The 142611-nt window shown below is 40.2% G+C and overlaps 9 protein-coding genes and 1 long non-coding RNA gene across 16 annotated transcripts; 2 read left to right on the top strand and 8 right to left on the bottom strand.

Moving 5' to 3' along the window:
• Positions 1-1922: 1922 nt before the first annotated feature.
• Positions 1923-9112, top strand: tacr2 (tachykinin receptor 2). 2 transcript variants are annotated; one of them, XR_012769597.1, is made up of 9 exons: positions 1923-2144; positions 2656-2801; positions 3161-3456; positions 5598-5792; positions 5951-6101; positions 6219-6338; positions 6420-6496; positions 6618-7068; positions 8431-9112. XR_012769597.1 is itself a non-coding variant. In XM_075462495.1 (8 exons), the coding sequence occupies exons 2-8, from the start codon at positions 2673-2675 to the stop codon at positions 6907-6909; spliced, it is 1260 nt and encodes a 419-aa protein (XP_075318610.1). In that variant the 5' UTR covers positions 1923-2144; positions 2656-2672; the 3' UTR covers positions 6910-9112. The 2 variants fall into 2 exon arrangements, 1 of the variants encoding a protein (XP_075318610.1); XM_075462495.1 differs by having other exon boundaries at positions 6618-9112.
• A 605-nt stretch (positions 9113-9717) lies between these two features.
• hk1 (hexokinase 1) lies at positions 9718-32631 on the bottom strand. The gene is made up of 21 exons (XM_075462446.1): positions 32273-32631; positions 24172-24334; positions 20996-21144; positions 20784-20903; positions 20465-20560; positions 20210-20309; positions 19915-20098; positions 19538-19693; positions 19318-19405; positions 18718-18863; positions 17960-18152; positions 17745-17856; positions 17143-17291; positions 16371-16490; positions 16108-16203; positions 15915-16014; positions 15648-15831; positions 15338-15493; positions 14097-14184; positions 13592-13737; positions 9718-12126 (listed from the first exon to the last, which is right to left on the bottom strand). The coding sequence occupies exons 1-21, from the start codon at positions 32333-32335 to the stop codon at positions 11976-11978; spliced, it is 2760 nt and encodes a 919-aa protein (XP_075318561.1). The 5' UTR covers positions 32336-32631; the 3' UTR covers positions 9718-11975.
• Positions 32632-41344: 8713 nt separating this feature from the next.
• On the bottom strand, positions 41345-54577 carry LOC142378196 (hexokinase HKDC1-like). Of its 4 annotated transcripts, none has more exons than XM_075462458.1 (21): positions 54515-54577; positions 52939-53101; positions 52584-52741; positions 52314-52436; positions 52117-52212; positions 51718-51817; positions 50831-51014; positions 50580-50735; positions 50256-50489; positions 49190-49331; positions 48902-49058; positions 48644-48783; positions 47874-47993; positions 47588-47683; positions 47292-47391; positions 46896-47008; positions 46632-46798; positions 46299-46454; positions 46039-46126; positions 42073-42218; positions 41345-41942 (listed from the first exon to the last, which is right to left on the bottom strand). In XM_075462458.1, exons 1-21 carry the CDS (start codon positions 54575-54577, stop codon positions 41807-41809), a joined length of 2838 nt encoding a protein of 945 aa, XP_075318573.1. In that variant the 3' UTR covers positions 41345-41806. The 4 variants fall into 4 exon arrangements, with proteins under 4 accessions (XP_075318573.1, XP_075318581.1, XP_075318599.1 ...); XM_075462466.1 differs by having other exon boundaries at positions 46632-46744; XM_075462484.1 differs by having other exon boundaries at positions 46632-46748; positions 46942-47008.
• A 1151-nt stretch (positions 54578-55728) lies between these two features.
• supv3l1 (SUV3-like helicase) lies at positions 55729-62338 on the bottom strand. The gene is made up of 16 exons (XM_075462419.1): positions 61896-62338; positions 61586-61663; positions 61138-61245; positions 60913-61027; positions 60611-60779; positions 59856-59967; positions 59586-59663; positions 59376-59467; positions 59086-59266; positions 58559-58652; positions 58243-58362; positions 58045-58144; positions 57812-57892; positions 57468-57644; positions 56893-57041; positions 55729-56701 (listed from the first exon to the last, which is right to left on the bottom strand). Exons 1-16 carry the CDS (start codon positions 62173-62175, stop codon positions 56281-56283), a joined length of 2355 nt encoding a protein of 784 aa, XP_075318534.1. The 5' UTR covers positions 62176-62338; the 3' UTR covers positions 55729-56280.
• A 706-nt stretch (positions 62339-63044) lies between these two features.
• On the bottom strand, positions 63045-71372 carry vps26a (VPS26, retromer complex component A). The gene is made up of 9 exons (XM_075462433.1): positions 71269-71372; positions 69251-69400; positions 68984-69059; positions 68458-68614; positions 67765-67929; positions 67533-67639; positions 67190-67291; positions 66946-67055; positions 63045-65616 (listed from the first exon to the last, which is right to left on the bottom strand). The coding sequence occupies exons 1-9, from the start codon at positions 71269-71271 to the stop codon at positions 65500-65502; spliced, it is 987 nt and encodes a 328-aa protein (XP_075318548.1). The 5' UTR covers positions 71272-71372; the 3' UTR covers positions 63045-65499.
• Positions 71373-79502: 8130 nt separating this feature from the next.
• srgn (serglycin) lies at positions 79503-86958 on the bottom strand. The gene is made up of 4 exons (XM_075462375.1): positions 86771-86958; positions 84999-85140; positions 80375-80631; positions 79503-80276 (listed from the first exon to the last, which is right to left on the bottom strand). Exons 1-4 carry the CDS (start codon positions 86823-86825, stop codon positions 80170-80172), a joined length of 561 nt encoding a protein of 186 aa, XP_075318490.1. The 5' UTR covers positions 86826-86958; the 3' UTR covers positions 79503-80169.
• Positions 86959-91763: 4805 nt separating this feature from the next.
• Positions 91764-100026, bottom strand: kifbp (kinesin family binding protein). The gene is made up of 13 exons (XM_075462364.1): positions 99535-100026; positions 99013-99111; positions 98503-98582; positions 98332-98390; positions 98015-98139; positions 97724-97817; positions 97327-97439; positions 96945-97094; positions 95898-95972; positions 94968-95130; positions 93746-93920; positions 93473-93658; positions 91764-93228 (listed from the first exon to the last, which is right to left on the bottom strand). Exons 1-13 carry the CDS (start codon positions 100009-100011, stop codon positions 93090-93092), a joined length of 1935 nt encoding a protein of 644 aa, XP_075318479.1. The 5' UTR covers positions 100012-100026; the 3' UTR covers positions 91764-93089.
• A 520-nt stretch (positions 100027-100546) lies between these two features.
• On the bottom strand, positions 100547-103928 carry mpc1 (mitochondrial pyruvate carrier 1). Of its 2 annotated transcripts, none has more exons than XM_075462387.1 (3): positions 102346-102449; positions 101774-101906; positions 100547-101507 (listed from the first exon to the last, which is right to left on the bottom strand). In XM_075462387.1, exons 1-3 carry the CDS (start codon positions 102386-102388, stop codon positions 101480-101482), a joined length of 204 nt encoding a protein of 67 aa, XP_075318502.1. In that variant the 5' UTR covers positions 102389-102449; the 3' UTR covers positions 100547-101479. The 2 variants fall into 2 exon arrangements, with proteins under 2 accessions (XP_075318502.1, XP_075318509.1); XM_075462394.1 differs by lacking the exon at positions 100547-101507 and adding an exon at positions 103708-103928 and having other exon boundaries at positions 101770-101906; positions 102346-102442.
• Positions 103929-104281: 353 nt separating this feature from the next.
• LOC142385149 (uncharacterized) lies at positions 104282-105759 on the top strand. Its single transcript, XR_012770145.1, has 3 exons — positions 104282-104561; positions 104883-105092; positions 105224-105759. It is a non-coding gene; the product is annotated as an uncharacterized LOC142385149 (long non-coding RNA).
• Positions 105760-119940: 14181 nt separating this feature from the next.
• Positions 119941-137008, bottom strand: LOC142378100 (globoside alpha-1,3-N-acetylgalactosaminyltransferase 1-like). 2 transcript variants are annotated; one of them, XM_075462332.1, is made up of 11 exons: positions 136724-137008; positions 127958-127999; positions 127633-127752; positions 126725-126757; positions 126365-126499; positions 126082-126190; positions 122302-122415; positions 121657-121773; positions 121294-121427; positions 121027-121104; positions 119941-120938 (listed from the first exon to the last, which is right to left on the bottom strand). In XM_075462332.1, the coding sequence occupies exons 1-11, from the start codon at positions 136786-136788 to the stop codon at positions 120791-120793; spliced, it is 1095 nt and encodes a 364-aa protein (XP_075318447.1). In that variant the 5' UTR covers positions 136789-137008; the 3' UTR covers positions 119941-120790. The 2 variants fall into 2 exon arrangements, with proteins under 2 accessions (XP_075318447.1, XP_075318450.1); XM_075462335.1 differs by lacking the exon at positions 136724-137008 and adding an exon at positions 131984-132720.
• Positions 137009-142611: the final 5603 nt, after the last annotated feature.

The raw sequence follows: 142611 nt of genomic DNA, 5'->3' as shown, positions 1-142611 counted from the left end.
AACCAGCAGTTCAGCGCTGATGGGATCTCTGTGGGACATTTACTGTGAGTGTTTTTTCATGTTTCAAATCCCCAGCTTCAACTGTGGGTACCCTTCTGCAGGATTTGTGACACTAGACAGCTGCTGACCTACCTCTTCTTTGTGAGGATTGTATACCAGCATTGGTGATCAATCCTACTTTGAACTCTGCATCACTTCTCTGCTTACCTATTAAAAATGCTTGTGCAGTGGGAGAAACTGTGATAAACTCATCTTGAAGCACCTTGCTGCTTTCTTGAGGAGCAGAGCTAGTCAAATGACACTGCGTTGAAAACAGAAATGATGACAAATGTTGGATTTATACTGATTTCTAATCACAACAACTTCAATTAAAACCTCAAATATTTTGACAGAGCCCGTCAGCTGGGAGGGTGTTGCTCAGAGGATAACAACACGGAGAAACCGGGACTTTGTGATAACTCCCAAAGCCTGTGCAGCTTTCAGAGGAGGGAGACCTACCAACAATTAATCACCCGCCAGAATAACTGTTACCAAAATGCAATGTCAAAACTCTACAGTTGTGTAAAAAAAAAAAAAGAGTAATCTTATTTGACTAATGTCAAGCGATCGCAGATGGTGACTGTATGAGTATGTGGATTGAATATCCTTGGATTCCTTTGTTGTGTTCATGGAAGTGGATGAGATTGATGGAAGAATAATGAGAATTTCATGTTGGCCTCCTTAAGGGAATGCATTTTAACATCTATATCCTCAGGTGTTAAAATGTAAAAACTGGCAAAGCTCTTAGAAGCTCTCCTTCTGTCCTCAGACAACCAGAAGACATGAAAGTACAACCCGGTAAATGATGATGAGTGACTTCTGCATGCTTCGGGCTGAAATAGAGGAACAAAGGCAGAGTAATTTAAAGGTTATTTCACCAAAAACCACTACAAAAGTGATTTCGATATCACAGCTATGTACCTTTGCCATTTATTTTCTTTTTTAAAAATATATATATATCATATTCTCCCTTCCTGTCGGGCTCCCAGGTTTTTCTTCCCTACATCTTGCTTATACGCAAGCATGTAAAGGTTTGGACACCCCCAGAACAGGATTTTTGGTTTCATGAATGGTTAAGTTGTGTCAAGCAAGAGTTGTTCATTTCAATAATTTTCAAGCAAATTATTAAATTAACACCAAGCAAAGGTTTGGGCATCCCAAGAGATTTGTGTTGTCAAAAGATTGAGTCTCGGGCTTAAATAAGCTAATAAGGGTTTTGGCTTTTTGACAATTGTTGGGAAAGGCCACATATTGTATATATCAAAGCTTTGTATATACAATGACCCTTCAAGCCTTTTGCCAACAATCTAAGGCCATTAGGTCCTTGAAATAATCTGAAAATTTAAAGAACTAATGCCCTAAGATTAGTATCAGAGGTTTGGAAATTATCCTTAAAAAGCCCTGACATCTTTTGGAAACTGTAGACCGATAAAGTAAAAACAATGTTTGCAAAAGATTAAAAAAAAAAAAAAAAAAGTTTGAAATATCAAAGAAAAATATAATCTTTATGTGTTTTAGAAATCAGGTCATCTTTTCTGGCATAATTACCAGAAATCTTGATTATTGGTACCCAAACTTTTGCATGTCACCATATTCATCTCTCTTGCGGAAGGAATCAGGAACATGTGACACTTTCCTATAAGCTCCAACTCCTGCCCTTTCTTCTTCTTTTGATATTTTTGTCTCTGTTTTTATCACTTCACACATCCTGTCCCTCCTTGTAAACAGATGGAAATCAATTTAGCCTCATTTACAGTTCAGGGGGTGACGTGGGTGGGACAAGAGTCATTTTTTTTCTTTCATTCATTCCCATCTCTCTGACGCGGAGTTGCAGCAGCTCCTCGTGCACGACTGTGTGCCGTTGTGCATCTTGCTCATGAAGGCGCGTGTCAGAGCAGCCTAACACATTCCAGCAGAGGCAGAAAGTGAGAAACAGAACGGCATGTGTGTCTGCGTAAAACAGACACGAGCGCGGAGAAATGTTTTAATGGATTTTTGAATGGACCTGGTTGTCCTTTACGCGCAGGGAGCCTAATTTGAGGACATTATCAGCTATGGACTGAAAGATCTGCGGTTAAAGTTCACGCAATCGCAGCAATAGAAAGGTAATATTGATTGAAATAACATTCTGAAGGAGATTTGTTTTATTCGTGTACAGAAAATGATCTCTGGGTGCCTTCATTTTTACCTGTGCTGTAACCCGCATTGAAACCACAGAAATTCATGGTGTGTGACAAATGCTCGTAATGCGCTTTGACGGATTTTGCCGGTTTTCACGCATCTTTTAAACAAAACATTCACCGAAACGAGTTGCAACTTTATTGAACGATAAGAGACGCGTTCCAAAATGATCCTGTTCTGCTGCGCCATTTGGCAAGAAGACTGTGCAACTTTCCAAAATAGTGATATGGTGTATGATTATTAACTCGGGCGGCAGAGCGAGCCGCTCACAGCAAAATTGTAGTCTTTTCTGGATGTGATTGCAGAAGCCTGAGAAGTTGAGTTAAGTTAAATTAGTTGATTAAAAAAGCATCTTGATTTACAAGCACCCTTCAGGTGAATGTGTCTCATTATGCGTCATTACGCCCAATTTACACTTAAAATGTCTGTCACCAGGTATACAGGGGGCCAGTATGGACGCCGAAAGTCTTATTCAACAAAGGGACTTGGAGACCACTTTAATGCCGTTATCGGTGACTGCTGACTGGCTGGAGGAAGGAAACGAGACGACCGGGAATCAATTCCAGCAGCCCAACTGGCAGGTGAGAAACACAAAACCAAGATTCGAAGCAAATTAGTTGAAGACAGAACCAGCTCTTTCTCACTCTCAAAATGTACACCCAGCAGAGTATGGAAGCAGTTCATGATAACCTGATGATAAAATAGAGGAGAAGAGATGAATGGGTGTATGTGCCAACTATTAACCAAATGTAATTTATGGCTTTTTTAAAATTGAGGAACAGTTTCATCCTGCAATCCTTGTTGAGTGTGAAAAAGTTGAAAATGGTGCTGTACACTGACTTGTCTTTGCTATTTGAGGTTGCCATTGCTCTCTGTAAGACCACTCCTCTCCTCTCCTCTTCTTTCCTTTCCTCACCTCACCTCTCCCCTCCTCTCTCAGGTGGCTCTCTGGGCTATAGCCTACTCCCTCATCATCCTGGTGTCCATCACTGGGAATGTCACAGTAATCTGGATTATCCTTGCTCACAGACGCATGAGGACCGTAACCAATTACTTTATTGTCAACCTGGCCTTTTCTGATGTATCCATGGCAACCTTTAACACTCTTTTTAACTTTGTCTATGCGCTTCACAACGACTGGTATTTCGGCTTGGGTTACTGCAGATTTCAGAACTTCTTCCCCATCACTGCCATGTTTTCATCAATATACTCGATGGCTGCCATCGCCGTGGACAGGTAAGAAAACTCTCTTAAATACTGCAGGGGCAGATTTGCCTTTTGTCTGCTAATTTATGTCTCTCAAAGTAAAGCTGATGCATTTTACTCTTGTACACTTCACGGTGAAGACAATCAGACTCTGTTTTATGTGGCTGATCTTCATTTCCCGCAATACCATATGAACGAGCAGCATTATAACAAGCCAAAACAGGAAGAATGATCACGAGCTTGAAGAAATTAGCTCAGAATAAGAGCAGCAAAGTGAACTGCTCAAACTGTGATACGGTAATTCTTCTTTCCTCACTGACTTGAATTATGTCACATCAACATGTTTATGGATGAATATTTTCCATCCATTTTCATCCGGCTTTGTCAGGGTTTTCTATATACATCAAATAACACCTCTTTTGTGAAATTAATTTCTTAAGTACACATCAGCAGCATCATTTGAAATCGTGCTCAGCAGCAACTGTTGACCTAATACAGATGAATCTGCTGCATGAAGGAGATGTGGGTCAACACAGCGGAGACACAGATGTTATTAATGCTTACTGAAGCATGAATGGTCAGCCTGTTATTAGTATGAATATCTGCTGTGTGTATAATTTGTACTGAGTTACAAGTTTACATTCACTGTCTCATGTAATGTGACAGTCCTGCAATAAACATTGTAATAATGAACCGTGTGTTTATTCAGAGACGGTGGAGCCAACAGTACAGATGGATAATTCTTTATTTCATATAACACCGCTAAACATCCACAGAGTTGAATTACCGCATCATGGCTTTTATCACATCCTCTAGGTACACGCCTTAAACTCAAAAGTCATCCCAAATAGTGCGTGGACAGTTCAAATATGACAAACTGGATAATAAAAAACACAGCTCGAGTGACTGGTTATCTCAACATTGCTGTTATGTTACGAGAACTGTGAAGTTCCGGATGAGCAAGCTACTTTAATCTTTCATTGTCCTTGTATTCTTATAATGCGTGGAATATGATACATGGTTCTGTACCCTGGGACAGATCCAATGACGAATGAGCCGCATGCTCATAATGAGAAAATTCCACCTTGTAAGCATCAAGTTTATGGAATCACTTCTTTCACATTGTTTTCCTTTCATGAGCAGCAGCAAAAAGTGGTGAAGAATCAATTCAAACGTATCAGCTGAGAAACATCATTTCAAGCTCTCTGAAATGGAGCCTGTGTTCAATTCTCTGCTAATGCGACATGAGACCGTGTCAACCGAAAGAGGTTTAAAAAAGCGTAACTATTGGAAATGAAAATGAAATTGAGAATCGGGAGCTCAGGTTGATCTCAAAGCAATCAGAGACTACAACTGACACCACAGTTACTCTAATCACAGCACTTGAATGCCATTCAAACTAACTTTTAAAAGAAATTTCATCTCTTATGCAAATAATTTTCTGCAAGATCCCACTTTATTATACAGCATTCACACTGGCTGCCCTGGATCTTTCAAATTCATGATTCATATCCTTATTTGCATAACATGATCATAACGCTGACAGCAATGAGTAGTGTTGGGTCATGAAAAATTTGCATTATTTACCCTTTATTAATGTTTTTCAGCTTAAGTTTTTTTGGCTACAGTCAGTGGGGGAAAAAAACAGGTTGTTATATCAGGGGGAACTACTTTAAACATGTTTAAGTGTCACTAATTCAAGATGTTAAAAAACAATATATATTACACCAATGCAATATTCTCCTTGGAAACTTTGGTTCTTGTCCTTCCTTTGGATGTTGACGTGTTTCTCACACCCAAACAGTGTCAGACACCAACTCTAACTCTTAAGACCAGATCATTCCTACTTGATGTTAAAGAAAACTGCCAGAAAGTATATTAGATTGTGTTTTTTACTACTTTGGCAGGTGGGTAGGACATAACGATGGATATAAAGCAGTTTCTGCAGTGTGGTATATTATATCTGTAGAATAGACCTGAACAACAGAAGGGGGTCACCTCTTCATTTTGAAGTGGATGTACTGATTTATTTAAAGATGAATGAGCCTTTGATTCACCATTATTAGTTTAAATCTCAGGCCTTTTGTTTATAAGAAATGCCTCTGATAAAGGTTGTTACAGAAAAGAAATCTTGTTTTCTATGTCTCCCCATTTTTTTCTTGCTTCTACAGGTACATGGCCATCATCCACCCCCTGAAGCCTCGCCTCTCCTCCACCTCCACGAAAGTTGTGATAGCCCTGATTTGGATCGTCGCGTTCTCGCTGGCTTTTCCTCAGTGCTACTACAGTGTGACGAGATTTTACTACCCCAGAACTGTGTGCATGGTCGACTGGCCCGACGATTATGGAGGAACACACCAACTGAGGTGAAGGGGCGGAGGAAAAATAGAAATAGACAGTTGAATAGCAAGACAGGCGTTAGGATTTCTAACACGTTTTATGTGGCTTCTGTGAGTTTAATTGTTGAGTTGTATTTTCACATCACAGATTGAGTTAGCCTCTCATCTTTTCTTTGTGTTTGCAGTTATCAGTTTGCGGTGATATTGCTGATCTATTTGCTCCCTCTGCTGGTGATGCTGGTGACCTACAGTTTAGTTGGCCAATCTCTGTGGGGTGGGCACATCCCAGGTGAGGCGTCGGATCATTACCACAGCCAGATAACAGCTAAGAGAAAGGTCACTCTGTTTTTTCTACTTTTGTGTATTTGTAAGCAAGTGAATTTATGTGACTTGAAATTAGAAACACAGCAGTAACTTGGGCCTGTATGTATTTGTGATTTTTACACACTGTAGGTGGTAAAGATGATGGTAGTTGTGGTTATGACTTTTGCTTTCTGCTGGCTGCCCTACCACATCTACTTCATTCTGGGATCATTTAACAGGGACATTTATAAGCAGCATTACATTCAGCAGGTGAGCAGTTGCCTCTGAGCTTGCTTTGCATTTACAACACTGTTAGTTAATGTTTGATCATCTTTTTTTTTTCTTTATCAGGTGTATCTGGCCATTTTCTGGTTGGCAATGAGTTCAACCATGTACAATCCTATAATTTACTGCTGTCTAAATCAAAGGTAGAGGGTATATTCTTGGTCTCTTGATCATCCATGTCACTGTATCTTTTAAATGTATTATTTTATTGTTTTAAAGGACTGATATGACCCTTTTAGAATACGTTTCTGTCTCTCTCTCCAGGTTCCGGGCGGGTTTCCGTCATGCATTTGTTTGGTGTCCCTTCATTAAAGTGTCAGAGGAGGACAGGATGGAGCTGCAGCACACCAACACCTTCAGAGTGACGATGACAAGGAGCCATCGCAGCAATGCCTCTTACACACAAGCGTCCATCAGAAGGAACAACACAAACACAGAGAGAGACGCTTGCATACAGCAGACAAAGCACACTCACAGCACACACAACTCCCATTTGACAAAGAAGCAGGATGACACAAAATCCCCAGGTGCCAAACTTATGGAGCACGGTCACTGACTGCTGAACCAAATCATGATGCGGACATTTGAGAAGAGAAGGCAACAAAGCCACTTAAAAAGTTTCAACAGAGAAACGCCTGCTATTTATTGAAGTAGTTCTGGGGAGGAAGAAGAGCTGCTCATCCGACTTGAGGACCATTAAGATTGTCAACTATAGGTACATGGATGTGGTTTTTTTAATCAGTGCCAAAATGTTTATATTTGTAAATATACTGTATGTACTGGACAGGGCCGTTTCTAACTTTGTGGGGTCCCTAAGCAAGATACCGTTTGGGGGCCCCTAGTTTGTCAAACTACAATGAAGAGAACCCTTTAGATGGTACACTAAGATCTATTACACATTATGAGTAAAACAGGCTACAAATAAAATTAAACATCTTAAGTTGAACCACTCAGGCAATTTAAACTAATAAAAAACTATAATACAAAGAAAACAACAATCAATAAATAAAACAGATTTTTTTTAAATATTAAACATTGTAATGTACAGCGTCCCTTTAAAGATTGTACCCAATTCCAAAGTTGTCACTGTTAAGAAGTTTTTTTTGCATTAATTTACACATTGTACTAGTTAAAGTAATAAAATTATGAAAAATGATCCAAGGCCACAATATTCTAAAATAATCAACATGTTGCCTAATATTTGTACATCACTTAAAAAACAAACAGTAGAACACTTTTAATTAGAGGTCTATAAATTACACACCAAACTTAGTAAATGAATCCTAAGCTAAAATAATGTTAAGTGTCAAATACCTGAGAGACAACATAAACTGGCCTGGAGGCAGTCAGTCATTCCCATGGCAGGACAGACTGTTCATTCACATGTGACATATTCATTTTTTTAAAAGCAAACTTTTATAAAGCAAACACTAAAGCCGAGTTTATAACAAACAAATCCTAGCCAGCTACATAACATTTATCTGAGGCTAGCTAGCAGGACAAATAAACAAACAAAACGTTACACCTCCAGATTTCTAGCCCACATCATGCCTTACCTTTATCCTTACACCGTTTTTCCGCGCCACTAATGTAACTTCTTTTTGATGCCATTGCTGCATTTGTCTTGTCTCTTGATGGGTAGCTGTCAATCATTCCCGTCATACCTGTCGACAGCCCACAGTTTTGTCCAACAAATGTGACCTAATAATGCCACAAAAACACCAGCCACAGTTCATCTCTGCAGTTTATTTTATTTATATCCTACGTTTATTTTTTTTAGAGAGTATAAGGGATGTAATAAATACATGAGATAGCTATAAAAATATACAGGATATTTTAATTCTCCTCAGATGCGGCTGAAAATGCAGCTTTTGGGCCCTAAACATTTGCCCAGTTCGCCTAAAGCAAGAAACGGCCCTGGTACCGGACAACAAGAGATACTAACTGTGATGATATAAAGTTTGCTGCTATTTCTAAAGCCTGAAGATGAAGCCGTCCTCTTTTTCGTCACTGAAACTTTCCTTCTCTCTCCTTGTCAACTTTGAAATTTTGGCGTTTCTGGTTTTCTGAAGCACAGACTGGTATGGTGTCCTTTCTCCATCAATCATAATGGACAACAGTTTCAATAATTGAGATGCCCCTGGTTGCAGCAGTTGCAGAACTCGGTTACTTGAGCTCAGATAGACAGAAAATCCCATGTGAAAATGTGATCACCAGTGAAGACACATCCTCCTGTTTTCGTCATTCAACATTAACACAACAACCATTTATTTAAGAATATGACCAAAGGAGAATTTATTGGACTGTAAAATGCTGAATAACCTCAGTTTGTGAATTGTCTAGTTAGCATGTATAAGTTATTGTATGTTGGTACTTTCACGTATTGGCAACATGGTGTCCATTAATACAGTAAGTGTCTCGTATGTTGTGATTTCACTCGTTCCGACAGGTGGTGTATTTTTTCTTGTAAAGTTAAAGTAGAATCTATTATTGAACATATTAATGTTAAATATGCTAATAAAGTGCAGCTTTGCGTTCGGGAATTGTGATGATGATGTTTTAAAGACTAGTCTGTGAGCATAATCATTTTAGAATGCTGTAAAAACCTTGGCTCATTGTAACTTTATGGACTTGTACACACAGTAACAGCACGAAACATCTGTGTTTGTTGTTTGCACAAAACAAGTGTTCTTTCTTCACCTACATAAAGTCTCATATTCTGTTTTATCAATGTGTCAGTGGTAATAAAATTTCCATGCAGTCAGGACCCACATGCATTCATTTTTGCATGCACAGATCCCAATGATGTTCGGTGACTATGTACACAGCTATCAGAGCACTTTGAATGCCCACGGAACAGGGAACACAGTGCTATTTGCACAGGAATGTGTTTGCTGGATTCTAGTCAACATGTTTACGTGCATTTTAAAAGTCTGGTTTTGGTGGGAATAACGTAAATAACGGTAGAAATAATGTGTCATGCAAACGTGCTTTGTATCTTGATCAGACACCGCCAACTACCGTGCAACATGCTAAATTAGTATGTGCCTTTAAATGCCTAAAGAGTCAAGAACACTTTGAAAATCCATCCATCCATCCATCCATCCATCCATTATCTATACCGCTGAATCCGTCGGTCGGGTCGCGGGGGGGCTGGAGCCTATCCCAGCAGTCCACTTTGAAAATGTTTTGCAAAAAAATGAACATATGTAAACACTAACAAGAAATCTGGTTTCACTTGGACCATAACATACTGTACATCAGCTGCTCCCGGTCAAAATTCTGTCTCTTCAGCAGAAGACATCAACGATGCCACTAAACACATCCTTAAGTAAACTCCAATGAAACGACAAGTACAACATCAGATGGACACAAGTTTGATTTTATTGCGTGACAGATTTATGTTTGTTTTACAGATACAGATCTAGGCTTTGTGTCCAAAAGCAGGAGGATTTTGGTGATTTTTGTTATGGGGTTAATTTTTAGACAGAGACAGAATGAGAAGGCAGCGTCGCTGAGCACACGCTGGGCTTCTTCATCCTGGCAGTCTGATTCAAAGGCATGAAAGCTTAGTGGGAATTAGTTTAATTATCTAACAAAGATTGAAGTAATATGTGATCATCCACCACCATCATTCACCAGCCAGTGAGAGTACCCTCTTTTCACTGACCTCAGATATCTTTATATTTGATCAAAAAGGCCAACCTCTACATTGATAACTGTCTCATAAAGCTGTAGATGAACATCTCGAAATGGTCATCTATAATGATCATTCATATGATAGCTATATATATTTATATATGTATAGCTTTCAATAAAGACAAAAATATTTATGAATTTGCATGTATCGTGCCACATGAAATTGCCATATATCAGTTCACCTACACATTCTCCTGAGTATTTAGGTGCTCTGTGGGGAGTAGAGATACACTTTTTTGCCAAAATGTTTATAAATCTTCTTAAAAGTTTCACCAGCTGTCATGTTGGTACATGGAAACCCTGTTTGGCCATCGTTTTTCCTCTGGGATCTGTGTTAGCACCACATTCCTGTGTCATGGCTTCACCGTAGTGACCAGAACTTTAGAAGCCAACAACAATTTATCAACAGCTGTGATAAATCTCAACAACAGGATATATTTTACAACAGAGTACAGATAAAAAATAAAGATCGCTGTCGTAGATTACACCAGATATGCACATTCAGTAAACACGTGAAATGGCAATCTCTTGTTGATCGAGTCCCAGTGCAGATTCCCTCTGATGGAACGTCATCAGTGGCTTCATCTGTGTGCATCAACAGTTTTATTTTTCAACATGAACCCAACATAAAATAGAATAAATAACAACAATTTATGCATATATAATATATTGTATCATATCTGGGTAAGATATTAAAAACCTTAAAGCAAAAAATATTCCCTTTCATCTCAATTACACATTTATACACCATCTTGTATCCCTTTAAAGGCTTGCTGTACAGATAATGAGAGGTGTACAGCAGACACGCTTTGGTCTATAACAGTGTTCTTATGTGCCGGCCTATGCTGAACAAGTGGCAGAGACCAACGGAGGACTGAAACTGCCGTATCAGAAATATGTGCAAAAACATATAAATGGCTGAAAGAATACATCAATATGTCAATAAATTCAATTAAAATAAAATAAAAAATAACTATATTCAATAAAACGTAAAGAATGTGAAGTGAATAGACATTTTTCACTTTAATATTCAACTGCAGTCATTTAATTTAGTCTTAACAGCTTGACTTTTAAATTTCAAATTTTTTTATTCAATCAATTCTTTCTTGTTTCTTTCCTTTTAAGTTTTTCCTCGTTTATCAATTATGTTTTCTTTTCAGTTTAACTGTTGTCATTTCTGTCGTCACTATCCAGAAACATGTTAATGCCAATCTCATAATTCCCCCCTTTGGATTTTTCTCGGGCTGTTTATTTTGACCGAGCAGATTTATCTCAAAGTTTCCTTTTCACTTTTCTCCGTCTTCGTTTTTACATTTTTACATGTTTGCATCTCTGCCTCATTATGCAAATGAGGGAAGCCGTCAATTGATTTCACATTTGTGGTATAAATTATCGCATTAACATAATTATTTTAAATTTTAGATGCCTATGTTGACATATTGATTTACTTTTCGAGCCATTTACACATTTCTAATCAATTTCTGATCATGTCAGTTTTAGTCCTCCTTACATCAAACCAATGTGCTGGGAAAAATTTTAACAAACTGTAGTACCAGAGGAATCCCCCAGGTAGAGCCAGAGGAGCATTACAGGAGTGTACAAAATCCTTATTTTTTCCCTTTTGTTTCATTATAGGAGTTTTTTCACTCATATGATGAGTTCCCCTTTAGAGATTACAAATCCCTCAAGAGTTTGGGTGTTGTTAAAATGGTTCATTAAAAATAATCTAACTTCCAGAGAACCCGACCTTCTGCTACTCAGCACAACAGAGAAAGCCATCTCCCATTCTTTGCGTCACATAGAAAGCAGCTACTGGAGTGTGATGTCGTGACTGGACTGGTTTGATTTAGGACAAAAAGGAGACGACTGGTAAGAAAAGGAGAAGTTTGGAGATACCGGTGAGACAGAGGATATTTTGTTTTTTTATTGTTTGCTGTTCAGCTCCTGCCTGAGCCGGCAGCCCACTGCTGTGATGAGGGCAGCTCCTTTCCCACTGCCGTCCTCTGACAGCAGGAAGTTGACGGTACACTGAGGAGCCAGTTCATTAACAGTCTGGTGCATGATCCCGGAGAAGCTAGACAGAGACAAGAGATTTGACAACATCTTAGAAAGAGATGTTAAAAACATGAAAATTCAGGAAAAAGTGACTGCCTAACTGAGACATTCAGTTGAAAGGTGAGGTCACAGTTTGCTTTCCTGGACCTAAATCAGCCAGAAGATGTTGGAGCAAAACTCAGCTGTTACATTTTTAACAAAGTAAAAAACAGTAGTTTATATATTCAGGTGAAAATCACCCTCTACATGTTCTTCTGTCAATCTTATTATGTACTAAAACTTAGATGAAAATCTGACTGCGCAAGTGATGGTAAATTTCTTGGATTAGGCAATTAATAAATATAATACAAAGCTTTATGTTTTGTTGATGGAACGCTATAGCTGACACTGGCACAGAGGAAAATCAGTTATTTTCCCCCTTTCGTGCAACTACCAACGTGTCTCATATGCAGCTGACATAACTGAAGCATGACTCGACATGATCAGTATGTACAGCACAGTACTATGTAATTGACACGCCTGCTGTCTCTCTCTTTGTTATCAAGATTAAACTAAATCTACCAAAAAGTTGGTGGAAAGGTAGAGTATGGACAAAGAAAGAACAAGTCAAGTTCCTTAACTTCCTGTCTTTTGTACTTTGATTTAGATAATCAGGAAGCACATCACTGCTGCTGTTAGCGCTGATGTTTTTTCTTTAGAAAGTTTCAGGGACTCAGCAGCAACACATAATCAAATTTCATTCAAGATGGATGAAAGAGAAAGGGGAAATGACAGATTACTTTAATATGGGGGAGTCCCTCCTCTGGCTCATTACTGAATCAGCCTGCCTGAATAATCTGATTTAAGGAATTGCAGTGAAATAAGTAAAATTAATATATCATAATTAGGATTACTCTAATGTATTACTACAGTTTACTATATCAGAGAATGGCCAGGTCACCGTGTGTTACATCCCATCTTGACTGATAAGGATTACAGGATGTATACAGGTATAAACAAGTTCAATTTAAGACTTTTTAAGACCTTTTAATACCACTTCTAAATTAAATTTAAGACCAAACGTACGATGGAAATACGAAGTATTTCCAAGTAAACACACTGACAGTATGGTAAAATGACAAATGACAATTGAGTTTAAGAACATCGGCTAAATGTGTGTCATGCGAAAAGATCACAAAAGTGTCATCACTGTCCTAAATTAAATTTATTACAATATTTTCAGAACATTTAAGTCCCGTGAACAAATGCTTATAAAATCAAGTAAATATATTTAAAAAAAAAATACTGTTCCTTTAGAGCAAAAAGAAAAATACACAAATATTTAAGACCCATGCAATCTGTATTTAAGACAATTTAATACTTTTTAAGGTCTTATTTTCAGGAAAATTGATTTACGACTTTTTAAGACTTTTTAAGGACCCGCGGCCACCCTGGATTAAATGTTTTTTTTATTGTGAGACGTTTTACAGTTGAATCAGACTTACTGTGGATGTAATTTGTACAGTGTCCCGTCTACTCCCACAGTGATGTTCAGATGCTCCAGTCCACGGTTCTCCCTAATCTTATCGACCACCGCTGCCATTCCTGCACCACACAGCTGGGCTGCACGATGTGACACTACTCCACATACCTAACAATAAAAAAACATTATCGACGTTGCAAAACTTTCCAGATTGTACCTGCCAAAGTTGCCACAATTCACAAAGTCAGCAAATGCTTATCACTTGTCAAACTTTAAAAATAAACACAACTTTAGCATGTCTGTTTCACCCTTACTGCTGTACAGTCACATACTTTCGTGTCTTTCACAAGATAATGATAAAGAATAGTAATAAAGGTCTCCATCTCTTTCACTGTGCACATGCCTTTATGAAGGTTTAAGTTTGAGATTGAGTCAGCGCGTGATTAACTGGTGGTTTTTGACCAAAAAAAAGAATTAGAAAAAACATTGTGGACATTGTTATCCCCACTCCAGTGTGTCTATCGTACCTCTTTAACAATGATACTGTCATCGCAGGTACTGTCCAGCCCTAAGTGTTGCAGGATGGATCTCACCTGCAGCAAAGCCAACCTGTCGCTGGAGAAGGAGACACAAAAAGATTAAGGCTCGACAGAAAAGAAACAAACTGAACCAGAAATAAAAGTCTGAAGATGTATGTTAGGTTGTTAACGCTTTAAGACATTAAAAAAATTGTTTAAATAAACAATAGCTATGGTGTTGGGTCATGTTGTGTTGCAGAGAAAATATACTAAAATTAGCACGGTAACCAGGAAGTACCAGCCTGTAACCTGGGAAATATCATGTTATACCTTACAATGTGGTAGTGAGCCAATGCAGCATCAGTTTCCCCTGAGCTATTGCATTGTTGTTTATACAGTCTATGAATTTCCATGCTGGTTAATGATGATGAAGGGTATGCATTCAGCATATGAAAGTGAAAACAGTTTGGTTGAATTTCCTTAAAAGCGCCTCTTGAAAAATCAGCCGGCTTGGGTTTGTGTTCACCTGTTACCACGATCAGGCAACACTGAGGACTGAAGAAAGATAGAATTTTTCCTCATTCCTAAGTCCAAACTTAAAACAGTTCATGTGTAATGACCCCTATCATAAATCAGGTGCTGAACTTAATTACCAAGGTTACCAAACAGCAAAATGTCCAACATATAATCTTAGAAAACCAAAGAGCATTGAACTAGAGCAAAAGAATCTCTTTAAAAAACAAACAGCTCAATACAAACATTAAACTTTGCTCAGAGCCTTTCAAACAGCTCATCTCTCAATCTCAGAAAAAACAGAGCTGTGCTCGCATCGCAGGGACTCTCATGCGGGAACGTGTTGACCCAGCTGCACTGCACGAGAAGAAGCTAGGAGGCACACGCAGAGGGAAAGCTGCAAGTTCAGAAACTTCTGTAATTCAGCCCCGGCTCATATTGCAGCTGATTGTTGGATCATTTATATGTTGTGGCTGTGTATAACAGTGTCCTCCTCACTGATCAAAGTCGCCCTATAGTCAGTGCTTAAACACAAATATATGTACATCACGATGAAAGGTTATGAGCCCTTTTCTACTCCACCATTTTCTACACAAAATACCTTTAAGGAAAAGAGCTTCAGAAACCTTATGACAATGATAGTCATCATGTTGTTGAAAGTTTCTACCTCTGATGTAGTGACTTTCATGGCTGAGAAGGATGAGAGACAAAGCTTTAGCACAGTGATAATTTCTTACCTCTCTATCTGTGAGAGGAACTTTGTTTCAAAGATGCTTCTGGTCTTCAGGGTTTCAGATATTTGTCCTCTGAACAAGAATCCTTTCTTGGTCATGTCGATGAGGATATTCCGTACAATTTCACCCAGGTACATGCCACTGCACATTTTCTCATATCTACAATACGAAACAAACACACAAAATATTGACGTAAGTCACACACACATGCATCCCGTTTAGATTTGAAGTAAACCAGATAGAACTGAACGTTTTTTTTTTTGGGGGGGGGTTGACTTTAAAGGACAAAACATCTGTTGGGTTTATGCAGCACCTTTGTTTTCCTGGATTAAGAGAGAGGTCGTCCACAGCACGGTCGTATTCCGTCCTAATGTCGTCAAGGCATCCGTTGTCTCCAAAAGCACCCCACTCCATGTTAACACACATCTGACCCTCATCACCCTCGACCATCTCAATGTTCCTCATCTCCTCTACGTAGCATGCATTACTGCCAGTGCCTGTAATCAGAGCCACACATCAGATGGATAGAGCACAGAAAGTTTAATATTAAATGTAAAGAGTGAATACGAGGTGAACTAACCAGCAATGAGTCCAACCTCGCAGGTGGGTTCTTCGTAGGCACAGGTCATCATGGTTCCCACCGTATCGTTGACTATAGCCACTACATCCAGGTCAAACTCCTTGAGAAGCAGCACATAATATGATGCTCAACGACAGTGGACATTTTGCACACTGCTACTATAAACTGAATCATGCTGCTCCTCATATCTTACCTCTCTTCTCTTAATAGCATCCCTCAGTAGCCCCACCACATCCTCTCCTTCACAGTCTGTCGCCTTGAAGCCCTTGGTCCATGTCACTAAGATGCCCTGCACACAGACACACACAAGCTCTGCATCACATGTGACAATTTCAAGGACCGTCGAGCCACTCGTAAGGATTGGCAGGCCAACTTTAGAAGTGCTGCAGGTTTAAGAATCTCTGGTAAGTCACACTGTTAAGTATACAAGAGAGGAAAGATGGCGGAAAAACTCACTGCGTCCAGGCTAGTCTGTCTGCAGGGGAAAGAGAAGGTGAAGCCCAGAGGAAGACGTGCATTCTTCATCCCCATGTAGTCCAGGAAGTCACTGATACAATGCACAATGTGATCAAATAGCTGGAAGAGGAGGAAAGATATGATATTTGATTTAAAAATGTAATTAAAATTTAAAGGGACCCTGTTAAATCTGTTATCCATGCATGTCAGTAACCCTATGAAGCCAGTTCACTGATTTTACATCATTATCGAAAAGTAGCTTTACACTGTGAGGATATCATACACATACAGAATAGCGCTTCCTAAAATAACCAAAAGATATCAGTTTTGGACAATAAGAGAGCAATGACGTGCTGAAAAGTCAGTCTTAAGGAGATGTCTGAAATCGTAGTTAGTAACATTTTTATGCCGACTTTCCTGCCGTTTGTCCTGAGGAGTCAGAGCGAAGGCCTTCTGCAGTGCACAAAAGTTACGTTTAAATGTATCCTTGAGAGGTCGGTAACATAATGCTCAGCAGGTCACTCTCCCTGTTTGTCTACCTCCACCCTATCCACCTTCTTACCATTGTTTGTCCTATTTACCTACCTCTGAATCAACAAGCGTCACATTCCAACCTCAAGCAAATAACCATAATCCTTACTGTACTGTCTATTAAGAGGATTTAAATTCAATGCTTTTCACATACACTCCTGTCTTTCACTGTAATGCCCTGATTGCGCAAGTTCATTCAGCTGCATACGGATTAAATGGTTGCAAATCCGACGGGTCTCACCTCCTCTCCTGTGCCCTGCATGACTTCCATAGGAATAGCATAGATCTTGTTGTGCATCTCCACTGTTCTCTTCTTCCCAGAGCGAATCTTGACCATCAGAACTCTGAAGTTGGTTCCTCCCAAGTCCAAAGCCAGGAAATCACCATTCTCTGTACACATAGAAAAGTGGACGGATACATAATCAGCCATGTAACAAAAACCACCCACACCTATCAAACTAATTTAGAAACAAATGCCAGAGGAACCGACCTTCTGCAACTTATGCTGTGGAAATATGAAAAGCATTTTTAAAATAATACAAGATCAGTTCAAACAACGTCTTCCTGTGTGGTACTGACCATATGAGTAAAATGTTTTACAAACTTTATTAGCACAGATATAATGTCGAAAAAAAAAAATTCAAAGGGTCAGACTTTTTAGGGATTATTATGGGATAAGGGGACTCCCAGTCACAGTGAAAGGTGACATGATATGGATCAATAACAACTTTGTATCTTGCTAAGTAACGATCTTAGCTGTTCTCTGTTCCCCAACAATGTGCCTGTCACAAATCGTGATGCTGCACAAGTTCAAGTATGAGTGTGTGACTGTGTGTGTGTTACCTGTGCCGTCAGGGGTGCTTCGCACAAAGGTCGGCAGCATTTTGACAGTGGCTGAGTCCTGAGTGCTCTTCGAAAGGCCATTTTGAATCTCTATCCTCATCCTCTTCTTTACCTGGTAGCGTTAATAAATGATGTTTTCATAATTAGAGTTATCAAAATATTGTGCTGACACCCAGTGAGTGAATACACACACTAAAGTATCACTCTGTCTTCACCTCCAGCAGCTGTTCAGTCGTCAGGCGGAATTCAGACAAAATTTCGGCAATTTGACGTGATTGCTCGGCAAGCCTGTAGGCCACGGCTGTCACCATGGCAGCGCCCTTTCCGCTGCCACTCTCTGAGAGGAGGAATCGGATATCGGAGTCAGGGACCAAACGTCGCACTGTCCTATGAAGACGACGGGCGTATCTGAAACAGATAAGAGAGCGTAAGTTCTGAACGGGGCTTTTAAAAAGAAAACTCCTGACTGATAAAAAGCATCAGACATGCTGATGAAGACAGAATAACATGCAACCAAACATGGGATGTATATTGAACCTCCAAATTAGGGACAGACATTGATAATGGGATGTCATCAGTATTGGCTCATAATGACTTTAAAGTGAAATATCAGCTTCAGCCAAACAGCTACAATAACAGAGCCACATTTGGCCTTATTGTGGTTCAATTCAGCATGGTCACTGAGAGACAATCAGCAGATTTGCTCAAGCATGTTTTAAATGAGAATGAAAGCATTTTCTACATTTTTTCCCGAGTGACCTTATAAATTTGAGCCATTACAATAAAAGTAGAAACGATAATATATCGAGTGCACCATGGAAGAGGCTCAACGATGACAAAAATGCAATAACATACATTCTGACACTAGATGCATGAAAGCTGTCCTCACTGATTTTAAGTGGTATCAGTTGTATAATGTATAAAAAACAACTCAACCGAGAGCTGAACACATTTTTCATTTCCACACACTCACTGTGGGTGCATCTTGTACAAAGAGCCATCGATGCCCACAGTGGTTCTGAGTCGGGCCACTCCTTTGTTCTCCTTCAGCCTCAACAGGATCCCAGCCAGTGCGGCAGCTACCAGGTTGGTAGAGCGGAAAGAGACGATGGCACAAACCTGAAGTAGGAAGAACAGTAAGGGGAGAAATCCATCATGCAGCACGCCCAAGTGTCACTAGCAAGCAGAGTGATTCAGAAATAAAGTTGTGTTTTGTAAAGTCTTTCAATCGTATGAGGAAAATCCCTTTTTTTTAAAAAACAGAAAATTTTTAACGTGTTCATGTGCAATTTTCACATGCCAGAATGTCACATCAGTCATATCAAGTGAGAAAAGTAAAAGCATGACTATGTTACAACAGGTCTCAATGACTTTAAGTAAAAAAAGAGAATAGTTACAACAACAAAAATTATATAAAAATACGCTAAATCAATTAATAGAGATCAGGTTTTAGGGGTTTATTTGTTTAATACAATGCTGTCCTTTTAAAAGGACTTTGCATACTTCTTTAATGAGCTGTAGATTTTCCCTTATTAAAGTATGATTCAAAAGGTATTAAAGCAACAATACACACATGCTGCACAGCGATGCAGTCTTCTGTTGAGGGCTCCACACCAAGTTTGCTCAAAAGCTCTTTTGCCTTTGTCAAACCCTCCTTACTCCTAAACAGGACAGAGGTACACATATATAGAGACACCATGACTGAGTGAAAACATTTTAAATGATTTCTATTTTCTATGACTACATGACAAAGCAATGGATTTAATTGTCTTTAGTCCTGCGGTGCGACTTACTTCTCTATGGCTGAGATATGTTTGGTCTCAATCTTCCCCTTAGTCAGCAGCTCTGGGGTGATCCTTCCCTCGAACAGAAGGCTTTCTCTGGCCATCTTCACCAGGATGAGACGAACCAACTCACCCATGTACATCCCACTGACCATCTTCTCAAATCTACAGGAAACAGCAGACGTCAAAATTGGCTTAAAACATCCCAGAATTTGTATGAATAAAATCAAATCGTCCTTTTTCCAACAGACAGCTGTCTTTTCGTGCGTAAAGATGCTGTTAGTTGTGCTTAAGAGCTGAGGTGAAGCTCACGGTCAGCTTTTTCTATGTTTTGAAATAATCACAGTTTATATTACTATACAAGGGATACTTTTGGTTCGACTTACAGCTGTTTGCCTGGGTTGAGAGAGCCTCGATCAATCTCTCTGTCAAACTCTGTCCTGATATCTTCCAGCCTGCCGTCGTCTCCGAACGCCCCCCACTCAGTGTTCACACACATCCTGCCCTCGTCTCCCTCCACCAGGTCAATGTGACGCAGTTCCTCCATGTAGCACGCGTTGGTACCTGTACCTACAATCATAGATTTACATAAAAATAATCAGTGAATTCTGTCATACCCTTGACGATGCTAAATACACTCCTGAATTTGTTTGGTCCCTGAACTATGCAAAAGCACATTACCTATGATCATGCCAACTTCACAGCGCTGGTCATCGAAGCCACAGGTCATCATCGTTCCAACAGTATCATTTACCACTGCCATGATGTCAGCATCATAGTCCTGAGACCATTGAATGCACACACGTGTTAGAGAGTTTTCACAGCTTTGGCTAGACGTAGTCTTCTCCATTCTGCATCCCGCTTTAAAATCATTAAATCCATTACAGACTAAAGAGTGGCGCCAAGTGACAGCAAAAGAGACAAGATGAGACTCACTCCTCGTTTCTTAATAGCTTTGTTGAGCAGTTTGACAACATCCATCCCCTCCACTCCACTGGCTTTAAAACGCTTTGTCCATGTTATCAGATACCCCTAGAGACAGAGAGCCACAGGAAAATGAGAAAAGACCAAGAGTTAATGCTCAGCTGAGTCTTGGTTTGGTCAGGCTGATCCAGGCACATGCACAGTCTTACTGTACATGGCAGATCTCCCCTACAGTTGTTGCAACTCTTTGCCACAATTCTACGGGTAGTTAATCAATCATTCAAACGTAGGGTAATAAATCCAGCACTATGTGGCTGATTGTGTAGTTTACCTCATCTAGTTTGGTCTGCTGGCAGGGGAAGGAGAAGGTAAAACCAACTGGGAGTTTCTTGTCTTTGATGCTGTGTTTTTCCATGAAGTCGCCAAGACACTCTGCCACATGATCGAACAGCTGGAAGAGATGCAGAGGAAGGGAGAGGTTGTATCAGATGGAGCTTGAGAAACGCTGTGTGTATGCGTGCCTGTATTTTACTAGAAACCCACTCTTGTTCCAGTGCCGTGAACGATGTCCTCTGGTGTGTCATAGATTTGACTCTCCATCTGAACGGTCTGTTTCTTCTCGTGGCTCACTTTGACACGAAGGATCCTGAAGTTACTGCCTCCCAAATCCAAAGCAATGAAGTCTCCTTTCTCTGTTGAGGCAGAGAAAAATAGGAAGAAGGGGAGAAGATGAAGGGGGAAAAAGGTAAGGAGAGAGGGAGAGAAATGTGAGCAGATTAAGATGCATGGCTACAGGCTATCTTAGCAAACAAATACACTTCCCACTGTGAACACAATGTGTAATCTATAAGCAACATGAAGAATAGGAAAAAGAATAAGAAAAAGTTATGTCTTGATGTTGGGCCAAACAACCACCTGTCATTTCAATTAAATTCAGTGTAGGAGTAGGTAATAAACATTCTTGTTTCTTCATGTACATGCGTGTTGGTGTGCAACGCAGCAGGTTTGCTTCACAGTATTCTTGTCTGCTGCAGCCTCCTGTTAATGATTACCACAACCAGAAGCTTTATGACAGCCTGAAGTTCACCTGGTCATAAGCTTATCAGAAATTATGACTTTATCTTTGTTTTTTTCCGTTTGATTTGAAATAAAGTTAAAATATCTTTACAACAGCGTCCTGTCCAAGACAGTAGCAGCTACAAAGTTTGATATGTTCTCAACCTAAATGATCATGACATGACATTTACATGGAGGCAAAGTTATTATTATTATTGATTATGGAAATTATCATATAGTGATATATAGTATAGCGACAATGGGAATCAGTTAAAACATGTAAAACTTCATGTGTTCATTCATTCATTTTGTGGAGCAAAAGGAACAACAGGCCTTTTTTCTCAATCCAGAATGAGATCTGAGAACAGACAGTAGGGAGAAGAACACTGAATGGAGTCAATAACTATGAACTTTATAGGATAAAGATATGTACGTATAAAAAGCAGTACTTACAAATAACATAAAATTCTTATATAATAATGGTATAATGTCTTTCTCTCTTTACCATATAACTTGCTATTTTGTCCAGTTAACATTATCTGTATACATGAATCCTGCTTGTATGTATTTCTTTAAGAGCCATAAAGAAACATTTGCTACATTAAACGGAATCTTGGTGGCGTTTTACGGAGTTGCACATTGCATTCAAGTCTTTCTGTCTAAATTATGGCACTAGGCCATGTGATTGATTTATAGCTCCCTGATTAGATAAAATGCAGTGATAGCTGCTTATCATAGCTCATTCATAACCTTTGACTCAGATAGGGCATCGACATTTGGTAAAACTGGCCTCTAATTCAACACAGATGTGTGCTCGCTTCTTTCCACTCCCACTTTTCTACAACTGTTCAGCGATCCAGTTTAAACAAATCAACCTGTACAGACAGGATGTCCTAGAGTTAAGAAACTCTTACCGTAGTGCGGCCTCCGGACACATAGTTTAGAGTGGAGTCCATTACTTTGTAAATAAACAATCTTCAACTTTACATGCTTATTCAAACTGCCAGCAACAGTGACTGTAGAAAAAGACATCTAGACATGTTGCTATGTTTTTCCAGAATAAATTCTCTCATAGAAATATTTTTACCTTTGCTCATTTGTGTAATTTCACATCATCCCGTGCTCTACTTTTTGTGCAAATCAGAACACAAGGTCAAGTGCAGTTCAGCTGGTGGCTGAAACTTTATCTCAAATACACTAAAAACAATAAAGAAATAAAATCATTTCTAGTGTTACTGGCTTCTATAAAAATAAGACTAGTTACAATTTAAGGCAATGAAAAAAAATCAAATATTTCTAGAATGGATGTTCGAGTCACTGTGTTACTCTGGGGGAACAAGTAAAACACCAGCGGTGTTACTTTTGATGATGATGAATTTACTGTTGTGGCTTGCAGTGAAAAAGATTCAATTCAGTTCAGTCCACACTCCATCACCACACAGCAGACTGGTTGAATTATGATTCCAGCAGCAGTTGCTTTGACAAATGTAAACACAGTATCTGTGGCAGGTGAACAAAAGAAGCTGATTTCCTGCTCTGTCTGACCAGGTGGTCATTTCAGAGAGCAGAGAAAAAAACAGAGATGGAAGTCGGCAAGTACATATGCTCATGTAGTTCTAATACAAATTCCAGATACTTTTGCCTTTCCTGTCATGCCACATTATACTCAAACTTCACTACCTCTCAGAGTACCCTTTATATATATCTAACAGCAATAGTTTTCATCATTAAAATTACTTAAAATTAATCCAAGTATAGCTGAAAACATTCAGTTAAAGGACAGAAAATGAGCAACTACTTTTATAATCACTGGGAGCAACTGACTCTTATAATGTGGTGTTGTGTTAACTTTACTAAAGTACATAAATGCTGTATCCGACACTCAATGAAGCAGCAGCAGTAATGCTTTGTTATGCAACTTTGTTGTGCTAGTACGTGCATCACTTTAACATTACAACTGATGTCCACTGTGACGGTCCTCTCCAACAATGGCTGCAGGATTAGTGTTAATCTCTGATTTGTGTGTGTAGCGTTTTACAGTTCAGTGTACAATATGCTACAGCTCTCACGCTCTGGATAGACAGAATTACTGTACAAAGTTAGAACAGATTTGCTGGAGATTAGAAACGCTTTTTGTTGCTTCAAATATTGAGCTGATTATGGTAATAAAATCGCCACCTCAATTCAGGTGGAAGGAAGCTCTCTTCCTACACTTACAAGAGATTACAAAATTCTGACTCACGTTCAAGTGAAGGTCAGAGAGACGGCAGTGACAGCACACAACAATATTTAGGGGATAACGGTCAGCACAAAGTTTAAAATGCGTTATGCCTTTAAATAAAAAATACTGCAATGGATGTTTAATACAGGCAAGAAGGGACTTCCTGTCACCTTGTTTCTGCAAAGCAGACTAAAATCCTCCCACAAAAGGGTCACATCAGGGTTTTGTCTATCAGGATTAGTATTATCAGGATTATTACTTGGTATGAGATGACCCAGCAGCAAAACTGTGTGCAGTTTTTGTGCTCTTGAGTGTCTCCCACAATTTGAAAGTGAATAAATTAGATGAATAGGAAATCACTGCATGCATTTTCCACAATTTATCAGTGTCCACTTATTGACTGGTATTTAGCCAGATATAGTGAAGGCTTAGATGCACTAACCTGATCCATCAGGGATTGATCGCACAAACGTTGGAAGCATCTTCAGTGCAGCAGTAGCATTACTGTCCCGACCCAGTCCTTTGGCCAGCTCCCTTCTAAACCGCTGTGTGATGTCCAGTAGCGTCTCATCAGAGAAACGCATGGAGTACAGGTACTTATCGATCTGAAAATCGTACATCGGAAAAAATATTACTTTTTTAAACCTTGACCATTAGTCCTCTCTGTTACGACAACAATAAAATCAATGAGGTCAAAAAAGTACCACATATCTTTACTAATTTCATTCAGCTATATTGGTAATATAATGAGTGACACAGCTTCAACACAGCAGGAGCTGAAAGTTCAGGATGTGTCACTCAGTCCTGGAAACAGGACACAAAAGAGAATTCATTGATGCTTTTTTAATTGTACGATGAGTCGGTGATATGCCAGGCATCAGTTAAAAAACAAACAAATTTACAAAAGATTCAGATAAGGCACGACACCGAATCAACAGATAAAAGCTGGGCAGATGAAACTGCCCACCTCTGTGGAAGACACAGCAAACAGCATGAGCTGTTTGCACCTTAAGGAACAGGATGTTAAACAATTCTGGTGAAATCCGCTATTGCATCACAGACTGCAATGACGTAAAGACCCGCTTTATGATACGAGTGAGACTAACCAAAAGCAGACCACCACTAATGTTTAACTCTGGTCAAAGGTCAGATCATCACATCATTAAATAATCCAAAAAGTGCTCATGTGTACTGTGACGTCCAGGTTGAGAATGCTAGTCATTGTAAAATCCGTCAGCTAGGAATGTTGAAACTTCCCGTTTCAGGAGTCACAGATTAACTGTTTCCTGTACAGCTCTGGGTTTCAGGACAACGCCTCAGCGGGTGCGAGAGTGTTTACAGGAAGGCATTTACATCTGTCAGCCACTGAAAAGGATTTTACAGGAGAGAAAACATGTGTGCAGACACTGAAGAGCTAATTCGGCTTGTTTCGAATTTCTAATAAAAAAACACCTTCGAAAAATATCTAAGTGAAAAAAAAAAAGTGATGAAATGTAAAATGATAGGTAAGTAGAGTCTGGGTGTTAAAAACGAGAAGGATGTGCCGTCACGTCTGAATGATGCAAACGAGCTCAATAGTTCCAAACATGAGAGTGGTACCATTTTACTGTTAACAACACTACAGGTGTTACATTCCTTATATTCAATCTAAATGTGGAGTCTGTGACTGCGATAAAATCTCATTAGCACATGCTTCTGTCAGATAAAAGCTCTACAACATCCTCCCCTCATGATGACATAACAGTGAGCCCAAAGCATCTGTTTAATTACACCACAAAAACACCCACAGTCACAGCAACATATCACTCCAGTCTTCCTGCATTCTACACATATCCTAAAAATACATTCACTAAATATCATATAAAGGATAAAATGTGAAAAACAAGTTGAAATCAAACCAAATACTCATTATGTTTTATACTATACATATTATACTGTTGACGCAGTCACATGAAAAATAAAAATGCACCCTGTTTCATATTATGAAATAAGGTTTTACAAAACATGCTGTTCCTCACAAAGTCTAAAAACTGGGTAAATAAAACCTCAGAGGAACAACAAATTATAACTAACACCACATCATTTAATCAACAAAACCTAAACTACATTTGGAAAAACTATGAAACTGGCTTTAGCGTCGATACCTTGAAATGATCATTTTCTGTATGTTGTCAGTCTCTTGCAACATTGGGGAGGGATGTTGCCCCACCCTTCTCGACAGTGTTGCTTCATATCATTGATGTTTGCTGGCATTCGTTTATGCACATCTCTCTTAAGGTCCCACCACAGCATTTCAATCAGGTTGAGGACTGGTTTTTGACTGGGTCATTGCACCACCATGATTATTTTCTTTTTCAACCATTCTGCTGTAGATCCTCTGGTGTTGTTGGGATAATAATAAAGATGTCAAACAGATGGCCTCACATTTGGCCATAAAATACTTTGGTCTATGGTATTCTGGCAGTCAATGCAAGGTGCCCAGGTTTCAGTGGCTGCAATACAAGCCCAAGCCATGCCATGTTCTTTTTTTTATTGATAAAGAAAATGATTTCTCCTGCAACCCTACCAAACAATCCATACTTGTTCAGTCTTTTTCTAATTGAACTTTAATATTTCACATGATACCTGAGGCCTGTAGAGTCTGAGATGTAACTCTTGGGTTACGGTCTGACTTTGGGGTGAACTTGAGGGACGCTCACTCCTGGGAAAACTGGCAAATTTCTTGAATGTTTTCAAATAGTCAATCTTTCTCAGGGCAAAATGATGGTCTCAAATAGTTTAGAAATGACCTTATAACCCTTCCCCGAGTGATGGGCAACAACAATTGCTTCTCTAAGATCATTGCTCGTGTCTTTCCTCTTTGGCATTGTGCAAACACACACCTGAATGCTCTACCACCAAACTGCCGAAATAGATATTCTATAGAGGTGCTCACACTTGCTGATGATCAATTGATCAAGTTTATTTCATTATCTGCACCTGGCTGCTACTTACCCTCTTGATTCCCATAGGCAGCAAATTATGTACTTAGCTTTTCACACACTGCTTCTGTATTTTTTGTACTTTTTCCATGAATAATTACACAATGCTATATGCCATGTGTTGTTCATATGAGGTAGCATTTACCTAGTTGGAAGACTTGTCAGGGACCAGATTAGGGACAGATTAGGGACCTTTGAACTGAAAGACGGTGTATCTTTTTTATATGTGATTGTATGCATACACATTAACCATGACTTGCATTGGTATAATTTGAACTGGTAATCAATACACACCAATTTGGTGCCCTGCCATGGTACTAAGTACTCTCGATGTGACTCTTAACATCATATAACAGTAAAACAGGTACACACAAGCTATTACATTTTTACAAGAATTTCTTTATATGCCCAGTTTGACCCTAATCAGTTATCTAACATGACAAAAATGAAAGTAGGTTTTGGGCAAAGCTGCTGTACAACAAATTCCTGCATCTGACACAAACAACATTACCTAACTACATTACCTTTTTCCATCTTTCTGTTTTTATTTAGGGGCTTCATTAAAGTATAGAATTACTAGATTCACAGTTGGGAGTTATCCTTACTCATTTCAGTTGAATGTTACGTCGCCCCTCAGTTGAGCTGAAACAACCAATATATATTACCTCCTGGCCCTTTAAAGCCCCCCCCGCCAAAAAGAGCTCACTTCCTTTTGATTTGCCAATAGCACCCATTGCGAGTGAGCACCACCTCGTCCTGTTTCAGGTGGGGACGTTAGAAGGCAAACTGTAACCTAGTAAGTACTCAGATCTATAAACATATGCTCAAATCTGAATTTTACCTAGAAGATGACACTGGGTGGCATGAACATCTCCAGCAACAAAGATTACAACAGGGTGTCTTTGCTTGGTGTGTGTAACACTCATTACCTATTCATTTTCTAATATAATGTTGGATTTGGTCTTTCGCAAGCTGCAGATAAAAATGTCTTATTCTATGATCCTGTTAGGTGAGCATCTTGGAAAAGTACTAAAATGCAGAGTGAAGTGGGAAACGTGTCGTCAGGAAATACCAACAGTCACACAGCTATTAAGAGGCTACTCTGCTGTCACCAAATTAATATATCATATAATTTATCTGTCTACCGGAGAACATTTAATACCTACATAATTCTCTAGCAGACATTGAGTACATTTACCAAGAAGGCTGTAGTTTGAGATTGGGCATCATGTGACTAGACCATATAAATAAATCTGATACGGATAAATCTTTTTAGGGCACCTTGTTACAGTCACTTGTTGAGACTCAAGTTGGAACAAATTAATCTCTGTAATAAGAAATGCCCGCTAGTATTAGTGATTCAATCAGAGCCAGGGTGTCTTCACATAATGGAAATTCAGAACAAGTCAACCTACTGAATAAAACGTTAAACAAACTTTAAAAAGCCACCTATTTGTCGGTCCTACTTTGACAAGTGTGTTCTGAAGATTTTGCTTTCCACGTGAAAGACCAGCCAAAACACAAGAATCCCTGAGGATCCCTGTCCTGGACAGATAGTCTTCCACTGCCTTAAAGAGGTATTAAAGGTTAAATCAATGGCTGCCAGCTGTCCAGCAGCTGAGGCAGCAAAGAAATGTTTCTACAAACATACGTCACAGCTGGTAAGATATTCTTCTGAAAAGATTTTTCTTTGGTGTTTAACAAACATATACACTTATAATGTTACCAGATAACTCCAGTTTTTATTAGTCTGACCCTGCCCGGGGCATTATATTCTGAAGGGCAAGGACTTTGTCTATATGCTTACTGGCAAACTTTAGTTTTGCACTTAAGTTATTTTTGGACAACTAAGGCGTTCACCTGCTATGCCTCCCAGGCTGGTCAACTTTGAGCAATCTCACTCTGATTGTGGATGTCTGACCTTTCACACCAGCAGCTGCAAGAGTTATCTGCAGACCCTACGATATTATTTTTGGTTCTCTGAAACATCTTTTTACATCAGTCCACTCTTTGACAAAAGCTGCTGGTCTGGGTCAGTCCTAGATCAGTTAGCACTCGTTTGAAATCTACCCCACTTGCAGAAATGTCATAGGCCAGTAGCTCTTTAGGTCTTTGTTTGCTGCCACCACATATTTCAATGACAAAGAGAACTCCAGACCCTTAGATGTCAGAGGTTTGAATAAGATAAATTCCACCTGGCACGTCCTAATCATTAGCACCACTCTGCAACCCCGGGTTTTAATCTAGTAGAAGTGCACTCACTTTTTCAATGTGACTGGCTTTGATTTTTTATTTTTATTTCAGTGAGTATAACATGTAAACGAAGTGTGAGCTTTTGAGTTTCTTACCTTTATTATTAGGCACTGTTGATCAAGGGCTTACTTTTTCAATATATTCAAAAAATCTATTCAGGGGAATTGTTGAATAGTTGAGTTTTTGGGATGTTCATTTTCAGATGACTGTGAGTTTTGTTCAACTAACCGTGAATGAGGAAAGTAATAGTGCATTTATCTGGCATCAGTCATGTGTACCAATCTAGGAGTCAGCTGATGTAAACCCATTCAGATCCAGACCCATGTAGATCCATTCAGGTTTGATGCTCTGAGCTGTTTCGGTCATCAACTGTAGCGACTCTAAGTGCTTTTATCTCTCCTTTCATCTCCTCTGCGGCTTCTTAATTTCAGTTGTTACTATCAGTCGAAGCTTCATTCCAAAATAAAACACTATTGGATAACCACTCATGCATGAGGGCTTATCTTTCTGTCAAAGAGCATTATTTAAAAAAAATTTCACTCATTTAATTCATTCTAAACCTTTTTTTGCCCCATAGCTAACCGACTAGCATAAGACTGTGTCCTTTGTCAAAATGGTGATTAAAATAACAATGTGCTTCAAGTGAGGCAGTTGAATAAGAAAAGCATTCTTAGCTTTACTCAAACAAGAAGGTGTTCTCAGCTGTCCAGCTTGATCCTTTGTTATAGAGAGGAGGACTAAAATAAGTACCCCCTGACTCCTCCTTACGCTATCAGAAATACACCAAACCCCACACTGAGTGCAGTTCTTGCTGCAGCACAGAAATTAGCATGTCTGACTCAGCAGTCTGCAGCGAATGCTCATCTGATCTGACACAGCTAACATGAATATCTGTGCCGGTTGGTTGTTAAATCATCCAGTTTCTCCACTTATGCAGAGCAAAGGGACATTCCCTGAGGTGAGATGAGGTCTTTGTTGTCCGAAAGCACGGTTTCTGTAAAGGTCATGTTTACCCCTAAACTCAGCTGTAATGACACAAGCTTCCCTGACACAACCCAGATCTTGGTTTGCGTCTCAGAGAAATCACGCTCTTTTCCCACCTCCCCCTCCCTCCATTCTCCTTGTCCTTCTCCTTTCTGTTTGCATTCCTCTTCTCAACAATGCCTTGGTCTCCTCTTCACCGTGAGGTTATTCAGGGAAACCAGACTCCACTGTGTATGTACATGCTCCGCTATGCTGTGCACACGCACAGCCTCACCATGTGGAAAAATACTGCCCTCTACACTGCCCCCTCCTGTACGTTCCCTTATTTCACCTTAAGCACACACCCACACACACACGCGCGCGCACCCACACACCCACCCCCCAACACACACGGAAATGCTACGTTGGAATCCTACTAACATCACGGAGTGTATCAAGAAGTCAGTCAAGGACACTGCAGTCAACTGCGTTGACAGGAAGCACTCAAATGAGTCCACCTGACAACTCCGGACACAAGCCAGTTCGTCTGAATATTTCCTAATGGTGATGTTACCTGAACACTTTCACTTACAGCCACTCAGATGTTCAATTGTTTTACAATATCTCAACGAACGGAGTTTTATTTAAGGTACAGAAAAAACCCTGCTCTCTGAAAAGCTCCACAATAGCTCCACACCTTCCATTGTCTGCGACTGTGTTGGTGTAAGCCTTCTCCTGTCACCTATGGTCACATGGCTCAAAGCTGGCCTATTTTAGGGAGGCAGGGAGAGGAAGAGAGCAGGAATAAAGAGGATAGGGATAGGTGTTGTATTACACGAGATCCTGGCTGCTGATGAATGTAATTTACCCTTACAGGCTGACTGTGATCTGACTTTGGCTCAGCAGGTACAGCTGGGAGCCACAGCTCTGAGTGTCCCCCTTTGCGAAAATCAAGAGGCAATACAACTGAACTGAGAGCACCTAGGGTTCGAATAAAGGAGAATAAAACAGGAAGGAAATGGGACAGCTGTAAACTTTTTCCACTCTTACGGGAAATGACATGCATTTGATGCAGTTCTTGGGTGACATCATAAAAGCGTCCTTAAAGGGACCCCGTTTCTTTCAGAATGTAACTCATGAGCACATGTTCAGAAATGGGCTTGGAACGATGTCGAAACTTTGAGACATTGCTACGACCACAGTGTGTCTGGAAGAATTTTCACCTACCGTGACTCTGTTTGACTTTATGAATCTAAATGAGTTTTGTTTTGGTGCCTGGCAACGTGCTTTTACGGCACATTCAGTCACGGGCTGGGGACTCAGAGGGACTAGAAAAGCTCATTTTTGCTAAACACACACACACACACACACACATAATGCTCTAAGGTCAACTAAAACTGGTCCAGTCAGTTTTTTCTACCAGATGTCAGAGAAGGGACTGCTCAGCTAGAAATGAAACAGGTACATTTATACACACCACACCTCATCACGCTCTTGCTCAAACATTCTTAAGTCAGTGTTAATAACTTAGTAAAAAGCGCTCGAAGCATCAACTTCTGCTCCAAGTACTTCTTTGTCTCATTTAAAGTCTTATCAGCTCTACCCTCGTTCTTATATGGGACACACAAAGGCGTTGGGAAAGGTAAAAAAAATACCACACAGGCACTGATTCCTTGAACCACCGGCTATTGATCTTAGTACCACCTATTACTGAACTGCATAATTTATTTGATTTAGCCGATTTTCCACCTGCCATTCCACTGAACTCCCTGAGAAATGAAAGTACACACGCCATTTGAACAAGAGTACAAAAGAAACTCGGCGACTCCTGAAATTACTTTACTCATTCATGTCAAGTTCTACCCTCTCACCCCTCTGCTCATGAGGCCTGTCATCCTTCCCACTGACTTCCTCTCTCCTCCTCTTCGCCACACCTCTTAAATCTTACATCATGGCACCAATCACACTCTCGTGTCATGCCTACTTACTTTACAAACACACCCCTGTGCAGTTTGTCACGTCTCACTAAGCTAGGTTGATTCAAATTGTGTTATGGAAACAAATCTCAGCCATCATGAAACTTTACAGTCTTCTCCCAAAAGCATGAATGTTTCATTTGCTTCTTCATCTCAGACTTACCAAAATGCACAATAAAGGAGTGATGAACTCAAAAAAAAACAGTCAGCGACACTATGATGGAGACAGTACAGATCAACCCGGTGACCTCTACAACACAAGCGGTTCTCTCCTCTCTGATCACACTGTAGCCTCCACATCAGTCTCCCACTCTCAAAGGCACAACAAACCACATCAACAATGGAGGCCAAGGAAACAGACTGCACTCACCTTTTTGACCTGGTCATCCTTGAGCTCAGTGAAGTAATAAGCTAGTAGCTGGGCTGCAATCATTTTGGTCCTTGTTTCCTCTCACACACTCATGCAGACTAAGACGGACTCGCTCTATGTCACACTTTTACAGCCTCGTTCAACTATAGATGGAGGAAATTCCAAACTAAAAAACCTTTTAAAAGAAACTGTGCTCTAGCCCGGATCGGTGGATATAATCTGTCACACTCCGCAAGAGATAAAAGAATATCCTGAGTCCAATCCAGGGTAGTTTAAAATAGACAGAGCTGCTTCATGTGTGGCTAAGACCCAACAGCTCTTCCTTCTCTGTGCATGTGAGTGAAGCCAGGAAGCATGGGTGAGACAGCAAGTTTAGCTGCAGAAGAGAAGAGGGGAGGTGCCACGACACGGGCCCTGCCCACTTTCTGTAAGCTCATTGGTTTGGTAGCGTGAGTGTCTTTGATGGGAGGGGGAGGACTAATGCTACATCCTCTTTACTGTGGTAGGCTGGTCTGCTGACGCCTTGGAGGCAAACTCAGTGATGGAGGAGGGAGAGGGGGACAACCAAATTAGTGGGGGAGGAAAGACAGGGTGGGGGAAGGAGGAGGGGAAGGCCAGAGGGAAACGTTGGTTTCAAGGAAGTCATAAATGTAGATTCTGTGTGGCTTTTACTATCGATATGATGAGTCACAATGGCTTGATATTACTCACAGCGCAGAGTAGCTCTCCAGTCAAATGTCATTCAGCTGAGCAGCATGTGCGGCAGAGGAGAGAGAGTCACACTTCTTTGTGGAACTTTCATAAGGGAGAAGCTTTCACACAGTTTAGGAACACAACATTTGGAAGTGCACTTCAAGTAAACGCTGTGGCAGAGTGTGGCAGGGCTGAGAGTGCTAAACATGCCTCTCTTCCTCGAGGCAATGCGAGGGGCTCTTATATGGGAAATGATAATTACACTCTAGCAATAGGTTTTTCCATGCTGGACAATCCATGTGCAAATTAATCAGCATCTACTCTGCCAGTTGATTCAAGCTCTCTAATATATACTTATACCACTGTGCTACTACGGTGTAAGATATGTGGCCTTTTGTTTTACAGGGCCTTTACAACGGTAACAATGAAGGATCTGCCTCCCTGTGTGTGAGAGTGCATGTGTTTGTTTCTGTGTCACTAGAGCTTACACAACAAACTGGATGTTTGCAAAACATCCAAAAAAGAAAGAAAAAAGTGACCTTCTGGGTTTTTTTTGTTCGCCTTTCTACTCCTTAAGTCTTGAGTAACTAAACAGAGGAGCCCACACCCGCCACATAGTGTTGTTCACCGTGCCTCCAAGTTCCTAAATTAAGAAGGAAGGCCACTCTCTCAGTCACCCCAAGTCAGCCCTTCCCACAGCCAATAGCCGCATTCGGACTGTAGGAATCCACGGGGCCGTTTTTTCCCACATTAGCACATACAGGAACTCGGGACCATCGCCATCAGTTCCTATAACCATTTTTAGCTCCTTCTCCGAGGTCGGGTCTTTTCATGGTTCTATAGGAACACATCTGACGGAGGTGTTTGGTGGTTGGTAGCTACGCCCCATGTTGTCACGGCTGAAATGTTTCCTCATACGACACAGACACAACCTGCGCGTGGTTAATAAGTTAAACTTGCACGTTGTCTCCTTTGTCTGCGGCGCTCTGCTCTCCTTTCTTCCTTCATGAAACGAAGAAGTATCGCCTGCGCTCGAACCTGACTCTTCCAGCCTCGATTGTTAGACGCCCGATGTGATCCATGATTAATATCACCATCATGCAGACCATGAACACGGTGGCCTCCCCGCTCTCCATATTAGCTTCTTTGTGGTGTTTTTTCTTCTCTCCTTACTTTTCGTGGGTTTCGTTTTGTTTTGTTTTGTTTTGTTTTGTTGTTGAATGTGGCGCTAAAGTAACACGTCACTGTCGCAGACAGCTGCGCCGCATCAGTCCCTATCAGGTCCCGACTCATGTGCGAATGCAAACTGAAACAGTTCCGCTGGGGAAGGATAGTTATCAGAACGAAATTAGAGGAGGACCGTTCTTAGAACTGCGTTCTTAGAACTGCTCTGTCCGAAAGCGGCTAATATCTCAAGCTCCACTGTCCTTTCAGACAGAAGTGACATCAACAACGTAACAAAAGCCGTCTGTTGTCTGGACCCCTTCAAACACAACCATAGACACTAGCAAACTAATCCTTTATACACATAAGTGGGCTGTTGGAGTGTTTTACACAGTCACTTAGTTTCTTCAAGTGTTGTCAAGTCAAGGAGAAGTTCAATGGGTTTTTGTAATATGGAATCTATAAAGCAATTATTAAGCCTAAATGGTATTTTGTCAATTCTTGCAGCATTAGTGCCTGAAAATAAAATACAGGCAGTTTCCAATGCGTAGAAAATACTTTTACATTTAACATAAGCAATTAGCCAGTGCAATGTCATGGTGTTTCTGCCACGAATCAGCGCTCTTCATTGTTCAAGTTCCTCCTTCCTTTCCCAGAGTGCCAGTCAGTCAAAATCCTCCCTGCCGACCAGCCCAGGCTTGTTGCATTCATGAACAGTAGTGAGAGTTGTGCTGCTCAAGTAATAACCCGACTGCACTGGAAGCGGATTTATCTATGCAAGATTTCGAAGTGCTGTGTGAAATGTTTTGTAAAAAAGCAATACATTTTATTGGTGTGTCACCACAGAACATTAGCATGATGTCTTAGATGAAAACTCGACCTGGAGGTTATTGTTGTCGCTCAAAGCCATTATGTGAGTTTTTCTTGTCACAAGAATCAGAATAGTGCATGAAGTTCATACACAAGAATCTTGTGTATGAACTTCATGCACTATTCTGATATGCTATTGAAATAAAAACTCATTAGGCGAGAGGAAGGTTACACCCTGGACAGGTTGCCAATCCATCACAGCACCAGGTTTGAAAACATTTTAGAATTTCTTTTTAGATTTAATTTATGACCAAAATGTGTCTGTGAGAAACAAAGAAAGACCAAAAAGTGTTGTGGAAGTTAAAAGGACTGCTGTAGGTCACTGATAAATCTGCAGTTACCTGAAGTAATACTGTGCACATAATTTACCTTGAAATAACACCCTCAGAACAATATAAGTGGTTTACTGGATTCTGAGACAGCAAATTTACTCCTTTTTAGTCTAATGCATGTTATGGCAAAATGTAAATTTGGTGATCTGACCCAGTCTCCTGGGAGGAGTGCATTGCTAAGGATGTGTTACCAAGGAGGGTGCGCGCAGAGGGAGATAAGGGCTATGGAAGACCGAAGCTAAGGCTCTGTTTACATTAATTCATTTCACCATTTCTTTGTGTCGGCGTCTTGCAAACTATTTACATTTACACACAAACGGGGATCGGCTGATTCGCTAGTCACATGACTAATCAGCCATCACATCACATGATCGCCCTTGCTTTATTATTTATTATGCTTTATTATTTATTCTTTATTATTTATTCTTCAGCGACAACAACTTGGTCCACGAAATTGTCCCACCATGCGCTGCTTCTTCCCGGTCTAACAAGACATGCCCAGTAATATTGTTGTAATGTTTTAAATACTTGAACGCAGTTTTTCTAGAGAAGATAATTGTTTTGTATATGGGAGTATCGTCCATTGACTGTTTTGGGCTTTAACATGCGCGTGCCAACAACCGGTAAGTGACATGCTGTTTATAAAGTTGTTTTGTAACGTCCCCATGCCAGTAATGTGAGAACCATGCATATGGTTTTGATGGTAAGGCTTGTGACTTTATTGTCGGATGGTTTATAAAGTGGTGTGACGTTTCTGCTGTGTGCAAGTTGTTGTTTTACGTGGAAGGTTTAGCTCTTGCCCCTAGCCACCTTGTATTTGGTTAGCATGACAGGCTGTGCAAACAGCGCAATCGCCGCACAGGGAGCGCCGATTTGCACCGGTCTGTGTCCTACTGTCAGTATTTGACAACCTCTAGCAATGGAAATGCGCTTCAAATGCCCCGGAGTTCCCCTTTAATATTCGTGTCCAACAGTATTTTCAGTTGCTGATTATTATAACCACGTATCATTCCCATTCACTGATCGGTCAAAAGACATAAGGCAAAATTAATGCTCAACATTTAATTGGGAAAATATTAAAAATTTAAGTTTGTTTTATTTCCCAAGAAAGGTGTTCATCATGAGAGGTACCCAGTTGATGTGCTGCTACAATTCTAAATATTTGCTTTTTGCCATTGCTGTTGTTGTATCATTAAAACACAAGAAATCAGACTCAACATACTTTTCCTAATGACATGTCACATTTACATTACATTTTTTTTTACATTTTGCATTTACATTTTAAGATCTCATAATTTCCCTCCTTTTAAGTTCGTTAGCTATAGCCAAGTTAGCAAAGCACGTGTCTCTCTGCAAGTTAGCACGTCAATAGCCAGTCTGTATTTTTGGTGGCTTTTAAGTTAATGGTAATAGTCAATGGTATCTTTTATGTTAACTTATTGGGCTGCCTCTGTTTCGTCTCTTTGTGAATTAACACAGAGAACGACTGTAGGATATATTTTTTTTCTGCGCCAAAATAGTTAGCCATGCTAACAGCTTCACCCAGCCACTGAAGATTAAACTGAAGTTTGAACAAATGTTACATGTTATTATTTATTCTATTTGCTACGTGTAATTGCATGCACTGTGGCCGCGCAATTTATCCAACCGTTGTACAGCCAACAGTAACCAACAGTTGTTCGCATACAAAAATACCCCCTACAACACAGTAAGAGTTAATGAAAAGCCAGTACAATCACACACACTCCTAAATGGACTAACCATTTTTCAGCAGCAATAGAATGCCTCCTTGTCAAATGAAAACTGCTATTTTACTGCTAAGCCTAATTTGAAAAATCATGCTCGCTAAAAAGTTTCATGAAACAAGCACAATTCATTGCAGAACCTACATACGTGCGGTTGACCAGCTCCTCCAGCCATTTCCTGATTATCTTTGAGAGCTTTTTCTACAACCTCTTCTCACTTCACATAAATAGTTCAGTTACCTTCTCTGATGCATGTTTTCCATGATCTTGCAGAGCGAGTGTCAAACAGCTGTCATCACAGTGATGTTTTGGCACGCTGTGGCATCTCACTCTTCTGCTGTCCATTCCATAGAGGGGCTTAATCCTTACTTTTGGCTTTTTCTCATTGTATCTTCAGAGAACATTAATATGAGCATGAAAGAAAAAATAAAAGCCCGTGTTACCTGAGAAACAATACATCATGAAAATACAGAGCACAATCTTACCCGTAGGTTCACCCCACGTCCTAATAAAGGTCCTGATGAACCAGCAGCTCAGCTCTGCCGTCTGCTGGGGGCCATTTCTGTTCGTGTGTGCATGTGTGTTTGTGTGTGAGCATGAGTGAGCGTTTATCAAAGCTCCTATTGTTGGTTTATAGAGGAGACAAAGATGCACACACATACTTAGTCTTCAACGCGCACAAAAGAAAATTGTATATACAGAGGACTCACACACCTTGCTCCCTCAGGCAGTGGCGATTCTAGAGTCTGTGGGGGCCCCAAGCAAAAAAATCCTAGGGGGCCCTACCGACCAGTGTTCGTCACCAAAACATCTGACACCAACGAAAAATGTATAAAATAAAACCTCCTTTTATTCCAAACATGTTCCAAACATGAAAAACATTGTTATTTTTAAAATATACATGTAAAGAATAAATAAATAACTAAAAAAGACTACGTTGTCTACGTTGGCACTTGATATTCGCCTGTTGCTATTTATCTACCGGGTGTAGCTGGCCATCCAATAATAATTGTGTTCAATTAAAGATTATTTGTGACAAGTAAAGCTGTTCATGATATCGATTTCATAAGTATGGTTTTTATTTTCCACTAGCCTAGAATTTCCGGCGAACGTTGCCAACAATCGCAAACACTCTGAGGGGCTAGTTCTCCGCGAACCTAGCCTACAGTGGAACTTGACGTGAGTTTGACGAAGTCAACAATGCAATTATGGAATTATAGAATGGCATGTTAACTAGACAATCTTTGACTAAATCATTTAAATTGAAATGTTCAAAGAAAACATGTTCATCACGAACGTTCGCCACTGTTTGAGACAGTTTATAAAGTAACTAGACAATCTTTGATTGAATGCACCTCAGCTCTCGGGGGGCCCCTAGTGGCTTGGGGCTCCAAGCAGTTGCCTGCCTTGCCTGTTGACAAGGTGCGCCTCTGCCCTCAGGAATGCCCTATGAGGGGAAAATCTGAAAGATGTGAAGGCTGATCAAGCAAGAGAAAACCAAAGACAAAACGGATTAAAGTCTGAGTACAGCAGCAATTAATATGCCTTCTGATTTTTTTGTGTAATAGAAAAAAATGTGTTAAACCACTCAGCCAAACATGAAAAAAAATAAGACAATTGCCAAAAAAATAAGATCAAGTTCTAAAACAATACGAAAAAGTTTATGAAACTACCCAGTGATAAAACGAGGCAGAAGTTGGCGTTGACTTTAACTTGACCCTTCAATCCAGCTAGTGTCAATCCAATTCTCTGAGCAGGTGTGAAGCACCTTCAACATCTGCAGTGCTACGTTTCAAGCTCACTCTAAACGAAATTGTTTCAAAGTAAAATGCGTGGAGAGCAAAACATGCCAGCCTCACTGTGTGTGTGTGTGTGTGGGGCTGCTGAAGCTCAAGTTACACAAATCCAGCTGTGATTGTGTGCTGTGCTTCATAACTGCAGCATCATTGGATGGGTGGTTCAGTTGTGATGATAGTAGGTCAGGACAGAGTGGGATTAGCGTGTGTGACGTCGCCCCCAGCTGGTAACATTCTAACATGTTAATCCGTTAAAGATTAGCCACTGTTTTACTCCCATGATCAGTATGCAACATTTTCTGTATCTTCTATCTTTATTTAGCCATTACTACTTATTTTTCTTTCCTCACTCATGCTGCTTTGATGATTTTGCATCAGTGTGCCACCCTGTTTATTCGTGCTTTTCTATTCCAGCTTTCTGCCTGTCATCATCTTCAACCCAACATCTAATCTGTCGTGAATGGATTAGCATTCGCTGATCATTGCACTGCTCAAACCCCGTCAGATCAGTGGTTCCAGATTATGAGGCTTGGAAACGCAAACACTAGCTGTAAACTTTCCCCAAAAAAGAAACATTAAGAAGTGTATTCAATTATATACAGTACTGACAAATCATCTTCAGTTCACTTTTAACATTAAGTAGCCAAAACTTTTAGGTCTTTCAGTGGGTTTGTCCAGTTTTCTGTCTGCACTGCTAATGGACTATGCAGGCAGACAGACAGATACAGGTGACTGGGCAGAGCTCCAGACAGACAGATAAAGCAGAAGACAGAAGAGATGCACACACGGACAGACAGCAGGGAGACAAACGCTGATGATCACAAGCACAGAGAATCAGCCCGGAATAAAGAACGGAGTGTTTGTTGTGTTTATTGTTCGGAAATGTGGTCAGCAGCATTCCAGTCCTCCTCCTGCCCTTCATCAGTACTGAGATACTGCTGACCAACCCACATATAAACTTTCAAACACACACGGCCATGTGTCCATAACTTCAGAGGACATTACATGACAAATTAATATTATTTTTCTGGAGAGTTGCAGTAATCTTAATCGTGACTTTTTCTTTACTATCCCAAACCCAAATACAATCTGTGTTCACCTTAAAATGTAATAATTTATATTATGTCATCTTAGTTTTTGATTCTACAACTGGAAAAGCTCCCATAGAGTGGTTATGTAAACATTCTTTGGTCCTCTCAAAGTGAGGTTTTAGTATCTATAAGTAGGCATTTCAGTTACAATAATTTTGTGGTTCCTTTATCCTATAATTTCATCATTACATCTGAATGTCTAAGCCTTACAAAATGGTATGTCTGACCCTAAAAAGTAAAATCTTGACTTCCAAAAAGATGTTTGAATTCGTATGATCCAGCATTTTGGTCCCCATGAAGCAAATTCTTATTTACCAAATGTATGATATCGTGACCGTAGTGTAAAACCTAATCAAATAAACAAATACAGTAAAGTTTGCAAATACACAAGTCAGTGAATTGCAACACTTCGTAAGGAGTCAGTGTGTGTTAAGCTGTGATAAAAAAGAAGAGGCTGTTCAGTACTGTGCCATCACATTGTAACAGTCGCAACTTATTAACAATCAGTCAACCGTTGTGATGACTGGTTATTGTTTGGTTTCATATTAAAGCTGCAGTCTGCAACTCTTTTTCAAGCATAATGCCTGGAACTGTCCGGGGATTCTGAAAGTAGTACATTAAATACCCCAATACAAAAAAAAATAGTTCTCTAGGTCCCCTATATGTCCCGCTAGGTCCCTCCAAAGTCAGCAGGTTTGTTTACAAAATTGCAGACCGGACCGGTAAAAGCTAACCAATCAGGTTACGAGCTGGGCACTGCTGCCTGTCAATCACCGATTGTGCACGCGCGATACAAGGTAGGCTCGTCCCCACGCTTATTTATCTAGACTATTGAACTTCATTACAGGCTAGTCTACTTACTGTGTCTTCCATGATCGCAAATGACAGGTGAGTTGATGAATGAGGAGTCGTGTAGGCGCATCTAGCGTGCTACGTGCACGACTTCTCATGTGTTTTGATGGGGCGGGACAGAAAGTTGAATAACTTTTTATTTTTCGGTTAAAAAATAAGCATTTCTTGCATTTTGCGACTACGGAGGTCACCGTTTTCAACTTCAAGCGTTCTGATAGATCATGTAAACTCTTAAAATGCCAAAAATTAGGACTTTACGTATGACAACAACAAATCTTGCAGACTGCAGCTTTAAGTGCTGACCTCGAGTCAGCGGAAGGATGGGCATTTTGGAGGCCTTTTCAAAACCAAGTACTCAGTCACTGATATCAGCAACCCAGAGGCTAATCAGTGCATGTGACCATGCAGCTGTGGGTGCGACACATTTCCCACGGCTTTCTAATGATTAGAAAGTGGAGGGCTTTGGTTTGAGGCTGCTAAAAATAGGTCCAGAAGAAACACGTACTGTCATTTCTTTTATTGGTCAGTGGTTTATATTTACATTGAAAAGACAATAAAATGGTCACCTATTACAGACACAGACCTCATGCTGAACTTAAAAGGGATCTTATCTTATCTGTAGGGATAATTTTTGTCCAAGTAGATAAAAACAGCAGAAAATACCTGCTCAGAATTTGGTTAACGAATTTGTTACCAGGTTAGGAAATAACATAAACTACTTAGTGTAGATATTTACACACACAAATCTGAAAATTATGTTAAAATCCATTTTCCATCCAGTTCCAGTTCTTTAAAAATGCCTAAATACTGCTTTTATACTCTATCTACAGAGTAGCTTCAGAGAACACGGAAGAATCGGAATTTCTCTCAAACTAATTAAGGAAGTCGGCTTTAACTTGACCAGGAGTGCACAGGCATGGACTGAAACAATTTGTGAGAAAAAAAAAGAAAAAAAACTTTTTGGAAATGGAACCTTTTCAGTCATGTAAAATCACATTTCTTGCTTGTGTCGGGCCACGGCAGCAATGAGGGCAGCACCTTTCCCACTGCCTTCCTCCGAAGGGAGGAAAGTCACCTCACACTGAGAAGCCATGACCCTTGTAGTTTCTTGGAGTACAAGTGAGAAACTAAAAAAATGGCAGAAAGAAGAAAATAAAAGTTTGGATTTAAGTAAGAAATCTGAAGACACATAATAAATAGTAAAACTGAAATGATTGTTTCATGATGCACACACAAAAAACAATAAAAGTAACTCACTGTGGATGCAGTTTGTAGAGTGCCCCGTCTACCCCTACAGTGATGCTCAGATGGTCCAGTCTTCGGTTCTCTCTGATCTTATCAACGACTGCCGCCATTCCTGCCCCACAGAGTTGAGCTGCACGGCGGGACACTGCTCCACATACCTACACAACAATAAGGACCTTTATCATTATTGCAACAGTTAACCAGTCTGTTGGTGCCAAGATCAGCTGACCCAGACAATACACAGCCTCCACAATCAGGTCAAAAAGTATTACCCAACCTAAAGATGAGGTTGTGACATGATTTACCAAACACTTAAGAAAATAAATTAAACTTCTGACCTCTTTCTACTATTTGAGTCCATCTTAAGACCAGAATTGGGGCACTAACGTTCTGCTTTGAGAACGTCAGAATGCAGTTTAAACCACCAATTTAGAAACTACATTTCATTGGGAAAAACAAAAATTACAAAAGCAACATAACAAAGGTTGAAACTGTCACTTCGTGTTGTTATTCATGTACGGCACTTTGTTTCAGCCACGGCTGTTTTTAAAGGGCTTCATAAATAAAGTTGAGTTGAGTGACATTTTTATGTGCTTGATTTTGAATTAAACACATTTATGAACATCTCAAAACTAAGGTTAAGCAGAATATTCCTGAAATAAAAACACACACGCAACACGCACATATACATATATATATATATATATATATATATATATACACCTTTTTTTTGTTTGTTTTTTGCCTACATACTGTATATACATGTACATATATATGTAGGCAAAAAAAACAAAACAAAACAAAGCCACCGCTATTCCCCTTTCGTAATCTTCACATACCTAACCAAAACAGTCAGCGCCTAATCAACAAAGAAGCAGTCTACATTGTGGAGTTAACTAAGCGACAACTGCATCGTTGGATAGAGTGCCCTGTTCTGCGCGGTACTGGCTTTCCACTTACAAACACAAAACTTTTGGACAGAGGGTGTGTAGATTCCACCCAATGACAGTGTGCAGGTATAAGAACATATAAAGAAAAACATAGATCTCGGTTCAAATTGCTTTCACATGCACACACAAGTTCTTTCGATGGAGTGTCGGAAGGATTTGGACTGTCACAACAAAAAAAAACTGCAGATGCCGCACTCTCACACGGGTTTTATGTGGAGGTCTGTGGAGGAGTGGACACAAAACAGTCACTAATTGTTTGCTGCGTTATGCCACTACCCTGAAAACTGCAACTACTGCAGTGCAGGGGAGGAGAGGCCAAGTTGTAAATGTTGCCTTTAGTAACAGAAACTGATTGTTGTACCTTCAAATTGCAGGCCAGTAATGTTATTTTGTTTAAAATGAGCATCACAGGGGGACAGAGTCCTTCAGAAATAAACATAACATGGAGATGTTCAACATTATTTTTATAGAACTTTTGTTAAGAGCCTGTCACAGTTGGTATAGTGGTTTAGTGGTGTAGGTTCAACCCTCCCCCTCAGAACAGGATAAAACAAGGAAAGTTCAAGGAAATTAAGGGATAGACTTTTCTTTATGGTTTTACAAAATACTTTACAAAGAGGGATTGAGCAGTGTAAAATAATAATAAAAATATCTCATAAAGATTTTCATGAACCTTTACAAAAAGGAAATGTATAAGGAGAGAGTGTGGCTGAGTTCAGTGCTGGTGGTCTCCATCTGTTACTCCCCTTTCTCATGAACTTAAGGCTTTTTAGGAGTGTTCAAAGCCTTTTTAGTATCAACAGTAAAGGGAGCCGAAATTTACTTGATTAATTTCACATACAGTACAGACCAAAAGTTTGGACACACCTTCTCATTCAAAGAGTTTTCTTTATTTCCATGACTATGAAGATTGTAGATTCACACTGAAGGCATCTGTTATAGGAGCTCACCTTGAGCTATTGTGTGACCCAGGAATGACCTGGCTGACGCGTTAATAACGAAGTCCACAATGGCATCTTCTATGCGAAAGTATTGTTTTGTTTATTCCATTAAAACGCTAGCCGTTACAATCAGGCTGCTATACCACAGACAGGTAACGGTCAAAAGCCATTTGCCCTTCCGGGTCAACACCTAACATCAACAGCAATGCTCCTACCTTTATACCTGAACCTCCAGTGACACCCAGTGTACAGGTTCAAACATTACACCTTGGCAGTAGCAAATTGGCTGCTACAGCATCAAAACTATGAATTAACACGTGGAATTATATACTTCACAAAAAAGTGTAAAACAACTGAAAATATGTCTTATATTCTAGGTTCTTCAAAATAGCCACCTTTTGCTTTGATTACTGCTTCGCACACTCTTGGCATTCTCTTGATGAGCTTCAAGAGGTAGTGACCTGAAATGGTCTTCCAACAGTCTTGAAGAAGTTCCCAGAGATGCTTAGCACTTGTTGGCCCTTTTGCCTTCACTCTGCGATCCAGCTCACCCCAAACCATCTCGATTGGGTTCAGGTCCGGTGACTGTGGAGGCCAGGTCATCTGACGCAGCACCCCATCACTCTCCTTCTTGGTCAAATAGCCCTTACACAGCCTGGAGGTGTGTTTGGGGTCATTGTCCTGTTGGAAAATAAATGATGGTCCAACGAAATGCAAACCGGATGGAATAGCCGCTGCCGCTGCAATATGCTGTGGTAGCCATGCTGGTTCAGTATGCCTTCAATTTTGAATAAATCCCCAACAGTGTCACCAGCAAAGCACCCCCACACCATCACACCTCCTCCTCCATGCTTCACAGTGGGAACCAGGCATGTAGAGTCCATCCGTTCACCTTTTCTGCGTCGCACAAAGACACGGTGGTTGGAACCAAAGATCTCAAATTTGTTACTCATCAGACCAAAGCACAGATTTCCACTGGTCTAATGTCCATTCCTTGTGTTCTTTAGCCTAAACAAGTCTCTTCTGCTTGTTGCCTGTCCTTCGCAGTGGTTTCCTAGCAGCTATTCTACCATGAAGGCCTGATTCACACGGTCTCCTCTTAACAGTTGTTCTAGAGATGTGACTGCTGCTAGAACTCTGTGTGGCATTGACATGGTCTCTAATCTGAGCTGCTGTTAACCTGCGATTTCTGAGGCTGGTGACTTGGATGAACTTATCCTCCGCAGCAGAGGTGACTCTTGGTCTTCCTTTCCTGGAGCGGTCCTCATGTGAGCCAGTTTCTTTGTAGCGCTTGAAGGTTTTTGCGACTGCACTTGGGGACACTTTCAAAGTTTTCCCAATTTTTCGGACTGATGGACCTTCATTTCCTAAAGTAATGATGGCCACTCGTTTTTCTTTACTTAGCTGCTTTTTTCTTGCCATAATACAAATTATAACAGTCAATTCAGTAGGACTATCAGCTGTGTATCCACTTGACTTCTGCACAACACAACTGATGGTCCCAACCCCATTTATAAGGCAAGAAATCCCACTTATTAAACCTGACAGGGCACACCTGTAAAGTGAAAACCGTTTCAGGTGACTACCTCTTGAAACTCATCAAGAGAATGCAGATTGTGTGCAAAGCAGTAATCACAGCAAAAGGTGGCTACTTTGAAGAAACTAGAATATAAAGCGTATTTTCAGTTGTTTTACACTTTTTTGTTAAGTACATATTTCCACATGTGTTAATTCATAGTTTTGATCCCTTCCGTGTGAATCTACAATGTCAATAGTCATGAAAAGAAAGGAAACTCATTGAATGAGAAGGTGTGTCCAAACTTTTGGTCTGTACTGTACGCCGTCTCCGCGTAAGCCAAGATACCAACTGAGAAGTAAGCCCGATAGGTAAGTTCAGTCTACACATTTATTGTCTAAACTTGGTTCTGTTTTTAATCTTGAGAGCGAATGAATGAAAGAATCATTTAAATTGTAAGTGTAGAGATACAAAATATAAAAACATTAGCTGCGTAAAAGTGAACACTTTCACACTGAAACATGAACTGGTCTGACTCGTTAGAATCACTCATTAGTTTTTTGTCTCCCACCTTTTTGACAATGATGCAGTCGTCACAGTTGCTGTTAAAGCCCAGCTTCTGCAGGATACATCTCACCTGCAGTAGAGCTAAATTGTCACTAGAGGGAGACAACACAGATGTACCCGTGAAGGCAAAAACAGCCACACATAAACTCTGGAGGTCTCAGTTCCAGAATAAAGTGAATATTGTATTAGAATACTGAAAAAAGCTTAATGCGGCTGATTTGGAATTTAGTCACAATCAGCACACACAAACAGAATTTCCTCTACCTCTCTATTTGTGACAGATATTTAGTTTCAAATATCCCAGGAGTTTTTAAGGTTTCCGTTACATGTCCTCTAAACAGCAGACCTCTTCGGGTTAGATCCAGTAATACCTGTCTCACAACTTCACCCAGATACATTCCACTCGTCAGCTTTTCAAACCTAAAACACACACAGACCAAAAACGAAAAAAAATCATGCGAGCATCAGACACACATGTGCAAGAGACTATGCAGAGAGCCTGCTCATACCAGAAGATAATTCACAATTGTCAAACATAAAATTGTGCATGTTTGTCGACCAAGACATTAGCATCATAGTGCAGGGAGTGTTTCCAACCTTTGTTTTCCAGGGTTGACTGAGTGTTGGTCCACCTCAATGTCATAAGGTGTAATGATATCATGCAGACTGCCATCATCACCCAGACCTCCCCACTCCGTGTTTATACACATCTTTGTTGTGTCATCATCCCTTTCTGTTTTCTCTGCTTCCATTCCACCTTGCTGCTGAGAGCAAAAATCAGTCATGGAATTGAATATTTGGCCAAGTTTACATCAGTGCAGCTCATTGACGCTCTAAAGCTTGTAAGCGAGCACTTCTTACCTGATCCTCCTCTCCTTCAAGTGTCCCCTTTTCTGTCTTTGTTGTGCCTCTCTTTTGTTCAATCTTCTCGATGTTTTTCACTTCCTCCATATAGCAGAGATTTGTTCCTGTTCCTGTGATGCAGAACCATGGCTGCTTTCAGTTTTAAAACAGTACTAGTCAAAAGTTTGTACACGGATATTCATTCTCTTTGAATGAGCAGTTGTGCCAAACCTTTGTAGATAACACTACATATCATAAAGCAGACGTTTCAAATGTAGCTCGTTAAGTTGGTTTGATTAGAGACTAAAAAAACATGCATTCTTATTATAGATCTAAATGTGTTATCCGAAGCATAATCTGGGAGGGCGAATTTCTTTGCGTTGTAAACACATCCTCAGAGTCCATGTCACATACCAGCAATCAGTCCAATTTCACACTTAGGGTCTTCATAGGCGCAGCTCATCATGGTACCGACTGTGTCATTCACTAATGCCACTATGTCCAGATCGAATTCCTGTAAGAATACACAGACATTTGAGCACACAAACACAGCCACACATCAAATTACAGCCAAAGGTAAACATACCAATCCATGTTATTTCAACTTCTTTGAGATAATGACTTCACATGACTCAAGACAGCAGAACTATGCTTTCATTTCTCCTGTCAAAACAGTGGTCATCAAACAAAGCTGTAATATTTTGACTCACGTTGCGTCTCTTGATGGCCTCTCGCAGCATGTTAACAACATCATGTCCTTCACAGCCTGTGGCCTTGAAGTCTTTGGTCCAGCTCACCAAGGTGCCCTGCAAAATTTTAAAATGAATGTCTTTGGATGTCTGTTCACTTGTGTATTCTAACTGCTAAAATACTAAATAATATTTTATTTAAAAAATAAAAATCATAGCATTACTGTGAGGGAAGATTTTTGTGGCTGTACCAGTCTAATTTGACATGGTTGAACTCAAGCCCAGGACTCGTGTTTTCCATACCTACCGTATCAATAGCGGTCTGCTCGCAAGGAAAAGAGAAGGTGAAACCAGCGGTGAGACGAACGTTCTTCATCCCCATGTAGTCCAAGAAGTCGCAAACACACTGTACTAGGTGGTCAAACAGCTGGAGGTAGACAGGGGGAGAGAAAAACAAAAAACGTATGTTTAATCTTTAAGGATGCACAGACGTATCAGGCTAACATTGGAATCGACCGACATTCAGCTCGTTGACTGCGATTGGCCTAATAGGATCACATCAACCAGCGACAGTGGCTGCTTTTTATCTGATGTGTCCTGGTTGTCTTGTATCAACTTTGCCTTGAAACTGACAAGATTTATTCACATTTAACTTTGCTGGGTAAAAAAATATCTTTATGGGGACTAATGAGCACTACAAAGTCATTGAGTTGGAAGTGATTTCAGTTGCTAAAAAGTTTTTTGAAACAGTTTGTATGAGGAACTTTGTGCTCATTCACAGATAGTGTGACGCAAATATAGTTTTTGAACATGCAAATGTAATACTTTCTGTGGTATTTGAGGAAAAATCAAAAATCTGTATACCTCAAATTATTAATTTTGACATCAGCATCGCCACAGAATTGGCACTTCGTTACCAGTTTTTAACACCGTTTTTTTACGAGGAGACAGTCGTGCACAAAATATAATTATTGTACGTTTCATAAATTATTTATCAATCCAAGTTTCATGTGGTCTATTTTTTCTGCAAAGTCCTGCTTGGATTGTTCAAATAGTCTGGCATGAGGCGTGTCGTACCTCCTCTCCAGTTCCCTGCATAATCTCCAATGGAATGGGGTAAATTTTATGGTAAAGTCGTGTCCTCTGTCTTTTAAATCTCACAAGCAAAGCTCTGAAGTTGGTTCCTCCAAGATCCAAGGCAAGGTATTTTCCATACTCTTAAAAAAACACAGAAAAAAAAGCAGACACTATAAATTCCATTTTGGTTTTAACTAAAGGTTAGTGAATTTGTGTTTTTACAAAGCTTTAAGTGTTCGGTCAGTCTTAGTTTCAGACCTTTGCCATCAGGCCTGTGGCATACATAAGAAGGCAGCATCTTGATTGTGGAGGGGCCTTTACACTTCAGCCCTGCCTCTAGCCCCGCCCTCATCCTGTCCTTGACCAGCTGGAGCTGCTCTGGGCTCAGTTTGAAGAGAGACAGTGTCTCGTTCACCTGGAATACCAAAGGTTCTGTGTTTCAAATACTATCAGCAATAACAAGGACAGTTTTTTTCCCCCATCTGTGAAGAAAACAGTTTAGTCATTCAATACACACACAAACACACTCAGAAACAGCTCTCTAACCTTTCGCTTCTGCGATGCCAGACGCTGGGCGACAGCTGCTACCAAGGCAGCTCCTTTGCTGCTGCCGCTGTCAGAGAGGACAAACCTAACCTGAAACTCAGGAAGTAACTGCCGCACCACTTTATGGAGACGCTTAGGATACCTTAAAAGAAAAAAAAGAAAAAATAGGCAACAAAAAAAAACGTCACCACATTTACAAATTCTCTCCCTGTACAAGCTGGGTGTAGTGTGGCAAGTTGATTTAACAAATAAGAATATTTTGATGAATTATCTGAATATGTATAAATACATCTTAATCAGTTATAACAATATGAGCCGTCAGAATGAAGAATCATAGACATTATTCAACATACTGTGTCTCAACAATGACTTCATACATTCTATCAAGCTATTTCAGATATGAAATTGAGAGGATTTAGATTATGAGTATCAGCAATTTACTCATGATCAAACCTTCTCCCATCTATACACCTAATAATAAACAAAGTAAACCATAAAAAGGAAAGAAAGCGACGATAGAGGGACATTGAAAGGCAACACGTAGAAAACAAAGCAACTACAATAAGACAAAACCCCCTAAAATCAAACACAGTTGACCACGAAGTGATGCATAAAGGTCATTATAAGACAAAATGATCAAAATGATGTGACAAAATTGAGATATATAATGTGACACAGAATTAAGGCACAGTGATCACAGAGGGAGGTAAATTGGTCAAAATAACACACAAACCCAACCATAAGGATATGAACACAAACAAACTATCTGCAGGGCTGGTGGTCGTTTTGCGTCTCTTTCTTTCCGGAAACTTCGCGCCATTTGGGGTTAAAATAGCTGCCTTTTACACATCTGTGCTCAGGGACCTATTGTTTTATACTCTGCCCATAGTCACAGCAGCGGAAGGACGAATATAAATGAAAAACAAAAAAGCAGTGCCAGTTTTTAATTCAGGTGTCACAGGAAGTGCTGACCATGAGCTCCGGTGCACACAGAGAAAATCGTTAAACTGATCCAGCAAAATGAAATCGTTATTTCAGATTTGACACTTTTTCCATGACAACTTACTGTGGGTGTGTCTTGTACACAGTTCCATCCACGCCTACGGTGATTCTTAATGCCCTCACGTTCCGGTTTTGCTTGATTCGCGTTAAGATGGCTGCCAGTCCTGCTGCCACCAGATTGGAGGACCTGAAGGACACGATGGTGCTGACGTGTTTAACAGCAATGCAGTCGTCTGGTGATGGGGTCAAATCAAGCTGCATTAAAATGTCTTTGGCATTTTGCAGACCATTTCTGTACCTGGGGATACAGAATATTTATGGTTTGCCACACTTCTCAGACAGAGATGGTGTGACATAGAAAATAAAACAACAACAAACAAAACCTTACTCTTCCATTGCTGCCACGTGTGCAGTGGTGATCTTCCCTTTGGTCCTCAGGGCGTCAGACACATGTCCATCGAACAGCAGTCCTCTTTTGGCCATCTTTAACACAACCAACCTTACCAACTCACCCAGATACATCCCACTCACCATCTTCTCAAATCTACAACGGAGGAAAACACGGGTGGCTGAGACCTCACATACATGCTGTGCCATATCATGTCACACTGTGAGAAGAGACAAAGCTGTTTCCCCCACATTTGTTTTCCAGGGTTAGTGGAGGCTGCATCGACGTCCCTGTCAAACTCTGTTATGAAGTCATTAAGGGCCCCGTCATCCCCAAAAGCTCCCCACTCCACATTCACACACATCCTGCCTTCGTCTCCCTCCACCAGGTCAACATGACGCATCTGCTCCATGTAACAAGCATTGGTGCCAGTTCCTAAGAGCACAAACATACAGGAAATATGTAAAATGATAGCATTAGTATTATGGAGGACTACTGTGGGGGAGAGCTAGGGCCTTGAGACTGCTCAAACCACATATTGTTTAGGGTCAGAATGATCTCTGTCCAGGCGATGACGAAGATGTAGCAGTAATCTCAGACACAGTGGTGCCGGACAGAGATTGGGTTTAGGCCACATACGTACAGAATAATATCAGGAAGTATAAGAGGATCTCACAAACTAAGCCCGTAGGGAATTTCCGTGCATGCTGCCATGTACATGTCTCTGTGTCCTTCCGATCAATAAATTCCCCATAAGAGGCTGACAAAGACGAGTCCGGCTTCTCTTTTCTCCACAACACTATCGCCTTTGAATTTTTTGATAAATAAACCTTTTAAAAAATGAACCAAAACCCAGCACTCCGCTGAGAGTCCTAACCCCATTCTCACTTTCTTTAATGCCCTCCTCTGACCGCCACAAAGATGACCATTCCTGGTGGTCACCAGATAAAATGAGAATGGACAGGAGAAGAAAGAGAGGAAGAATTAATCTCAGATCTTTCCCCTTTTTTAGATGTCTTATAAAATTATTGATCATTTTACCACATTTGGAGCCTTTAACTGTTATTTTAGTTCAAACATATGAGAGGTGAAACTGCTTCCAAGTTGGATCTAAAGTCATTCATTAATTTGTTCTTACCAATGATGAGTCCTACATCACAGTACTTGTCGTCGAAACCACAAGTCATCATGGTGGCTACAGTGTCATTGACCATCGCTAAGACCTCTATGTCCATACCCTGCAGGGTGAGATACAGAGTGAAACAAACCAGTACAAACTACCGTGTAGCTAGTCCTATAGATATGTGTCATCCTCACTGTAACTTATAGGCACTTTTTTTTTTTGTATTCCGTCATCAATACTCAAAAGGACAACAAAAATCAAACCTAGATTCAGTTCACCTACAATTAACGTCTCAAAGTAGCCATCGGAAATCAAGTGTCCCTTTAAAGAGCATTACCTAAAAGAACATCTCACATTCCCCTTGACAGTTATAATTATGACTAAACCATGATGTGACAAATACCGGCACCCTACCCCAGTTCTGTCGATAGCCTCTCTGAGGACTTGGACCACATCTTTTCCCTGAAGACCTCGAGCTTTGTATTTCTTACACCAGCCTAACAAGAATCCCTACGGAGAGAAAATGCTACGTTTAGGCAGGTAGGAGTGAACAGTTGCGTGCACCACAGTTACAGATGATGAGAACCCGGTGTTTGAAGTGTGAGTTCTACCTGATCCAAACTGCGTTGTTCGCAGGGGAAAGAAAAAGTGAAGGCCAGGGGATGTTTCTTCTCCAAACTGATGTTCTTTTCTTGGAGGAAGTCCTTTAGAGACTCTGACACATGGTCCAATAACTACAGATGAGGAGTAAGGCAGAGGAAAAGGCTGATAAGTTGAGAGCATTTTTCTCTCAGCATTTTTTATAAAACTATCCTCAAAGACTCATACTCCAGCTCCCAATCTGCTCACCATCTTATCAACTCAGGTAAATCACATCTTACCTCTGTTCCTCTCCCATCCTGCAGCTCCTTTGCAATCGGATAGACCTTCTCCTCCATCTCCACCCCTCCCTTCTTCAACCCTACACCCTCTCTCACTTTAACTTGGAGCACTTTAAACTTTGAGCCTCCAAGATCCAGAGCAAGAAACTGTCCCTTCTCTGCACGAGTGGATGAAAGCGCAAAAGAGACAGAAATATTAGATACAAGTTTACAAGTTAGAGACTAATAATAATAATACATGTTATTTACAGGCGCTTTTCATGGCACTCAAGGTAACCTTACAAAACAACAATCTCTAATTATCTTTAAGAGTTCTTCTGAATTCTGACAGTAATATTTCATGAATGCCAGTAACCTGATCCATCAGGAGTGGAGCGGACATGTGTTGGCAGCATCTTCACAGCTGCAGCTGCGTGGCTTTCTTTTGAAAGTCCTTTCTTCATTTCATCCAGAAAACGTGCCGAGATGTCACTTAACTGGTCATCATGGAGACGCATTGCATGTAGGAACCGGTCCACCTTAGAAAGAAAAGAAAAAGAATCAGAGGCAGAAAGAAGCGAGCTGAGTCTTTTTCTTTTCTGAAAGAGGGAAACCAGGGAAATACTGATGAAGCGGAAAGGGGGAGAAGAAATGTTTCTAAAGTTTTTCATAAGCCGGTGTCAGCAGTTTTCCTTCTTTCCTTAAGGTCAAATTTATTTCAACATCATCCGAGAGCCCATCCGTCCCCATAACAAAAAAAAAAACAGCAGTGAAAAACAAAATGTGGGTAGGACTCATTGTTGTGCTCTTAGTTGTCCTTTGTCATTACATCTTGTTCCATTTCTGTTGCCAGGTCAGCAGAAATTGTGAGAAAACAGAGACTGCAACACAAACATCCTAAACTCTTGCATTAGAGACTCAGACCGAGTCCAGGTTAAACAAAGCCACTTACATTACATTCATACAGTTCTATAGAAATAACTCAATCAACTAAACCACAGGACCATAGGGAAACCAGGCCTTTAAAAACAACCCATACGAGACCATTACTGACATTACTTTAAAGATGTCAGTAGTGCTCTATTGCAACATCTTTAAAAAAAAAAAAAACAACAAAAAAAAGGCTTCAGTTCATAAAAAAAGCCTATATTAAGTTTTCAGAGGACGTATGAAAGCTATTCAGACTGCATATGAGCATCTTTAACACATTTACTGCCAGATCTTATGACACTGATAAGCACCTTAGACAAACTTTTCTTGGAATCGTTTATGGAAAAAAAAAGGTGCACGTTTGACTGTTTTGAAACATTTATTGAAGCTTTATAATTTCATAAGGAGTAATGCTGCATGCATTAGCAGTTAATCATACAGATCTGAAATGAGAACGCTCCCTTAAAAAGGAAATAATAAAGCGGTTATTATGCAGTGTCACCCTGACCAGCGTTATTACTTTATCTGTGTCTGCATTATTGCTGGGAGTGTCAATACTTTGTTCCTGTGGGAAGATGTGCTGAATAAATCTGTTCAGAGGGGAGCGAAGAAAGTGGCTGAGAAGGATGTTAATCATTGTTCAGGAAAAGACGCGTTGTGACACAGTAACTGATTACAGCACTTCGATTATGCTACCATACTGCAGGCTAATGTCTGTCAAAGTGCAAAACATCTTTGCAAAAAAAATAATAAAAACATCTCTGCGACACGGACTGAAATCAAATGAAAGAAATTCTATTTCTACTTCTGGATAAATCCTGACAGTGTGTATTTCAAGTAAATATTAAAACCCCAACTCCAAACAGCAGGTGAGAATTTAGCATCTCGTTGTAAAGTATAAAGGGCAAAGCAAGTTTTACCTACGTGCATATTTCTGATTCTCTTATGACAACGATCTCCCCGCCACAGTAGTGCGTGACATGTTCAGTTTAATTCAACTCGCAACTTTGATTGACGCTTACCTTTTTTGTGGGATCCTCTTGGAGTTTGGAGAAGAAGAAGGAGACAAGATGAACGGCCAACATATTGAAGCACAAAACACACCAGCATGAAAATAGACTTTTTGTGCTCCCGTCAGTGTGTGAGGCGAGTGAATAAGCTTCACTGAAATGATGATAGTCTCTGCCCGTCTCACCGAGTCCACAGAGCACTGACCAACTTCTGCACCAACTCAATCTTTAACAACAGGCCAAACCCCTTCGTACCATCATTACCTCCCCTCTCTCCACAGCCCATCCCTGTCTCATTCATAGGTTAATCATAGTCTTTATTGACTTTATCTTCATCTCATTTACCACAGGTTCAACAGGATATCTAAAACATTAACAGTACGTGTAAGAGTCTCTCTGCAAGGGTCATAAAATCATGAAAGAAGCATTTGGAGATTTTATGAGGCGTTATCAATGATTTATCATAGCACAGTCATGAGACTTAATGAAAACACAGAGCAAAGGTTCTCATAAGAACATCTAAGAGGCAGACAAACGGTTAAAGGAATCAGAGAGGACACAACTTGTTCAAACCCACACAGTCACACTGAACTCAAGCCAGGATTCTCCAGGCTTCTCTGAACACAAATATATGAGGGATGAATTTAAGTTGGTGTGAACGACATGTTGCACAAAAGAAAGGATTTCAATTTGACAGAAGGACGCAGCAATCAAAACAGAATTTACCTTCAGGGAAGATTTGGAACAATCCTCCAAAGATTTTATACTTGGATAGCATAAAATCATTGGTTACATACAAGAAAAATGAAGGGAAAAAAAACAAACTATAAGCCAATAAATGAACTATGTATAGTTTGGGCTGGTGTGTCTGCCACATTAGAGTCTGACACGTCTGTTACATGCACCTACCTTTTCTCTTTTTCCACTCACAGGCTTGAATTCTGTTTAAATGTTTCCAGATCATCTCTTTGTGGATTCTTTTTTTTGTCTTATGTCTCACTGAAAATAGATGTGAAACCTTTGGTGGAACTACACTTTCGCTAATGTCTGTTAAAAGTTCTACTTGTTACTCCTTGGTGCGAGTTGTAGAATACAAACACTAACAGGGATGCTTCGTCCCCGATAGTGTTGGTAGAGTTCAACTTGCTCTCATGTTCTGTGGCGAGGTCCAGTGGAGAGCCCACTGCCTGAGCAGAGAAAAATAAATCAAACAGACCAGTGTGCAACACATTTAAAAAAGTTTTATGACAAAAACTGCATTAATGTCACTGTATGATTGTCCACTGAAACACTGGGCTAACCCGTGTAGAACAGTTTAATGACAGTTTCTAAGAGATTCTGTTCACACTGACAGGGGAGAAAATCTCTCCAGATATGGGATCCTGACAGAGGGATTGACGCAACGCAGCCAGGACTTCGAAGTCCCATGAACTGGAGACATTTTTTCTCACGCTGCTTAATTTGTTCATTTGTAGGCAAGAAGAAAACAATCCAGGAGTGTGCGATGTCACACATGTCAAACAGGTGAATAATTTGAACACATTAAACAAGCAAGTCTTCTGACATAAATCTCAGTCCGGACCAAATCGCCCCTATCAAGCACTCGGGTTGGGTCCACGTTGTACTGTTGGTGTGTTTACCCTGTTTTCACAGCGTCAAACCATAACTCAGTACAAATTGGACTTTTTTTTTTTTTCCAAGGCTCGTCTTGCTTATTGAGACAACCCATCAGAGCAGAGTTAAATATGATAACGGCCAAAATGTAACAGTTTGACTCATCATTTCTTCTTCTTCTTTTTTTTCCCTTTGTTGTTCTTACTATGATGTTCTGCGCTGAGCGCGCTCTGATTGGGGTCTTCCGGTTGTTGGTCTTTAGACCACTCTCTCTGCAGCTGCCTGAGCAGATCGGGGGTCAACAGCCCATCTCTCACCAGACGACTTGCCAGAGAGCTTTCCATCATCCCCCCTGAGCCTCCCCGTCCTCTGCTTCTGGCCAAGAAAGGGTTGCCGACAGCTCCACCGCCACTCCTTGCTTGGCCACGCACGTTGCTCTGCGTGTGCAGCGGGTCAGTTATATTCGAGTCAGTGGCTCTGATGAGACGAGTGATATTTCGAACACCTTGCTGAATGATATCATCAAGCTCCTGCTGGATTTCTCGGATGGAGGCTGTATCTGGAAACATGTCCATGAAGCGGTAGCTGCAGATATGCACACATCCACAGCGACAAGAGTTATGGTTGGCAGTCATTCATGAACAGGACATATGAAAAACTGACACAATAAAGGATAGTTCATAGAAACCAACAGGACAAGATTGTGTATGACAAGGAAAAACGCAGGTTGCGTTGGTGATTGCACCCTTTAATTATTAGAATTAGAAAGTAGTCACCTTAACCAGAGGTACAGATCCAAAACATCATGGACGGCTTCCAAGTGCACCAGGTCTTTTATGTTTTTGGGCGCAGCCAGAGGCCAGCTGACATGGCGACACACCCAGTCAAATGTCAGGGGTTCATCTCGGCTGAACTGACGTGCAAACTGAAACATTCACAAATAGAAATAAGAACCACAAAGCTGCTGCACGAAGCAGAGTGTCTGAAGCTCAAACAGGTAGGTGTTCGTGAAAACGCTGGCAGGAGGAATTAAACTAACTTAATCAACACCATTATGATGAGGTTTTTAAACCGCCTATAAGTGCATCAGCACTGGAGTAAAGAGTGCTGGTTAGCATTCACTAACCAGTGTGCTGCAGTTGCCCACATGAAGCATACTGAACTTAGCCCTGAATCTCAAAGGTTGCTACTTGATAGTGTTTTTTATTGTGGGAGAGCTTACAGTACAGTACTGTAAAATGTAATGTCACCCCTCGCCCAAACACACAAACGCTTTTTCTTTTACAGCGTCGCTCGTATATTTGTTTCCCCAATAAAAGCCTTTCTCATGTGCAGTGCTCCTCATCCTCACCTTAAGGAAGGAGGTGCATACAAAAGGCTGTTTTTTGTTGATGGGAGCAGTACAGAAGACATAACGTGACCTCAGGTTAAGTGGAATATGCTGAATCATATCGGCCAGAAACTTGAAGTCTTCGATGTTGCAGACAAAATACAGACCGTCCACTTGAGAGAGGCTGACAAATATGTCCTGAGAAAAAGAAACGGAGAAAGACTACAGTTAACCAAACTGTTATTTTAGATACACTTGATGAGGCACAGCTGTCAGTATATATATATATTGACCTTCTTGTTGCTTTTTACAGCTCAATATGATAATTTTCCCTTCTGACCGTGCCGAGATAAATGTTTACTCACTACAAGGTTTGAGAGTGTGGCATCAGGTAGATGATAGGCAAACATCTCTATCTGCTCTGCAGTTGGATGAAGACCTGCTGTCTGAGACAAAAAATGAGAGAAAAAAAAAATTAAATCTGGAAACCTATCCATGTGCCGTATGGGATGCAATCTGATGCTGCGTTTTCAAGGTTGATCTCAGAGTGTGTGTGTGTGTGTGTGTGTGTGTGCGTGTGTGTGTCTAGCGTAATCACCTCTATGGGTTCAACAGAGTGGCTGAGGATCTCCTTCAGGACAGGGAGGTCGTCTCGGTTCATAGTCGTGACCTCTCCTTCTGTAAATTTGGAGGAATATCTGCAACAGAGAGCAAAGTCTTGAACTGTCATCCTGAAAGGAATTGAAATAGCATGTCGGTAGTCCTTCAGGAAGAGGGGAACACGAGACGCACTGACCTCCCTGCTCTGCCTGCAATCTGCAGAGCCTGTGACGTGCTGATGGTCTCCATCTGTTTCTCTCCTTTCTCATTAACATTAGGTTTTACCAGTGTGTTGAAAATGATACGTTTTATACTCCTGGAGAGAGACAAGATGATAATGAGAAATCTCACAGTTGGCAGGAAACGAATCGCAACTTCACTGAGAACATGCGACATCTGTGCTGCATCATCTTTGTATTATATTGAGTTAATAGCACATTTGATACTATTCAAAACTGTACCTTGAACCGGCTCCGACACAGACTCGTTATATTGTTCATGATGGTACTCACAGGTTGAGGCCCATGCCGATAGCATCTGTAGCTACCAGGATCTTACAGGGGTCATCAGGGTCATTGAACTTCTTGGCCTGCGACAGCTTAGTGCCTATAAATCACACATAATCGAACATGAACAGGCGTGCAAAAAAAAAACAACAACTTAGGACTGGTATTGTACATTTATTAATTCAAATCCCCCCGTATTACACAGTTAAAGCAAAGCAATGCGAACAATGGCTGCTACTTCTACTACGACAACTAGCAGTTGTCTACTCCTCACAGAAATATAAGTTCATCTGTACACAGAGTTCCTGTAACTTTTTTCCAAACTACAAATTAAGGATCAGTGACAGAATTTACAAGCTTTTCCATCGCTGCTCCCATGTGATCGTGTAAATGCGTTCATACATACACCCAAAAATGAACATTTCACTTCTTTGTTACACGAAACACAACACATAGGCTAAAGAGATGGCTTTCATAGGATTCTGCAGGTCGGCTATTCCGTTAAAAAAAAAAAAAAACACAAACGCACTCACCTGGTGGTAAACTACCATAAATCACAGCACATTCTAGTCCTCTGGCCTCGATCTGTCTACTTATAGAATAGATGTCATTTTTGCTGAAGCACACGATACAGTCTCCTGGTCTGAGGTTGTCTAAAGACTCCACAGCGTGATCCAAGACTGAGAACGGAGTTAAGCGCTGGTAGGTGTGGAGCTGAAGGCACAGATCGAAGAGAAGTCCAGCAATGATTCATAGAAAAACATGCATTACATACATCCTCAGAAATCTTGTCCTCTGGCTGCACAGAGTCTTTCAGCCTCACCTCCACCTCCTCTCCAGTGGTGTACATCAGCTCTCTGATGAAGTCCACAGCTGCAGGTTCCCCACACACGTGAATCTCCTCGGCACACAGTCCTATATAAACACACGGGACAGTAACGGGAAGTTTTTCAAAGATACTTATTACAACGGCTTTAGACGAGGCTAATATTCGTGTGCCAGATAGTGTGACGGGTATGAGTGCGATACAAACCCAGCAGAGCTCGAGTCCACGCCCAGCCGCGAGAGGGATCTCTGATCATTTGAATTTCATCGATTACAGCCACCTCATCTACGGACACATTGAAAAGATTTTTAAACAATGTTTCCATATGGCTCCGATCAGAATCAGAAACACTTTTTAAAAATATCTTTCGTATTTGCTGCGTTTTTCTTTTTTATCCGTGACTTTAACATCGCTGAAACGATCAGACGGCGAAGAACTGCTGTAACATCCCACCCAGTGCGTGTTACGACCGCTTACAAGGTGTTGTCACGCTGCACATCTCGATGGTGCACGCCACATGTCCCGCTTGTCGACCCTCTGGGTCTACAAAAGTCCTTTCCTCTCCAGTAACCAAGTCACATGGTACACCCTGGGGGTAAGCGCATACGCACACACACAGAACAGTCATGAGTATCCGAACAGAAACAATGGCAGAGACTCGGATGTTTAGCTTTGTTCTTCGATAACACTGCGAGATGAACTCACAACAGACAACTTTTACTGATGTATCCTCTGTCAATGAACTTAAAATTTTCTACAACGCAACCACCAAAACTTCCCCTCACAGGAATCCTGCCGCTTCAGTTAGCAGGACTGGATCAAGCTTATCCCACAATTAACACCTCAAGTAAAAAGAGTATATCACATGCACATGTTGGTAAGGAGGAACAACAATATGGAACATGGCTGCATCATCAACTTCAAAGTGGAACCACTTTAAAGTGGTGTAAAGTTTTCGGTATGATAACTCAGCGATTTGGGGCTAAAAGTCTTGCAAAGTATAATTTGATTGATCCACCAAAGAAGACATGTGATGGCACTGGGCTTCCCCAGTGTTTCTTCCTGCAGATTTGTTTATTCTCAGTTCAATTCAAGAGAATTTCTGAGTACTTCCTTCCTCAAAAATGTATAAATTTAACGTCAGAGTTTCTGACATTTTTCCCCTCATACTGTTATTCCTCCTTCCAATACTCTTTTAAACAACTCAGATGACTGATGAAAACGGCACTTACAGCATTGTTGCTCTTCTCAAAGATCTCGTGGGCCAACAGTTTCAGAGGCCCACAGTAGACTCCAGACGTTGCAGCCAAGTAGCGCTGGATGGCGTGGTAGGTCTTCCCACTGTTGGTGGGTCCAGCGTGGAAGACCACCTTCCTCTGGATGGCACGAGCCTCAGGGTACCTGATGTACACACACAAACACACACATGGAAGTTACCACACATTTGCACAAATTAGAGGAATCTGGAGGTATCGCACACAGAAAACTTTAACATGACACGCATGGAATGAAGAGTGACGCTGCGATTACAAACCAGTTGGCTGGTACTCGGAGGTCTGAGATCTTTCTCAAGTCGTCCATACAGTCCAGCATGGGAAAGATTTGTTTGGCGTGACGAATGAAGTACGGGTAGATGTCATCGATATGACCTGGTTTAAAAAAAAGAAAAGAAGAAAAAGAAAATATTACAATTGTCAGAAAACATATTTAATTGAATTAAAAGAAACTTCACAAACAAATCCATGGTGGGGTGACGTGCCTGCACCGCAGCAGATGTCACTGAGGACGATGTGGAGATCGGCAGGGAGCGACATAATTTCCAAGACAAACTTCCTGAAGCTGATGAAGGCTTGGTGGAAGAGACGAGCTGTTCGCACACACAAAGAAAACCCAGTCAAAGAGTTCCGTGTAAAAATCCATCTGCAGAAAATCCCTGCATCCCTGCATGATGAGAAATCTCAAGCCTTGTGCTAAGGCAAGTAAAAATATATATTTCACTTTTCACGTACTGGTAAAATTTTAAACATCAATAGTCTTCATGTCCATATATTTGCCTTTATAAAGGCAAATTCTATGTAATAATTTGACGAGGCACTTTGCGCTGAATAGTGACTCTGTAGTACATAAACTAGAGATTATTTTAGTTTTAAAGAAAACTGTGGTGACGTAAAACCGTTCATAGATCATTTGACAGTTCATTTTCTCACCATCCAGGCCCTGGTCTGCTGCCAGCTTCTGCATCTCCTTTCGTTTGTAAAACCGGTTCAAAACCTTTAGCAGTTCATCTGAATCACGAACACAAAGGGCAGAGATACACAGCAATTAGTTAAAACACCGAATATCACCTTAACGTTTGTAAATCACAGACAACATCTCAAATTCTTCATCTAACGAATTCTTCATCTGGGAGATGTGTATATGAAGCATAGCCTGACAACGAGAGGATATACTAACAGTCAAAGCGCTAAATATCTCAGAAACCCCAGAGGTATTAAACTTTGTGGTGAATATTCTCACTTTTGTCGAGCGGCTGGGTCAGCTCGGCTCCCACACCGTCCTCAGCCAGGGCATCTGTCTTCAGGGAAACGGGGACAAACAGTGTGGTGTCTGGAGGTTTGGGGCTTGAGCTGTTCGAAGAAGCATCTCTGCAGAAAACCACAGCACCGGCCTGATGCTGTTTGAGTAACAAACTAGAGCCAGAAGTCACTCGACAGCTACTTGCAGTGATGCCAGTCGTTCGAGTGTTAATGTAACGTTGAAGGCGAGTGAATAAGTACGCACAGCGATTTACCGACATCACCGCGGTTAGCTTGTATCAGCTGAATTGGAGCCCTTTGTGGGCTGTGTATAAAAACTATCAGTGTCGGCCCATACCATTCAGCAGATCTAAATATTTGGATTACACACCACCAACTTTAGCAGAGGACGGTCAACACATTCTCTTCCTGCTGGCGATACAACGTGGAAGAGGACCGGTCTGCCCACAAAGATGCCTGCGTCTAAAGACAGCAGCAATTTAAATGTATTGATATATTTATGGATATATCTGAATTTACACTATTAATTGTTTTTCATAAAAATCCATTGTACTGATAAATATATAATTTAAAAAAAAAATCATGGGAAAAAACATCAAATAATTGACAGGCATTGGAAGGATACATATTGCCGTGTTCTCGAAGATCGTATATTAAATAAAGAAGCTCAGCTGTTCCAATTTCTGCATTTTGTGTGCAAATACACCGTCCTGGTGACTATAAACGATCTTTGAAGGTTGCCTAATCCACGAGTTGATTAACAAAAAAAATATTTGTTTGCTAAAAACTAACAAACAAAAAACTCAAGATTACGACTTGAAGGTCGATATATCAGAAAGAAGAAAGAAAGAAAAATATGGAACATTTATAATATATCAGTCGATAACCCTCAACATTATTTAATTTTTCAGACTAGTCCTTGTTGCCAGAGTTGCAGTATTACTAAATTATAATCCTAAATTCATTACAACCACATTCACATGGAAATATCAAGCCATGAAAAAAAAAAAATAAATAAAAAAAAAAACAAACACATTAATATTCCTCATATTCACTTGTATAGCAACATTTCACATCCTTTAAAAAAACTGCATTGAAAGAGAGACAAAAAGGTTTTTTTCTAAATGAGTTCAGTATAAATCTGCTTTATTCACGAGTCATTTTAGCTATATATTTGGGTTTGGTGTATACAGTATATACACATTATCACACGCACTCACACACAAACAATGGCATGAGTAGACAACCATGCAGTACATAAGACATGGGCAGAGAGTGGTGGCTTCAAAGTGTTTCTTTACAACTTCTGACAGTACTGAAAAGAAAACCCAACAAACCAAAGAAAACCCAAGTGAACCGAGTTCAGAGAGACAGAATACCTATAGCAGGCAGAAGGGAAAAAATAACAAGAGGAAAGCACTGCTTGTAAATACATTGCACAGCTTTCACAAAATAGAAATCCAGACTACAAGATCAAAACCAGAGCGAACGGACAAAGAAAAATCCGAACTTTAGATCTGCATATTCACGTGTCCATGAAATGAAATGCATCACGGGGCCATCGCCCACATACAAAAAGAAAAAAAGACAAAAAGCACAAATATTGTACATTTGAGGTTGAATTAAAGTATGTAGTGATATATATATATAAACGACAATATAATTTCAATTGCCGACCCATGAGATCTGAGGTGAAGCTGTCCCTGCAGTGATGTTCAGTTTCAGCGTCCATGCCCCTTTAATACAAAGTTAAGCAGTGGAAAGTGCAAACTGGCCATAGATCAGAGCTGAAGATCACACAAGACTTGGAACAGTGTCTTTAAAGCAGGACCTAAACTGCAGGTCTGAGTATCACAGTGGAACATTGTTGGATTTTACAGTATGTGGGAAATACATCCCTTCCAGTGCTTATAACAGAGGTCATGAATCGTTTTTTTTTTTTAGTTCTCTAAATATCTCAAAACAAAAAAAGTTCAGAAAGATCCAACCAATGAAAAAGAAACCGGACACTGACAAGAAGACTGAATTTAAAAGTCTGCCGATTGTGGCTGGTAAACTGTGTGGTGATGACGGAACCGTCATTTCCGGGTGAAAGTGTCGCAAGTTCTCGCACTGAAAGGTTCGGGAGCTTTTCTGCAGCTACCTAAAAAGGCCAATTCACCCAGATTGCAAATAGCTATAATAAAGTTTTAAATGTCTTCATCTACTGAAATAAAAATGGTAATTAAAAGGAATTTTAGCGCTAAAAGTGAAAGGTTTCCGTAGTTTGGGTGAACCGGCCCTTAAAGCAGCGACTTTACAGTATATCAGTAATAAACGGAGACCGCTGCAAAGGACCAAACGCAACAGAGTGGCCGTAGACTGAAGCAAAGACACCAGAACCATCAAATGCATTTGTAACATATCTTCAGTGTCGAATCTTCATCGTAGCGGTAAACAGAAATTTGCTGCAGAAAATAAGTACGTACATGCATTGCTTTTATAATTCAATTAACTGATAAATCAATCAACAGAAAATTAACCAGAACATTATCTTTTCTTTTCTTGCACGATTAATTACAAACTTTCTGCGTTTCTCGCCAACGTTTAACTGTAAATCAAATATTCTGTGCTGCAACTTTACGAGAGAAACGGACGTTAGATGACCTATTTAGCGCTGAGAATTTGCGAAGGACAGAATCATTCATTTTTTTCTTTAAACAATTAACCGTCAGTCAGTTGCAGTCTCACATGAGGATTGTAAATCCATTTATTATAAGGTGGCCATGAGTTGCATTTAATTACTCAGGAACTTGCTTGGAAGGAGGATTATGAGGACCATTGCAACATAATTACAGTAATAAAACCGGTAAACAGTGAAATTCTTTCTAAACACCATGTAAAAGTGAGAGCTTAAAGTCAAAACTATGAATAAATACAGAGCATGTGTGTGTCACCTCATAGCTTCCTTGGTTCAGGCTAGTCCCTCACATCTTGAAAACTTGACTCAGTTTCAGTCGGATAGCTCATCCGGACTCTATAAAGCATCACTTTGTAAGGGTTGTAGGAGAGAGGATTTGAGAGAAAGTCCAGGATTAGTGCTGTTCAGAAGGCAAACGAGAGAAGCTCCTTCATCAAAAGAGAGAACTGATGCGGTGGTCTGTAGCCATCTCCTCTTTTTTTGTTTTTTTTTGTCTTTGCTCCTGTTTAATATGCATTCAGCAAACTGAGACTGTATGGCTTCAATTGTGTGTGCTTGAGTGTGTTTTTAGTCTGAGGAACCAGGACTAAATTCACTCACTGTTCATCACTTGGGTTGCTTTGCTTTGCTTTGCTTTTAGCCTTGACATGTAGCATTCAGCAGACTGGTTTTGCACGCATCTGTATGCAAGTGTGTTTCGGTCTCAGGGGAGGGCGACGGTGGGCAGCTCACATTCGAAAGCCGTGATGTGCTGAGGATGATGTCGGAGGGTAAGGTATGTGTATTCATCTTTAAAGACATTTCTCAATCCATGGAGACAGTGGGGCAGCTCTCACGCCTCTGGCCGTTCAGCGGTGCAGAGCTGTGATGTGTCTGTGTGTGTTTTCAGTCCATAGTCTGGCCCTCACATCTCTGGCTGCTCTGCGTTAACCGGCTGGCTTCGGGGCTCAGGGGACTCGTAGCGCTGGTGGAAGTTTCTTTTTCTCAGCTTCTCTGGAGCTTTTCTCCACAAAACGACCTCCTAAAGACAAAGAGAGAAGACACCGTGAATGCACAATTACTGCCATCCCATTAATAAGTGGAATGATAAACAGATGCAAAAATATAAACATTCAAATCGGAAGAATACGTGTGTGCAGCTGAATAATTCTCCCCCAAAAACAAATCACATGTTCATGAACCATCTGTAAGAAACTAAAGATGCCAGAATATGAAAACTAATGTTTAAAAGTGGTTGATTCTGTTATATTAGTAAAATATGGTGTGGAGACTGGTAATTCTAATTAGTGAAAATACAGGCTGCATTGCCTGTATTTTCAGCTGTTTTTCACCAGCTGAAATTCACCTTTTGTGCCTTTTTGATCCACCAAGCTCAAACCTGTGAACATCTTGCTCGGTTTAGCTCTAGCTCTGTTACTGAGATCATAGCACAAAGCATCCAGCTGCTCGTGTGTGTGTGTGTGTGTGTGTGTGTGAGTGAGTGAGTGAGAGAGAGAGAGAGAGAGAGAGAGAGAGACTTTTGTAAATCTCTAATTGTAATCAGCACAATAACGCAGGTTTTATTATTGTAAAAGTCTGTTGAAGGCATCACATTCACACAGTTACAGCAAACACCACGAAGCATGGAGTAGTAAAATAAAAATAAACTAGCAGGTAACATCATCGTTACAGGTGCTCCTCGGTCTCTGTGTGAAGCTCACGGAGCTAACCGGTGCTACTTCCTGTTTTATTTGTTTCAACATAAAAGCATGTTTTTCAAAATAAATTTTAAAAAAAACTCCTGCATTTACAGCCAACTTGAATTGTCTTCTCACCATAGTAGTTCCAGTCTAAAATATCACTTAAAAGCAAAACACACAATTGATACCAGCAAGTCATTCAACCAAACAGATAGTGGAGCGAGGCTTCTACATTAAAAACTACATAAAGATGCTGATGTTAAAAGTGTGTTTGCACAACAAATGTTATGGCACTTTCATTTATATGGCAGCACATTTAAAATAAAACTAAATGCTAAAGGCTATACACTACTTTTGAATTAATTTTTGGATTTTGCGGACAAATGCGATAATCGTGATTAATCAGGGAAATCATGTGATTAATTAGATAAAAAATTTTAATCGTTGCCCAGCCCTAATAAAAACTATTTGTATCAGTGCAAACCTGAAGCAATGTATCCATAAATAATCTCCCAGGAACCTCGTGCATAAAATAAGATATAGATTTTCAGAAAGCGTAAACTACAACACCGACTAATGCATGCAAGTGGCTTCTATCATAGTAATGAAAAGCAAACTTTACATCATAAGCTCTTTGAGTGGACTATCTGCAATGAATGCAATTGATTTACCTGTTGTTTAAAGTATCTCCTGTCCTCCTCGTCCACCAGCACCAGATTGAGGAAGTAGCGCACTGAAAACTTCTTGTTGACATCTCTCATGGTCGGTGTCAAGTCATATCCTGTAAGAACCCACAGGCTGTGAGACGCCAGCACTCACATTTTAAGTGAGAATATGCCCACTTGAAATGAATGGGGAATAATAAATCTTGGTACCCTGATCCCTCCACATGCTAAAGAGGAGATAAGCTCTTACCTGCCAGGAAGAGTCTGATTGGAATCGATTCTCCTTTTACTGGAGCACCATCCATGATCTCGTACTTTGCAACCGTTTCTGTCTCTGTGGTAGTACTGGGACCTAAAAAAGGGGGGCGACAAAAATAGGGAGTAGGATAGAAAATGATAAAGTAAAGTAAAGCTGAAAGATATCTCTACAACTCTATTGGCCGCCCATGACGTTATAGTAGAGTTAGTAAACTGCAGGTATAAAATCTTCAAAGGTGATGAACCACAGCGTCGGCTGAAGTCCAGATGCACTTACCCTACATGTGTTAATCTAGGCCATTCTATTCTTATTTGGGACTGCTGTGGATTCTTACCCATGCCTGTTATCTCCTTTTTGATTAGCTGAAGCTCCATATGTTGGATCTTGATCCTAACCAACAGGAAGTAAATCTTCCCAACAATCACATCCTTCAGGTGGTATCTGACAGGCAAATCAAATCAAGAAAAGCTTCTCAAACAGACATAAAGGCAGGTCTTTGTGGATTTGGGTTTTTATGCTACGGCAAAACGCTCTAAATTAGAAAATTGAAACAGCATTTATCTTACTTGGATTTATTATATTCAAACTCGATGTGGAGACAGTCTTCAATGCCAACCTCCATCTTGATCGAGTTGTTAACATCTGGGTAGGTGGCTAACTGGTGGACAATTAACTCGTATTCCTTCACTAAGTCAGACAGACGACGGACTATTGTCACCCTGAGGAAATATCTGCAGGAAGAACACACCAGAGAGCTGTCACCTGAAGTTTGTGGTCCTACGTCTACACAAAACATAGATTACAAAAAAAAAAAAAAAAAATATGCAAACCCACAGCCAGAAAGTTTGGCATCGTCATTTGACATAGAACAAAAATGATCAAATATTACTACAGTCTGAGATTGTTTGGTAAACACTGCAACTCAACTGAATGAACTAATTAAACCATCCCTCCTCTGCTCTGCTGTTCATAAATGTGCGCTGTGAAGTCACAGGGGGGAAAAAAGAAATAAATCACCAAAAAAAAACAAAGAAAACACACCAAGCTGCTCCAGTTTCAGGGCTACTAATCTGCATACCAGAGTCTCTGCCACCCCAGTAAACCCCCTGAGCCTGGACTGTACACTGTAGATGCTGAAATTTATTTCCCATCCAAAACATTAAGAGGGACATGGGTGCACAGTCACAGATGTATCAAATTTGGCAAATAAAATAATGGAATCTGGAGCTGAATTTGTGTAAAAATGTGTTTTAGTGTACCTTAGCCTGACGTTCGCTCCTGTGTAGGACTCGTAGGGCTTCTCCACCTGCATGAACTCAAAGTCGTAGCTTCTGTTCTGGGCGAGTTCACCGGGTAAAGCCAGCTCCTTGACCAAGTCCACAAACTCATGGGTGTTGCTCTTATCTGAAAACAGCTCTGAAGCATAGAGGCAGGGATTTGGATGACTTTTTGTTCTAGACGGTACATAATAGAGGACACTGTTTAAACACCAAACAAGGTCAAGGTCAAAGCATTCGTTTTTTAACATCTACAGTATCTTATGCTCTCTCGGCACACTGCCCTCCTCCTCAACTGCGAATAACGCTGCAGGAGGGTTTAACTCCGCTATGACAAAGTGCATATGATGACCACATGCTCCGTTAAACCTTTTAGCCACATGAGAAAGCCAACAACCTACTGTTGCAACACAGCAGTAGTTTTCCAGCTACAAAGGCCGAGAAGTTAACTCTTGATACACTTCACACATCTTGCAGGAAAGCAGGGAGAAGTGGCAAACACACTCACCTATCTGTCCAACAAACTCGATGCGGATGCCCTGATGCTCCAGCCGCTTTCCTCCCTGTTTCACATTAAGATTCACCTGGAGAGGAAACAGCTGTTGAAACACTACGACACTCTGGCTACATTCCCAATCCAGTGGATTTCATTCATATTCAGGTATCTCACAAAGGTCATTTTAGAAAAAATTTGAATTTTATTTTTCTCTTTTTTACCTTGGGAGGAGGGTTGTCACCGCACCCTCCTTTATGAACAACACAAACTGAAGTTTACCTTGCCGGACACAGACTCTCCGTCGTAGAACAGGTAGTGTTTTTCCACTTTACCATCTTCTGTCTTGAGCTCAGCGGTCTTTCTGTTCTCTGCATCATTCAGCAGCACATCTATTTCACATACCGGCCCAAACAAACCTCCCAGGAAACTCTGGAAGCACAAACATCATCAGAGAAAACAGCTTGTCGCAGATCACATGCACAGCTGTGTTGAGCAACGGTTCCAGCTCGACGTGGCCGTATAACTAGACCACAGCTCTTGTCCCAGTATACATGCGCGGGCGGTGAACCGAGTTGAACACCAAAGTACGTTCGACACCGCAGTGTTGTGAACTTTATCAAAAAATATGCTCAGGACATTCTAACCCTTTTAACTTTCTCTGTGGGAGATCACTGCACATGTAAGTGGGGCCAAATTCGCCGCATACGTGTTTCCTTTGAGCTACTTGAATGGTGGTTTTGTCTGATGAGGCAGCAGTTATAAAAATCAGGATTTTATTAGAGCAGAGCTGCAGTCTGGAAAAGCTTCAGGTGACCGCGAGGTGACAGGCAGTCTTAATGGGCTGATTGTTTGACTAAAGAGAATGAAAAATATATGAATGAGAGCAGCTTTCTTGGGTTTTTGGCTGTATCAATATGCATTCATGCTTTCCACATAAAGATGGAACTTTGGGGCATATCCAGAAAGCCTCGGCTCTTCTGGGTCTTCACGCAGGGATAAAACAAGCTATAATCATGCTGATGTTTATAGTCCGGTTTGGAGAAGCTCCATTTCATACGATTTCAGTCAAACTAATGAGTTTACGGGCATTTTAAAAATCTGTTTTTAGTCAGACTTTTTCTCTAGTGCTATGTACATGTGCTTACAGTCACCTGTGAACTGTTGGCTTGCGTGGTAAAGTTCAACTTTTCAAGACAACAGTTCAACTTCTTAAAGCGGCAAATTGCCTGACTAACTGTGTGTCTTATCACTTGATTGATTGTGCAACAATTCAAAGCATCAAGCACACCAAGCAGCTGAGAGTTAAAGCATCACGTCTGTGTGAATTCTGCCAAAGTGCTGGGTTGGTGATAGCCGAGGCCACCTCCTCCGCTTAAAGGTGGCCACCTAAATGACAATAAGCATACAGTGCACATTTTTGTGGCGGGATGATTGATAAAGAAATGTTTCCAGCCACATATGCTTGCATTTACGGCAGACTAACCGTTTACACAGAACACCCTGGGATGAAGCAAAAATGACGAGCACAACCTTAACTGCCAAGTTAAACCCCCTCACTGCGCGCACATGGGTTAGACTGATGGGCGTGCTCCGACACAAAGCAGAGGGCTTAAAACCATCATTTCCACAACAACATCGATCATCAGCAGTATGCATAAGGGACATTATTTTCCTATGAGCTAGCACAGTCAGTAAGGCATGCTTCAACATGCGGGTGCAGAAAATCGGGAGAGGAATCGGTTTAGTCATCAGGATGTCAGGGGAGAATCAACTCAATCAGCTATACATGAGCAACCAATGTGGTAAAAAAAAAAAAGACACGTAACAACACATTGTAGACAGTATGGTCCTTAAATCAATAAACGAGCAACACTATGATGGGAATTTGAAGAGCTGCTCCTGGTATTCAGCGTGCATGTGACGGTATAACTTCACATTCCACTGAGCTAACCAGCACCGGTGGCTAAAAGTGACTTTTATCTATCCTTTAAGGGGCCCCATTTGCTGACCAAATACGAAATTAATTCAGTTATAAATCACCTGTAATAATTGCTATCACTTTTGACCATCGCCGCTGACTCGTTAGCAAGCCAAAACATCTGAGTAACGGCCTCGGACTGATGCTAATTTGCCCAACCCAGCTAGCTTGTTAGTGTCAGATTTAGAGGTTTAATATCAGTTTCGGGCGTAACGGAAAGCCCCTAATAACATTGGCTGTGCAGGCTTATTGGAGAACGAAAAAATACTGCACTTGTGTCTATGTTTTCCAAATATTTGTTGCATGTTTTTACACTCACCATCTCGCCGTCTTGACAGTTGAAGCTAACAGCTAGCCTCGCTTCGTTTAGCCTGTCAGTCTGAACCGGGGGCAGGTAACAGAGCTCACTGTCATGTGACCTGGGTCACGTGTGCCTATATGTATGTGGGAGGAGGCAGAGGAGTCCATACGTACACTGATTTGTATGCTTCCTGATTTATCATAAAATACTCAAAACAAAAGTCATGTCCACAATGTCTCCCATACCTACACAAATTAGACATATTACTGTATGCATTTTGTTCCGTTCTTTCACAGGATGGAAACATCACGGTGATGACTCGCACAGGTTTGCCTCGCTTTTGAATGCAGAGAGCTCCCTCTGAAGCTTTCATTGAAAGCTGTTGTAAAAGAGGTTTAATTTTCTACTTAAAATCAGGAAACAAGGGGCCTTTTCAACATGCCATGAAAATAAACATTACACAATAACTGAGACTGATGCAGCTTCACAGTGAAACAATAATTGAAACCTTAAAACCTTTAGAAAAAAAAAAGATTAAATCAAGACAAATTCATGAAAGGGAATGCCAGAGATTTCCACGGAAATAAATAGAAATGGACAAACACACTCACATTTGCTGTGGAGGAATGAACTCAGTGACAGAAGCAATCGACCATTTCATTACTGTGATTCTTGGTTCAAGATCAGAGGTGCAGATATGAAGGAGAGGACCGTAATGGATTATCGCAAAACACATGAATGAGGATTGCTTCATACAACTCCCGAGGACTGTGGACTGGGCATAGCGATGCTGATAAAGCAAGAAATTTCAATGTCAACCGCTTGTTAGATATGTGTGACATTCTCTGTCTTCAAGAGACTTGGCTCCCCAAACAAGACCTGGGCAGACTGAATGCTCTGCAAAAAGACTTCCACGGAGCTCGAGTCCACCACTGACCTCAGCACAAGGATTGTGCGTGGTAGAATACCGGGGGGCGTTGCAATATTGTGGAACAAAAAGTATGACCCTATAGTGTCTGTTACGAGACTGAATGTGGACTGGGCCATCGGCCTTGATATTAATGTTGATAATAAAAGAATGATCATCATAAACATTTACATGCCCTATGAATCTATCCAGTCAGAGGATGAATTTTTAAGCAGACTAGCCTTTTTACAGTCATTTATTGAAGATTGTGATTCTACATGTGTATACATTATTGGTGATTTTAATGCTGACTTATCTGATAGCAAGGCCTTATTTACCAGAGATTTGACTGAGTTTTGTCATGATAATAATTTGTTTTTAACTAGCCGGCTCTTGCTGCCTGACAGTAGTTTTACTTATGTGAGTGATGCTTGGCAAACTACCTCCTGGCTTGATCATTTGGTGTGCACAGCAGATGCTCATTCCTCAGTGGTTAATATGGAGATTAAGTATGACTTGGCCATTTCTGATCATATGCCTATATCTATGACACTGAATGTTGAAAATGTTCCTGCTTTGGTTCCACACAATGATGCAAGTGATGCTAGAAAATTAGACTGGTTAAAGGTATCTGAGGAAGAATTGTACAAATACTTCTCCTCTACTGACAAGCTGTTGGGTCTAATTGATTTACCTAAAAATTCATTGCTGTGCCAGGACATGAATTGTAAGAATGCTGACCATGGGCGTGAATTATGCTCTTTGTACGATGGCATTGTCAGCAGTCTTACTGCAGCTAGCACCCCTATAACTACAAAGAGAGGTAAAATACATAGTAATGCCAAACCTGGATGGAATGAACATGTTAGGGATCTACATACTGTAGCCAGAGAGGCTTTTAAACTTTGGTGTGATGCAGGTAGGCCACGACAAGGTCCCCTGTTTCAGAGTAAAAAGGCCACAAACGCTAAATTAAAGTATACTCTTCGTTTTATCAAGAGGAATGAAAGCACCATGAGAGCTGATGCACTTGCTAATAGGCTACAGAATAATGATTATTATGACTTTTGGAAAGAGGTTAAAGCATTGAACAACTGCAAAACCTCTCTCCCCTCTGATATAGAAGGGGTGTCAGGTACTGACAATATTGTTGAGAAATGGCGTAAGCATTACCAAGAACTGTTTAATTGCATTAGGCATGATCCCTTTGAAGTAAATAGCATTGATTCAACTGAAAACTTTGTAATTAGACCTGAAGAAATTCTTGAAGCAATATCAGCACTAGATAATAATAAGGCGTGTGGCATGGATCAAATCTGTGCTGAGCACCTTAAGTATGGCAGCAAGAAACTCTGTCCTCTTTTAGCAATGTGTTTTACTGGGCTCCTTATCCATGGAGTGCTACCTGAGTCACTTTTGTCTATATTGCTTGTTCCAGTTCTTAAGGACAAAGCAGGGAAACTGAATAGTATAGACAACTACAGACCAATAGCACTGTCTAGTATTCCCTCCAAGGTTCTAGAACGGGTCCTCATTACAAGGCTTGATGTTTTTCTAGTAACAGCAGATAATCAGTTTGGTTTTAAAAAGAAACATGGCACCGATATGTGCGTATTTGCTTTAAAGGAAATGGTTGCCAAATATGTGAACCAGAACTCTACTGTTTTTATGTGTTTTCTTGATGCCTCTAAGGCTTTTGACAGAATCAATCATAGTAAGTTATTTATGAAATTACAGCAGAGAGGGGTGCCTAAGGTCATCATTAGGATCCTAGTGTACTGGTACAGCCACCAGACAATGCGTGTAAAATGGGGGTGTGGAATATCCTCCCCATTCCACGTATCAAATGCTGTCCGCCAAGGTGGGCTTCTATCTCCTGCACTATTTAATGTGTATATGAATGACTTATCAGTCCAGCTGAGTTTGTGTTCTACAGGCTGTCTAATTGGTAGCTCTGTGATTAACCATCTCATGTATGCAGATGACCTGGCCATTGTGAGCCCATGTACTGCTGGTTTACAACAACTTCTTAAGGTATGCACTCAATATGGTCTTTTGTATGACATTAAATTCAATGCAAAGAAGAGCAATGTCATGATAGTGAGGAGTAAAGAGGATAAGAAGATGACATTCCCTGTTTTCCATCTGTGTGATAGTCCACTTATGGTGTGCAAGGAAGTTAAGTACCTTGGTCATATAATTTCAGATTATCTCTGTGATGATCGTGATATATACCGTCAACGACGTAAATTGTATGCCCAGGCTAATATGCTACTTCGCAAGTTTAGTATGTGTTCTTTTAATGTCAAATGCTCTCTGTTCAGGGCCTTCTGTACACCCATGTATACTGCCCACTTGTGGTGGAAATATAAGAAAAACAGCTACCAGAAGCTCACAGTTGCATATAATGACACTATGAGACTACTGATGCAGTTACCTAGATGGTCCAGTGCAAGCTACCTGTTTGCACACTCCAATGTCCCTGGATGTGATGCAGTCCTGAGAAATGCAATGTATACATTTATGTGCCGACTGGATTGCTCTCAAAATAGTATAATTGAATCTTTAGTAAATCCAACTAAGAGCTCTCTGAGGTTCTCTTCTAAGCTTAGGCGACACTGGAGAGAGTGCTTATATGCCTGATGGCTGTGTACTTGTCTTGTCTTTTATTTTACAATTTATTTATTTTTTTATTTTTTTATTTTTTTTTTACTATGTATTTATATTGTGATATGGACCATGCACTTGTGTCTGATATAAATAAAGAATTGAATGTGGCAATAGATTACATTACATTACATTACGGTCATTTTGCAGACGCTTTTAACCAAAGCGACTTACAATAAGTGCGTTCAACATCGGTAGGCAAAAGAACTTCAGGTCACAAGAAATCATAAGTGCATTTCCTTCCAGATGTTGTAGAACCAGCAGGAGGCCATTGATGTCTGCAATGATTTTAGTGACATTAAGACTTGTTGGAGCGGAGTTAGTGAATATTTTGTAGCAGGGTGTTGCACTTTGTAGACAGATCCTTGGCACTCTGTAGCTTGTTGTTTATCTCACCACAGCTGAGGAGAGGTGTGTTCAATTGAATAAAAGTTCAATAAAATTAAGAGTTAATGTCAATGGAGTCTGGTGGCTGTGAGAGCGAAGTCAACTCTTCCCAGCTGTCAGGTGTGCTTCCTGGTTTGGAGCTTCTTGCGCAACTCAGGACCTGGATGCCATCCAGCCAGTGAGGAAACAATTTAAGATGATGCCAAGAAATTTGTGTCTTAGACTGCCAGCACTGCAGGCTATGAAATAAAGTTCAGGTGAGGCCTGAAAAGAAAAGTCGCTGTTTTGGCATTGGCAAGTCATAGTCCTAACTTCAACCCGACAGAGATGCCGTAATATGACCTGAAGAGCAAGAAGTTCAAGCAAGAAATCCAGAAACTGCCCTTAATCAGTGTTTAAGCAGCTACAGGAATCCTTTGCAAGAGGTTCTTTCAGTTATCATATCTATGTATGTGTGACTTATTATTGAGCGTGTTAATAGACTATAAATGTATTTTAAGAGTATTTGTGTTTTATCAGTTTGTTTGTTTGTTTTTTTTTTAACACATCAGTCAGCACTTTATTATGAAACTATGAAGAGTTTGTGATTCAAGTGGACAAGTCTGATAGGGGATAAGAAAAAATATGCACAAATGAGTGAGATTCTCCATTTGTATTTACAATTTTTATGACACTGCAAAAAAGTGTCGTTAATGAAAATGATAATTGTACATTTTAATACCATGTTATACCTGTATAGCAATGCAACTCATTTGACAGAAGTACAATTTTAAAGCAAAACATAAGAGAGCTGGATAAGAAAAAACAAAAATAACAGAGTAGTACTAAAAACCCTGCAGGACACAGGGTCCAAGGAACACGGCCCACAAAAAAATAAGCAAAAAAATCAAGGACAGACTTGGGCAGGAAAAAAATAGGTGGTGAAGTAATACTCGGGAAGAATGAAAACCGTGGAAAAAAAACAATTACATCAGTTTTATAAAAGTAATGAACACAAGAAAACCAAGATTGATCAAATAAAACCAAAATATCTTAACATTTATAAGATTATATCAGAATTCATCAATTGACCTTGAGCCATCCATTTAATGTTAAATAATACTACCTAGTCTGAGCCTCATTCACACCCAAATTCAAAACAGGTTTCTTGGACTGCCTTCTTTCTTTTTTTTGTCAACATTTTTTTTTATTGAGGCAAGTAAATGTATACGTTACTGCAATCAATCTTCAGGTTATGGCCTATAGATATATACATTTTTATATAACGAAAAAATTAAAAAAGAAATTAAAAAAGAAAATAAGAAAAAAAGATAAGGATAAAGAACATGAACATGGGGAGCTTACACTTTACATTCCATTTCAATAGGTACATCTAGAAAATGTTAGTATAATGAGAAAGAGAAATAGAAAAAAAGACAGAGGATAAAACAAAATAACGCCTTCAGCTAACAAAAATCCTCTCTTATACATGCAATATATTCAGTCCACTTGGTCCAAATTCTAGAGAATTTTTCAATCTGGATTCTTAGTGAGTATGTCATTTTTTCCATCACATATATATCAAGAATGACATCTAACCAGTCAGTTGGTTTAGGAGGATCTGGTTTTAACCATCTTCTAGTAATAGCCTTTTTACTTGCAACTAAAAGCATCAGTAGTAGTCTTTTATCGTTGTGGTCCCAGTCATCAAATTCAATGTTTCCTAGAAACATTGTGTCAAACCTGTATGGGATATTGAACTGAAAAACAGCTTCCATGTGTGTGTGTATGTCTTACCAATATGCTGCTAGGGCAGGGCATTCCCAGAAAACATGAAAATGGTTTACCTCAATGAGTCCACAAGCTCTCCAGCATCTTACATTGGGTATTTGTTTACGCTGTTGTAAGGGGATAATAAAGAATCTGGACAGATTTTTCCAACTAAATTCTCGCCAAGAATTAGAACATGTGGTCTCCCACTGCAGAATACAAAGACTTTCCCACTTCTCAGCTGAGAGCTGTATCTTACTTTCCCTTTCCCATTTTTCTTTAATATAAAAAGTATCGTCGGAGTTAGCACTACGGAGGCTGCTATACACTCTAGAAACGACTTTGAAACACATTTGTGAGCTAATTGCTTTTTCAAACACTTCTAATACCCCCTTTTCCCCAGCCTCTAGAGTTCCAGCTATATTTTGGTTGTAATGATGCCTGACCTGGAGGTATCTATAAAAGTCTTGACGCTGCAGGCCATGGTCATTCTGCATTGCTTCAAAACTTTTCAGATTCCCTCTCGGTGCAAAGGTGGTATAAGTTGTTAAGCCCTTTTCATTCCACATTTTAAATCTGGCATCTGATTTAGCTGGGGGGAAGTCAGTGTCAAATGCGCACCATTTCAGCTTTCTGAGTGGCTTTTCAATGTTACATAATTTTATTATCTTCTGCCAAGTCTTCAAGCCTGTATTTATCCAGGGGTTGTTTTGATTTAGCATGTTCTTCTGTAATTCACCATCCACAATTATTGCTGCGAGAGGCATCTCACCAGAGATAGCATTTTCAATATCCTTCCACCTGGCTGAATAAGAGGGGCTGAACCAGCACACCAAAGATCTTAACTGGGCTGCGTAAAAGTAGTCACGCAGGCAGGGAAGGTTTAGACCTCCTTTTCCCTTGTCCAACTGCAAAGTTTTATATCTAGTCCTAGGTTTCTTGCCTTGCCACAGAAACCTTGAGATTAACTTATCCCATTCAATAAACTGATTGGTAGGCACCTTGATTGGAAGTGCTTGAAAAAGGTACAATAATCTTGGAAGTATGTTCATTCCGATGGATTCAACTTTAGAATTTAAACTCAGGAAAGGGATGAGTGTCCATCTTTGCAGGTCTGCTCTAATGTTGGTGTTTAAAGGAGTATAATTCAGATCAACCAATTTTCTAATGTCCTTAGGAATATTAACTCCCAAGTATTTTATGTAATTTGCATCCCATCTCAGGTCATACTTCCTTAAAGGATAAGACCGGTTTTTTGACATTGGGCCCTTGATTTCACATTATAACATGATGTTCTACTCACCCCTGCTTGTTGTTGGTCATTTGGAGCTGTTCCGAAGATATTCGCGAGGCGTCTGGTTGCTCTCTTGAGATATTCGGCCATGAAACGGTTTCCTATGGGCAAGCTTATACAGGCACAAACTATGCTGTTTATAATTTATTAATTACTCTACACTAGTACTGATAACGTGGAGGTGCGTCGCTTACTTAAAAAAATCCGGGTTACTAATTTTGAATTTTAGCCGAATGAATAAATAGGCAGCAGGTCTGTGGGCTGTCTGTGGCAGTAGCACGACGATGAAGTCAGTAACACCCAATTTACGACGAAAAAATCAAAATTACAATAACCCGGATTTTTTTAAGTAAGCGACGCACCTCCACGTTATCAGTGCTAGTGTACAGTAATTAATAAATTATAAACAGCATAGTTTGTGCCTGTATAAGCTTGCCCATGGGAAACCGTTTCATGGCCGAATATCGCAAGAGAGCAGCCAGACGCCTCTCGAATATCTTCGGAACAGCTCCAAATGACCAACAACAAGCAGGGGTGAGTAGAACATCATGTTATAATGTGAAATCAAGGGCCCAATGTCAAAAAACCGATCTTATCCTTTAATAAATGGTCAGTTGGGGTATAGTTAAAGGTGAGTACTTGGGTTTTTTGCACATTTAGTTTGTATCCTGAAAATGTCCCGTATCTGTGTAGTGTGTCCATCAATTTGGGGAGTGTTGATGTGGGTTGTGATAAATAGACTATGACATCGTCTGCGAATAGTGCAAGCTTATGTTCGTCATCATCCATTCTTATCCCTTTAATATTGCCATTTTGCCTAATCCACTGACTCAGTGGTTCAATAAATAGGGCGAAAAGGAGAGGGGAGGCAGGGCATCCTTGTCTTGTCCCTCGTTCCAGAGTAATGGATCTAGATAAGGCACCATTTACTTTAATTCTTGCTGTGGGACTATCATTGAGGGTTTGGAATATTGCTATGAGAGATTTGTGGAAGCCAAATTTTGCTAGCACCCTATATAGAAAGGATAATCTCACCGAATCGAACGCTTTCTCGGCGTCTAGGCTAACAAGAATTGCTTCTGTATTCTGTTGAGTAATAAGGTTAACAATATGTAGGGTTCTTCTCAAATTATCGTGTGTATCAGTTTGTTCTGATTATAATTGTCTTTAATTGTGCAGTAGACGAAGCTCATTGAAGAAGCCCGTTAATTCCAATGACAACATAGTTGTGATAAATCACACAGTAAGTCCTTTGTTATAATCCTTTATTGTTCGAAGTATTCCAGATGCACATTAGACAGTGTGGAGTATGAAATCACATACAGTCTATAGTTGAAATTTATGTATATTTCTTGTACATATTTTGGCTTGTATTAGTTAAGAGAATGTGAACCCATTTCTAAGGGGTTTGTGTCCTCAAAATTCTCTTGTCCAGCCTCGTAACCAGAACATGCTTCATCGTCCTCCTGGTTAAGCGTAAAGTTTCACAACATTTGAGGGAAGGGGATCAAATAATGGAAAAATGTCTCTGTGTGGCCTACAAATCCCTCCAAAAAAATGGGGGGAGCTGGACAAATGAGCAATGCATAGACAAAGGTGTAATCTTATTGCACAAGTATTTGCGTGATTTCAAGGTAAAGTTGACTTTTTACAGTATTACAAAGCAGGTTGGAAGTTTTGTTTTCCACAAGAAAGCAAAAATATTGATAACAGTCAGCTTCGACGAAAAATAATTTATGCTGACCAGTTGTTTAAATTGGAATCTGTTTTAACAGACTAAACAATCTCACCAAGAATCCAGAAAGTATTTTTGGCCTTTGTGTGACTATCTTTGTCCACCAGGTGGTGTTGCAATACAAGTTTTACTATCTGACTAGATGGGCAGTTAAAATAGATGCTCGTCGTGTGAATGCGTCTACAGTTTCAGAAGGTGGTCTTCTTCGAGGTCCTGCTGTGTGGGTTTCGCCTCACCAATCAAAGGAATGCTTGGGAACAATTTCCTCATGCTTCTCACATTTTCATCTATGAACAGAAAAGGAAAACGACAGCTCAAACTACATGAAGCAGAAAAAAGACTCAGAGACTACTGAATCTGTGCCAATCTTTTACCCTCAAAATACCTTTGCGTAGGGCGATTTTTTCCAAGTGCTCGCCAGAGCCTGTCTCACTTTCAGCTGGAGTGGCCCAGTCCGCATAGTATGGACCGTCTACTGCAGAACCTTCATAGCTACCAGAACCTTCCTCACTCAGGAACATGCCAGGTGACTCTCCGTCCTCGCTCTTTATCGGTGTTTCCTCCTCTTCCATCTCCTCTTGCTCGTATACTTCGTCTCCCTCCTCCCTCTGTGGACTCTCATCCTCCACAGATTCCACCTCTCTGAAAACAAAAGCCAAAGTCAGAATCTGACTTTCATTCTGAGTTGCACGGATGAGTTGTTGTTCTGTTGTATAATTTTCTGAATTCATGCTCTCTAATGTAAACCTGTAAATGCTTCTCTCGAATGCAAACTCTGAATACATCTATGGGATGAGGTCAAATATAAATGGCATTTTTTCATAACTCTCAGCTAACTTTGATCTGTCATTCAGAAACACTATTTGATTCTTTTCTTCTTTCGACAAAAATGATACAAATCCAGTTGCAGAGGAGAAAGGCGATGCTGTTCGTGACGGAGGTTGTTCCTGTTGTTTAATTTACTATGTTGTTGACAGCTCACTAACCACACTGGCTACTCTCACCCATGCTATTTCCTGACTTCCCCAGCCTGCAGCCACACTACTCAAACTCAAAAGTGCTGTAGGAGCTATTTCTCTATTTCTAGTTAAGTATTAGAATTTAGATTTATTTTATATTACTTGCTTAGTTTTTTGGTTGATAATTAGCATTTTAGTTTAATTTGAGTTGTTTAGGATAAATTAGTTTGTAATTAAAGCGATACAATGTAACTTCTCAAAAAGCCCACTCTGGAGCTCCCCCTACAGGCTTGGAGGTAATGTACGGTTACACTGTCGTAAATATAACACCCTTTCACTTTCACTTTTCACGTTTGTTGACGAACCGGCGAGGAGTTAGAAGGTGCAAGCTATGTCGACCAAGAAGGTAAGAGTAATCAAATGTACCTGGGAGCGTGAGAGGGGTCTATTTGTTTTTGCGGTAGGTGTGCCAGAAAGCAAGTCAAAGTACTTCTGCTCAGCTCCCGGGCCGCCACCGGGCCGCTCCAGCAAAGTTACATAGCGCAGTTTTTCCAACTCAGACCCCCGAAGGGCATAGGAGACAGGCCAATCGTAATATTAAAACTCATTCTAGCCACACAAATTTTTTCAAGCTGTTATTTTAAGGTAGAAATGTTACATAGTATTGCTTTAATTTAATTCATTTTTTGTTTGGGAAATGGGCGTTTCACATAAATACTTGGGTTTTATGGAGCTCTGGGCGCACTTGGGTGGTCACGTTTTTTTTTTTTTTTACCATTTAGCAGTTTTCAGTTGTCGGTTCGTCAATCAGTGGGTGAACAGGTGAGGCAAGCAGAAGCAAGGGCAGGAATCAGAGCAGGAGAGGCAAGAAGGGATCCTGTAAAGCTTGTCATGTTCTGTTTTGCCTGCAAACACGGAATAAACCCACGATGAACTACATTTTTGACGTTTTTGGACCTTTTTACTGCGTAAACCAGAAACCCACAGTGCGTCAAGTAACTATTTGAGTTCTGTTTAATTTTAGTTTGGTAACCTTTAAGACAAAAGTTTTTTATTTTATTATTATTTTCATAGACAAATAGTCACTACAAGTGCATTTTGCCAGGATCACACAACTTAAATTGAGCATGAGTGTATACTGTGATTGATTGGCATCTATCCGACCCCCATGTTGACATTTCTTACGCCTCATCACGTTGATTGTTGAAGTTTGACCTCACATTGCTTTAAATGGGGGGTAAGTTGCAATAAGTGAAAACCCCTTGTATGTTCAGACTTTAGACTTCTAAACTGACACTTTCTCTTAAAGTGAATCTGAAAGCCGTAAGGGCCAATGTGTCAGCGCACTTTTCTGAGTTAACTCTACTAGTTTTGGTTTCTTGCATATGGTTCAGCATTTTTAAACGCAGCGAGGACCTACAGAGTCAGCGATTGATCTTATTGACTGACAGGGATTCTTTCACGGGTCAAAGTTTAATGACTGCATTACTGTATAATGCTTACATCTAACTTGGTTCTCAAGAGTGAAGGTAACAAATTCAATTTACTCTTGTTACTGGAACAAAGTAGATTCAATCCTTTGCAGGGCCCACACAGTGACAAACGAGACAAACAACCACTCATGCTCGCACTCACTCGGGTCAATTTAGAATCACACATTAACCTAACATACGTGTTGCTGCTCTATGGGAATAAGTTGGCGACCTGGAAAGAACCCACGATTCAAACCAGGAACATTGGAATTTAGAAATTGTACTGTAATTTAAATACATCCCCTTGCCTTGTCTTCACAGGAACGGTCACAAATCATATCAAAAAGTCATGTTTTACTCCCCGTAGATTTTCAAAACAGAACATTTTTATTTTTATTTGAGTAGTCAAAGGTATCTTCCTTTCACAAGTGCCGTTTTCACCATAGGAACTGTACATTTATTTGAGCAGAATAATGTAGCACTCTTTGCAGCTCTGCAGGTTCTTCTCAAATATCTGACAACCATGGTGCAACCTTACATATAAAAACAATGGACCAGAAGTAGCAGCCCGCCAGTCGTCACAGCCCACTTCCTTTCAACACTTCCCTTTGACTTCCTGTTCAAAGCAAACTGAGAAAAGGGAGGGCTGCTGCTGAAGCCCCAACAAGCTGGAATAATGATGGAGGCCAGATAACAACCTCACTAACAACACAGAAACACCATAGCAATTAGCTTCATTTTTTTGTGGCCATTCAATTCAACCGTCTCTTTTTACATCCCTCCTGACTTTACTTTGTTCATCTGCAATTCACAGAATTATTTATTGAAGCTTCATAGTTGTAATCTGGATATAAGCAACTTAAATTCCTTCACTGTGATTTCAGAAACACTCTAATTGGATAAAAAAAAATATTTAGAATGTTTCTTACTTTGAAACACAAGGTCAACATCTAAAAGGATTTATGGTTAAGAGGAACTCTAAAAGAGGAAACTGAGGGTTAGGACCAAGACTGTGATACTCTTTTTTTCATATTTAAACCCAAATTAATTCACTTGTGATTTATGACAAAAGCACACACATAAAACACACACATGCAGTTCTATACTGACTTATTAGTACCATAAGTTTGATAAAGTTAAGCTAAATGGAACAATCTGGAGGGTCTGAACCAGAAAGATGGTTGGAATTCCCTCATCAAACCATAAAAAATACTTCATTTACAAGTCTGATATCCTCCAAAATAGTAGGGAGAACGTTATTCACAGCTGTGTTCAAGCTGTGAGTGAACACGAGTGTTTTTGATTTAACTGCTAAGCCATTTTTTTTAGAAATTGCTACAAAGAAAAAGTGACTCACTTTGAAATCATTAATTAGCCTTAAAAACTTTCGGGCCCTCTTGTACCAACAAAGCAGCGCTGATATTTTTGGCCATACAAATCCGCTGTGGTGTCCTGTGGTGTATGGGATGTGATGTTGGACACATATTCACTGAGTCTTATAGTTTGATCTGATCAGGTATGGCTTAATCCTAATGATTTCTCATGTTAACATCTGAGCAGTTTGGAGTCATCAAATTGGACTCTGCTGTTCCCTAAATGGTGCAAGCTCATCAAGTGCATCACAGACAGACAAACACTTTTTTCTGCCTCCTCAATTGTTGCCTCTGCTTTTATTATGTCACACAGTGCAGTGTGATCCTGGTAATCTCAGACAACACATACAAGCTGTTTTCTGCACCATGTAGAGTAGAAACGTGCAAACCAACAAATACGACAGAAACAAAACAGTAAAAAATGATGAGAGAATTTTTCTCCCACATCGTCACACATCTGTCTTGGTAGACCATTTCAACAAAGGCTGACTGCACTTCCTCTCTACTAGTGTCTGCAGTATGCAGAGCGCAAGCGTCGCTACACAAAGCTCCTTTTTTTTTTAGCCAAGCAGTCCCTTCGCACACATACGTGCAACAAATGAAATCAATATTAAATTTTTTCAAACAGCAGTTTAGTTTATGTTTGCTGTTTGGAGCATGGACAGAAACTTTGGTTAGTTGGAGTTAAAATGAGCAAGAAAAAACAATCCCATTATTTCCAGACTATGTGAAAATGATGCTAAAATGACCACAAATAAACAGCTTTGAATAGTAAATACTCAATACATATAAAACTGGATATAAACCATGAGCCCTTCAGACCTTTCTTGCTCCAGCTCGACCTTCTTTTTTGTTCTCTCTGTCCTTCTTTATGCCTCCACGTCCTCTATTTTTGCCTTTCTTGGCCTCATACCTCACACTTAAAATTCTCTCTCAAACAGACAATGCATGAACGCACACAAGCAGACACACAGCTAGAGACTGTGTCACTGGAGGGTTAATCAATGTAAAAGATCCAATGCAACATGAGCAGTTCCATATCGAACAACTGCATTTGTCTGAGAGCAACATTGTATGATGATTGTGTTTTGGCTTTCCAGACTCTTTTAACACCGAGACGCTCCGTTCGTCCTCCAACCAACTTTCAAATCAAATAAACCTGCGCATCGCCGAACACTCTCACTGTTACATGCCTGAATACTTACAGATACTGTGCGGTAGAGGCAGGCAGTTTGGACGGTAGGTCTGAACTCCATGGCATCTCAGGACTTTGTTGAGTCACACAGTTGGCCTGGTCACCCTCGGGATTGCATCTCACAAACTTATACACAGCTGTCCTCGGTGCTCCTACAGAGAGAAAGAGAGAGAAAAAAATCCACTGATGTTCAGTTTTTGTGTTTTCCCATCTGCATCTTTTACATTAACAATTTACTGCAGCCAGAGTCTTTTTTGGGAGACGTCATCTGGAACGGTGATGCAACAATGTGTTCTCCTTTCTTTTTCCACGTTTGGAGTCTTTCAGAGGTTACACCATTGTTTTGCAACAGAGTAAAGTAACGGCTGGTCTCATGGGCCCCGATGGCTGTTTCTTCTCTTCAGCGATGTTATAGAACAGGAAGTATCGACATCACCCGCAGCTTTTTCTCAATATGTTGTCACACACTGGCTATGGAGCTCAGCTGATGTTAAAACCATGTTCAGCTTTAAGCGTTTCATCGCTAAAAGCCAATAAACCAACTTTCCTCCACGAAACTGATCTTGATTATTGAATTAATTGTGTCCGTCTGTTGTGAATTTATGAACGTTTCTTTAGAGATTGTAAATGAAAAAAAATATAACTGTTTTAAAATCTACTATCACCATTGATTATGGAGACTTGTAATTTCTGATATTGTTTGTAAAGTGTATGTTTTGGATGGCAGGTTTTCTTTGACCACTAGTTTGAGTTGTGGGTGATTAATAATTGATAATATGCTTTCAGGAAAGTCAATAAGTGTATCTGACCTCATGATAATCTGCTGCTGTGTGTATATATATATATATATATATATATATATATTTGTAAAAAGCACTTGTATTGCTTTTGGTTGTACATCTTTTCTAACCATTAGAATAAAACATGGAGTTATTGTATAGATTCTTCTGGCTAACACCATATTTTAGTTCTGAAATTCCCGGTAAAGCTGGTAAACCAACTTATTACAAAAGAAGAACAACAAAGCAGGCACTGTATACGTGTAATGTCTTTTAAACGATGATAAGTTGTTATTGTTTTCACTGAAAAATATAGAAATAATGGAAAAACACATAATATGTGGGACAAAGCAAAAATATAAATAAAGGTAATATCCTACAATTCAGTAGACACGAGTCACAATGTATTAGATATCTACAAATCCGGTCTACTTTCCCCATTCAGTTTGCATATTCTATTTTAGTAAATGGCGTAGTCCGAAAAAATGTCAGAGCTCAACAAGTCGGAAATTAAACGCCTTTTTCTCTTTCCGTTTCAGTGTGAGATAAACCAGCAGGGACTCTACACAGTTTTACCACAGCATCATGGCATCATGTGATGGTGAGGCACAGACAATAAATAAACCATAAGTGATCAATAAACCGGCCAGGATAACTCTCGGATTTTAGGGTTATTTTTAGGGGGGGGGGGGTTCTGATAATTTACAAAGCCCTGCTCTGAGTAAATGAGTCATATTAAGTTACTGGAATCCCATCATACTAATACAGAGAGTCGGTTACCAGAGAAGTTTCTTATTCTTTGCTTCTTCTTTTTTTTACTGGAATACCTCCAAGTTTTCAGCTCCGTGAGATGTTTACAGCCTTCACATGCAGCAAACGGTTTAGTTGGCTGGGTGTCAAACGAGTCTTATCCCCAAAGACAGCAGGCTACTGGGCTACACTGCTTGTTTTTGTTTTTGTCTGCATCAAGAGCTACAAAAGTAGATTCTAATGGTCGACTTACCCTTTCCGTTATGTAAGGCGAGGCAGGAGATAAGGAGAAGCAGGATCAGTTTCATCCTCAAAGTTGTCCCTCTTTAACAAAACAGCAGTGTCAATTAACTACGCGCCGATGTGAAGCTTCTTGGCGTGGTGAGGAGTAAGTGTTAACTGGCTCAGACAGTCAAATTCCCCTCAAAAGAGCTCAGCCCTCTGAGTGCGTCATGGTTTCCTGAAGTCTTCTTGCGCGCACAAAACGCTGAACATCCACACTGGAAACTTGTGCGTTACCGCTGCCTCGAATATCAGAAATCAGATCGGAGTTTGCGCAAGGGCTCAGTTGAACAGAGGAAACCCGCAGAGATAAGCTGCCAGACTTCCATCTGTGTTTTGTATAATAACGACAGAGGAAGCGGCAATTTGTCAGAATTGGCTTAAAAAAAAAAAAATTTTAAAAACGAATTCAGTTCAGTTCAGTGGAACTTGTTGCTGTCTGTATGCGTTTTCTTGGCTGTTTGTATTTGTGTTGGCTGTGAATTGAATTCTTTGCCTGTTTCCCATTTATTTTCTGCCTTTAATGTCCCTACACAAGCACTGGCAGTGGTCAAATCTTATCAGTATCCTGTTTTTCTGTCCTGAGCTACTGAGGTATTTGTATAAAACAACTGAGTATTTTCATTGACCATATGCTTGGCTTCATAACACGGAGAAGGGAACTATTGTACATATACGGTGTTTGTTCTTAAGAAACAACCCCGTTTTCCTTATAAAAAAAAAAGGGGGGGGGGGCGTGATTCATCACTCTGTCATCAACATTTAAAACACATCATGAAAAAAGTATTAAATTAGCTCCAACTGACCACGTTTAAATGGTGCTTTTTTCGGAAATGATGTTGTCCTGTTACACATAGTCGATACATAACATTGAATGGGGCTACCAAAACAACCTCAATTTTACTTCAAGTTTAAAGACATCAAACATTTCTCCCACCACTGGTGTTTGTGTCCCTTTATGTAACATCGGACCCTGCCGCTTAACTAAAGTGGAAACATTTCAAGTGCTACCACCTGCAATGTTTTGGAGCAACAGGAAGAAGCGTGTTCTTCAGACTGACTCTCAAATGACCCAGAATGCTACTGGACTACTAGACCTGTAAAAAGGTACACGATTCATTCAAATGAATGAAAGCACATCACTCAAAGTGCAACACCTTTTGGGGAGTGTTGGTGCCTGAGGGTCAGTTTACTTACAAGTACAGAACGAGATGAAGTCGGTGTGTCGAAAGTTTGTCAAAGTTTCATAGCCGACAACAGGGAACAAATTTGCGATCAGAGCATTCAGAATTTCAGTTTTTGGGATGTTAATAGTAAACAGTTATCTACTGTCTGTTTAGCAGATAGAGAAAAACAAAAGCTGGACATACTCGCTCCTTTTTCCTCTCTCACAAAAAAAGCAGGTTCAGTCACAATGCAATCAAGACTGACTTCAAGATGAAACAAAGTGTAAACTCTCAGCCTATTTTCTATATTCAAAGTGGTAAACAGCGTCTTAAACATGTCTGCATTCGTCCTATACAAATGTAGGTTACAGCCTGTGCAAAGAAGCTCAACTAGACTCAAATAGTGCTCCGCACAGACTCAAAGGTTTATTCTTTTTGCATAGGATGAAAGACAGAGTACATTAATACGGCTAAATTTCTATTAAAACTGCTCTGATTCAAATATTTTTCTGTCTTCTTGGCCAGACAACTACCTGAGTCGATCACCGTGATTAAAACTCAGCCCATTAAGAGTGCATGCTTACTCCCTGTTACTTATAGCATTGTGTCATAACTGCAGCATCATCTCGCAAAATCACTTCAAGTCACTTCACAAACAGCGTCTGTGTGGTCAATTCAGTTAGAGAGTTAGAAGCAACAGAATGTCTTGATCATTTTCTTACGTAGTCCACAGTGTTGGTGTGTCAGACATACTTGAGTCAATAACTAATAATTCCACACCTGTGTGTGTACACTGGGTCAAGGACATCAAGTTGAGCTGTAAGTCTACATCATATATCTTGACCATGCTGAGTGCCTATGTGACTGGAAACTTGCACATCTGGAAAGGCACCACCATTGCGATTCAATCGAATTTCTATGCTCTATTGTATCTCACTACATTCCTTGACGTTTATCCATCAAAGAGTGTTGAGATGCTTTAACAAAACTTTACTCGGTGGCACACAAGCCAAAGTCCCACTACACTGTATATAATTCATAGAGAACGAGACTCAATGAAAAAGAAAAATGATCGAATCCTTGATAAATCTTAAATGTTGTTAATATTTCTCCGTCATCTTTACTCTCCTGCTTTAAAGGCATATACATATTTGATGCCTTGATTTGATTGTTTGAAATGGGACGCATACACACAAACACACGAAAAAGTGCACAATACGACAAAATGTATGAGAAAATGGGTTTTTTGGATGTTTGGATTATGACCCTGTGAGCTATGTTTGTGGGTGTTCATGTTAACGTCGGCACTCAGACTCAACTGATTCTTGAGTTCTTGTATGAAACAGAAAGAGGTGGATCGGAGGCCTAAAAAAACTGCATTCTTCCCCACTTTGTTTTTGAGCTCTCCTTTCTCCTCCTCCTGTTTTCACTCAGTGACTCTTTTGTGTCGGTTTCCAGTCTGTGCTGGAACAGGAGTAAAGACGACACAGAGAGAGGACTTTTTCAGCTGACACATCAGTACAATCTTAAAGGAAGTGGTAACATCAGTTTCTATCATTTTCCTTCAGGAAATGACACACCAGTCTGCCCAACCTCGCCTCTCTGCACAACCACACACACACACACACACACACACACACACACACACACACACACACACACACACACACACACACACACACACACACACACACACAAATACTGTAAGTGACAAGTTTATGAGGCACGCCATTCCACAAAAGGCTTTTCTCCTTTTAAGACGTCCCTTTCTTCTCAACAGCATTTCATTCTTAATCTATTCTAAACAATGTGTTACCTCCACAAATATCGGATCGATTACTTTTGATACTGTATTTGTTTTACATTTTTTTCCCCCTCTGGCAGTTGGTGTCTCATTTTATCTGTAAAACCACAATTTTACAGTCTGCTTGGTTTCCATTCCCACCCCTGTCTTATTATGTGGGATCAAGCCTATTGTCTGAATAAGCGGAGTTTATGGCAGGACAGACAGAGCTATTTTCACACCCTTGGATTCAGAAACAAAGTGAAGGCACACACAATCGTTAACGCATATGCAAAACACAGCAAAGTCTTTTCACTCGTCTGCAGAAGGGCCAAGAGGCACTAAAACATAAGGTATCTAAGCTTCACAGTGACAGTTGTACAGGGGAAATTGACTGAAAACCACGGTAAGCTAATATAATCAGTTTTCTCGTTCTCGGCAGCTGTCACGGTGCCGCAGCTTGTCAAACACCACAAACAGCATTCACATTTTGCCTTCTACTCCCCAGAAAGAAAAGTGGAAAGTAGTAGTTTTATCCTGGATCCTCAGGGCCACAAGTCAAAGTGTTCTTGGCCAAGACACTGAACCCCACATTGCCTATGACACATCCGTCGATGTGTAAATGTGTGTGTTAGAGAAAAGGCATTCACTAAGAAGTGCTGTAAGAGTGTGAGCATGAAAGAATGAATGCAGTTTGTGATGTAAAAGCTCTTTGAGTGGTCAACGAGACTAGAAAAGTTCTTTATAGAACATGCTCCATCTGCCATTTCTTTTGCTGCAGTGTCCGTTCCTGTGTGTATAAATCAGGACCCAACAGTTGGGCAACAGTCTGAGGATGCATGTTTTCTAAATTAAGGACAGCAGTTTCCTTGGAAAAGAAAATTCTCTAGAAACAGCAGCGTTTCTACATATTCACAGCCTGCTGTCACAAATAAATGGGCCTCTTTTTATTTAGGCAATAATGGAAAAAGCTTCTGTGTTAATGAGATCAAGATCACCCCTCTGAATGTGACTCGAGTGAAGACAAGAAAAAAAACTGTCGCAAAACGATCACAAAAAGCTGAAAAAAAAGGTGCCAAAATGAAAGTTCTCCTCACGTTTCTTCGAAAGCCTGGAAATATGGATGTTAATGCGATGCTAAAATTACTTTTAGTCTGTAAGTAGATTTTATTCAGATGTATGTTTTTCAGCAAGGTGACCCGGACAAGCAACAGAGAGAGCAGTGACAACCTCAATCAAAACATGAGGTTCACGAGTTTTGACGACAGGAAATAGTTTCCATTGCACAATCAAAATAAAAATATTGTTTTACAGCAGCCTACAATTTGTGCCCGATTAGTATTTTGACTTGCATTCCTGTGTACTTGTTTAATTAAACGGGGTTGTTGGTGTTCATTACTTTGTGCAACAAAATCAGATGTCTTACTTCCACTTAGAATGAACATGTTGCAACCAACTAGTCCTGCAGTCACCCCCTCTGTTTGTCATCCGTCTCTAAAGAGGTAAACGGAAGACAAGACGTTTGTGGCCCTGTAAAATGGATAAACGAATAGTTTAGTCTACAGATGGCAACATCAGTCATGTGTCAGCCCACACATTGGATCTCTATTGTGAAAGCTTCCTCTTACGAAACCTACTTTGCAAAACTAGCCTGTCAGACTTTCTTTCTTAACCAACGACTCGAAAATGCCACCGTTTCTGCCAGCTGCAACACGAGTCTAGTTTAAGTTCAGCTCCAGAACGTATGTAAAGGTGTTCCGCCGTGCCATTCACTCCACCGGTGGCTTGCTGAGGAAGTTGGGTTACATAACTAAAACTGACTCGACGCACTATGCTCCAGTAAACAAGCAGCATAGGAAGCAGCGGTGGGACAAGAGAAATATGAACATGACAGATTAAGTTGGAGAAGCTTTTATAGGACATTATCGCTGTCGCACTCAGTTTCAGATATATTATTGTGGGTTTAAACATTTCTCTGCATTAAGCAGTTGGAATTCATTTGTACCGAGACTGAAACAAGTTTAGTCTTTTAATGAGGGACCCACTGTCATTAAAACAGCCCCGTGCTGCAAGTACAAGGAGAGTCACCAGAAACAAGTCTTTAAACACTTTAAACTTAGCTTCTTATTACACCTATAAGACACAATGACATCCATGTGGATAACTACATTGGGTTACATTATAAGCAGTATTTACGGCACATAAAATATGTTGATATAGTGAATACTGAAACTAGGACAAAATGCATAAGTTTAGGCGGAATGGAGCTTGCAGCTTATGATGTCACCTAAAAAAACACCAGCGAGGTCAACTGCCGGTATAATAATAACGACTGTCGAGCTGCTGACTAGTTGAAAAAGCAACCAATTGCTGTGCAAGCCGTCAGTACTAACTGGATCAACTCCACTGCTCTTTACCACAGGCTGTTTGTCATCACCACAACCGCGCAAACTCTGGTTCTAGTGTCCACTGACATGTTTTGTACCATCTGAGACACAAAAAGAAGAAACATAATTCTAGTTTTCAGGAGTACGTCATAAAATAATAAAGCCACATTAAGTGGAAACCAATACGATTGCGAATAGATAACATGTACAAATCAAACCGGAAGAAGAGACATTTACAGTGGAACAAAAAAAAAAAAAAAAAAAAGAGAGAGAAAGAGAGAGAGAGAGAAAAAATATATACACATATGATATGACCAAAATATAATAAATACCTGTTAACCGAATCTGCAGTAAAGACGCTGGGGGCACCTTGTCCAAGCGGCTATTTGTCCTGCTAAGGCAACTTTTTTGGGTGATAAACCTAAAAGACTTTGGCTCTTCAGAGAGGGTTTCATTCTGCTGTTTTCAGAGAGAACGCATTGATCAAAGCATTGAGCCTTAAGGTGGCAAACAGACCTGGATCAACACCCATTCAGTACAATGTGTTGAACACATGGTCATGTTTTGGTTAAATACCAAACGATTGTTAATCATTTATTGGTGCTACAACACGGACATTTATATTTTGTTATCAAGCAGATGTAGTATTGAGTGAATTTTCTGCACATGAATTACAGGTAAAAATCAACCACGATATCTATTAATTATGTGCGCATACAGGTATGTATGGCCTGTAATGCATTCAACAGTCATGTGAAAGCAGCATGCTCACAGCACAGGGAAAAAAAAAAAAAAAAAGAAATTACCAGCAATAGAGAGTCAGCCGAGCGCCCTCTCAATTTCTTAAACTGCTAAGTGTCCACTGTCTGTGAATAGGTCAGTTTAGATGGGCACACTTGGATGAAAATGAACAAGAACTGTTAGGCAATCTGTCAGTCAGTGAAGCGTCGTCTTTCAGTTGTTTGCAGTCATCCTTGCTTTGAGGCGGTTGATTTTGAGAGGGAGGAGGCCGACCATCTCTCTACTCAGCTCCAGCTCCGTTTCCACGGTGGCAGCCGCCTCAGGGTGGGTGTCGCAATACTGCACCACATACCTAGGCAACAGTTTCAAGATTTAAAGATAAACATCATAAACACCAAGGCAGAATGTCGTATACAGCCACACATCGTAGTAATCTTGTTTGCTTTCCACCAGTTCCTTCCTACTTGATCCTTTACATTTCTTTCAGGCTTTTTTTTCTTTTTTCTGGGTTCTCCAATGGTCAAGTCAACCTGTTACTAAACTATTACATCTTTATAAACTGAATTATTGAGAACTGAACATATGCAGCGTCGTACTTGTAGTTGTCCAGGGATTTGTTGAGGTTGTCCAGCTGAACTGTGGGCAAAGAGCTGATCAGTTTGCTGTGCAGTCGGGCCACTCTGAATCGAGCCACCAGAGCTGGTCTAAGCACCTCCTCCTCCAGGTGCTCGGGAGACTTCCCCTCCGGAGAACACGTAGAGTCAAGGAACATCTGGTAGAACCTGGAGAGGATGAGAAATCACTTGAGACTGAAAAGCTCAGGCGCACAGAGACACACGCTGGGGCATCAAATGTAAATGGACACTTACTTGGCAGAAGAAGAGCAGAGGTGGTTGAATTTTTTAATGGTGTGGCTATCTAGAGACTCTGTATCTGATTGTCTGTTGACCAGTGTCAGTTTTAAGTCCATCATTTCATTGTAGGTCTCAGCCAACTCAAACATCATCTGTCTGCGGATCAATAGGTAGTACTGGGAGTTCAAGTCTACAGAAAAAAAGAAAAAAAGAATCAAGAAAAAAGTCCAATTAAAATCAGTAAATGTTATCAATTTCCCACACTTAAAGTGATACTCCGGAGTAGATTCAACCTGGGGTCATTTGAACCGTGATATCCAGCCAAGTAGCCCACCCGCAGTTTTTTCGATATTGGCTGAACATCAGCTGAGTTACTGAGTTATCCCGAATAGCTTCCTACAAGGGTTAATGGATCCTGGTCCGTATCTCCAAAATTACCACACTAAAATCACATGCCATGACACCAAACTTCTACAGTAGTACAAATATGGTCTGTACTCACCAAACGATGCATTTGGAAGTTTGAAAATAGTCCAGGAGTTTATTATTATCAACACAAGCCTGATAGCTTCTCTGCAGCTAAAGCTGCGTCAACGTCACTTCAGGGAGCTGGGAGCTTCAAAGTAAGATGAGGGTTGATCTACTACTGTAGACAACAAAGCAAGGCTGCTCAATTTCTCCATTGATAAAATAATTTCACAACTCTACAACATAAAAATTCATAAAAAAACATGTAGAATATAGCATATACTTTGTTGTCTACAGTAGTAGATCAACCCTCATCTTACTTTGAAGCTCCCAGCTCCCTGAAGTGACGTCGACGCAGCTTTAGCTGCAGAGAAGCTATCAGGCTTGTGTTGATAATAATAAACTCCTGGACTATTTTCAAACTTCCAAATGCATCGCTTTGTGAGTACAGACCATATTTGTACTACTGTAGAAGTTTGGTGTCATGGCATGTGATTTTAGTGTGGTAATTTTGGAGATACGGACCAGGATCCATTAACCCTTGTAGGAAGCTATTCGGGATAACTCAGTAACTCAGCTGATGTTCAGCCAATATCGAAAAAACTGCGGGTGGGCTACTTGGCTGGATATCACGGTTCAAATGACCCCAGGTTGAATCTACTCCGGAGTATCACTTTAAGGGTTTGAAATTAACTGAAAATAATTGAAGAGATAAAACTGTCATCAGAGGAGCAAATAAACATGAAACTGCAACTCGAGAGCTTAGTACCATTGCAGATTGGCTCCAACATATCAACTCTCCTCTTGTGCATTTTGCAGCGTCGCTCAAGGTCCTCCTCGAAGAAAGCGAGGGCCAGGAACAGAGCGCTGTGATCCTGCAAAATCTCTATGTGGTCCGTCACGTATCCATCCATCTGAAAGTAGTCCTTCGCCTTGGAACCAGTGAAAATGAGACACTTAGAGCTTTGTGCAGCTGTGGGTGTGTGTAAGTGTGGTGGGCTGCGAGCTCCTTGCAATACACGAAGATAGCTCTCAGGAGAAGGAACTGCCCCAACACAATACACTACACTTTAAGTAACCTCACACAGTAACCACACGATCTTCTGATACCAACACACATTTCAAACAGACCACAATATAGAACTGAAACGATACACGGTGGTTTTGTGTACAATACAAAAGGCATCTTAGGGAAAACTCATTCACTGAAAATCAGCAAGTTCATAATTTATGATGCAACTTAGCTGTACTTTCTAAAGTCGGATATCCGTGAAGCACTTGAAAGGCCTCTTTGCCTTTCTGCATTTGTAACTCTTCGTCAACCCAAGTTTAAGCCTTTTTAATCATAGTCTTAAAAGGGATTGACACAGTTTCAGACCTATATCATGTAAAGGCTTATTTCATTTCTCAAAGCTCAAAGCTATGGCATCACAAGCATCTTTCTGATTCACGGAGCCGAAAAGACATGTCACATTTGTAAAAGCTCAAAAACACCAGCTTTCATCGATGTTTTCCCCTGTGAATTTTTTTCTAATTGGATAACAGTTAATGTTCACCTACAGTATCACGTACTGGTAAGGAATTACAGGGGGGGATTTGAACTACGTATCCCTGCGGAGCGTTTCTGCTTGTACGTGTAGAAAAGCATCGCAAGCATTCACTGAGTCTCGTGTGTGTGTCAGGGTTCCGTTTGGCATACCTGCGTGACATAATTCTGTCCCTCCAGAAAAACAGCTCTGGCCTCGGTGAAATCCAAAGGGAGCAAACACGACACCTGCAAAACAGAAGGCAAAGTGGCTTCCATGTCATTTACTCACTCGAGCTGGGGATTTACGTGCAGAATAGCGCCTTCTAACGAGTGGGCGATCTTAATTTCTCCTTCATTTGCAGTTGTTTACGTCCAAGATTTATGCACTGATGAAATCATTTTAAGTGATGCTGTTACTAAAAAAAAAAAAAAATCGGGACACTCAAAGTCGGGAAGAAAAAAAAAGAATAATGTTATCACATATAATCAATAATGGAAAGACTTTGTGCTGCTTTTGTGAACAAAACGTTGCACAACACATAGGCCTGTTGCATCTTTGTTAGACAGCCTATTGTCCTAGAAATAATTGCCATAAACATGCTATTTATTTTGAGACAATTTCACACCAGTCACAAAATACTGATAAGACAGCATACTGGCATGAACACGTCCTTTAAAATATAGACCTTTAATCTTTCCGAGTAAATGCACGTAACATTTAGGGCCGAGCCGTGTCAGTTCTTTATGAATGGGGTAGCATCGAATGGAGAGTGGGGGGGTGGGGGGGGGGGGTTTGATCTTGTCCTGTTCAGAACATTACCGTACTAGAGGCGGGCTCATGGATCAGCATTTCTGACCCGCCCCAAAAAAATCCTGAGCAATAAAACTCACTTTTAGTCACTGCTTTACTCTGGAACTCCCCAATTCGGTACAAGATGGTTCTATAGGGTTTCCAACACAAAAAGTACATTTCTTTGCAAACCTCAGAGTTCGCTTTAATTGAACTTTAATGTGATATCAAAATTTTATCTTTTTATTTATATCTAATTTAGTTTAATTTCATGTAAACAAGACAGGAAATGTTGAGGCAAGTCATTTCCATGTATCATATGATAAGTCAATGTACTCATCGTTGTGACAGCCCTGATGAAATTATTCTTCCCACGGACAGTTTAAACACTGAAGGCAGCACAGTAGTATCAGAGATGATGAACACACCTTTTCTTCCACGCCAATGATGGAGTCGAAGGTGTCTTCAGAGCCAAACAGCAGAGTGCTCTTCCTGCCCTTTTCTTCCTCCTCCTCCTCTCGTCTTCTTGCTCTCTTCAACTCATCTTGACGATCAGTATCCAACTCGCCAATGTTGTCCTGAATACGCAACAACGAGTGCATTTCAAAATGACCGTTGAAACAAGTATATAGTTCAGACATACGCTTGAGCCCCCAAAAACATCGTCATCTTAAATGACGAGGCTTCAAAAGCCTTTAGCGAAGCATCATCTTCAGAGATGACTGTACGATTTTTTCGTGGCGCTTGCTGGTGACGTTTCTGCAGTGCATGATTCATCACCAGCAGCATGCAGGTGCAACAGCGCAGTACCTCGAGCAACTTCTTGGCATCCTGCAGCAGATTGAGACAGTATTTAATCCAACATCTTGCAATCTCTGCTCTCTTCTGTGTGAGATGTTCCCTGCGCTCACTCTCCGTCTCACCTGGATCAGAAAGCAGGAGAAAGGGATGTCAAGGATGTGCCACGGCAAAAGGGGAGGAATGATCAATATGTCCCGGACAAAGCCAAGGGACACAAAAATGAAAACGTAGGAGGACCGGGTCGAAAGAAAAGAGGAAGAAAAACAACTGTCTCAGCTGTCTGCTTTGGCACTGCTTGAGTATTGGATGACAGGTAAAGAAAGCACGGGAAATGATCTCATACTTTTAAACGGTAATAAACGTATAATCGTGTGCACAAAAATGAAGGATTGGCAAGGGTGTTTACTTTCTTGTGCTGCTGCCTCAGATGGAACATCTCCTGCCAGACCCGATATTGCAGTAGCTGCTGCAAGGCAATGTCTGCCCTCCATGTATCTCCCCTAAAAAGTTACACAAGGACTTTTAACAACAACAATAATAATAACAGCAATGATAACAATTGTGACGGCATTAGTGAACACTTGGCCGGCCCTTAACCTCTTAATCTTTCAGCGTATAATTAAACTCCATGTAAAACTCTATCGCGAGACAACATTCAAAGGTAAATGTAAAACAGATTCATCCAGATGTGCCCTACCTTTGTGATGTAATATTGAGAAAGAGTGGCAGCATTTAGAGCCCACTCTATCGGGTTGAACTGATTTAACTGTAACTGTCTCTGCAGGGTGCTGTGGCAGTAGGTGGCAGCACGCTCGGTTTGACCTGAGAGATGAAACATTAGTTAGAATCGTCATCCAATAAGGCAACAATCGAACATTCAGCTTTAGTAGCTATAACACAGCTGAACCTGAATTAAATACAGAGGCATAAATTCCTTCAAACATCATCTTCATCTTTAATTTATGACAAGCCGTTAGCTTTTTAAAAAAAAAAAGTTTTTTATCATATACTCACCGAGGTTTTGATAAACTTGAGCGAGATAGTACATAGTGTGGGTGTACGCCAACTCGAACCTAGTAGAAGCGGAGAAGAAACAAGAGCGAGACGGTGACAAAGTAAAAGCAAACCTGTGTGTGTATACGTGTGTGCATGTCATGCATGTGGATAATGAAGTTCAAAAGTTACTTCTTGGTCCTCTCCTGATGCGTCAACAGGTTCTCCTCAGCACTAAAGTACTCCGTCATATCAGTAGGGGGACTCCCGTCCTGTAAAAGATGAAAACAAAACAAAAAAAAAAAAACAAAGCTGCCGATGAGCAGGATTTTCCCATTGTGACTTTTGATCACAGTCATGTTGGTCCTTGCAAGCGTTATGTCTGTGAAGCCGATACTAGTTTCTATAAAGACTCCCCAGAACAGCAGTAAGTGTAATCTCCTCCTTTCTTTTTCCCCACGCTGACAAATACAAAGTTAAGGCCCTGCATTTTCCCAGATTTCTACATGCCGAAATGAGTGCTAACTTGGTATTGTGTCACCAAATTATAAATAACAAACTGCTCCAGTGTTGTTAGAAGATGAATAACTTCTCGATAAGGACTTTCTCTCTCTCTGCTATTCTTCGGTTGCACTGAAGAAAGACTCTGGTCAGCTACAGTTTCACCCAATCAGTGCTCGTACAGCTTAAAGTTAAAGTTACCTCCTTCATGTAGCGTTGGTAGATGGATTCTGCTGTTTCAAGGAAGCCCTGGGCCGTTTCTGTCTCATCCCGGCCTGCCCAAAGGATGCCCAGCTGGTTCTGAAGGGCACAAACCGACAACACAATGATCAGCATCAGCTGATCTCCTCCGACACAAGGACGAATTGTAAACAAAAGAACTGCATTTTGACATCCACTTCAACGACAAAGCTTCATAATCAGATGGATGAACGGAGATTTTAGAGGACATTTTAGAAATGATCCAAAATCTGACCAACTGAGCAGTATACCTAAAAGGGAAATGATAGTAACGCCAAAATGCACAATCTGTTGGCGTTTAAGGACATTTTAGCTGTGGAGTGAGGTTTAAATCATGACATGGTTTTCGGCACGCCGTCTTCAAGGCCTGTTTGTGAACAATGGCAGCAGATAGGAGCGAAAGGTGGACAGTTTAACTGGCACAAAGCTAACAGAAGGTTGGCTGCGCATTACTTAATACGTCGAAGGAATGATCTACGTTACCCTAACGTGGATAAACAGAGACACATTTTCCGATGACACTTTGCATCTCTCCAGCAGTTTCATGCAGTTCATCAGATGTTCCTGGCCGGCTGACAACTCCTCTGTGTCGATATGGTTGACGCCCAGGTAATACTCTACAGCCCCGAGTTTAGCTGCACGCATCCCCGCTGGAGAGTCACCGCTAAAGCCTTGGGCGAACGCATCCTCCAGCTGGCCGTCCACCGGCTGCTCTGTCGGCCGCTGGTTGCTGCCCTCTCCGGCCGTGTTCTCTTCACCGTCGCCAGCCTCGAAACTCTTCAACGAACAGTAAATCTCTCTGAGAAGTTCCCTGGCCTTGTACTTTGACCGGAACGGATCGTTTTCCTGGTCATTTCGTGACTGTATTTCGGTGAGATTTTGGGCGTTGGTGAATTTGTCGCAGATAGCTCTCCACTCATCACTCCGGAGAGACGCCATGTTTGTTTTCTTCTGTGTCATATGGTCCAGCTTGGTTCGTTTTGCTGCGTTACTGCCACCTACTGGAGATATCCAGTAATGTGTTAAATTAGTTCCTTCTTCTTACATGCAGGTTTTAACAAAATAACTTCAGTAATATTTAAAGTTATATGCCCCTCCCTCCCCACAGTATTATTTGGTTTCTAAATCTGCTTCATTACATTGAAGAAGTCAAAAGTGTCTTTCTAAACTGTGTAATTATAAAAGAGCTGTTCAGTATAATGACCAGTGTGCCAAAGATCTACATATGCACATTTATTCAAATGTTCAGTTGTTCTGCTCCCAGAAACTTGAATGCACACAAAGCAAAAAAATTTGAATTGAGAAGAAAATGTTGAGAGAAAAAAATCGAGTGTTGGCATTCAGAAAAACTACCATCGTAACATCACAACACATTGTAAATGTTACCTCATCCCACACAGTGACCATAAAAAACGACTTTAATGAGACTCACAAGGATCGCACGACGAGTTGAAACGTTGCACAAAACACAGAAACCGTCTGAAAACACATGAAATTTGTTCTATCCAGTTTATTTAAACAAACCTAAAGAATCCAGACATTGATCTGGGATAATTAAATCAATCAAACAGTGACAATAGATCAGTTTGAATGAGATGTGACTAAAACACAGAAAGAGGCAGCTCCTCTTGCCTGAGATAACAATCTGGACAGCCTTCCAATGTGATTACAGTAGCTAACATATTGCATCTAGTTTTTTCCCCAACATCGGAAAGATGTGAACATCTATTTGATTTAATCAAAGTATCTCATTAAATTACTATCATTTCGAATTATGAAATGATGCCAAACTGGAGACTCAATCACACATAACACACAGCCATACATACATTTTAGAGCATAAGGTTTTGCTTTCAGATCCAGCAGAGGACAGCTGAGTTCTGTGTCTTATGAGTTCAAGATGAAGATAATGAAACTCTATATGCTGAGCCAGTATTACACGGACACAGTGAGGACATATTTGCAAAAGCCCACATTTGCCTCAGTCCTCTAAAAGAATGTTTCTAAGTAGGATACAATATAATAGCATCATTAACTAATAATGACATTGGGTGTACCTTGTAGATTCGTAACTGTCCTCTGTGCAAGGCATTCAACTGTCAGGCTGGTTATCTTGGTGTACATTCCTTCACATGATATCTCGGCATATCTTGTTGAATATCACAAAAAACCTAAAATACATCACCACAGTTGACCTCAATTCTAAAGGAAATCCCAGTAATTGACCTTAATTCTTGGAGGAAAGCATTAACTTTATTGTATCATTACAGTAAAGTGACTAAAACTTTTCAGCAGTGATTGATCACAGTAACACAAGGTTAACAATGGTATAAGTGTCACAGTCTTACTAATTGGATGAAGGGATATTTAAAAGAAAAAAAGTTCTGATAGGTTGAAACAACAGTCTGCAGTTGTTCTTTTATCTGCTTCACTCTGATCCCGTCTTCTTCGCCATGCTGAAAGAATAAATACATTTACGCTCAATTCAGTTACTTTAATGGTTCTTATCATTACATTTCATGCTTTCATCCGCCAACAATTAATCCGATCTGAAGAAAATAACATTTAAGCCTTGGAGTAAAGCGTCTATGAACAAGTGACAGAAATGGTCAACCAGGATTTAAAGATACACTTTTGACGAGGGTTTGGATGAGGGTTTGTGATTTTTCACACTACAACAAATGACCAGTTTACAGTGACAACAAAGAGGGAAGTCACTCACTTGTATTTGATGAGACGGCTTCCTTGAACAAGTTGTGCTGACTCGTTGGTCAAATGGCAAGCAAACAGGAGCCAGTTGCGTGGCTGAACCTTGTAAGCAAACCTCATAAAGAGCAGTGAATAGCAGCACAAAGCTGAGGGAAGGAAGAAAAGATGCGAGCGTTAGTTTATCAAAACACTGTGTTCTTATAAGCAACTTAATTACAGACGCCATACGAAAGCCCTTGCATGTAATTTCGGCACGTCACCATGTCTCATTGTAACTCTCCACATTGTCAGAAGTCATTAACAGTACAATGTTACAATATATTCATATGACATCGAACAAGACAGATTATAGGCCAGTACAAGCAAATCTGGATTCTAATGCAGGCATTGGCCCCCCTTTTTTAAATCCGGACCCACTGATACTGCTGTGCTGACCTTATAGACACTACAAACTCTTCTGCTTGACCAAAATGAAAGCCTCTAATTCTGAATGTGACATAAAAAAAAAGGGATTTTTAAACTAACATGGAGCTAAAATGCTAATCACAATCTTAGCACGACAATGAATATCTCTGTATGTCTTACCGAAGGTCATCCGGCCACTGATAATCTCGGGGCTCTTCTTCATATCTGAGATGGCAGCTATAGGGAGACCCCAGTTTGCTACAGGACCCCAGAAATGCTGCAAAAGTGAAAATCATCTGAAGCTGTTTATACAATGGAACAGAGAAATATACCAGCTGGCAAAGTGTACGGTGTGATTCATGAATAAAACGGGACGATGCCACAAATACTGATGATTGCAAATAAACAATCGTGCCAGAGAGTGTCAAATTTCTAAGCAAGTACAACATGTGTAAACTAGTTCACATTAAGGCAGTAAGGTACAGAAAAACCAATAGGACGTCACAAATGAGGAGAAATATTCATATAAAACAATAAACCTGCGGAAAAGAATGAGGACTTACTGTGCTGTTGGACGTTCATTTTAGGTGGCACATAAAAGAGAAGGAAACACAAAGAGAGATATGGTATATAGATGTGAGACAGTTCATTGACACACATCTGTTTAAGGCTGTTCATTAATGAAAACAGTGTTCAGAACACGTCACGATGACCGCATTACAGAATAAATAAGGCAGCATTTAAGTGCCTGAATTGTGCAGTGGAAGTCACAAAATTGTAAACAAAAGGGTGGTAAACCTTTGGGGTGTCTGTGGTTCTTTCAAGATGTAAAAGTAAAACAATACTGTGTATCTGTGGCAAAAACAAACAAAGATGGCTGCTTGCGTCATGTTGCACAGAACTTCACCTTTACTCTAGATTTTAGATAAGTAACTCATTTGAGGCAAAAGGTGCTCACGCCACCAGAGCACCATACACACATTGATCAATGCCTTAGCAAATAGTAAAAAAAATAAAAATAATAAACGAAATTCTCTATGTTTGCAAATACATCTCAAGTAAAATCTGACTCTGGCCACAATTTCTATGCACGATCCACTTTACGGCTATTTTAGGACCCAGAGTAGTTACTTTCCCCGGACAGGAGACGACCCACTTTCTGGGTAACTCAAAGCAGCTGAAAATATACAAAACAAAAGCTACACGTCTCATCTACTGTCTTTTACTCAAGTATATAGGTCAACAAATGTTTCTCAAACTGGAGGAACTCCTGTAAACTGTGCTGGAAAAGGGAGCACAGCCGTCCTTGAAAAGTTGCAATCTAAAGCCGGCTAAATAATAATAATAATAATAATTTAAAAAAAAAAACGTTTCAAACACCAACACAAGTGTTTATGACATTTTGTTTGGATGTTGGCTTTGATATGAAAAGTAAATGCAACCAGCTGTTGGTAATTAATTGGATTTGAACTCGACTAGCTGTTGCCAAAACTAGCAACATTAGCATTCATGCTAGCAGGGAAGCCTAGAAGCTTCTTATACATACCTCATCAAATAATCCCTGAACTCTCTGCTCCTAAGATAGTCGATGCCTTTACGTGCAATAGTCCCTGCCATGTTTGAATGTTAATTGTATTTCTGTTTCAGCTCAGAACCAGTCTTTCTGGGTTGACTGAAGGACGAATTGGAAGCTGTCAGCTCAGAGGACGAGTGGTCAAATTTCCAACCACAACACTGGTAATTTACGACACTGTCGTAAACAGCCGGAAGCTGCACGCTTGTTATGCCCGAACTGCACGTCCATCGCGGGAACGCGCACAGCTAAATAAACGGAGCCTACCGGTGTCGTGTCTTTTATTGACTTTTGACCAACTTTCCCATAGCAATAAAAACAAATAATTTCCACTTCGTCCCTTTCCACAGTAGTTTAGTTTTTTTCTCAGTATTCATGCCCTGTCTTTCTGTCACATATCTCACACATTACTAATAACAACATTTTTAAAATATATATTTTTTTGTTTGGAAATTAATATGCCTTTCTTTTATCTATTGACAACAGTATTATTGCTATTCTTGATTAATATTACTTCATCCATCCCCTTTGCCCTCTGATCTAGAAAATGCAGTATTAGGCCCAATCCCAATTCACCCCTTGGCCCTACCCCTTACCCCTTCCCCTCCGTTTTGCGCGTTCACGTGTAGGGGTAGTGTTGTCCCAATACTCTTCCAAAGCCCTTCCCCTTAACCCTACCCCTCCGTTGTAGCCCTTGAAACGGAGGGCTTCGGCCAGGCAGACTCCGTTTGAAGGGGTATGATATATTTCCCAGAGTACAACGCGACTACCGGGAGATCGTGAGTCTTTTTAAAAATGGCAGAAGCAAGAGCACCACACAAATGTAAGTTCTTCTATCTTTTTGCCATAATTTAACTGTTTTAACCGTTTTAGGTTGTGATAACTGGTGTATTGTGTGAGTTTAACATGGTGGCAATGTGTAGTTATTTTCTGTTATAAACGCACATGGGAAAAGTCGCTATTTTACATGGAGTAATCGGTCAATGCATGTGAAGGTGCTGTGAAAGAGTTGTTTTTTTAAATTGTAACGCGAGTATTTACAAGCAATGTAGTTGGTTAACCATAGAGAAGTTCCTTTTGAGTGACATGAGCGTCATTTCGCTACCTATTATCACAAGTATTCATATACGTGACTGATTCACAGGGACTCAAGCACAAACAAAGAGCCTGATCAGGTTTAGCGCCGAAAACGAAGATCTGTTTCTAAAGTCATCCCCATCCCCAAAAAGAAGTAGGAAGTCCAATCCCATAATGGATTACCTGATACAGGAGAGCCTGAAGGAGCAGAAGCGCCACGAGCAGAAAACGGAGCGCTTTTTAGCTCGGTTTGAGCGCATGATAGACAAACTTTACGGTGAGTTAATGCGCCATGCACCTATTGTACACACAGCCACCACTACCGCATTCTGAAACACCTTTTTTTTTTATTTTTTACAATGGATGAAAGTACATGCTATAATGTCATATCGTGTCTTGTTCCCCCAGAACATCACTGAGCCCAGCACCTCCGATGCGCCGAGCACCTTCGCTGTTCCTGCTCCGGTCATCTCGTTCTTGATGATTGCACTGTTGCCCGTTTATATTCATACTGTTTATATTCATACTGTTTATTGTCCATATTTGCAGCAGACACTTTACAGCAGACACTTTAAGCTGTTATTTCTGAAAACAAGCTGCCTTACCAGTCTGTAATTTGAGCCTAATAAAAGAAATTAAGGACAAAAGGTTTGTGAGCATGATTATCACATCAACATCATATTAACGACTGGAACGGATATTGGTATGAAGAGATTTATTATACAAGGGATAACAAAAAAATTGGGGTACATGTTGTGGTCCAATGGGCAATAATTTGTAGGACGACCCGTCTGCTGGAAAGAAAAACATGGAAAGATCAGGCTTTCATCCTCCCAAACCAACACATTGATAGCACACACAATGCAGTGCATTTATTTAAGTCATCAAATCTGAACCTGGTACAAAGAAAACCGCTTCAAAAACGCATGAGCTGCATGTTTATTCCAAACGGAACGAGGCGAGTAACAAAGGCTAAACGTTAGCTTATGTTTTCAGCTAGGTTAGCCAGGTTAGGATACTACTCCAGTCAATGAATCAGCAAATCCAACGAGACAAACAAATTGTTTCTATATTACACGATATCACAAATGTACAGTTAGAAGCACTTTAACACACACACACACACACACACACACACACACACATTATCATATTCACACGCCGGCTCTGGAAGCTACCAGCTGCTCACTCACACACGTTATTTGCATTAATTTCTCATTCTACATACCGTAACAAGATCCAGCAATGCTCCCACATGTCGAAGACGCCTTCGCCTGATGGCACTCCGTCGATTCGACGCAGATATTTCTAAAAATATCCGAATAGCCCAGGACAGCGCGAACACCACAGCACCGGTCATGTTTGTTTACTTCTGGCTAAAGCTGTCGCTTTTGGTTACGTAACAACTGACGGCGCGGACTTATTACGTTCGTGAGTGTGAAGTGCTGTCCCAATAGAGCTTGAAAGCTTCTCAAGTTTCAGTAGCTGTTGACATAATTAAGTCTTTTTCTAATGCCTCTGGGCTCTGCTTAAACATCAGTAAATGTGAACTGTTAGCTCTCAAAAATTGTAATGTATCCTCCATCTCTAACATTCCTGTGAAAGATTCTGTAACCTATCTCGGCGTAACAATTAACAAAAATCAAAATACTAGATGCTGTCTGAATTTCAACCCCATTATAAGTAAGGTACAGAAAAAGCTGAATTCATGGCTCCAAAGAGACCTGTCGATTAGAGGAAGAATCCTGCTATCCAAAGCAGAAGGCATTTCCCGTTTGACTTATGCTGGCCTGTCTCTTGATGTGAACAAACAGACCGCTGAAGCAGTTGATAATATGCTATGTAAATTTGTATGGAGAAATAGGATTCATTATATTAGGAAGTCAGTTCTAAGGAACTCGTATGAACACGGTGGAATGAATTTTCTTGATTTTTCAACCCTAAATAATACCTTCAAAATAAATTGGATAAAACAATTTCTTAAAAACCCATCCTCAACATGGAACTTTATCCCAAACTTCCTATTTTCTAAACTTGGTGGCCTTAAATTTATTTTACTTTGCAACTACAGCATTGAAAAGATTCCTCTAAAGCTTTCTAATTTCCATAAACAAATGCTTCTTTCTTGGTCTTTAATTTATAAGCACAATTTCTCACCTCACAGATATTATATCTGGAACAATAGAGATATATTATACAAAAGAAAATCTTTATTTTTGGAAAACTGGTTTGACCATGGTATTTATTTAGTCAAGCAGCTTCTCAACTCTAATGGCTTTTTAATGTCTTACTCTGAATTTCTCAACAAATACAGTATCCCCATTTCGCCAAAAGAATATGCTATTGTTTTTGACGCTGTTCCGTCTGGTGTGATTATGCTACTTAAAAGCTCCATTACATCTGAACTGTCTTTTTTGGAATTAGACCCTGCTGTCACTACTGTTGGTCAGATTTGTTTTTCTACGAAGAAGAGTAATAACAACTGTAATATACGTGCTTTATTTCAAAAAGACTTAATCTCTGTTCCAAATGTAGTTTCTCACTGGAATAGCCTTACTTCAGACTTGAACTGGAAAAGAATCTGGTGCCTTCCTTTTAAATTTCTGATTACAAACAAGATTAAAGAAGTTTCTTTTAAAATGATTCATAGATTTTATCCCTGTAAATTATTTTTATGTAGATACAAAAAAGACATTGCTGTGGACTGTTCATTCTGCAACCAATGTGAAGAAGATCTTTATCATCTGTTCTGGTCCTGCCCTGTTTCATGTGCTTTCTGGCAAGATGTTTGTACATTTATTTCCCTGAATATCTTGTCTGATGTGTCTCTTTCATATGTGAATGTGCTGTTTGGGTTCCACTCCTATCCTGCGATCAACAAAGATCATTATTACCTCATCAACTTGCTTACTCTACTTGCAAAATACCACATACACAAATCCAAATTCTCTAATCACAATCCATCATTTTTAATTTTTGAGAAGGAACTCAAACAATACTTTACAACAATCCAATATTCTTCAAACAAAAAAGCCATCAAGACCACTGAGCTATGCATTTTATATAATATTTTACTGGACTAACTTAACAAAGCTTATATATTATTTTGAACACTGTGACCCCTGGCATTGTAATGTTCTTTGAATTTAACAATATATGAATGTAATACTATGAATACCTAACTGTTTTTTGAATTTGTAATGACCAATTTTTCAATAAAGTTTATATAAAAAAAAAAAAAAAAAAAAAAAAAAAAAATAGAGCTTGAAAGTCCCGCCTCCTTGACGTCATTCAACTTCCTCCCCTCGGGACCACGGAAGTGTAATAATTTGCAATTCAAGTCTTTTTTTTTTTTTTTTTTTTTTTTTTTATTTAAACAAGGTAAACACAAACAAGAAAATACAAACAAGTAAGGCTATTACAAAACGTGTAGATAACATAGTAGAGGCATAGTATTTCGAAGAGGTTTAAGGTATTGTTGATAAAAAGAAAGAAAGAAAGAAAGAAAGAAAGAAAGAAAGAAAATTTACAGCAAGGGGATTTGTATATTAGGATTGACATACATTGGTGGGCAATTCAATCAAAAATTCCATCAGGACTTCGTATGATTCAATACATTTCAGAGATTTTAAATATAATTGAAATTCAGATAAAAATATGTTAAAGACTGGGGATGATCTTAGCACTCTTTGTTTATGAATAAAAAATTTGGCCAAACAAAAAATAAGGTTACAACAGAGTTCTATAGTTTTGTTTTCCAATAACACTCCAAAAGTTACCATATCTCTAGAAATAGATTCAGGAAGTGTAATTTTTGATTGGATCCATTTTTCTAAGCAATTCCAAAATGTTTTGGTTTGGTTGCATTCATAAAAGATATGGTCTATCGTTTCTACATCACTCTCACAGAATGAGCATTTATTATCATCAATATTAAAGCGATTTCTTAGTAGTTCTTTTGAGGGATAAATTGCATTTAAAATTTTAAAGTGTGTTTCTTTAGCTTTGGGTTGTATGGGGAGCTTTAAATAAAGAGTTCTTAACCTTTCAATAGACTTTTTCCCAAATTTACAAAGAATGTTATTTTTATTTATTTTCCCAGGGAATAAAGTTTCGTTTAGACAGCTTCTAATTGTTTGATTATTGAATTTTGGGTCAGTGAATGATATTCCATTAATAAACAGATGGGGTAATTGTGGGGATATGGGATGATATGTTATTATATTTTTAAACTGATTAGTAAATTGTTTTGGTAAGGCATTATATAATCTGGCAAATTCAGCTTTTGGGGGAAAGAAATGATATTTTGCACAAAATTGTTCATAGTTTAACATGCAACCATTAGCATCCATTAAGTGTATAATAGACCAAATATTCTTCTCCATCCAATCTTTGTAAAATAAGGATTTATTGCGATGTAGTATGAATCTGTTATTCCATATGATAGATGAGTGCGGTGAGTAGTTATGTACGTAGAGCATCTTCCAGTATAGTAACACTTGTTTATGGAACTCTGATAGTTTGATGGGCAGTTTATGTATATTGAAATCAGCTAGAAGTACAAGTTTTAGACCACCTATTTTGTTAAATATATAATTTGGGACACAATACCAAAATAATTGAGAATTTTTAATCCAGGATTTTAGCCAATTAATTTTAAGGGTTCCGTTAAGACATTCAAAGTCAATTACTTTCAGACCACCATCTTTGATTTCTTTGACCATATGACTTTTCCGTAGGTAGTGTGGCCTGTTCCTCCAGATAAAGTTCAAGTTCATTTGGTTAATAGTTTTAATTAAGCTATTTGGGACAGCAGTGTTGCAGGTTGAATAGATTAATCTTGACAAACTTTCCATTTTGGATAAATAGATTCGTCCTAAAATAGATAGGTCTCGCTGGAGCCATGAGTTAAGCTTGGATTTACCTTCTTTAATCTTGTTTTCAATAGTTAAGGTTGATTCTTGATTTTTGGTTATAATAGCTCCCAAGTATTTAACTTCAGATTTAATTGGAATGCTAGATATTTCTTTTAGGGAAGTGTCATGAATGGCTATAAGTTCACATTTTTTTAAATTAAGCAGTAGTCCTGAAGCCTCTGAAAAGGATTTAATTCTATCAATTACAATTGGAACCTGCTTATCATTTTTTAAGAAAACAGTAGTGTCATCTGCTAACTGGCTAATGATTAATTCTGTACCTAAAACATCTAATTTCTCAACGTCTACACAGTTTTTAAGATAGATTGCTAACATCTCTACAACTAAATTAAATAGATAAGGGGAAATGGGACATCCTTGAGGAATTCCAACATTAATGTTAAATCTAGCTGTGGTTCCCTTAGGTAAAATTACACAATTATTAATGTTTTGATATAAACCTTTAATTAAGTTAATGAAGTTCGCTCCAAAACCTAAATTTTCAAGGACTGAGAATAAAAATTGGTGTTCCACCGAGTCAAAGGCTTTATAAAAGTCAAGAAAAAGAATGAAGCCATCATCTTTGATCATGTCCCTATATTCAATCAGGTCCTTTACCAGTCTAATATTGTTGTGGATTGACCTTCCTTTTAAGAAGCCAGATTGTGATTCTGCAATAATGTTTGAGATTCCGGATTGGAGCAATTCAAGTCAATAGGGCCACAGATTCTATAATAGGACAGATACGCCACTCACGGTGCATTTCCGGTTTCCAACGAGGCGATTTTGGTTGCAATTCCACCCTCTTTCCACGTGGGGCGCTCAATTTTGGAGACCAGAATGAATGGAGTCCTATGGTGCTATACGCCCTATCGTGCCCTTATCTCAAGATATAATTTTTTCTCTAGTAATTCGAATGTTGTTTTCGAAAGAGGGTGTTTAGAAAATACCCATGGCTGAGTTTTAGATTTTTAGAGCCACTCATTTGCTTAAAAAAAGGATTTGAAGTGTATATGACGTCATACATAGCTGGTTGACCAGCTGTCATTAGCACAATGCTAGCGCGTTGTGGACAACAAGAAGCCAACCTGTAAGAAATCAAAGGGATATATGTACTCGTTCAGTAGATTTTTGACTTGAAACCCATGTTGAGCTCTCAGAAACTACATTCAAATCTGAGCGCTCTTGAGGAGACTTATGTGAAACTGACCATTTGTAGCATCTAGCTCCATTGGGCCCCATTCATTCTGGTCTCCACCGACGCCCCCAGTGGAATTCTGGTGGAACTGCAGCCAAAAAGCCGGTACAATGGGGCTTAATAGAGAGTGGCAAGGCTGTTCGTTATAATGGCTGTGATAGGGCTCGGGCACGTGACGTCACTACGTGAGCGGCGGCCATACTGGAAGCTCAGAACTGTTTTGTTTACATTGTTTTCCACTGCGCGCAGACGTACTCCCGCCTGGTCTCGGAACTTTCTTCGTTGGTTTATCTATTTTACTTATAGTCTTTGCCACTATGGTCGCACGTTGCTGTGTCGTGGGGTGCAATAGCGTAAGCCGTGACAGGAATGGGGGGGAAATCGTAAATGGTTTATCTTTTTACCGGTTTCCTGCTTGGAGGCGCAACCACGGAGTCCGAGATAACAAAGCGTCGTCGACTAGCATGGATCGCTGCTGTAAGACGACCAAGCATAACTTTCCACTCAATCCCGGTGTCCATGAGAGTGTGTTCTCTGCATTTTCATTCTGGTAAGTTACAGACTTTTGTGTGCTGAGGTAAAGATCCCCGCCTTCACAAGAGGACACTGTCAGTTGGAAGCAAGGGATGTCTCAATGGGTTAAAAGCGGAGGACAAATTTCGTGTGTATGCATGTATACATGACAATAAATCTGATCTTAATCTTAATCTTAATTTAATGTGGAAAATTGCCCATCTCCAAATTCACATGGAAAGGGCTATTGGAACTGTCAGAAACAATACACCTTTTTGTCAGCAAAAGTACCTATCAACATAGTTTTGCCATGCGAAGGTGAAGACAAAACATTCTTTGACAAGATTGTGTCTGTATGTTGTACTCTGACCACCATGAGCAGGAGTGTTGTGCAAAGTTGAAGTCGTCTGAAATAAATATGCTTTGAGATACAGCCAAGTGTGTGTGTTTCATTATTTATTTACAAGTAGAGTAACATGACAAAAGTGTAAAGTGTCATTAGAATTGAAACTGTTGCAAAGTATAAGCACTGACACCACATACTATATACGCAATTATGTCCAAAAGGGTGAACTTAGGCAGTAAATCTTCGTCGACAATCCATTCCTTGCTCGGTATTTCATAAGGGTCCAGTCCGTTTATAACGCCAATCTTCTGTATGTACCGATCTCTGGCTTCCTTCTGTAATGTATCCCGGTATATCCCACATCCTTTCTTCGATTTTTAACATGCGTTTCTCTCACTTTTCTCTCACTGTTTGGTCCTTGATCTCCGTCTTGCCTCAGGGTTTGTTTACGAGATTGTGCCTCCAATATGGCGACCATATCCCAGAATGCAACGCGTGTGCCCGAGCCCTATGACGGAGCCAAGACGGAATAAAACTATTTTTTGCGCTTGATGGAATTGAGTCTTGCATTTCACATATGTTGTGTAGGACATTTTTAAATATTTTTTCATACCAGTAGTGTAACAGTTTAGCGGGCATAAGTGCTTCATTGTTAAGTTATTTTTCTGAGCATTTCTCGAACTACAGCATGTAGCGTTTGGCACGGAAAATAAACGTCATCACGTTTGGGTGCGCGGAGGAGTGGAAGAATGGCGCTGTCGTTGGCCAGTTTCACTCAGTTTTTCGAGGGCGAACGAAAACTTGTGAGCCGAGGAGAGAACCACTACCAGTCGGGGCACGTGGAGAGCTTCTGCTATGCTGGTGGTGATATGTCTGGCTTCGTCCATGCCAGCCAGCGAGACCGCCGGTATACAGTTAATGTGGGATCAGTGACGTAGCATATGCGACGCAATGTAGTCTTTTTACCCTAACTTTTTTTTACAACGTTTAACCAGGCACTCCTACGACAAATCGCCAATGTTTTTGCATGAACTCATCCATATTTAACCCCAGAACATCATGCGTGTACTGTAAAAAGGCATATAATGACTGGGAACAGAAGACATCATCCTGCCCATGTCAATAGATCCAGGCATGAGGTCCCATGGGGACGACGGAAGTAGGAAGAAGAAGCAAAAAAGGGGGCGGGACTTTCAAGCTCTATTCGAAGGGGTGACATTCTTAGCCCTTCGCCTACCCCTACGTTTGAAGGGGCGAGGGGTAGGGGCGAGGGGTAGGCGAAGGGGTAGAAAATAGAATTGGGATTGGGCCTTCAACCTCATCCTGACTTAAAGGGATAGTTCGCCTCTTTTGACATGAAGCTGTATGACATCCCACATTAGCAATATCATTTATGAACATTGACTTACCCCCTGCTGCGTCCTGTGAGCCGAGTTCCAGCCTCGTTTTGGCGTCCACGAAGCTAGCCCGGCTAGTTGGCTGGGGCTTGAAAAATAAAGCGTCTTGCTTCTCAAAAAAATATGCATTCAAAAGAGTAATATATTTGCATCACAAAATCGTTCTCGATGAAAAAGTCAGACCTCACTTCGCTTGGCGCTATTTTTGCCTCCCTTGATATCAATGTGTCAAGCCACCTAGCGATAGCTGCACCTGTTACGGTGTTTGCTGCTCGGAAGCAGGGGACTGCTCGGTCTGCTCTTCGGTCTGCACAGTTTTACATTGGACGCATTGATATCAAGGGAGTCAAAAATAGCGCCAAGCGAAGTGAGGTCTGACTTTTTCATGGAAAACGATTTTGTGATGCAAATGTATTACTCTTTTGAACGCATATTTTTTTGAGAAGCAAGACGCTTTATTTTTCAAGCCCCAGCCAACTAGCCGGACTAGCTTCGTGGACGCCAAAACTCAGCTGGAACTCGGCTCACAGGACGCAGCGGGGGGTAAGTCAATGTTCATAAATGATATTGCTAATATGGGATGTCATACAGCTTCATGTCAAAAGAGGCGAACTATCCCTTTAAAGCAGGCGAGCGAAACTAACGCGATACGACGACGAAATTTCGCGAGGGTGTCCTGATATGCAGCATGACGATTTTGTCGGGAGTAATTCTATTGGTTCAGAAAGTACTCACTTGAAACACCGAGTTCTCTGGCTCCCTTCGGCTCAGATCTTTGTAGTACGGGTGTTTGGGGTCATACACCATTGGGTGCTGTTCCACGGTAAAGATCAGCTTTTCCTCGTCCATTATTCCCTGAGTGATGCTGACCTGTTGCTGACTCGCTTGTCAACAGGAAGCAGCGTGTTCATTTCAACCAATAAGAACAGGACGCCGCCGCGAAATGTCGTCCCAATAGAGACAGCGCGGGCGATTTTATAAGGGGTCGGCGTGATCGCTAGATGGAGCGACATCGCTCGCGGCATGTCAGGACAGGCTGATTGAAAAGTAGGCAAGGCAAGGCAAGGCAATTTTATTTATAGAGCACAATTCGTACACAAGGTAATTCTAAGTGCTTTACAGCTACATAAAATCACAAGAAGGCAATAATATCATTAAAAAGAAATAAAAAAAGAAAAACACCATTAAAAATAATCATTAATTAATTAATTTAAAAGTGAATAGTGCATATAAAATACTTTCAGGTGTCATATGCACAGCTAAATAGAACTGTTTTCAGCCTGGATTTAAACATTGTCAGAGTTGAGGCCTGTCTCACATCTTCTGGAAGGCTGTTCCAGACTATAGGAGCATAAAACTGAAACGCAGCCTCACCTTGTTTCGTCCTGACTCTGGGCACCAGCAGGAGACCCCTCCCTGAGGTTCTCAGAGCCCAAGTTGGTTCATATGGCTCTAACATGTCAGAGATGTACTTTGGCGCTTGACCATGAAGAGACTTGTACACAAGCAGAGCTGTTTCAAAGTCTATTCTCTGAGCGACAGGAAGCCAGTGCAGAGACCTGAGCACTGGACTAATATGGTCGTATTTCCTGGTTCTAGTCAGGAGTGGAGCAGCAGCGTTCTGGATGTACTGCAGCTGTCTTACAGCCCGTTTAGAGAGCCCAGTGAGCAGGCCGTTACAGTAGTCTAACCTGCTGGAGACAAACGCATGGATCAGTCTCTCTAAGTCTGGTTTAGACACTATTCCTTTATTCTGGCAATGTTTTTTAGATGGTAAAAAGCTGCTGATGTAATTGATTTAATGTGGCTGTTAAAGTTCAGGTCTGAGTCCAATATTACCCCGAGATTTCTAACTTGATAATTAGGTTTTAGAGAGAGTCTCAAGGTGACTGATAACATTTTCTCTTTGTTTCTGTGGGCCACAGACAATGATTTCAGTTTTGTCTGAGTTTAGCTGGAGGAAATTGTTTTGCATCCACACAGTGATCTGTTCGATGCAGTGACACAATGTATCTACTGGCCCATGTTCTCCTGCCGTCAGTGACACGTAGATCTGAGTGTCATCTGCATAGTTGTGGTAGGACACATTATAGCTGTGTATTAGCTGGCCTAGTGGAAGCATGTACAGATTGAACAATACGGGTCCCAGAATTGACCCCTGGGGAACCCCACAGGTCATAGCCATTTGGTCTGAGACAGTTACCAATTTCAACAAAATATTTCCTGTCCTCCAGATAGGACTTGAACCATTTTAAAGCACGACCAGAGATTCCCAGCCAGTCTTCTAACCTCTGTAATAAGATCGCATGGTCAACTGTGTCAAAGGCAGCACTCAGGTCCAGCAGAACTAAGACTATGACTCTACTTGCATCTGTGTTCAGGCGGATGTCATTTGTCACCTTGATCAGAGCTGTCTCAGTGCTGTGGTGGGGCCTAAATCCTGATTGGAAAGTATCAAAAGCATTGCTAGGCAGGAGAAAGTCACTAAGCTGTTGGTATACAACTTTTTCTAGGACTTTGCCTAAGAATGGCAGGTTTGATATGGGCCGGTAGTTGTTCAGTACTGTGGCATCAAGATTTCTCTTCTTTAGAAGAGGCTTAATGACAGCAGTTTTTAAGGCCTTTGGAAATGTTCCAGTCTGGAGTGAGATGTTGACTAGATGAGCGAGTTGTGGTAACACACTGCTCACCACAGACTTTAGGAATCTAGTGGGCAACTCATCAAGGCAGCACGTTGATGAACTCAGACTGCAGATGGTCTCTTCGACTGTTTTGTCAGTAACAGGTGTGAAATGTGTCAGCTCTAGGTGTCTAGCTGGCTGCAGAGTAGTTATTTGTGTTGTGGAAATTATTGCATTTTTAATGCCTTGAACTTTGTCATTAAAGTATATTGCAAACTCATTACACTTGGATGTAGAAATGAGTTCTAAAGGCAGTGAAACTGGAGGGTTTGTTAATCTGTTTACTGTAGCAAACAGGACACGAGAGTTGTTAATGCAGTTTTTGATGATTTCAGAAAAATAACTCCCTCGTTCTATGCAAAGTCTGGTTGAACACATATAGCTTTTCTTTGTAAGTCTCATAATGAACCTGGAGCTTTGACTTGCGCCATTTCCGTTCGGTTCTGCGGCACTCCCTTTTCTGTGCCCTGACCGACTCTTCTTTCCTCGCATTCAAGTACGCATTCTAATTACTTTTTTTAATCACTCGCTCGCTTGCTGGCGTTCAGTCAGGATGGTCTCTTTTAGCAGCCAGGTTGTCCATCGCTCTCATTCTCCATCGTGCCAAAAGAGCTGGCACTGCACAAATATCACCTCAAAGTGTTGCCTTAAAGCCTAAGTGTGTGTCAATAGGATGTCATATTTCAAGCCTTGGTGGCTGGATGTACCTGATATAATAATGTATAGCACAGACACAGAGTCACTACATACCACCACTGCCTCCTTTGATGTTTTCAATTCACTCTAGAGCCATTAACGAGGCACATAGTTCAACTTTATACAATCTTAAGAAGTATAATGTCTGCTTAATAATTTAGAGGTTTTGGGGCAAGACAAAGGACAAGCACTGGTGACCGTGTAGTGCTTATTCTGGTTTCTTTGACCTGTCAAGGTGCAGATTCATACATAGGGCCTTCCTGTGCATCTACTCTGCTACAGTTAAACTCACGAAGTCATCGTTTTTTCTTTTTTTCCTATATTTGCAGCAATTGCCAATCTGCTTGAGGTGTTCGAACAACATTATTAAGGCCATTGCACAGTGAGGGAAAGGCAATTACCATGCACTGTGTTTCTTACCACTTTATTTCCTAACTAACTAATACTAGACTTTCCAACATGGTTTTGTGGGACATTTGTTTCTTTTATCTATGACCTCTGTTTTTCAACCACTACTAAATCTATTTCCTGTGTAAAAGCAGTGGCATCTCCCCTGCTTGAACCTGAGATGTGCACACTGGTACTGAATTCAAAGCCTCAATACATTTTCTAATAACATTGGCTTAGATAACATCAAAACCCGAATTACAGCTTTTTAAAGCAGATCCATAAACCATAATCAAGCCTAGATCTAGTTAAAGCTATGGAAATGTCATATCTGCCCCCTATTCTACTCTCAGCAGATGTCTCATCACAGTCATTAATCCTGGTAAATACTTTTCAGCATATTATTTCAATATATGCCTCCAATGCCATATTAACATGAAAAACTCTGCAGTTTATCTCCATATAGTTTCAAACTTAATCCCTAAATTTCTTCCTTGTTCCTTTCTTTTCCTGTAAAAACAAATTAAACCACATTTCAACAGCCACCTTTCAACACCTTTTCTGAACAGTGTATTCTCTATCGATTCCCTTTTTGTACACATCGCCCCACCATCAGCAGACAGGAGAGTAAACAGGATGTTCTACACCAAACGTGCACTCTGAGGCAGAGTAAAAGGATGAACAGAGACCCATTCAGGATTTTGAGTGAACAATATTGAGAAATCATATGGGAAAAGAAGCCATTACATAACATCAATGTTCTGTAGCCAATGGATCTTAGAGCTGATTTCAGCAGTCTCCCAAAACAGGAACCAGCGACCATCAGACATCCAAAACAAAGTATGAAGTATGAAGAGCCTAACAGCAGCAGGGCCTGACATGATTTCCATGTACTGGCTGAATAAACTAGCTTCTCTCTATGAATGCCTAGCAGCACAAATGATCCGCATGCAAATTAATTTGTTCCACCCAGACTTGTTGAAGAATCCCAAGAAGGGAGCAGTCCCATACAATTACCAGCCATTACCCAACGTCATAACAATGGAGGGTCTTGCCAAACTTCATAAAGACTTAGATGGGAAGGCACATAACAAAAAATATGAGCAGGGCCAAGCACCAGCTTCTGATTAACAGAGCAGTCAGACCAGATGCACTGCCTGGGTTGACTAGATGAAAGTCTAAAACTTGATTCCGTACTGTGGAACATAACAACATCCCCACAACACTAAAGAGCCTTCATCAAGAACTCAATGAGACCGTGGAAAACAACCCTAGAATTAAACTCTGGTTTCACAAGTTTCTGTCAAGTCCAGCATGTACTAAAGAGTTGCTCTGTTATCGTAACACAGCCCTAAACCCTCATATAGATCATCCCAAAGAATGGCCATGGATATACATTCTGAAATCAACAATAATCAGATGGGTTTTCCCTGTCTTCCCATCAAACTTAGAAGAGGTGTCAACCACTGAGCACAGTGGCACCACTGTTCCTTTGTCAAAAAACAATCTAATTTTACCTTAAACAGCTGGTAGTCCCCCTGATGCTAAACATTGAAGTAGGTTATTGGCATTTTAAATGATTCTGTCTGTGTAGATGGATATGAACAAAAACCCTGAAAACTGTTTTTAATTTCCCATTACCAACACTTGCATTAGTAACACCATGCTCATGTAATTTCCTACAAGAAGAAACATTAGAAATAAAAAATAATTAGTAAAAAGTTGACATCACCTGGCCCAACATTAGAGGGCAATATATATTCACATATTGACACCTACTGTTGGGCCAGCACGTTTTACTAATCAATTGCAACATAGAAAAATCTTGATTGAAAAAGATTGATGAAGAGATCGAATTTGTTTTTCAATTTTATTTTTTAATATATGGTCATTAACAGCTGCCATGCAGTGTGCCTCTGTTAAATCTTTATAGGTGTGAGGATGGCAACTGTCCCCAGTGCAAATTATTTACATATATTTTTAAAAGTTTTGATCTTTACACGACTTTAAATATTTTACCCGAACAGTGATGGCACAATGTTTATCGCACATTTACTGGAAATAGAAAATACAAGTCTTTCTTGCTTTCTTTAGGCTCAACTCTCTGACTTTCCTGAGATAGCACAATGGGTTAATTGTCCATTCATCTGTCATTTCCTTCAGAGACCTTGTTGGCCTTAATCTCCAAACAGATCTAGGTGCTCTGTTAAGCAGTAATAATTAACACCATATTTGTTCTACAAAAAACCACTCCCAATTCACTACAATTACAAAAAGCTGCACGTCATCACTTATCACCCTCCAGGTTTTCTCATGCCCATTGCCATTCATGCCAATCAGGTTTATCATGTGAAGTCAAAGTTTCCTGTCAAGTTTTATTTTGTTAGTGTCTTAGTCATAGGTTATTTTTGGTATACCGGCTGAGCCGCGCTTTTTGTTTGAATGATTTAATCTAGTTATGACAACTCGTTATGACAATAATCAAATCAAATCTGAAAACAGCAATCTTATCAGTCGTGGACTGTTCCTTTTAAAGGCTTAAAGAGGAAAGCATACATGGAAAAGTACCCTTTAGTGCAGTGGTTCCCAAACTTTCTTTTAGGATGTACTGTAGATCTGTACACATGATGCAGTTTGCTCAAAGGGCTTCTGAAATTGTGTGTATCTTTCACAGCAGGACAAGGATGTGGACTGTATGAGTTACATTGTGTAAACAAGAACAAGAGGATCATAGGGACATATTTCCATAAGCCCTTTAATACTTATACGATCATTCTATTTACTCAAGTCAGGTGCAGTAATACAAACTAGCATCAAAGCAGAGTTTTGAAACACATACAGACAAGTCAGGTCTTCTTTAGAAACACAGATCCACACCCTTTTTGCTCAGTGCTGAGAACAGGCTGAAGCTTATCTCAACTGTCACAGGGTGAGATAAGGCCTACACCCTGGGAAGGTTGCCAAGAATGCAACATGAATGATTTTCAAAAATAATTTCCAATTATTTTTTTATTGATTTGCCCACCATCAATTTATGTTGTCAGTGAGTTACATTTAATTAAATATCACATTTATTGATTTGCAAGTCATGTAAAGCTTGAATCCACATTTCTAGAATATTTCAGCATTCCCCCCAAAAAAAGGGGTTGAAAAGGAAGAAATCTAGATTAGAATTAGAAATCTAGCAGCCTTTGATACAGACCTCAGGAAAAAAATTCCATCAACGGTTTAAAGGGAAAGTTTTTTTTTTTTTCAAACCTGGACCTTATTTCTGGCATAAAATACGTTCATCTACTCACCGATTACAGTTTGGTGAAAGTCGGGGGGGCTATCGGGGGGCTTTCTACACACACGTGTCTACTGGGATGCCAATATTCACAAAACTGTTATCAGTGAGTAGATGAACGTATCTTATGCCAGAAATAAGGTCCAGGTTTAAAAAAATAAACTTCCCCTTTAACAACTACAGTTATCTAATTTGCTTGTTAACTAAAAGACTGCTGATGCACACTTCTATAGCCTAGAATTCTCATGAGAATATAATACCCTGCAATACAATACACTACTTTCCCTGCCCCCAAAGCTGCACACAGATAACTTATATAGATTTTTCTCAATATAACATTTATATCTTAAATTCAATGTTCTCCCTTCCAAAAACAACCAAACACAAAATACCCTTTAGGAAATATAGGAAGGCCTTAGGGTGTGCCCAAAAACCCTGAGTCTGTGTATTTAAATCCGTTTCACACTTCTTTTCCAAAATATACAAAATATACTAAACCTTTACCAGTGATACCAACTCCTGAGGTGCTATGTTTTAAACATAATCAGTGAGACATCAGTGGCCACCATTGGGTCGTACTTCTGCGTAATTCTTGACCAACTGGGAGATCCTGATGACTTTAATGTCTGCTGGTTTCTGATCGTAATCCGACCACAGATATTCTGGAGACAGCACCTTGGTTGGCTTGTTGTATAGCAAATACCTGCATGACAAGCAGACAGGCAGAGTTGCAACATACTAATGGGACATAATACTTCCATGTTTTGCGATTTCCGTGTTTAACAATTTACCTGTTCAGATGGCTCTCCTCCTGCCACACAGCTTCTATTTTGTTCTTGGAATCTTCCACCGATTGCTCATGGCAGTACCTGATCAAAATAAAAGCGGTAGAACTGTCGGACAAGGCACTGCTGCTGAAGTTAGACATAACCTCATTTCAAGTTGAACAGGGTTGTGACGGCCCAATATATGTCAATAAACTCTCTTGTTCCTCACAATATCCATTAATCAATCAGAGCTACAACATATATCTAGAATTGTTTTTCTTGTTGACTTACTTGACAAGCTGGTACATATCCTCCAGGTATCCACCCCACACAGCTGCGGTGTAATAATAGTCTCCTGCACCGGCAGGAATGTATGCCTTGGACAAAGGCCGACGCTCATAAGGAAACTTGTCCCTATCTGTGTTCTGAGTGTAAAAAGGAGAAAATGACAAATCATTGAAAATAGTCAAAGCCTTTAGTGCTCATCTGTGAGGGTAGACAATGATGTGGGGATTATTAAAATAGGTGGCTGTGTAAAAGTTAACATAAGGATCTTAAAATGATCATATTATGTTGTCATTTAGTTATATATAGACCATACAATAAAGGCTTTAATTGACTTGATATGAAGATGGTATAGAAAGAGGGGGAAACCTTGTAGTAGCCACGGTGAAGTACAGCAGACAGCCGACTGAGAGACTCTGCTCCAAAACGGTTGTGGAAGACACTGTCGATATCCATCATAAAAAGATAATCTGCCTCATTTCGAATCTGAAACCATGAGAGATAGGACAGGGGTGAGGGTCTGGGAGAGAGCAGGGTCTTGACACTGCTAGAACCACATATTATTGAGTGTCAGAATGTTCTCTGTCCAGGCGATGACGAAGATGTTGCAGCAATCTCAGACACGGTGGTGTCTGACAGAGATTGGGTTTAGGCCACATAAGCACAGAATGGCATGAGGAAGTATAAGAGGATCTCACAAGCTGTTTTCGTTGGGAATTTCTGTGTATGCTGCCATGTACATGTTGTTCCGATTGATAAATTCCCCGTAAGAGGCTGACAAAGACAAGTCCGACTACTCTTTTCTCCACAACAAGGGTTAAAACGACTCAATGAGTGTTGATAAAACTCTTCATGCATGAGTGGTTATTAAAAAAAAAGTTTTCCCAGATTTTGCCCAGCTACATGTTGACAAAATGTTGTGTGGTAAATACATTGAAGCATCTGGTTCTGTAACTAAAAGAAAAAAACAAAACATTGGCTTTCTTGACATATTTTGTGTGCTCAACTGTCTACCTGTTTGTCAATGGTGATGGTGGCCCATTTCATCCTGCCGAGTACGACGTCCTGCCAGCGGTTGGCACTAGGGACAGCGATGATTGAAACACCACGGCCTTTACCAAATTCAATCTGAATAGTCAAAGAAATAAAGCAAATTAACAACAAATGACACCCAAAAGGAATGTGCAAGTAGAAATGGTAAAAGTGCCTTTTGATGCCTGGGTTTCCCTCCCAGACACAACAATAGCCGCTTTCGGACTGTAGGAACCTTTGGCAGTTCTAAAAACCTTTTAATCTCCGGGGCCGTTTTCTCCCGTGTTCTGACATACAGGAACTCGGGGCTATCTCCCTCAGTTCCTATAACTATTTAGCTCCTTCTCCGAGGTCAGGTCTTTTCATGGTTCTATAGAACGCATCTGACGGAGGTGTGTGGTGGTCGGTAGCTGTCCTTACTTTTACGGGTTTTGTTTTGTTGTTAAATGTGACGCTAAACGGCTAACGAGGCACTGACGCAGACAGTGATGAGGGTTGATCTACTACTGTAGACAAAGTATATGCTATATTCTACATGTTTTTTTTATGAATTTTTATGTTGTAGAGTTGGTTGTCTACAGTAGTAGATCAACCCTCATCTTACTTTGAAGCTCCCAGCTCCCTGAAGTGACGTCAACGCAGCTTTAGCTGCAGAGAAGCTATCAGGCTTGTGTTGATAATAATAAACTCCTGGACTATTGTCAAACTTCCAAATGCATCGCTTTGTGAGTACAGACCATATTTGTACTACTGTAGAAGTTTGGTGTCATGGCATGTGATTTTAGTGTGGTAATTTTGGAGATACGGACCAGGATCCACTAACCCTTGTACGAAGCTATTCGGGATAACTCAGTAACTCAGCTGATGTTCAGCCAATATCGAAAAAACTGCGGGTAGGCTACTTGGCTGGATATCACGGTTCAAATGACCCCAGGTTGAATCTACTCCGGAGTATCACTTTAATCCGATCGCGAGTAATCCGATCCGATCCAATTTCTTGTCAGATTAAGGTGTCTACATGAACTTAATAACTTTATCTCATTGTAATTTAGCCAATTATCTGATCCTTTGTAAGCCATGTAACCCCACTGACTGTCAAAGGGAATTCATGCCTTCTCTAGGCACAGGACACTTAGGTTTTCCTATAACTTCCAAAATTTGACCAGGTAATTATATTTTGAAAACCCTTTCAGTTAGGGCTACACAGAGCTGAACTTTAGAGTAAGTGATTCAGGCTCATGCTACAATAAAATGTACTTGGCACACCTTGAATTTGATTATGCCAACTAAGCCAAAACCTCAACCGCTACAAAACTCGTTGTAAGACAAACCTTGTGGAGAAAATTGTGGAGAGTGGCGGTTACTTCTGTTTTCTTAGAAAATCTACTCCTCAGTTTGGATAGCAGTTTACAGGAGAGCTGTAATCACTTCACAATTTCTAATTCTGTCACAGTGTTTTTGAGTTCACATTGTTTGAAAGTCAGCAAATCTGTCTACATTTAGTCAGGAGGAACAACTGCCAGCTGTTGAGCGCTCAGCTAGGAGCGGTGTCTAGATCAGCAGCTTTCTGTGGATCAGCTCTTTGTAGTGTTTTTCTCAATCAATTGTATGTAGTAGTGTATCAAATTAGAGCCTCAGGGCATTAGGGAGAAGGGTGTCGTCCCATACTGCACCTAAAACTGCAACTCCAGTGGTGAACAGTAACTGGAGACTTGCAGTTTTCACACCATTCAGTATTGATGTAGACACATAAGTTATCACCATGTAATCCTACTGCAAAAGAGCAGCATTTTTTGGCACAAAATGAGGCCACACCATCCAGCTAAATTAAATCTGGACTTCTGTTGCTGAATGAAACAAATACAGCCCTCTCTAACCTCATTCTGGGCACTCAGGTGGAGATGGAGTTTGTACAGTTTTTGTCAAAGGACCAGACTGGGATTAGATTTGAACCTTGTGTGCATTCCTGAATAACTAACCACATTTCACCCTCCTTGAATACTGCTTCATACAGATCCTCCCCGAGCCACAAGCCCCAAGCATCAGACAATACAGAGGTCTTAGGGCCTCGGGCCTGGTCAATCATTGAAGAAGGTTCACAAATGAGTGAAATTACCTAGAACGATCCAAGGAGCAGCCATGTTAAGAGCAATTCGAGTTCTTTAAAATTCTAAGAAAATCATCTTATCATCTCTTTCACAAAACATTGGATAGAAATCAGATCTGAGATCAGGAGTACGTTCTGCAGCTTCAACCCCTTCAGGGGAATTATTGCTGCTGCAACCCCGAGGTAAATAGCCATACCCGTGTTCATGTTTTAAGAAGTTGTGTTATAGGATTGCCCTCTGCGTGTCATTTTGATCATTGCTGAAGTCTATGATCCTTTCTATTACCAGAAATAAAAACGCTTCAAAGTTTCAGCTTATTAGATCCTAGTAATCATTCCTCTGAGTAAAAAAAGGGATGAGATTGCTTTCGACGACTTGTTTTGTAGAATATTACTGACCTACATGAAGAATAGGGGGCACTTATTTGAGGGAAGTAATGTACACATTCTGTACAGAGAAGACAGACGGTTTGAGAGAGGAGTAAAGGAGGCCATCTGTTAAACCGGTAAAACCATCTTTGAACAGAGATGGTGACAGGTATAACCTTCCCACCACCTACAGTGCAGCATTATCTCTCCTCATCAGGCAGTTTCACAGACATTCACACCTTGGACCCTGAGACCGAAACTTGCCCTTTCAGACAGGTAGACGAAAATAACTTGAACAACAGGCACCCTGATGAGCGAAAAAGCCTTTCGAATGAGAGGTGAAACGTCTTCAAGATCAAAGAAAAAGTCCAGTTGTCTGTAATAATGGAGCAGAAAAGTCACATAATCGTTTCTTGTGAAGTCACTCATGGAGACTGCTCATGCCAATTTTCATGCTTGTATCACCAAATGCACGATTCTGCCTAAAATCAGCTCTTAGCCGCTCCACTATATTCAAGATTTTAGGAATATTTATTGAACATTTGCAGCTACAGTGCTGCGCAGTAGTCTTTTCCTTAGTTCTGACTGACTTTCCTTAACCCCATGACCTTCTTTAATGAAGTCACTGAAAAGAGTTAAGAGAAAGAGATAGGAGTTTTTAGGAGTAATCACAAAAAAAAAACGGATATATTGTTCAGCCAGCTTTCAGAATTTGCCATTTATGATGGGGATTCATGCATGCTAACCTTTAATATGGCCAAGTACATGGACTCTGGAGTGTTTTTCAGACTCACTATGTTGTGAAATCCCCATATTATCAATAACATTTTTACAGACATTGCTGTGCCAAAATTAGCTAGTATTTCATTGAATCCATACTTGCTGCTGGATGCACACAAGCACGGAATCGGTCAATCGCAACGCCTAACAGTTAGTAGACCTTTTAAAAAAAAATAAAAAATTCTGTACACTTTTTCATACAGCAGCCAAAAAGTTCTATTTAAACTTTATCAGAGTGAAACATTTCTTTCAAAAATGCATTGGGCTTGTTTAGATGTTCAGCTGAAAACTGCTCAGTATAGAAAATGGCTGGATTGGACTTTTTGGTATCAGTTCATCTTCCATAAAGCCAACAATTCAAATTTTGCAAGTCACAGTATGCTCAAAAGCAGACAGACCACCAGTGACTATCAGGTATAATATGGCAGTATCACATGCAAGTTTGTAAGTGGCTTTATACTGTGCACATTGGCTCAAAATTAGACAGGTTAAGAAGGCCAACTTACTTTTGGAACATCGTCTTTATTGTCTGTAAAGATATAGTAAGTGACCCTGAAGCCAACAAGAAAGTGCTTTTCACCCGACTCCATGAAGCCTTTCAGAAAGCGGGTATATCTGTTCAGACGAATGGAAACAAACACAATCACTTGGTTAGAAAGACAAAAGACAAGTAATACAAAAGAAAATCTATCTATTATTTGAATGAAGCAGCTGACTGAAAGTCAGATCAAAACTAACTTCCCGTCACAGGATACTAATAATTTCTGTGAGAACATCTTGTGTACATACTTGCCAACAGCAAAAACCACTACAGCGACTCGTGGGTCCATTTTCTGATAGATCGCATCAATAACCACCGGATCGAAGGTTCCTTCCCAAACCAGGGGCACATTCCAGTTTGTCACCGAGTTCACATCAGTGCGTCTGTTGAAAACATGGAAAGTTCAAAACAGATCTTATATACTCACAGTGCCCTCCATATTGTTTGGGACAAAGTCAAAAGTTTCAGAGGAATGTGTCTGACAGCAAAATTATTTCAACTTTATGACCAACAGTGTACATATATGTAATACACACACATATTTACTAATACATATACATATCATATCATACATACATGTACATACATAACATTTTTGGATAGCTTACCCTGTCTGTGTGCTTGGCTGAGCATAACTTACTCTAGAGAAGGAGAGCAAAAGTCATATACAACATTATATTTCAAAAAGAGGAGTCTTTTTGCCTTTGTTAAATATAGATTAGGTGTAGCACATAAAGACAATAATTAAGATAATAGATACAGTAAAGCAACATTTACACAAAAATAATGACAGCGTAATGAAATCCATAAAAAACAAACACCAAAGGACCAAATCACAGGGAAAACCTATATTTTGTCATTATCATGCTGTTTGTGTGTGTTAGTTAATGTGCCTTGGGAAATGTATAAGGGTAAATAATGGGACCGTGAGAGATGAGTGTACTGTCCGTGGCTTGAATTGGATTGCATCTTTGAAGCACAATGCGGTACTTTGTACATAAAACTGCATTGGATGTAGTAATCTATGGCTCGGTCCTTTCATTCTCTGGGACTTGGGGTCATTTTAAGCCTAAATGTAAAAATTTCTCTTTCTAAATTTTTTATGCAGGACGAAATAACTAAGATATAACCGAGCATACTTCATTCAACAAAGAATCAAAATGTGGGTGCAGGAAAATGAAAAGCATTGGAGAAAACAGATAAGAGTTTTTCTGTATTAAATGTGATTACAGTAAAAGCTGTCTAAATCATCCTTCTGTTTATGTGTGTATTCCATACAAATTTCAGTCACTGAATATTGAGCAATTGGTGAGGCTGACAGAGTCGGGCGAAAGTTGGAATGTGGCTTAGAGAGCCACACTTAAAATTCAGAACTCATAAATGTATCTCGTAGTCTGGGATGTACTGTGTTCAGATGTGTGGGTTCTTATACACTGTATTATTTGTGTTAAGGGTGGTTGGCAACATCGTTGGTAAGTGTAAAAGTGCTGTAGTCAATAGAAAAGTGAATTCTCACCCAGGTTTCATTGTCAGGTCTCCGATACTCCAGTTTTTCTCCTGACAACTGTTAGTCTTGAACATGTCCTCTAAAGCATCATTACCTGGCTCAGACTTTGTCAAGTCTGGAAAGTCCAGTCTTAAAAATGAATTAGAAAATGAATTATGAAAAAAAAAAAAATGCATTTTCAAATTATGTGACAAGATGGAATTCATTTAATGAATGAAGGAGTAAGACATAGTTACAGGACAAACGAGTTCAGTTTTAATCAAAACAGCTTTCTACTGACTGATGCATGTCGGTTTTATTCAGTTCCTGTGCTGCAGGAAACTCGAACACTTACATGAAAGATGAGGAGGAATGTTTCGAGTAGACATAGATGATGCTAAAACGACAAAAACCCCAATTTATTATTTCAATAATATTCGTGTTCAGTAAGACTTTTTCCCTAAAAAAAAAAAAAAAAAAAAACTGTCTTCAGGACATGGCATAAACATAGTAAAAAGGTTTAGACTGGAGAAACAATTCATGTATAACTTGACCTGCATTTATTTGGGCAAAGAAAAAAGAAGAGAAAAAGCCAACACATTGTCGTACTTATCTTTCACTTGCTGAAAAAAGTTTTAGGAATGACTAGTAACAGATGTTATTGCTCTGGAAAGGTTTGATCAGCGTTAAAGTAAGCTGCATTATTGCACCGACAATGCATGCAATCACATGCATTTCTGATCTGTGCAGCATATTCATTTCAGTACGTTTGTTTGAATTCCTAGATTGCAGTCAGGTGAGCTGGAGCTGGGAAAGGGCAAGTAACAACTGTGACAAAGTGCTAAAACCGGAACCAAAGAAGCACAAGTGAAGAGCGCAGGCAACAAATACACTGAACAATCTAGAGAAATGCGAGAAATGGATAACTAGAGAAAGGAGCGGCACAATGGTTCAAACTGAGTTTTACAAATCAATTAATCAGACAGAAAAACAAGCTTTTATGTTTTTTCCATGGCGTCTAAAATACTGAAATATTTAATCAGATACAATGATTAATCTTTGAATAATCAAAGTTCAGGTGCTTCTTAGTTACCATGAACATACAATGCTTTGTATGGTATGCAAAACTGGCCCAACATTTGAATGGAAAACTATGTAGAAACTGGTTAACTTCAAACTGAAAGCACTCAAAGCACAGAACCAGCACAAAGTAAGACCTTCAGAGTCACCTAAATGTCAAGGGTGCAGGTGGAAAACCTAAGCGCAGCCACGCGGAAAACTCCTCAAAAGGAAAAACAAACAGTAACACTTAGTTGCAAACCAGGAACTCCCCAAATGTGATGTGTAATTCTGTCAAAATTTCTGTCAAAATGTAGCCTGGCTGACGCGTCCACAATGTCGATGAGATGGTGGTCTGGGAACTAGGTGTGCATTTTCTCGTATTTGAGGCGTGGTTTACGAATGCCTAGAGCCGTTTATTGGGCGCTACGAATGTCTATCAAATGGCGTCTGGTTCTTCCCATGCTGCTTTGCGCGCGATTCATAGCGAATTGTATCACTTATACCAGATGACGACAGAAATTCGACGAGGAAGAAGAAGAAAAAAAAAAAAGTAAAATAAAAGTAAACTTGCGCTCTAAGCTACTTAAAGTGATGGTTCGGAGTAGATTCACCCTGGGGTCATTTGAACCGTGACATCCAGCCAAGTTTTTCCGATATTGGCTGAACATCAGCCGAGTTACTGAGTTATTCCGAATGGACCCAGGCAGTATCTCCAAAATTACCACACTAAAATCACATGCCATGACACCAAACTTCTACAGTAGTACAAATATGGTCTGTACTCACAAAACGATGCATTTGGAAGTTTGTACATAGTCCAGGAGTTTATTATTATCATATCATCAACACAAGCCTGATAGCTTTTCTGCTGCTAAAGCTGCGTCGACGTCACTTCCTTGATCTGATAGCTTCAATGTAAGATGAGTGTTGATCTACAACTGTAGACAACAAAGTATATGCTATATTCTACATGAATTTTTATGTTGTAGAGTTGTGAATTTATTTTATCAATGGAGAAATTGAGCAGCCTTGCTTTGTTTGTAGCCCCTAAACAAACCCAGTCAATTAAACAAACTACCGTAAAGTGGAACTTAGCGGGAGGCTACAGCTACAGCCAGTAGCTACAGAAGCTTTTCGTGGCAGCTCTTTTAGGTTGAAATTGATTATCACGAGAAAATGATCTTTGTTATATCGAGGTAACGAGATAATAAGTAGCTTTTTTTTTTTTTACAACTTTGAAATAATAAGTCTTTTTTTTTTTTTTTTTTTACAACTTTGAAATAATAAGTCTTTTTTTTTTTTTTTTTTTTTTTTACAACTTTGAAATAATAAGTCGTTAACAATGCATAAAAAAAAATCCATGGCCATTCTCGGCTTCCGTACTATCCTATCGAGACCCAGCCGTGCGTTTCTGTCCTCTGTGAGAAGCTAAGAAACTGTAAGTTTCGCCGCTTTATTGAAAAAAACAAAACAAAAACGGTCCTCCAACAAACCGCATATGACTGGAAAGCCCGGGGTGTCACCACAGCAAACCAGGTCTCACTCATGTGGACCGTTTTAAAAAAAATCCAAATAAAGCTGTAAATCTCTTTTTCCGGACAGAAAACAAAACGCATTGCAGGTGTTGTGCCGACTTCAGCACCCCTGCCGTCAGATGCACCCCCTCGCGGGAGCGAGCGCACACCACTCGTTTGTTCAGAAAGTGAAGCATTTGCCTAAACAAATGCTGGGGAACATATTATTCTACGATTTAATTATTTATGAAGGAAATGGAAGAGAAGAACATCTGTTGCTTTCAGTCATTAAAAGTCTAAAGGGTGCGCCCCCTCTTCCTCGGTGGCGTAGTGGGTTAAGCAGCCGCCCCATGTACAGAGGCTATAGTCCTCGCTGCAGCGGGCCCCGGTTCGAGTCCCACATCGGACGGCCCTTTGCTGCATGTCTTACCCATCTCTCTGCCCCCTGCTTCCTGTCTCTCTCCAACTGTCTATCCATTAAAGGCATAAAAAATAAATAAAAAGTCTAAAGAGTGTACCGATGTTCTTCTCAACACAAAATAGCGTTATAGCGGACGCAAAACAACACTTTTCTGTTCTGGGAAAATATATACCCCAGCCATAAGTACAAAATGAATGGACTTGATTTTTTCAAAACAAGGTGAATAGATTTGACTTGGGGTTTCACAAGACTAAATATGATTCCAGCTTTTGTTGCAAGGTTCAAAAGTAAGTGCTTTTATTTGTGTTAACCTGTAGGCTATGTAGGTCGAAACAATAGCCTTCTGATCCTGAATATCACTATATGAAAATGTAATTTGATCTATGCCTGATAGACAAGTCATAGCATCTGTGTGTTTCTCACCATTAAAGGACATATTCTCATATTCAAAAGCTACACTTGTTTTTAAGAAATTAAATATTTTTCTTGCTGCTTTATAAGATAAAATACAATAAACCAATCCCCCATCCACCACTAACATATCTGTTATCAGACCTATCAAACTCCGGGTGCTTATTCCGGCAGGTGGAAAAACAGATCAGAGGACGAAGGGGAAGTCGAGGAGGAACAACAACCGGTTGCTCTTCGTTTATCAATGAGCGTTTCTGACTGGTAATATTTGCACCTCAATATTTATCCTCAAAGTTTCTTGTCTATCGTTATGCTTAGCGTTTTAACAATTGCTGCTTTTTAAATCATAATACACAAATATTTTGACCGAGGGCTGATACTTTACGCTGTTAGTCTTTGCAATCTTTCAGTTTGTTGATTTTATTTGCCTACTTTGCCAGAAAGACTCATCTTCCTATTAAATTCCTCAGGTAACTAGCATGCCAATCTACACATTGAATATCAGATAACAGTTCACTTACCAACACAGAATTATCATTCGGTAATAGTATATCCAATATGAGATATAAATGGTCTAATACGAGTAATGTTTGTTAGGTGCACTTGCGGGAACTGTGAAAAAATGTCCACGGAAGAAGAGAATGTTTGCTGCCGGGAGATTCGCCAGGTATGTAGACTATCGCATCTGTGGCTCAAAGCTTGCTTACTACGGTAATTGACCGAGAGGTTAAGTTACCTCTCTTTGTGAAACAGGCTAGAGTTACCCCTCTTTCTTGGGGTTGAGTTACCTCCCTTTGTGAAACGGAAAACTCAGAGTTTCCCTCATTTCAGGGTTAATCTACTCAGAGTTTTCACTAAACCTGCTTCATGAAACGGACCTCTGTACCCATAACACAGACTGCCACGGAATGAAATTAACATGCTGTGTTTGTAACAAAAACTTGGGTGCAAAAGTTAACAATCAACGACTTACCGCCTGTGGGCTGGTGCCTGTTCTTCGTGATGGTATAGACCCAGGTCGTAGAAACAGCTTTGTAGCAAAACCCCTGTTGTACTTGCCCAAGTTTTTGAAGTCGCTGTCCAGGAAATGTGTGGTACACAACACTAGCGTCTTGTTAAACTTAATTTGTTGTGATGTTCCGTAGATGAACTCCAGCCATCTCTTCCTATCATCCTCATTCTTGGGCAACATATGCATCGACGATGCTTTATTGCCACAGATTGCACACGTACGAGTATGTTCCGCCATGCTGATAAAAAGTTAGCTGATTAGCTTCTCAACTCCGCAGGCAGCGAGTCGCGTGTCTTCACTAGTACCTGTACCTATCCATTCCGTCCGAGGGGGGCAGGTTTCCATGGGCGGGCATAATCCCAAGTGGGCAACGCCTTTTTTCAGTGTGACGTAGAATGTACATGTTTTTTCTGAATTGCTCCTGGCTCTGCATTGTTTATGTAAATTCGGGAAAAACAGCCTGTTGAGGTGACGCAACACTTGTATGCCTGGTATGTGAAGGTTACTAGGGGTGACCCTCCCTTTTTCAGAAGGAGCGAGTAAAACCGGTTTTTAGTGAAAACCAGGCCTGCCATGATATGCACCCCCCTCTTGATTTTTTTTCTGTTAATCCCAGCATCAAATGCTTTTCACAGTACACAGATAAGACTAGTGTGTTTAACCAGAGTCAGTTTAGTGCATGTGACAGCTTTACAGTAAGAGTTAAGCAGGGGGTACATGCTGTATCACAGGAAAGGGAACACAAGGCCTGCCATGAAATGCTCCCCATCTGCACAATTTTATTTCTTTGACCTCAGCATTAGGTACTGTTAACTGCATGAATTTGGTGCCAATATATGTATGAGTATGATAGGTCTGATAACAGATTTGTTAGTGGTGGATGGGGGATTGGTTTATTGTATTTTATCTTATAAAGCAGCAAGAAAAATATTTAATTTCTTAAAAACAAGTGTAGCTTTTGAATATGAGAATATGTCCTTTAATGGTGAGAAACACACAGATGCTATGACTTGTCTATCAGGCATAGATCAAATTACATTTTCATATAGTGACATTCAGGATCAGAAGGCTATTGTTTCGACCTACATAGCCTACAGGTTAACACAAATAAAAGCACTTACTTTTGAACCTTGCAACAAAAGCTGGAATCATATTTAGTCTTGTGAAACCCATAGGCGTCGATTACGGGGGGGACGGTGGGGACATGTCCCCCCCACTATTTATGATTTGAATTTTGTCCCCACGACTTTTAAAAATGTGCTCTGATGCGACCGAAAAAAAATCCCCACATTCTCAACCGAAATCGTCGAGTCTAAATCATGCGATAGGCGCGCACGAACATGTGAAAACCCCAATTTGGTATTTAGTCGTTTGATTTGCCGACTGTGAGCCACTGTAGAAACATGAAGTTGTAAAATGACAGCGGAGTCGGTGCATTCCAATGACGTCACACCAGAGGTCTGTTTCACGAAGCAGGTTTAGTGAAAACTCTGAGTTGATTAACCCTGAAATGAGAGAAACTTTTACTCAATAAACCTTGAGTTTCTCTCTGTCTCCGACCTCTTTCAGCCATCTGATTTCCTCATTCATTCAGTCAGCAGAGCGAGTTCTTTTATAGAAGTCCATCAGGCACAGCAGGAGGCGACTGTTTCCACCAACATGTCCTTTTGACAACGATCCCGTGGATGAAGGTGCAGCATTATTGCGCAGAGAAATAAATATTCCTCAGGAGATGGTTATCAGACCGCGCATAGATTTTTGCATTTCCAGACAATTATCTTTTTGAGCGGCACCATCGGAATTTTGTTGGGACAAAAGAAAAAAAAGACATAAAATACAAATAAATATTTGTATGAATAGGCTTAAAAAAAATTATATAGGCCTATTATATTTTATAAAGACACTCGTTTCTTGGGGGTGGATTCCCTCAGCCACTGCCCTCCCCAGCGGTGCTGGGCAGCACCCGTTTTACGGGCATCTGCCTTCTTTCTGTTGGCTGAGTAGAAGTCTGTGTTAGTTTAAATAGGCTTAATTATTTAACAGAACATGATATAGATGAGAAGACATAGTTTATGTGTGTGAAAACAGCATTATGTTGGGGATAAAATAACTGCACAGTGAAATAGCCACTTAATATTTACTTTACAGTGTAAAACATGATCAAAATGAGGAACCTCCATGCCGAGGTCTCACCTGTTTGAACAATGTTTTTATATTTCATCTTAAACTGCTGCAGAGTCCGCTTCTCCCCCGCGGGATTGCACCTAAATGAAATAAATGAATGGGCTACCATTCAAGCAGTTTCCCTGTAATATTATTGTGATTGCAAAGGACTACATTTAAACTTACACTTTTGCTGCTGCAACGGTGTTGCACTTATTTCTAAAAACGTATTGAAACTCGCCGTATGAGCGCATTAAGATTTCCAATTCGAGGTTGGTGAAAAACGTAGCCCCTCCTCTTCCCCGTTGCCATGGTGACTCGTCGAATCGGGGCTCCATTGATGCTGGCTTTTTAAAGTCGCTAAATTCAAGGTCCTACTCAGAGTTGATTAAACTCACTCAAATCAGCGTTTCTGGAACCGAAAACTCAGAGTTTTCTATCTCAGAGTAGAGCAACTCAGAGATCAGGAATAGACTCAGAGTATGTTGAACCTGCTTTGTGAAACGGACCCCGGGTAAACCGCTTTCCCGGCGAAACTCATTTAGCGCTACTTCTACACAAACAAAAATGCAGCGTTTCTTCGCAACTTCGCTGGTGGTTCTTCCAAGGATAACTTTAGAGGATATACACAGGGTCGTGGAGTCACACTCACCAACACCACAGTCCAGGCTGAGGAAAGGGTACAAGTTATTTGTGGAGGAGTATATACACAGTTAAGGTAAATTGTCTAACGTTTTATTTTTATCAGTAGGCTACTCAATAGCCTTCCACATTCATGTTTTGTAATGATAAGCAAACCGTATACGATCCATAGAAATCATCTGAAATATTGTCTGTGTGTGAAATGTGTGTTAAATATTTGTCATGTGTAGACTATAATATTATGAATATAATTTGCCATGGTGGCTATGAAGTCTCCGTGTGCAGCGTTAGCATTTTAGTATTAGGTTAGCCAAGGAAAGGTTAAGCTAGTTATTTGCTTGTTTTTTTTTAGCAACTCCTGAAAATAACATTCTGTATATGCTCAGTGTCAAATGTAGTTGATGGAAAGGTGGTAGTGAGAGGCTCGATGAGGAGGAATGAGGAGCCCCACAGACTACAGGTTTCTGCTTAGTTATAGGACCCGTTGGCCGAAGTCTGTGTTTGTTTTGATAGTCTGTCCGGACTAACAACTGCAGTTGCAGTTGCACTTTTCCCCTTTCTTACAAACAGTACAGTAGCGTAATTAATTAACAGTAATTAATTCATGAATAAATACATACTTTCGAATCATATCATAATGATATGGAAACATGACATTAAAGGATATATTTTATAAACTCTGTATGCGTTCATCAAAAAAAGGGCCGCTTATTAAACATGACGCTGGAATCGATCTAGAATGCGTTACTTTTTAATGTGCTGGATGGTGGGTGGTCCGTGGGGGGCAGAGAACGCATTACGTTTTTTGTCCCCACCACTTCTAAAACCAAACTGACGCCCTTGGTGAAACCCCAAGTCAAATCTATTCACCTTGTTTTGAAAAAATCAAGTCCATTCATTTTGTACTTATGGCTGGGGTATATATTTTCCCGGAACAGAAAAGTGTTGTTTTGCATCCGCTATAACGCTATTTTGTGTTGAGAAGAACATCGGTACACTCTTTAGACTTTTTATTTATTTTTTAAGCCTTTAATGGATAGACAGTTGGAGAGAGACAGGAAGCAGGGGGCAGAGAGATGGGTAAGACATGCAGCAAAGGGCCGTCCGGTGCGGGACTCGAACCGGGGCCCGCTGCAGCGAGGAGTAATAGCCTCTGTACATGGGGCGGCTGCTTAACCCACTACGCCACCGAGGAAGAGGGTGCACTCCCTTTAGACTTTTAATGACTGAAAGCAACAGATGTTCTTCTCTTCCATTTCCTTCATAAATGATGAACTCGTGGAATAATATGTTCCCCAGCATTTGTTTAGGCAAATGCTTCACTTTCTGAACAAACGAGTGGTGTGCGCTCGCTCCCGCGAGGGGGTGCATCTGACGGCAGGGGTGCTGAATTCGGCACAACACCTGTTCTCGGGAGGATATGTACATCTGTTCGGGTGCCTTTCGGAAAGACAGGAGTGAGGTAGTGAAATAGGATGGGGTTTCTTTTGGTTTTATTTCGAGCGAACCCGGTCAATCTAACGCTTTTTAAAACGCGCTTACGAGCGCTAAGATCGAAAGAATTGATCGAACCTCGCCCAATAAACTTCCGCTTTGAGCTACGAATGGTTGCGAGACGAAAATGTGCAACGAAAAATATGCAACACAGTATTTGACGACCACCGACAACAGTCTTTACCAGTTATAATCTACACTTCCAAACGACAAGTCGTACCAAACGTGTTACCGTTCTTCGTCATTGTTGACAAAGCAATATCAAGTAGCGCGTAAAACGACTCCTTTACATTTCTAAATATTTACCCAGTTGTTTTATTTTATTTTTTAAATCAAATGATTTTCATTATATTCCATTAAGATCCAAATAGAGGGAAAAGTAAAACTGGTGAAAATACTTACAACATAAGGACGAGAAGAAACCCAAAGCTTATCAAAACGTGGGTTTTGGAGGCGTTTCGCAGCATTTCGTCTCAACTTCGATTTCACTTCAGGTGAAAAAAACGGACTAAACATTTATGAAGCACCGACTTCTTTAAGTAGAACACGCCTTGTTGAGTTCTTAAATCTATTGTGAATGAAACAGGAAGAACTAGATTCTTGGAAATACGGCAGATATCTTCTTCTTCTTCTTCTTCTGGTTCGGCAGATATCAGCAGAGAGTTTCTATGTATGAGGAGAGAGAAAGCTGGCGGCTTTTTCCGGGTGGTACTGCACTCTAGGGCGGCGCCAACGAAGCAGTGCAGAGCAGTCAGAATTAAAGCTGCAGTCTGCAGGATTTGTTGTTGTCATACGTAAAGTCCTAATTTTTGGCATTTTAAGAGTTTACATGATCTATCATAACGCTTGAAGTTGAAAACGGTGACCTCCGTAGTCGCAAAATGCAAGAAATGCTTATTTTTTAACCTAAAAATAAAAAGTTATTCAACTTCCTGTCCCGCCCCATCAAAACACATGAGAAGTTTAAGCTGTGCCGAATTTGTAGCTTCTAGCAGGACAGTGATTGCATTGCATTTGATCAAAATTCAACCAGGAGTTGATGCAAAAGTACAAGTACAATGTCTTGAAATGGCCATACCAATCTTGAGATCTTACAATCATTGAAAATGTATGAATAGATTTGAATCAGGCTGTCTATACAAGGTAGATAAGTAATCTGAGAGAATTACACCTATTAACACGATTTCACAACTGCAATGTTTGTCTTTCCCTATGGTTTAACATATGTTGAAATGAAATTGCTGCTTCAAAAGCTCAACGAGAGATAAACCGATGAAATGATTTTCTAAAAGGGTGCCCAAACGTTTTCATACCACTCAATTAGGCAGATGGCCGTGCGTTCTTCAGATTCCGTTAGCTAGATGCTAGCGGAGACTGACTCGCAAATGCCAGACCTGTAAGAAAACAGAAAGATATAACTCCCAGGTTATTGTACTTTTGATATAAATCCACATCCCTCTGTCAGAAATCACAGTATTATTTTCAGGTTTCAGCCGCTAGCGGGGACATTTTTTGAGTTATTAGCGCCAGCCCTATGGCCAATCTCATTCTGCACTCGCTCGCCAGCGCCCCCAGACAAAATCAACTGAACTGCAGCCAAATTTTGTTTATATATTTTGTATATATATGGGGAACAGGAAGCGAAACGGCTGTATGTAAAAGGGCTGTGATATCAGTTTGTGTCAACCAGGAAGCAGCCTGACTGAAAGATCTTTGAGGGCAGAAGGCCACATGAATAATGTGTCCAATAAACGCAAAGAAGAATGCTTTGAGACAAAAGTCAGTTTGGTACAGTGCCTCCATAAACGTGGTCTACAAAGAATCATTTTCGAGAAGATGGATAACATGCAGAAAAAGCAACGAAGGCCAGCACTATGGAACGAGAGTAGTGCCATAAAAAGAAACACACACTCAGCATTCTTAAACCAGATTTCTATCTTGATAATACGTTTCCACCCATCCATAAGTCTGTAATGTTTCCTTGGCTGAGGCTTGCTCAATAGTGCAATATCACATTATGAATTTGTGAAGCTGCTCGTTAACTCCCATCTGAAATGTAATGCTTGGTCACCTTGCTTTAAAACTTTCCAAAGTTATCCAGTCAAACACAGCAAGAGCCGTTCTAAGAACGCAGTTATCAGAACTGTCCTACTCGAATTTCGTTTTGATAACTGTCCTTCCCCAGCGGAACTGTTTCAGTCTGCATTCGCACATGAGTCGGGACCAGGTCGGGACTGATGCGGCGCGCGCAGCCGTCTGCGTCAGTGACGTGTTACGTTAGCCGTTTAGCGCCACATTCAACAACAAAACAAAACAAAACAAAACCTGGTAAAAGTAAGGAGAGAAGAAAAAACACCACACTAATATGGAGAGCGGGTTCATGGTCTGTATGATGGTGATATTAATCATGGACGATCACATCGGGCGTCTAATATCGAGGCTGGAAGAGCTCACAGAGAGAGTCAGGAGATGATACTTTTTCATTTCATGAAGGAAGAAAGGAGAGCAGAGCGCTGCAGACAAAGGAGACCAGTGTAAGTTTAACTTATTAAACACCCGCCAGTTGTGTCCGTGTTGTATGAGTAAACATTTCAGCCGTGATAGCATGACATGGGGCGTAGCTACCAACCACCACATACCTATGTCAGATGCAGGGCCGTTTCTAGCTTTGTGGGGGCCCTAAGCAAGCTACCGTTTGGGGGCCCCTAGTTTGTCAAACTACAATGAAGAGATTCCTAACCATTTAGATGGAACACTAAGATCTATTACACTTTATGAGCAAAACAGGCTAGAGTTTAAATTAAACATCTTAAGTTGAACCACTCAGGCAAGTTAAACTAATAAGAATATATAATACAAAGAAAATAATAAATAAAAGATTTTGAGTTTTTTTTAAATATTAAACTGTAATGTACTGCGTCCCTTTAAAGATTGTACCCAATTACAAAGTAGATAGATACTTTATTGATCCCGAAAGAAATTCAAGCATCCAGTAGCAAGACATAAAGCAATAAAAAATGTTTATTCAATTATAAACACTTTAAAAACAATCTAAGAATTTAAAAAACTATTTAAAAAACAGTTTAAAAATCTAAAGTGACCAGTGAAATAAGACCAAAGTGAAATATAAAGTGACCAGTGAAATACAGAAGCGCCATCACTTAAAGCATTTGTACATCCTGATGGCCAGAGGAACAAAAGTTTTTGAAGTTGTCACTTTTAAGAAGTTTCTGCATTTATCTACACATTGTACTAGTTAAAGTAATAAAACTAAGAAAAATGATCCACTGCCACAATATTCTAAAATAATCAACAGGATGCCTAATATTTGTATATCACTTAAAAAACTAACAGTAGAACACTTCAAGAGGCCTATAAATAACACACCAAACTAAGTAAATGAATCCTAAGTAATGCCAAAATCGTTTCAAATACCTGAGAGACAACTTCCACTGAACAATGACAGAGCAGGACAACAACATGCCTCCCTCCCTGATAGAATCTGAATAAACGGGAGTCAGTCAGTCATTCCCATGGCAAGACTGACTGTTCATTCACGTGTGACATACTCATCTTATACAGACATCCCAAGTCTCCCGGAAGTTCTTTGATATTGATAGATATTGATAGTTAATCACGGATGCCCGCGAGTCGGATAAAATATCCCGGATTTTAGACTATGCGAGGGAGTGTTTATACAATAACTCGTGCACCATGCGCGTTTCGACTGCGCAGGCACGAGAGAGAGAGGGGTGTGGGGAGGGGTTGCTTGTGAAACCTGTGCGTATCTGTCCAAAGCGATGCTCTGTTCAACGAGCGTTCAGGGCGACTGCTGGTCAGAGGGCGCGCTGATTGGTTTTGTCAGCAAAATAAGCCAATAATGTTCGGTGTGGGAGGGCTTCGATTTACTCTCTGACAGTCACCTAAGTTACCACTCAAAACTGTGCATCCTGCCAAATGGCAGACGGTGAAAAACGAAAATATAGGACTCATTTTACAGCAGAACATACTAAAGTATATCCATGTAGTGAAGGTGAAGAATGATAACACCGTGGCGAGGTGCACTGTATGCAGTAGTGACTTCAGGGCGGACTTAATGACTGTAAAACATGTGGAGGTAGGCTAAATTGAACGCGCCATCATCTGCATTTTATTTCTGTAGGTTAAATGCTGTTATAAAATAAAGCAAAAAGTATCAAAGACTTATTTGAAGTATCAATACACATTTAGTTACTAAATTGTGTAGGCCTATATCTAACTAGCCAGCTACAGTATCTAACTATCTATATCCAGTCTGTCTAAGCCTTTTAAAAAATCCCCAATTCAATATGTTGATAAATAGGCAAAATAAATTAAGCGTAAATTAATTAAAGAAAATATGTAGAAATGATAGGCCTAATTATTATATTATATTAATTACCGTTAGTGAATAAACAGTTGGTGAAAAGTTGCTGGCCTTAAGTGTGTCTGTATGGGGCGCGGGGGTTCGATAAGCATCTCCCTGAAATGAGTTTTTGGAACTTGGGATGTCTGTCTTATATAAGCAAACTTTCATGAGGCAAACACTGAAGCCGAGTTTATAACGAACAAATCCCAGCCAGCTACACAACATTTATCCGAGACTAGCTAGCAGGACAAATAAACACAAAAAACGTCCCACCTCCAGCTATCCAGCCCACATCACCCAACACATGCCTTACCTTTGTCCTCAGGCCGTTTTTCTAATATAACTTCTTTATGATGCCATTACAGCGTTTGTCTTGTTAACTTTTCTCGCTTTTTAGGGGAATGATGGGTAGATGTCAATCATTCCCGTCACACATGTTGGCGGCCTGCTACGCCACTCAACGTGTGACAGTGCTGTACTTTACACAAACTCTACACACGGTCGCCAGCATTCGTAGATTTTGTTAGTAACTCCAAACTTTTCGTCAAATCCAATCGCTAACCAAGCCTAGGTTGCTGACGTTAGCTGGCAGCAATATCACTGAACGTTAGGTTAGCAAAACAATTACACCAAAAACACAAACTTACCAGCAAGGGATGCACGAGCGTCATCTCTCCATTTTCTTTTCTTTCTTTTGTCAGTGCCAGTGTTATAAATTGGCTTTATTCTTAGACTTTATGTATTCATATTCTGTAGTTCTCTAGATAATCTATGTTCCTAGTTTGTACGTTACACTCTGCTCATACAACGCAATGTATGTCCAACACTTTAAAGCTGCCGTCGGCAGGTTTTCAAAATTGTGTGTGAGCGCACACAAGCTGGGGCAGACTCACGCTCAGCAGCGTGTGCACAAGCTGTGATTGACAGGTAGGATTCCTCCACCCTAACTTGAATTTTTGCAAGCACGATTACAGGCTTCAGAGGGAGCTACAGATTTCGTTATTTTTCCTAAACAGCCTATTTAATATTCTACTTCCAGAATCCCATGACAGTTCAAGATAATATGACTAAAAACAAGTTGCCGACCGCAGCTTTAAGATGACGTAGCGGGATAAAATAACTGGGTCAGATAAAGCGTCTCTTAGGACAGATAGGTCTGGTGCAGTAGATGCACGCCTGAAACAACACTCACACACACACATCGCTTATCACATCCAAAGAACATGACGAAGACGGTGGATGGCCTGCTCACATCATGAGTAAATATTCAATGATGCGTCGTCAAATGTAGGTACAACCTCTGAGATAAGGGTGAACATAAATATGAAATGTTTCCGGATCTCGGGACTTGGTCGGACGGATTTCATGCGAGAACTCTGTCTCTCCAAGTCCAGCGCTGATACTTGACCTGTGACCTCCAATAAATAATTTGTTTAACTTAAGACTGCTCCAACTGGTTCTTGGGCTTCCAATATAAAGAATCGGGCTAACACCAGAATCATGTGGTAATGAGCCTAAAGTAAAATTTTTTACTTGACATTCTAAATGGTTCTAAAAGGAGCTAAATGGTTATAGGAACAGAGGGCGATAGCCCCGAGTTCCTGTATGTCCGAACACGGGAGAAAACGGCCCCGCGGATTAAAAGGTTATTAGAACTGCCAATGGTTCCTACAGTCCGAAATCGGCTAATGTTTAGTTTAATTCAGAACTGGGGCCCGTTGCACAAAACTAAGATAAGGGATTAAGCCGGGATATGTTGGCTATCCTGGCTCAACTTATTCATGATCTAGTTGCACAAAAGTGGGACAGAGGGAAGTGGGATATGTTCAGACGTAAGTTACCATGGAGATTTATTCTGTGAAACTAGCTTGCTGCAGACCAGGCTACGTTCGAGGATCTATTT

Source organism: Odontesthes bonariensis, chromosome 1 (assembly GCF_027942865.1).
Source record: "Odontesthes bonariensis isolate fOdoBon6 chromosome 1, fOdoBon6.hap1, whole genome shotgun sequence".
In the NCBI taxonomy this organism is placed as follows: Eukaryota; Metazoa; Chordata; class Actinopteri; order Atheriniformes; family Atherinopsidae; genus Odontesthes; species Odontesthes bonariensis.
Note: the sequence above shows the minus strand (reverse complement) of the source record. Positions and strands in the feature narration are given on the sequence as shown.

What these genes read in the sequence shown, in the direction of transcription:
- LOC142378196 (XM_075462458.1), bottom strand. Translation starts at nt 54,577, where the DNA reads ATGTTGGCCGTTCATCTTGTCTCCTTCTTCTTCTCCAAACTCCAAGAG. An exon ending in CACGTGGCAGCAATGGAAGA is followed by an intron (nt 50,490 to 50,579) that starts GTAAGGTTTTGT and finishes CTGTATCCCCAG; the next exon opens with GTACAGAAATGGTCTGCAAA. An exon ending in TTGAAGGAGAGGAGGATCAG is followed by an intron (nt 46,799 to 46,895) that starts GTAAGAAGTGCT and finishes TTTTGCTCTCAG; the next exon opens with CAGCAAGGTGGAATGGAAGC.
- tacr2 (XM_075462495.1), top strand. Translation starts at nt 2,673, where the DNA reads ATGGACGCCGAAAGTCTTATTCAACAAAGGGACTTGGAGACCACTTTA. An exon ending in TCCAGCAGCCCAACTGGCAG is followed by an intron (nt 2,802 to 3,160) that starts GTGAGAAACACA and finishes CTCCTCTCTCAG; the next exon opens with GTGGCTCTCTGGGCTATAGC. An exon ending in GGAGGAACACACCAACTGAG is followed by an intron (nt 5,793 to 5,950) that starts GTGAAGGGGCGG and finishes TTGTGTTTGCAG; the next exon opens with TTATCAGTTTGCGGTGATAT.
- srgn (XM_075462375.1), bottom strand. Translation starts at nt 86,825, where the DNA reads ATGAAACTGATCCTGCTTCTCCTTATCTCCTGCCTCGCCTTACATAAC. An exon ending in CGCCTTACATAACGGAAAGG is followed by an intron (nt 85,141 to 86,770) that starts GTAAGTCGACCA and finishes TTCTCTCTGTAG; the next exon opens with GAGCACCGAGGACAGCTGTG. An exon ending in GCCTCTACCGCACAGTATCT is followed by an intron (nt 80,632 to 84,998) that starts GTAAGTATTCAG and finishes TTTTGTTTTCAG; the next exon opens with AGAGGTGGAATCTGTGGAGG.
- kifbp (XM_075462364.1), bottom strand. Translation starts at nt 100,011, where the DNA reads ATGACACAGAAGAAAACAAACATGGCGTCTCTCCGGAGTGATGAGTGG. An exon ending in CTCTGTTTATCCACGTTAGG is followed by an intron (nt 99,112 to 99,534) that starts GTAACGTAGATC and finishes TGTGCCCTTCAG; the next exon opens with AACCAGCTGGGCATCCTTTG. An exon ending in AAATCCCTGGACAACTACAA is followed by an intron (nt 93,229 to 93,472) that starts GTACGACGCTGC and finishes ACTGTTGCCTAG; the next exon opens with GTATGTGGTGCAGTATTGCG.
- vps26a (XM_075462433.1), bottom strand. An exon ending in CGAGTTTGTTGGACAGATAG is followed by an intron (nt 68,615 to 68,983) that starts GTGAGTGTGTTT and finishes TCTATGCTTCAG; the next exon opens with AGCTGTTTTCAGATAAGAGC. An exon ending in GGAGCGAACGTCAGGCTAAG is followed by an intron (nt 67,930 to 68,457) that starts GTACACTAAAAC and finishes TTCTTCCTGCAG; the next exon opens with ATATTTCCTCAGGGTGACAA.
- LOC142378100 (XM_075462332.1), bottom strand. Translation starts at nt 136,788, where the DNA reads ATGCTGCGAAACGCCTCCAAAACCCACGTTTTGATAAGCTTTGGGTTT. An exon ending in ATAAAGACGATGTTCCAAAA is followed by an intron (nt 122,416 to 126,081) that starts GTAAGTTGGCCT and finishes TTGACTATTCAG; the next exon opens with ATTGAATTTGGTAAAGGCCG. An exon ending in CCATCACCATTGACAAACAG is followed by an intron (nt 121,774 to 122,301) that starts GTAGACAGTTGA and finishes TCATGGTTTCAG; the next exon opens with ATTCGAAATGAGGCAGATTA.
- mpc1 (XM_075462394.1), bottom strand. Translation starts at nt 103,782, where the DNA reads ATGGCAGGGACTATTGCACGTAAAGGCATCGACTATCTTAGGAGCAGA. An exon ending in GGGATTATTTGATGAGGTAT is followed by an intron (nt 102,443 to 103,707) that starts GTATAAGAAGCT and finishes TCACTTTTGCAG; the next exon opens with CATTTCTGGGGTCCTGTAGC. An exon ending in CAGTGGCCGGATGACCTTCG is followed by an intron (nt 101,907 to 102,345) that starts GTAAGACATACA and finishes TCCTTCCCTCAG; the next exon opens with CTTTGTGCTGCTATTCACTG.
- hk1 (XM_075462446.1), bottom strand. Translation starts at nt 32,335, where the DNA reads ATGATTGCAGCCCAGCTACTAGCTTATTACTTCACTGAGCTCAAGGAT. An exon ending in AGGATGACCAGGTCAAAAAG is followed by an intron (nt 24,335 to 32,272) that starts GTGAGTGCAGTC and finishes TACGATTTTCAG; the next exon opens with ATCGATAAGTACCTGTACTC. An exon ending in TTCACGGCACTGGAACAAGA is followed by an intron (nt 20,904 to 20,995) that starts GTGGGTTTCTAG and finishes CATCTCTTCCAG; the next exon opens with CTGTTCGATCATGTGGCAGA.
- supv3l1 (XM_075462419.1), bottom strand. Translation starts at nt 62,175, where the DNA reads ATGTCGGTAAATCGCTGTGCGTACTTATTCACTCGCCTTCAACGTTAC. An exon ending in GTGCAGCGTGACAACACCTT is followed by an intron (nt 59,664 to 59,855) that starts GTAAGCGGTCGT and finishes ATGTGTCCGTAG; the next exon opens with ATGAGGTGGCTGTAATCGAT. An exon ending in ATTGCAGGCAGAGCAGGGAG is followed by an intron (nt 58,145 to 58,242) that starts GTCAGTGCGTCT and finishes TCTCTGTTGCAG; the next exon opens with ATATTCCTCCAAATTTACAG.